Source organism: Sminthopsis crassicaudata, chromosome 2 (assembly GCF_048593235.1).
Source record: "Sminthopsis crassicaudata isolate SCR6 chromosome 2, ASM4859323v1, whole genome shotgun sequence".
In the NCBI taxonomy this organism is placed as follows: domain Eukaryota; kingdom Metazoa; phylum Chordata; class Mammalia; order Dasyuromorphia; family Dasyuridae; genus Sminthopsis; species Sminthopsis crassicaudata.
Genome location: NC_133618.1, coordinates 134,109,296 through 134,253,474, shown reverse-complemented (window position 1 = coordinate 134,253,474; position 144,179 = coordinate 134,109,296). Strand labels below are relative to the sequence as shown.

General features: G+C 33.7%; 1 protein-coding gene and 1 pseudogene across 1 annotated transcript; one reads left to right on the top strand and one right to left on the bottom strand.

Annotated features, from left to right (window-relative positions):
* The first annotated feature begins 38,884 nt into the window (after positions 1-38,884).
* On the top strand, positions 38,885-40,263 carry LOC141552681 (SKA complex subunit 1 pseudogene; annotated as a pseudogene).
* A 3,753-nt stretch (positions 40,264-44,016) lies between these two features.
* On the bottom strand, positions 44,017-142,550 carry ADAM2 (ADAM metallopeptidase domain 2). Its single transcript, XM_074287313.1, has 21 exons — positions 142,411-142,550; positions 130,451-130,530; positions 123,364-123,419; positions 120,357-120,435; positions 117,351-117,427; positions 115,954-116,128; positions 103,028-103,096; positions 102,169-102,240; positions 99,957-100,123; positions 95,776-95,857; positions 94,809-94,945; positions 86,009-86,189; positions 73,903-73,989; positions 73,582-73,780; positions 73,311-73,416; positions 55,888-56,071; positions 53,150-53,227; positions 52,824-52,938; positions 48,729-48,888; positions 48,000-48,062; positions 44,017-44,184 (listed from the first exon to the last, which is right to left on the bottom strand). The coding sequence occupies exons 1-20, from the start codon at positions 142,490-142,492 to the stop codon at positions 48,002-48,004; spliced, it is 2,247 nt and encodes a 748-aa protein (XP_074143414.1). The 5' UTR covers positions 142,493-142,550; the 3' UTR covers positions 44,017-44,184; positions 48,000-48,001.
* Between the last annotated feature and the right edge of the window lie 1,629 nt (positions 142,551-144,179).

Sequence of the window (144,179 nt, the reverse complement as noted above, 5' to 3'; positions counted from 1 at the left end):
ACTGATCAGACCTGGAACTACCTTGTCAGGATCTTATGGCTCCTGGCACATTACATGAAAGGGCAATTCAGAAGGTATAGCTAAAGATATTATTCAGGATATAGCTTGACTCCATGACACAGATTTTTCACTACAAAAATCCTTAAATGCTCTATGTACCATGAAACAACACAAGTACAATTACACAGCAAAAGTCACCATGGACTCCCAGAACCTGAAGCCATACTCCTCCACTAGGAGGAAAAAAATAACAACTCAACCTTAACAAATATTCTTTCCCTGCCATCATGTTCATCCCTTCCATGCCACAACCCTTGACTTCCTTTTTCTCCTATCCAGAACCAGGTCTCCATATCATTTGCTGGCTCTCTTCATACCATGTTGCCTTTTGCTTACCCACCCTTTATTGTTTTCTCGCTTTATTAGGTTTAAGAGCGAATGAGACTATCTTGCTTCCTTTGTCTTGCCCAGTGTTTAGTATAATGCGGAGTGAATATGCCATTAATGCTTAAATAGTTAGTTTCATTACCTCCTTAAGGAAGAACCACTTCTACAAGCTGTGATATAATAAAAGGGTGCAGTCTATTGCAAATTGTTTACCTTATATCTATCAAAGACCTTTGAGCAGGAGAGAATGTATTCTTCAAGGCTGTTGACAGCATATGATACAGTGCAACTGTTATACTTCCCTGTTTGTGATAAATTTCCAGTTATGAAATAGAGACAGACAGTCATTCACAAAGGATAAATTTTGCACAAGTTTTGCAAAGTGCTTTCCAGATATTGCTACCTTAGGACTTTACAACAAATGTAAATAGTGTACAACAGATGCTATTATCCCCATTTACAAATAAGGAAGTCTAGATGTAGAGTTTAAACTCCTTGTTCATTAGTGCATAGTTAACTAATTAATATCTGACATGGGATTCAAACTTGGATCTTTATGTCTCTAAGTCCAATGCACTTAGCACCATACCATATAACTACCTCATGAAACATACATTAATAAGGGATACTTTGCAATATAACTTTTATTTATAATTGCACATTTTAGTGCTAGAAATTATATTCTACTTTGAACATAAAGATTTATTTTGTGAAAACTAAATCTGTATATATTATGAAAACATAAAATCTCTCTTAATGGCATAGTCACTATATGGTAATCACTATGCTAAACATTGAGGAAGACAAAGAAAGTGAGAAAGTCTCATTCCTCCTGAATCTAATAAAGGAAGGAAAAAATAAAGGATGGGTAAGCAAAAGGCAGCGCATGGTATGGAGAGAGAGACACAGAGAGAGAGAGAGAGAGAGAGAGAGAGAGAGAGAGAGAGAGAGAGAGAGAGAGAGAGAGAGAGAGAGAGAGATCTTCAATATGTTTTGGATCATTATACTGCTGTGAATAGCAAAATCATTACCAACTGGTCATCTCAGAACATTGCTATTATTTTGTACACTTCACTTTGAGTTCATGGAGGACTTTCCAAGTTTTTTCTGAGAGTATCCTGCTCATCAATTCCCATAGAACAATAATATTCCATGACAATCACGTCACAATTTATTCAGCCATTTTTCAATCAATGGATATCTCAGGAAATAATTTTCAAACTTATCCTAGAACATGTAAATGTTTTGTCCTGCTTCTGCCATAAATCCTCTATAGACAGCAAGTTCTCATTTCTATACCCCCTCCTAGTATAATGTAAAAAGAACTGAATTTGGAACTGACTTATCTAGAATTAAATTTGAGCTTTGCCACTTACCACCTTGAGACATTTACTTTTAAGCAAAATATGTTCCTCATTTCAAAAATTAAGATAATAGATTTACTGCTCTTTAAGGTTCCTTGAAGTTTGAGATCTTGTGATCCTCTCACCATCTTCAACACCCCAATGGACTCTGCAAATGTTAATTTCATGTAATCAGCAAAAATGCAGACAGTTCTGCATAAGTTCTATTGTCACAGCCACTTAGGAAAATATAAAGTTATTTCTGTTTAAAATGTTGAATATGCAAGAATTACAGTATTTTCTTCTCCCCATCCACATTTTCGCACCTTCAAATTTGGGGTCTGGGATTAGGATAAATTGGATACATATTGGGAATGATCAGGGCCTTGGGGGAAACTAGCATTAACCTTGGGAGGCAGTAGGGTTCAGATCCCATCTGTGATGTTTCCTCTTGATATTGTCATGGACAAGTCTTTTAACCTGCAGGTATCTCAGTGTCCATATCTATAATATGAGTGAATTGAATTAGATGACTTCCCAGTTTAATTCCATCCCTATATCTGTGCTCCTGTGATCTGAAAAATGAACAGATAAGACTATAAAATCTTTAAAATCCCTTCTAGTTCTAAATCCCATAAATCTATGAAAATTACTACTCCAAAAAGATACTTTTAGAAAGCCTTTCTTACATTCCCACATATATTCTACTGCCAATGACAATACTTCCATATTCTCAGAAATTTTAATATGAATATTAAATATAAATATGAATATCAAATATATGTTTGAAATTTGAAAAGAATGGGACAAAATCCACTTAAACTTGTCGTTCAGTAGACGCCACCTCTTTGTGACCATATCAGCATTTTCTTGGTCAGGATCCAAGAGTGTTATGCTTTCTCCTTCTCTAGTGTACTAAGGTCAACAGAAGTTAAATGACAAGTCCAGGGTCATAGAGTTAGTGTGTGAGGTCAGATTTGTACTCAGGTTTTCCTGACTGTAGACTCTGTACTTTATCCACTGAGACACATAGCTGTCCATTTAAAACTAGTGGTCCTCAAAATACAATTCAACCACTTCAGATTGTTTGGTGGCCATTATTTTAAATGAAGGCCACAATGGGCACATTGGGGCAGCACATTATAGAATATAAATAATAAGCAAAAAAAAAAATTCTCCTTCTTGATGATTTACAAAAAAAAAATCTGGTGCTTTTTAAAATTTTTACCAAAACACCAACTAAGTAGAGGACAAAATGTCCATAGAGGAAATCACAAAGAGTGATATGAATTGGTCTCAAGCCAAAACAGGCAGCTTGGAAGTGCTCACAAAAGACTTTAAAAAGTAAATAAGAGAGGTAGAAGAAAAATGAGAAAAGAAATGAGGGACATGGAAGAAAGAGTCAACAGCTTGGAAAAGGAAGCTTTTTTTTTTCAAAAATTTAAACTTTTTACATCCCTAGGTGGAAAAATAGTATCTGTAATTCTTGGAAACTGTATCTGTTATTGGAGCAGACAGAGGGAGGCATAACACAGACACAAATTATAGTTGTGAATGAACTCTGACATGATGATATTAAAGAAGAAGACAATAAGGGTGGAAAAAAGTCTGAACTGGAAGAAGAGAAAGGGTAGGTTTAATGGAACAAATAAGATCACATGAAGTGACACAAAATACCTATTATAATCCAAAGAAAGAAGGGAGAAGAATGAGCATGGTCTGAAGCTTGATCTCAGCATTTGAGCTCCAAAAGGAAATATTTAGGTATTCAGTTAGATATAGAAATGTAACTAACCCTATAAAAAAAAGTAGGAGGAGAAAGGAAAGGAAAGGAAAGGAAAGGACTAGATAGAAGGAAGGGCAGAAACACTAGAGGGAAAAAAGTAAGAGAAGTGGAGAGGATGATGGCAGATAAGGTAGTAAGGGTATGGAACAAAAAAACCCACTGTAAGGACAAGGTGGAAAGAGAGGACAAAAGTATATTCAGAAGAGAAAATAGAATGGAGGGAAATACAGAGCTAGTAATATAACTGTAAATTGAATAGGATGAACTCTCCAATAAAACAGAAGCAAATAGCAGAGTGGATTAAAAAACAGAATCTTACAATATGTTGGTTACAAGAAACACCTTTGATACAAAGAACACACATACAGAGTAAAGGTAGAAGACTGGAATATTACCTGTACTTTCCCTTGCTCTCCAAATTTGTTTGTAGTATCATCCTTTATGCCCAAATCATGTACCCATTCTGACCTTATTTTGGTATGGATTGTGAGATGTAGGTCTGTGCTGAGTTTCTGACATTTTATTTTCCAGTTTTCTCAGCAATTTTTCTCAAATACTGAGTTCTTATTCCAAAAGCTGAAGTTTGGGGGTATATCAAATACTAGTAATATTATGCTTCAGCTGAAGTAAAAATAAGCAAGATTAGCAATTCTTACCTCAGATAAAACAAAAGTATAAATATATCTAATTAAAAGAGATAAGGAAGGAAAGCACATCTTATTAAATGATACCATAAAGAATGAAATACCAATGATATTAAATGAATATGCACCAAGTGGTAGAGCATACCAATTCCTAGAGAAGATATTAAGCCAGTTACAGGAAGAAATAGACAACAAAACTATAGTAGTGGGGGACCTCAATCCTCCCCTCTCAGAATCAGACAAATCTAACAACACAATAAACAAGATAATAACAAGGGAGGTAATAGGATCCTAGAAAATCTAGATATTACAGACCTCTGGAGAAAAGTGACTAGAGACAGAAAGGAATATACCTTTTTCTCAGCAGAACATCACACCTGCACAAAAATTCTCAATGTAATAAAAACCTCACATTCAATTATAGAAAAGCAGAAATACTAAATGATTTCTATTCAGACCACAATGCATTAAAATTGTACTCAATAAAGGGCCAGGGAAAGATAGACTCAAAAATAATTAGAAAGTAAATAATATAATTCTAAAAAATGAGTGGACCAAACAACATCACAGAAATAATCCAAAATCTCAACCAAGAGAATAACAATAATGAGACAACATACCAAAACCTATGAGACACAGCCAAAGCAGTTCTTAGGGGAAATTTTACATGTCCAAATAGCTACACAAATATAATAAAGAAAAAGGAGATCGATGAATAGAGCATGTAACTAAAAAAGCAAGAAAAAGAACAAATTAAAATTCCCAATTACTAAATTAGAAATTCTGAAACTCAAAGGAGAGATTAATAATTTAAACTAATAAAACTATTAAAGTAATTAATAAAATCAAATGTTAGGTTTTATGAAAAAAATAGCAAAATAGGTAAACCGTTGGTTAATTTGATTAGAAAAGGAAATAAAATCAGAAATGAAAAGGGGAAATTTACCATCAATGAAAAAGAAACAAAAGCAATAATTAAGAGTTATTTTGCCCAATTGGTTAAACGCCAGCAAGTTTGACAACCTAAACTAAATGGATGAATATTTACAAACATATAAATTGCTCAGATTAACAGAAAAGGAAACAAATTACTTATATAGTCCCATTTTAGAAAAAGAAATTGAACAAGCCATTAATGAACTCCCTAAGAAAAATTCTCCAGGGCCACTTGTATTCACAAGTGAATTCTACTAAACATTTAAACAACAATTAATTCTGATACTATGTAAACTATTTGGAAAAATAGGTAAAGAAGGAGTAATTCCTTCTATGACACATTCCTTCTATGACACAAATATGATTTTGATACCTAAATCTGGAAGAACCAAAATAAAGAAAGAAAATTATAGACTTATCTCCCTGATGAATATTGATGCAAAAATTTTAAATAAAATATTAACGAAGAAATTTCAGCAATTTATGAGTAGGATAATACACTATGACTAAGTGGAATTTATACCAGGAATGCAAGTCTCAATTCAATATTAGAAAAACTATTGACCATATCGATAATAAAACCAATAGATAATTTCAATAGATGCAGAAAAAGCTTTTGACAAAATACAGACCCATTCCAATTACAAACACTAGAGACCATAGGAATAAAGGGAACTTTCCTTAAATTAATCTATGTAAACCAACAAGAAGTATTATTTATAACGGAGAAAAACTGGATGCAATTCCCAAGTAGATCAGGAGTGAAATAAGGATGTCTGTTATCATCACTATTATTCAACATTGTATTAAAAATGTTGGTTATAGCAATAAGAAATGAAAAAGAAATTAAAGGAATTAAAATAGGCAATGAGGAAATAAAATTATCATCCTTTGTAGATGATATGATGATATACTTAGAAAATTATCCAAAAACCTACCAGAAACAATTCACAGTTTTAGCAATGTTGCAGGATATAAAATCAATCCAACACAAATCATTAACATTTCTATATATGACTGACAAAGTCTATCAGCAAGAGAGAGAAAGAGAAATTCCATTTAAAATTACTGTAGAGAAAATAAAATACATTGGCGTCTACCCAAGAACACAATTACAAAACACTTATTACACAAATAAAATTAGATCTAAACAACTGGACAAATATCAACAGCACATGGATAGGCCAAACTAATATAATAAAAATGACAATTATCTCTAAATTGGTCTACTTTTTCAGTGCCATTCCAATCAAACTGTCAAAAAGATTATTTTATAGAACAAGAAAAAAATAATAACAAAATTCATCTGGAAGAACAAAAGGATATATGAACAGAAAATTTTCAGATGAAAAAATGCAAACTATCTGTACCCATATGAAAAAATGCTCTAAATCACTATTGATTAGAAAAATGAAAATTAAACAACTTTGAGGTACCACCAAACACTTCTCAGATTAGCTAAGATGACAAGAAAAAATAATGGAAAATGTTGGAGAGGATGTGGGAAAACTGGGACACTAATGCATTCTTGGTGGAGTTGTGAAATAATGCAACCATTCTGGAGAGTAATCTGGATCTATGCCCAAAGGGTTTTAAAACTGTATACCCTTTGACACAGAAGTGCCATTATTAGGTTTATATTTCAAGGACATCATAAAGGAAGAAAAAGGACCAAAATGTGCAAAAATGTAGCAGCTCTTTTTTATGGTAGTAAAAAATTGGAAAATAAGTAGATGCCCATCAATTGGGGAATGGCTGAACATGTTGTGGTATATGAAGATAATGGAATATTATTATTCTATTAAAATAATGAGCAAGCTGATTTTAGAATGGCCTCGAAAGATTTACAATAACTGATGCTGAGCAAAACAATTAGAACCAGGAATATATTGTATGCAATAACAGCAAAAATGCAGGATGATCAACTATGTAAGATTTGATTCTTCTCTAGTGGTTCAGTGATCCAAAGCAATCCCAATAGACTTTTGATAGAAAATGCTATTTGCATACAGAAAAAGAACTGTGGAGATTGAATGTAAATTAATACATGATATATTTACTTCTTTTTTCTGCTTTTTAAAAAATCTCTCCCATATTTTTTCCTTTTTGTTCTGATTTTTCTCTCCCAACATGATTCATAAATTAATGTGTATTAAAATAAATAAATAAATAAATTTTAAAAAATTTAATCCCTGCCATCTCTGTTCAGGCAGAATGACTATGAGGAATATGGATAAAAACAGCTACTAATCTTTGAAATACAATTTTGGAACAAGATTATATCATGATCAACTCTAAGAACTTAGCTCTTTTCATTAATAAGATGATACAAGCCAATTCCAATAGATTTGTGATGGAGAGAGAGCCATTTGTATTCAGAAAGAGAACTGAAAACTATGGATATTGAATATGGATAACAACATGGTATTTTCATCTTTTTGTTGTTGTTTTACCCCTTTTTTCTTTCTCATTTTTTCCTTTTTGATCTTATTTTTCTTGTGCAGCATGATAAATTTGGAAAGGTTAGGCGAAACACTGAAAAGGAAGGAAAAGAAGGAAAGTATGCTAGAAGGAAGGAAAGAAAAGAAGGAAATAAACAAGGAAGGAAAGAAGGAAGGAATGGATGAACAAAGGAAGGAACAAATGAACAAATAAAGGAACAAAGGAAGGGAGAAATCAAGGAAGAAATGAAGGAATGTTGTTGGAAGGGAAGAAGGAATGGAAGGAGAGAAGGAGGAAGAAAGGAAAGTTTCAAGGAAGGTAGAAAGGAAGGAAGGAAGGAAGAAACAAAGGAAGGAAGGAGAAAGGAAGGATGGAAAGAAATTACAAAGGTTGGAAGGAAGTTTGGAAGGAAGAAAGGAATGTTGGAAACAAGGAAGAAGCAATTGTTGAAATGATAGTAAGAAATCAGGAAGGAAGGGAGAAAGGAAGAAGGAATGAAAGTTAGAAAGAAAGAACAAAGAAATATAGGAAAAATTTGGAAGAAATATTGTAAGGAAAGAAAGAAAGAATGCTAGAAGGAAGGAAACAAGGAATGAAAGAATGTTGAAATGAAGGTCGGAAGGAGGAAGGAAGAATGGAGGAAGGAACAAAGGTTGGGAAAGAAGGAACAAAGGAAATAAGGAAGAAAGGTTGCAAGGAAGATTGGAAGGAAGGAAAGAAGGAAAGAATGCTGGAAGGAAGGAAGGAAGGAAGGAAGGAAGGAAGGAAGGAAGGAAGGAAGGAAGGAAGGAAGGAAGGAAGGAAGGAAGGAAGGAAGGAAGGAAGGAAGGAACAAAAAAGTTGAAAGAACACAGGAATGAAGGAAATTAAGAATTGCCAAATAAGGAATTATTATGTATTTTCTGTATCCTTGACTTTCTGTTGTGTATTGTATGAGGAAGTATAAAAGGCAAATAGGAAATTCTCAAACAACAAACAAACTTAAAACAAAAAAAAGAACATTTGAGATTTTGTCTTGTATTCCCTACTCCTATGCTCACCAATTACTAGCCATTTAGGACAAAAAAAACCCCATCTCCCATCCCCTTCTTATATTCTCTCAACACCAGCTACTCTTTCCAGTGTACCCTTTAGAATTCCTGTTTTAGAAATATAACATAACACATTCCTTTTAATCTTGAACCTCTTTCTCTCACACTCTTTCTATTAACCTTCACTGAAACATGGATCCTTCCTAATTAAATTGTTGTTGTTTCATCATTTCAGTCATGACTGATTTTTCCTGACTCAAATTGGGTTTTTCTGGCAAAGAGGAAGGAGGAGTTTGGCATTTCTTTTCTTTAGCCTATTTTACAGATGAAGGATTGAGGCAAAGTTTAGTGCTCAGAGTCATACTTCCAAAAAGTGTCTGAGGCCAGAGATGAACTCACAAAGATGTTGTCCTGACTCCAGAGTCATCGATCCATCCACTATGGCCCCTAATTTTACTATATCCCAACTATTCTCTGCAGCCTGGCTATTCCTTTTCTCTTACCAACTCCTTCTGCAAACATACACACACACATACACACACACACACCCTAGAACAAGAGGTGGGATATTCCTTGCTTTTCATTGTCACTATCAGATCCTCTCTTTATCAATCTTTCTTCCATTGAAATCCACTAAATAAAAATGTTCCAAATGGTGGTAGTATCCTAGACTCCATATAATTCTCCCTAATTTTTATTCTCACTATTGTTACAAGAGCTTTTCTTGTCTGTACTTTATTTCAGAGATGAAGCTACACACAGAGTGTTAGGAGAAGCCTTAGTCAGGATAATGCAAAGACCAACTTCTACTCTGCTTCAGATTCAATCTCTTGCACATGTTCTCAGACAGCTGGTCAGGTAGTCACTCAGAGGCTTCAGTAGCTTCACTTCCTAGCCCAGGAAGTGCCTCATTAGGAAGTCCCAGAGATGTAGGTCCCCTTAACTGGAATTTCATTATATTCATATTCATCAAAATACTACTTTTAATTATTCTTAAGTTTCTTTTCCTGATCTATCCTCCAAATGTGTTGTTTTACTTATGAGAGAGCTTTCATTCTCTTCTATTCTTTCATTCTTTTTATTTTGTTTAATTATTTCTTAGTCTTTTATAATTTTGCTGGCTTCCACTTTCTCAATTCTTTTCAAGGATCACTTTCTTCCTTAAGATTCTGGATTTCCTTCTCTCCTCTTTTTTTTTAAGGATTAAACCTTTATTTCATGTTCTATAAAAACTAAAAATAGATAAATGATCTAACTTTTCTTTTTTATGTTAAACATGGTAGAAAGATATGGTAAATCCAATATATGCATGCATATTTATACAATTATTTTGTTGTGCAAGAAAAATCAAATCAGACTGGAAAAAAATGAGAAAGAAAATAAAATGCAAGCAATAACAAGAAGAATGAAAATGCTATATTGTGATTCACACACAGTTCCCATTATTCTCTCTCTGGGTGCAAATGGGATCACAAGATCATTGGAACTACTCTGAATCATCTCATTATTGAAGAGAGCCATGTCCATAAGAATTGATCATTATATAACCTTGTTGTTGTGCATAATGATCTACTGGTTCTGCTCATTTCACTTAGTATCAGTTCATGTAGGCCTCTCCAAGCCTTTCTGAAGTCATTCTGCAGGTCGTTTCTAACAGAACTATAATGTTCCATAAAACTCATATACTATAACTTATTCAGCCATTCTCCATCTGATGGGCATCCACTCAGTTTCCAGTTTTGAAGTACTTTTCTATCCAAGAATAGGTAAATTAAATGATTTGCTTGATTAGCTCCAAAACCAACCGATCAGCTATTTTGATTTATATTTGATTACTTTATCAACTAGGCAATACGTTATGGCTCTGAATTGAAAATCAGGAGATAGAATCCCATCCTGATTCCTATCTTTTTTTTTTTCCTTTTACTTCAGGAAAGTCATTTTATTTTTCTAGTCACCAGTTCAAATGGTTGGAAACAAAAAGATATTCTCTGCACTTGGCATTACTTATCAATGGAACAGAATAAACAAAACTATTTTGCCACATGTTTTAATGCCATATCTTAATAATGGGTCTTCCAGAATAAAACCCAAATCTTTTGAAATGTGAAATTTCTCTGGGTGTTCTAATGAGTTCTCCAGGAGAGCCCGGAGCTCTGCCTTTAGTTTTGCCTGCAGTGATCTATTTCTGGGGAGAAGTAGAATTAGATAGGAATAGAAAGTCTATTTTTAGAAGGTCCTGACTCCACACAATCTCACAAACATCATGTATAATAGGAACCTGTTGTCACCATGTTTATCTCAGAAATAATTATGACATGGATAAAACTAGTTTCACTTTCTATATTACTTCATGTGTAACTGGAAAAGAAATCAAAGCACAGAATATTTTAAAATTTCTTATCTCTATTTAGAAAGAGAAAGTGATTACTCCAATAGATGGAATTTCTGATTCCAATAATGGCTAATATCTCCACTATAAAATTTTTTCAGTCAAGCAGTTAGAAATATTCACCTGAGTTGGTCAGGATATATTTTTTTTAACCTTTTTTTTTTTTTTTTTTTTTTGGAGGCTGGGGGTTAAGTGACTTGCCCAGGGTCACACAGCTAGGAAGTGTTAAGTGTCTGAGACCAGATTTGAACTCGGGTCCTCCTGAATTCAGGGCTGGTGCTCTATCCACTGCGCCACCTAGCTGCCTGCTTTACCCTTTACCCTATTAATATCTCTTCCATTTTTAGACTTAATGTATACTTCTATCATATGTTAATGACAAAATTAGCTCATAATAGATAGTATGAGGCAAATGAAGTGGTCCTATAACTTACCATGGGAGTATAGACTTAAAACTAGATATCATTTTAATAATTTTCTAGTTCAATCTCCTCATTTTACAGAGGAGTAAACTGAGAAGCTAACCCCAAGGTCAAATAGGTGGTAGGTGGAAGAGTTGAGATTTGAATCTAGGTCCTCTAACTCTTTCCACTGGAATAAGGGGACTAATTTACTAAGTGGTTTACCCATAGAAAGAAAGTTGTTCATATTTGAAGCAATATTTGAACTCAAGCCCTCCTGACTCTACTACTATTTCTCTATCTACAGTCATATAACTATTCTTCAATGGTTTTACTTAAAATAAAATTGCATATTGAATTTATCCATTTAAAAACTATGTATTGTGGTTCTTTCCCAAATGTTAGTTGCAAATGTCAAATTGCTCCTGACCTACCAAAAAAAAAAAAAAAAAAAAAAAAAAAGAAATTATTTCTAAAGCCCTTTACTCCTAAGCCAAAAAAAAAAAAAAAAAAAAAAAAAAAAAATTAACAAAAATGACCCCATTTACGCCATAAAACTCAACTCCTGACAATTTTGGTTATCTCCTCCTATTCAGCAGGTGATCTCACCACTGGGATAAGGAGAGCCATGCTCCAAAAGAAATTCAAGGTAAAATAATCTACAGTAGAATATTTGCACATTTTGCTGGTTTACTGTATAGTTTGGTTTGGGAAACACTGTTTTAGAATAGATTAAGAAAAACCTCCAACAAAGATGAAATGCCTACTTGTGCAGATCACTGGGGAAGATAACAAAGCTTAGATAAGATAAGAGCTCTCCCCTCAAAGACTTTGCAGGCTAGCAGAGGGATTTATAAAATTATAGAATGTTAGTGGTATGGATAGTTGCTATTATATATTTTATTGAATGTTATTTGTTGTCAGTGACTCAATTTCCCAAGTTTCTTAGGAAGAGACACTCCATTGTCTGCAGTGATACTTCCTTAATTACTGACTTAGCAAACCTGGAATTTCCTTGCCTGCATCCTATTACTTCTGACAAGTTACATCTAAGAGAGGAGAGCACAGTTCAGAAAGTGTAGCTAAAGACATGAATAAGAATATTGCTTGATTCTATAACACAGATTTATCACTAGAAAGTTCTTTAATACTCTATATACTATGAAGCAACATAAACACAGTTATTCAACAAAAATCACAATGGACACCCAAAATCTAATGCCATGCTATTCTGCTAGGAGGGGAAAAAATAACAATACAACCTTAACATGAATTCTTTCACTACTATCATGCTCATTCCCTCACATCAGAAGCATCACAACTTTGCACTCCAACCCTTCATTTCCTGCCTTTTCTAGCCATATCATTTGCTGGCCATCTTTATACCCTGTTGCCTAGGGCTTACCTACCTTTTATGTGTAGTCTTCTTTTATTAGATTTAGGAGGGAATGGGATGGTCTTGCTTGCTTTTGCTTCCCCAGTGCTTAGCATAGTGTACTTTAAATATTTATCTTTCTTTACCTCCTTCAAGAAGAACTCCCTTTGAAATCCACTCAATCAAGATGTTCTAATCTAAATTATAATGATGGTAGTATCCTGGATTCAAGTAACTCTCCCCAATTTCTCTTCTCACTATTATTATAAGAGTTTTTTTTTTGTTTTATTTTGGTTTTTGTCTGTACTTTGTTTCAGAGATGAAGCTAGATGCAGAGTGTTAGAAGTCTTGATCAGGCTAATGCAAAGACCCAACTTCTACTCTGCTTCAGACTTCAATTCTACACTGTCTTTTGCTCGAATCCCTGATTGTCCTGTCCTGTCACTATTATTCTTTTGCCATGTGTCAATACTGAATTACTTTCAACTTCATTCTTTTATTCTTATGTAATTATTAGGTCCTTTAATCATTTTTGATTCTTTATGAAGTCATGAACCATAAGACTCAAGACCCTTCTATCTTCCTCCTCTATCTCCTGGTCTGTCCCATTATTTCCATGATGTTATTGATTCATCCCACCTTCTGCAATTTCCTTTTCTTTCTGCCTTCAATCTTTCTCAACATCAAGATATTTTCCAATGGATCCTACATTCTCACTGTGTAGCTAAAGTATCTAAATTTTAGCAATACAGGACTGAATATGAAGGGGAAAAGTTCCACAACTATGCTGAGTAGCTGCAAATGCATCTTTATCTAATCTCAAATAGGCCCTCATTGCAGGGCCCACCCTCACTTATTCTTTTGTCTGTCTCACTTCCCAAAAAAAGCTAGTCTAAACCCTTTCCTTCTTCAACCACCTCCCCCACACATCATTCTTCCCACACACTTACACACTTAGGTTTTTATTTACTGAAAATAAATAAGAATTCTCCATTTTTTTTTCATTTTAAAACCTCCTGGCATCATCTTCCATTTTCTTATCTTTCCTCTGGTCTCAGAAAAAGCTAGTCCTCTTACCTAAACCAATCCCTCTATCCTATTATTTGATCCTTTCTTCCACCCTATTTTCTCCAGCAGTAAATTCCCTCAAAAAAATGTTCCATCTTTCTTGAATCATCATCATCTCCCTATAAAATGGATCATTCCTCCTACCTTTGGACATACCAGTCTCCCTCATCCTTTAAAATTTTTTTGACAGAGGCTATCATTGGTTTGTCCCATATTTTACTATTTCTCTTCTCCCAACATGAAGCACATACTACAATTTCAAGTTGAATCTACCCTTCACATTCTCATCACTTATATAATTCTTCGTCATCTGCTCTGATCATAGTGGATGGAATTGTCAGAAAGATTTGAGTTCAGAATTCGTGTCCAACCTTGTTGGGCAGGGTCAGTCATTTAACCTCTCTGAGCCTCAGTTTTCTCATATGTAAAATAATAGAATGAGACCAAAATGACCTTTAAGTTTCCTTCCTGGTCCAAAATTAAGATCTTATGATGTTTATGATCCATAATCTACTGATCCCCTCCCTCTAACTCAGACCAGTGTCCTGATTCTAAATATTCTACTTTTGTCAGTGGTACAAATATCCTAATAGATTTTCCAAATTAATATCACATTACTGCCCCTTTCCCAAATGCATCACATTTTAGTCAAATAGTTACTTGTTATTCCACTTGTATGACACCCATCTCTCACCTCTGTGCTGTCATCTATGCTTGAAATATTCTTGCCTCTGCATCTTGAATATGGAAATATGTTTTGCATGGCTGCACATGAATAATCTATATCAAAGTGCTTATCTCAGAAAGAAGAGCAGAAAGGGAATAAGGGAGAGAATTTGGAAGTCAAAAATTTTAAATGAATGTTTAAAATATTTTTATAGGTAATTGGGGAAAAAACATGATTTTTTTTAAAAGATACAGTTCATATACTATTTCCTATAAGAAACTTCCTGACCTTTCCTGATCTCCTGTAGTTTTTAATACTTCTCCACTTTTGTAATTACCTTTTATTACTACCATTATCCATGTAGATGATTTCCCCCAGCAAAATATAAAATCTTTGAGGATGAGAATCAAATTTATTTTGCCTTAATATTTTAAAACAATGCTTATACATAGTAAACACTTAATCATTCTTTTTAAAATTGAATTTGGCTGAATCTGAGTAACCTCCAGATGTAGCTGACTCTGTTGCTAGAATGAATTACTAAATGAGTTGCTAGAATAGAGCGCACAACTTATTCTGGGGAAGTGGCTTTTGAGAGAATTTTAATAATATAGAACAGTTGGGAGTATGCGTTGTCATTACGTCACTGGTTCTAGTTGGCTAACCATGTGGTAGAAAACATGTTCTTTGACTGTCTACGAGGGAATTCAAAAAGGACTAACGTCTTCAGTTACTTGCTCTTCTGCCTCATTCTCTGGTCTGGCTTCATTCCATGCCTTACCCAGCATGTCCTATGAGAGGCCATGTAGTAAGGGGATAGCCTTAGGGTCTCCTTCTCCTCTGAAGCCAGCTTACACAATCACTGCCTTCAAATGGTTTTCAGTCTTTGGTTTTTGTGTTTGTTCTTTTTCCCTTCTAGGTGAAAAGAATGGAACTTCTGACCTTGGTCAAAAAATTGAATCAATCATACAAAGGCCATAAAACTATGCAAACCCTTTGATCCATCAGTGTCACTGTTGGGTCTATATCTAAAAGAAATTATAGGAATAGCTAGGTGATGCAGTGTATTGAGCACCAGCCCTGAAGTCAGGAGGACCTAGTTAAAATCTGGTCTTAGATACTTAATACGTCCTAGCTGTGGGATCCCGGGCAAGCCACTTAACCCCAGTTGCCTCAGGAAAAAAAAAATTCATAAAAGATGGAAAAGGATCACATGTACAAAAATGTAGGAGCCTTTTTTGTATTAGTAAGGAACTGGAAATTGAGTGGGTGTCCATCAATTGAGGAATGGCTAAATATGTTATAATTTATGAAGGTAATGGAATATTATTATTATTATTCTATAAAAAATGACAAGAAAGCTGATTTCAGAAAAGCCTGGAAAGACTTAACATGACCTGAGGTGAGTGAAGTGAGAAGAATCAAATGAACATAGTACACAAAAATAAGATGATGATGATCAACTGTGATAGACTTGGTTCATCACAACAATGTGGTGATTCAAAGTAATTCCAATAGATATGGGTTGGAAAATGCCATCCACATCCAGAAGGAATCTGTGAAGATTGAATGTGGATCAGAGTATAGTATATTCACCTTTTTGTTTGTTTGCTTTCTCATGGGTTTTTTTTTTCCTCATTTGCTCCTATTTTTCTTATACAACACAACAAATATGGGAATGTTTAAAATAATTGCACATATTTAACCTATATCAGATTGTTTGCCATCTTGGGGAGGAAGTAGGAAAGGGAGGGAGAACAATTTGGAACAGAGTCTTACAATATGATGTTGAAACTTATCTTTACATATATTTGGGAAAAAATACTATTAAAATAAAACAAATTGAACCATAATAATTGGAAGCTGGAATTCAGGCTGGCATTCACAACTCATGAAGCATTCATTACTCTAAAGAGGAGTAAAAAACAATCTTCAAGAATAACATTAGGGACCCTAGCCCAATAGAAGTACTTACCTGGCAAGCATGCTATATTTGGGCATGGACTTAATGAGAAAAGTGCTACTTAGAAACTGTATGACCCTAATCCTCTAGAGAATGAACTGATACAAGGGAAAGTATGACCTGGAAATAATAGAGGAAATGCCCATGCATTTGTTCTTACTGTATCTTTGAATTAAAACTATTTTTTTCTAAATAACCCAGAGAGAGACACAGCTATAGGGGATTATGGTACTCTCAAATCCTGAGGGAAGATATATTAGGCCTGGCTGTAAAAAGGAGAGCCAAGGCAGATGTGTTTAAGAAGAAAAGGTAGAGAGTGATTCATCTACACAATTGTTACATAGAAATATGGTACCAAAGAAGTCTTCATGTTAGTAATGGTATAGCCATGGGGATAAGAAACAGAGGCTCCTCTAAAATATTTTTTGTGTTGCTTCCTCTCTTGCTGTTGGCTTCCTCCTCTTTCCCCTATATTTCTCCTCCTTCCCCTCCCCCTTTATCTCTTCTCCAATAGAGGTAGAAAATGACACTGATAAGCTTTCTTAGCTCTGACCTTGAAAAGTAAGAGAATAAGCGAAGGGAGTTGGTTCTACTTGTCATTGGAGAAAATGAGGAGGCAAAAGCAAAAGCAATACCTTTACACAGATAAGGATGAATAACTCTCTAAACATTCACTTTCAGCTGTTATACAGAGCTTGCCAAGTCTTTTCATTGTTACAGAGTCATCTCTCTAGGGAAACTTTAACCTGAGATGACTTTTGATTCAAAATAAGGAAGGCTTTTTTACAAAATGTCCCAAAGTCTACAGAGCTATTAAAGTTACATATTTTAAAGCTTCTACAACTATTAAAACTTAAGTATGCTTTAAGACTTTTGAGATACCCTATACCTACTTGTCTTGGTGGGAAAGGCATTATTGCACTAAGCAGTGACTGAACAATTTTAAATTTAGAGACAATATATTTAGGACTAAATTTTTTAGATCTTGAAACATATGGAATCAGAATTTTTAGAGCTCAAGAAGACCCTAGCAATTATTTGTCCAATTCTATCAATGTATTGATAAAAAAACAAACAAACAAACAACTAAATTATTTGAAGCTATATGGCTTGCTAGGGGTCACACAAGTATTAAATGTATGTCTTTGTAATTAATTATTTCTAATAGTAAGAAGTTAACTAGATAATGCTGTCATCCATCAAGGGAAAATAAATTTAAGTGTAGAGATCTCCCAAGAATGTAGAAAATTCTGTAACTGAGATGTTCCCCTCCTCCTAAGATTAATCAAGGGATACATTTAAGCTTGAAATCATGAGAAAACATAAAGGCCCTGGGATATTTACTGGGACACTGTGAACTTTACATAAGATTGAGTCCCTAGAAACTAACAATATGCTTCAGAGAGTTAGATCATAGAAAACAGAAACCAGGGTTAGTCTCAGAACAATGCCTTTCATAATAACATGTGGTTTTAAGATAATAAGTAGCATGATTTCTCGTAATATACCACTCTGTTGAATTATCAGCAACCCCATTTTATTTCCAAATGCCCCTAGCTCATTTGTTTTGTGCTGGTGGCAACAATTAAACTTGTTTGTTTGTTTGTTTTGCTTCTCTTTCTGCTTTTCAGTGAAGTAAATGGAGCACTGATCCTGGAATGTAGGTAAACCTACATTCCAACTCATCCTGATACTTATTAGCTGTGTGACTCTGCACAAGTCACTTAATCTTTTTCTTCTTCTGTTGCCTCAACTATCAAATGGCAATAATAAAAGAATGTAATTCCAGAGTTTGTTGTGAGGATCAAATGAAATAATATTTATAAAGCATTTAATATCATCTCTGGAACATAGTAATGACTTAATAAATGTTTTTCCTCTTCTCTCAATTATTTACACTTGGAAACAGCTTGACTGCCGAGTCTACACAGCTACTAACAGATGTCAAAGTTTACTTTGTAGGAATCATCAAAAATAAAAGCTTAGTATTTTGAAAGTGTGAGTCACTCTCGGGGAAAGTCTATTCTAATCTATGTAAGGCTCGTTATCTAATGATAATGAATATATAAATACCTGTATTAAAATCATATATGTAAGACTGGAAATGATATCAGAGACCATGTAGTTCAACTTGGTTATTTTACATTTGGAAAGACAAACCTTAAGAGACTGAAGAACTTTCCCAAGGTTGAAGGAGTGGGTAGCAAAGGTGGGATCCCCAAGAAAACTTGACTAACTTCTTTTACTCCTCTCTGTTTTCTCCCTTGTTCTATGACCCATGGGAATTTATATATGGTATTTCATTTTTCAAATTGTCAATAGAACACATCATTAATAATGCCATGTTATTTCTTATATATGTTCTTTTTTTATATATATACCACTTAGGTCAAGCAGACTCTAAGTTTCTCAAAACCAGAAACCATGGAAGATTTCTAGATTTCTATCAATTTTTCTATCTAGCCACAAACATGTGGCCAATGTATAGATGGATTAATATATAAAGATGGATTGCTATATATAGTATCATATAAATAATATATATATATACATATATATATATATATAGGAGAATTGGCTATATACCTATTAAAGCAAGAAGAAGAAGAAAGAACAAGAACAAAAGGAACAAGAACAAGAAGAACAAAAAGAAGAAGAAGAGGAAGAGGGAAAAGAAGAAACTAAATGCTTTACAAATATCTCATTTGACCTTCATAACAGTACTAGGAAGTAGATGCTATTATATCACATTTTTGTAGATAAAGTAACCGAGGCAGAAAGAGTTTAATTGACTTTTCCAGGGTCACACAAATAGGCTCTAAGATCAGATTTTAACTCAGTTCTTCTTTACTTCAGGCCCACTGTTCTATTCATTGTACATCTAACTGCCTCTTAAGATACATGGAGAGAAGTTTTTTATGGAAAGACAAAAGCCATCTCATTGTCTCAGATTAAAATGAAGGAGAAAGTTGGGAAAGAAGCCTGAATGGGACAAAAAAAGCTCATCTTGGGGGAAAACTCAATGGTCTTTGGAAATAAAATCTTCATCTGTGAGAGCTTGGGGAGGGGAACCCCATAGGAAGCTTGAGAAGAGATGAAAATGTTTGAATTAGATACTATGGTAAGTAGAATAGCAAATGGTTAGGAAAGTAAAAAAAGATTCCCTTGCTATCATGAGTACTCAGTGAAAATTATATAACATAATTTATTTTAGTGAACCCAGTCAACACAGTTTATTATTTTCAACTCTGTTCAACAGTAAATGAATAGGAATAAAGAGAAATATAATTCAAGATTAGGAATTGGCAAAACATGTTCAACTATTGGGCAAGGGACCTAAAGATTAGAGTTTAGAAAACAATGAATTATTTAACAGTTGAATTGAGGGGTTGAGAAGGGAAAAGAAAAAGTAGAGAAAAAGAAAAATAGATTTATATAGCACCTACAAGGTGTCAGGCACATTTGTAAAGAGCTAAGCACTTTACAAATATTCCATAAGATCACCTGTATAGGGGTGGTCACCTGGAAAAGAACTGAAGAACTAAGGGATTAGTGGTCATAGTGGAAGATGAAAAGGGTCAAAGGTGACTAGTCAAAGAAAAAGATGGAATGGTTAAATTAATTTCTGAGTTCATCAATGCTTTGAGAAACTCTCTAAAATTATAAATTGTAGAAAAGGTGCTGACCTGAGTTAGCTTTTTTATTGGGGATTTCCCTATGCCAAGGAAATACAAAGTTTGGTTCCTATCTTTATTCTTTCTTGTAATTTGTTGATTTTACTTTTATTCTAACCAGATGATATTATGTCATTGTGCTTGATTCAGAAGTGACTCCCTTTCTACAAGACTTTGGCCTCTATCATTTAATATCTTACAAATTAGATGCTTTCCATTTTTCTCATTTACAAATGAAATAATACATGTAAAGTGTTTCTCACAGTGCCTGGGCACAAGCAGGCACCTAATAAATGATTGTTCCAGCCCATCTTCCCTTTCCCCTTTCCTTTCTTCTTTGCTTTCTTTTTTTCCCTTCTACATTCCCTCCCTCTGTCTTTCCTTTCCTCCTCCTTTCCCTCACTCCTTCCTTCACACCATCCTTCTCTTCTTATCTTTCTTCTTTCTTTCTATCTCTACCATCCTCTCCTTTTTCATCAAAGTTACCCAGTATTTGCTTTGTAGCATCCTTTTAGATTCTTACTAGAATTTCTCTATTTTATAGAGAAATTTCAGCTTTTGGCAGTGAAGCTGAAATTATCTTCATGAACTTTTTTTTTTTTTCCCACTGTGGTGCAGGTCCTCATTTACCTGGGTTTCCTGAATTTATTTTTGTTGTTATTTGCTTTTTAATATTTTGATAACTCTCTAGTAATTGGTTTCTTCTATAATCCTATGTTTTGTTTGAGCATTTAAAAAATTTATTCTGAGAAGAATTGCATGTTTTCTCAGACTGCCAAAGAGATCCATCTCATACACACATACACATATATGGGACTATTTAAGTAATTTATTTCCTCATCTGTTTATGTGAGCAATTTACATTTTTGTAAATATTCATCCATTTAAGTTAGATTGTCAGACTTGCTAGCACACAGCTGAGCAAAACAACTCCTAATTATTGATTTAATTTCTTTTTCATTGGTGGTAAGTTTCCCCTTTCATTTTTGATGCTGGTGATTTGATTTTCTTTTTCTAATCAAATTAACCAAAAATTTATCCATTTTATTGTTTTTTTTTTCATAAAACCAACTCTTACTTTTATTAATTACTTCAATAGTTTTATTAGTTTCAATTATTGATCTTTCCTTTGAGTTTCAGAATTTCTCAAGTGGTATTTAATTAGAGGGTTTTAATTTGTTCTTTTTCTAACATTTTTAGTTGCATGCCCAATTCATTGATCCACTTTTCCTCTATTTTATTCATGTATCTATTTAGAGATGTAAAATTTCTCCCTAAGAACTGCTTTGGCTGCATCCTATAAATTTTGGTATGTTGTCTCACTATTGTCATTCTCTTGGTTGAGATTATAAATTGTTACTGTAATTTGTTGTTTGGCCCACTCATGTTTTAGAATTAGATTACTTAATTTCCAATTGGTTTTTAGTCTATCTTTCCCTGGCCCTTTATTGAGTATGATTTTTAATGCATTGTGGTCTGAAAAGGAAACATTTACTACTTCTGTCCTTCTGCAATTGATTGTGAGAGTTTTATGCAATTTTTGTGTAGGTGCCAGGTACTATTGAGAAAAAAGGTGTATTCCTTTCTGTCTTGTCAATTTTCTACAGAGGTCTATCACATGTAAGTTTTTTAGAATCTTATTAACCTCCTTAGTTTTTTTGTTTTGTTTTGTTTTGTTCATGTGCTGTATTTGTCTGATTCTGAGAGGGGAAGGTTGAGGTCCCCCCACTAGTAATGTTTTGCTATTTTCTTTCCTGAAACTGGATTAATATATTTTCTAGGTATTTGTATGCTCTACCACTTGGTGCATATACATCAATATCATTACTAGTTCATTGTTTATGATACCCTTTATCAATTTGTACTTTCTTATCTCTTAATTAGATATTTTTTACTTTTGCTTTATCTGAGATCAGAATTGCTACTCCTGCTTTTTTTTTACTTCAGCTGAAGCATAATAAATTCTCTTCTAGCCTTTTACCTTTACTCTATATGTGTCTCTCTGTGTCAAAGGTGTTTCTTGTAAACAACATATTGTAAGATTCTGTTTTTTTAATCCACTCTGCTATTCACTTCTGTTTTATTAGAGGTCATCCCATTAAATAGGGAATGGCTAAATAAATAGTGATATGCGATTGTCATGGAATATTATTGTTCTATGAGAAGTAATGAGCAAGATGGTCTCAGAAAAAACCTGGAAAGTCCTCCAAGAACTCAAAGTAAAATGTATTGTATATGAAGTAATAGCAATGTTCTAGGATGATCAACTGTAAACTGTAAACAACTTTGCTATTCTCAGTGGTACTATGATACACTACTACTCTGAAGGAATTATGATAAAAAATCCTATTTATTCCCAGGCAAGAAATATGAATCTCTCTCTCTCTCTCTCTTCTCTCTTTCTCTCTCTCTCTCTCTCTCTCTCTCTCTCTCTTTCTATCGCTTTCTCTCTCTCCAAACCATGTTTTCTTTTGCTTACCCATCTTTTATCTTTTTTTCCATTGTTAGATTCAATGGGGAACGAGACTGCCTTGCTTCCTGTCTTCTCCATTGCTTAGCATAGTGACTACATCTAGTGAATATGCCATTAAGAGAGATTTTATGTTTTCATAATGTATACAACTTTAGTTTTTACAAAATAAAACCATATATTCAATAGAGAGTAGAATTTTTATTATTAAAATATACAATTATAAAGAAAAGTTATATTTCAAAGTGTCCCTTATTGTTGTATATTTTTTTCTGAGTTACATGGATTGGTGCTAAGTTCATTGGACTTAGAAACATAAAGATCCAAGTCTGACTCTCATCTCAGATATTAATTAGCTAACTATGCACTACTGGACAAGTTATTTGAGATAACATCCTTCACTTTCAAGTCATCTCTTAACTTTCAGTAAGAAGAATTGAAGGTCAACAAATTTCATATCCAATGGTACTGAACCTAGGATTTATGCTGGAGCCAGCTCAAAACAAGCTTTTTAGAGTTGATTGCTAAATTTTCAGTTTGAGCATTTTACATTTCAGATAATAACTAATGCTAAGAATCAGAGCTTGATTTATTAACTTGTGGATTGTATAGACTTAAGAAAGCGATAGTGAAACTATTATTAATAAATGAATTTTGCAGATTAAGTTTGACATTATAGCACAGGCATATATATGTGTGTGTGTGTGTATGTGTGTGTGTGTGTGTGTGTGTGTGTGTGTGTGTGTGTGTGTGTGTGGTTTGGGGGCCTTGGGCACAATGAATTGTTAAATTGGGGTATTACCTGCATGTAATACCTCAAATATAAACTGAACTCTTCATGCTACAGATCTTTCTAATACATAAAATAACTGGATTCCAGCCATTGTTTTCCTGGTGATCATAGTGGAGTTAGGAACTCATATGTTTCCACCTTCAGGCTTGAATGGATGATCTATTTGAAAGAAATCCTTGCATATACTGTGGGACTGTTCTGAAAGAAGTCAGGGAGTCATGGCAAAGTTTCCTATAATTCTCTCTAATTGGTTCCCTTGGCAGTACCATTCTGCAATCTAAATCTGACTGGGCATTGGTTCCAGAATTCAAGTCTTGTCGGTTTAATATGATGTTTGGGCCCTTGAAATGGAAAATATTACCAAACCCTTCCTTCAAGCCCATCCATTCTCCCCATAATTGTGAAAGATCCTGAAGTGACAAGTAAACTACAACTGGATCCTTGAAATTCATTCCCCACAGTTTCTTATCACTCTGTCTCTTAAGGAACTTTTAGAGAGAACATTCCAAAGACTGATAGATGTAATTTTTCAAAAAATCAACCTGCAATTCAACTCGAAAAAGTCAGCAGTTCTTTAAAAGCCTGGGATGAAAGAACATTACAAGTACCAACTTGGCAACATCACCCATACTTCTGACCACTGTCTTCCTCCTATGCCTGGCTTTAGGCACAGCTTAAAAAGCTGCAACATAGCCAACATAATACATATCCTCTTCCTAACAAGCCAAGATATGGGCTCAAGCTTCTGTGACAGTTTTCCCTAAAAAGGAATCTAGTCAATACCTGATCAGATCTACTGTCATAATTTAACTCAATTCAACAAACATCTTTTTTTTTTATTTTAATAGTATTTATTTTTCCAAATACATGTATAGTTTTTAACATTCAATTTTCTAAGATTTTGCCTTCTAAATTTTTCCTCCCCCTCCTTTACCTTCCCCTTCCCTTTCTCCTTCCTGTTCCCCAAGACAGCAAACAATCTGATATAGGTTAAATGTATACAATTCTTTTAAACATATTTCCATATTTGTCATATAATCCAAGAAAAATCAGAACAAAAGGGAAAAAACCATGAGAAAGAAAGCAAAAAAAAGGTAAAAATCCTGTGCTTTAATATAAGTTTCCATGGTTTCCATAGTTTTCTTTCTGAATGTGGGTAGTATTTTCCATTCCAAGTCTTTTGGAATTGCTCTGAATTACGTCATTGTTGAAAATGGTCAAGTCCAATATAGTTTATCATCATATAATCTTGTTGCTGTGTACAATACTCTCCTAGTATTGCTCAGCATGTTTTTACAGAACAATAATATTCCATTATCTTTATATACCATAACTTATTCATCCATTCCCTAACTGATGGGCATTCGTTCAATTTCCAGCATCTTCCCACCATAAAAAGAGCTGCTGCAAACGTTTTTGCACATATGTCTCCTTTTCACTTTTTTATTATCTTTGAGACACAGACCTAGTATTGAGACTGCTGAATCCAAGGGTTTGCACAACTTTATAGCCATTTGGGCATAATTCCAAATTGCTTTCCAGAATAGTTGGATCATTTCACAACTCCACCAACACTGCATTAGTTCAACAAACATCTTTAAAATGTCTACTATGTGCAAAATGCTAGTCTAGGATAAGGCTACAAGGACAAAAACTTCACATTTCCTGTCATCAAAGAACTTACATTTTTGTAGCAAATTCAAAGTATACAATCAATGTTTTATGAACTCTTCAAAAAGGGCTTGGACATGAAGCAAAGGGGAACAGCTCTCCACCAGTGGACAAGGCTCAAAGGTATTTCAGACTCTGTCCAGAGTCCTTTTGATTAGATACTGGCTTTAGGGTTTAAAATAAAAATTAAAATAAAAATAAAAATAAAAAAAAAGTGAGAAACAAATGGATAGATAGATGTGTGAAGAATAGCAAAAACTGGAGCCAGAGCAGACTCTCATCTAATCCATTTGCTTTCTTAAATAATTAGATGATTCAGTAGATAATGTGTTGGACTTGGAGTCCCAAAGATGTGAGTTTGAGTTCTGATTCACATACTTAGCAGATGTATGACCTTGAACAAGTCTCTTAACTTGTCTAAAGTCTTCTACTTCTATAAAATGGAGATTAATTAGCAACTATTTCCCAGGATTGTGAGGATAAAATGAAATAAATGTAAAAGATTACATAAGTGCTAGCTATTATAACTACTATTACTATTTTCTGGTGACAGGAAGAAACTGAGCACCCAGACACAGATAGTTGAAACCAATCACTGACTATGTGAGTTGCTAGCATACTCACTCTATACTGTAACTGTAAAACTCTAAAAAACTGCCTTTATTAACCCTCTTTTGTGGAAGGTAGAGAGCCTCTCACCTGTCATCAGTTCTGTTTCCATGCTTTACCCATTTTGTAATGGAGAACTAGATATTGGGGAATTCACTTACTCTTGTTCAAATTCTTTTCTTTACCTTCACCCCCCGCAGCAGATTGTGACTGTCTTCGAACTGCTAACTTTTCAAAAACCATATTATTTTATGTATTTTATAGCTTGTGTGTGTATGTAGTGAAAATCTTGATGGCTGTTAGAATCTGCCAGTTTTGCTTACTTAAATGCTGCCAATGAAACTGGGAGTTATGGTATATGGAATTATGGAATATTAATGTTCTGTAAGAAATGATTAGCAGGATTATTTCAGAGAGGCCTGGAGAGAATTACATGAACTGATGCTAATTGAAATGAGCAGAACCAGGAGATCATTATGTACAACAACAAGAAGATTATACGATTATACAATCAATTCTGATGGACATGGCTCTCTTCAACAATGACATGATTCAGATAAGTTCCAATGATCTTGTGATGAAGAGAACCATATACAACCAGAAAGAGGACTGTGGGTACTGAGTATGGTTCACAATATAGCATTTTCACTCTTTTTGTTGTTTGTTTTATTTTCTTTCTCATTTATTTTCTTGTTTGATCTGATTTTACTTGTGCATCAAGATCATTGTATAAATATGTGAGCATATATTGAATTTAACATATATTGGACTAGTTGCCATCTAGGGAAGAGATAGGGGAAGGGAGGGAAATTGGAACACAAGGTTTTTCAAGGGTTAATGTTGAAGAATTATCCATGCGTATGTTTTAAGAAATAAAAATAAAAAAAAAAAACTTTAATAAAAGCTTTTAATAGTTGCTACTGAACAGGGAACTCAAGATTAGAACCCAAGAGCTGCTAATACCAAGTAATTGACATTTTTCTCCTGGCCTAGCCTGCCACCTGGTGGCATTTAGTAACTATTTCTTAGTGCCTATGTAAAGCAAATAATCCCGCAAAAGAAAACATCTTAAAAATAAAAAGTATATAATACACATATATTTTTTTTAAAATGAAGCATTGTTTAAACAATCTAACCAAAGGCTTGCAATGCCAACTGCCTGAAGATAATAGGGGAGGTGGACAACCCAGTAGATGTGGTATAGTAGACCCAGTCAAAGACCTTCTTCATAATAAAGTCCCCAGATCAGAGATAATTAGAACTATTAAGTTATCAGAGGCAAGAGGGACCATAAAAAAGAATGATATATTCTGTGACAACATTGTCACTGCTGCTTGTGTGATAGCATTTAAATGCTTTAACTTAATAGGTATCATCTATAAGGGTAAATTCCTTGTTCTAAGATGTTGAAAAGGGAACAATATAATTGATTTGCCAAGTTGAGTTACTTCTGGAACTACAGACTATCATGCTATGATGATTTTTTACAAGTGAGTATTCCATCCTACCAAATTCCTTTAATGATACATATATGGTTCTGATAGTTAAACCAGGTAAGGTGAAAACAAAGAAAATTATAGACCAATTTCTCACATAGTGATGCAAAAATCTTAAATAAAATATTAATAATGAGATTACAGAAAGTCATCCCCAGGATAATACACTATGACCAACTAGAATTTATATCAGGAATGCAGAGCTAGCTCAATATTAGGAAAACTATCAACATTATCAACCATATCAATAACCAAAATAACAAAAATCATATAATTATCTCAAGAGATGCAGAAAAACCATTTGATAAAATCCAACATCATTCCTATTAAAGACACTAGAAAGTATAGAAATAAATGGACTTTTCCTTAAAATGATCAGTAGCATCTATTTAAAACCATCTTGTTTTAATAAAGCTAGTATATATATACTAGGGACAAACTAGAACCATTCCCAATAAGATCAGGAGTGAAACAAGGCTGCCCACTATCATCATTACTATTCAATATTGTATTAGAAATGTTAGCTTTGGCAATAAGAGAAGAAAAAGAGATTAAAGAAATTAGCATAGATCATGAGGAAACCAAATTATCACTCTTTGCAGATGATATGATGGTATACTTAGAAAACCCTAAAGAATCAACTAAAAAACTACATGAAACAATCCACAAATTTAGCAAAGTTGCAGGATACAAAATAATCCACAGAGATCATCAGCATTTTTTTATATTACCAACAAAGTCCAGCAGCGAGAGATACAAAAAGAAATTCCATTTAAAGTAGCTGTCGATAGTACAAAATATTTGGGAATCTATCTTCCAAGAGAAAGTCAGGAACAATACCAACACAACTACAAAACATTTTCCACACAAATAATCAGTTGGAAATGTCAAGTGCTCATAGGTAGCCTGAGGGAATATAATAAAAATAACCATACTACCTAAAATAATCTACCAATCAAATTCCCAATAAATTATATAACAGATCTGAAAAAATAGTAACAAAGTTCATCTGGAAGAATGAAAGATCAAGAATTTCAAGGGAATCAATTGTAATGTTCTTTTTCTCTAAATTATAATCATTCTCTGTGAGTAGGTTTCTTAAATATAATTTTCTGTTCTCTATATTGTAATCATTCTCTGTGAGCAGGTTTCTTGGGGAGCTTCTGGAGGCAGCCTTAGTTTCAGTTCAGTTCCAATAATCACCAAATGCAGCCAGGAGTTAAAGTTCAGATCCTTTATTGTGTCCTTCAAAATCCTGAATCTTTTTCTGGGCCTGGTTAGCTTTCTTAGAGGCCTATCTCTCCCCTTGGCTCCCGAGAGCTCTTGTCTGAATGTCCAGCCTCTCGTCTTCCCAATGTCTCCAGCCAGCACAAAAATTGAAGTGGGAATGAATCTGACTCTGCCTCCAAGAGTATGGGATTGTGGGTTTCTGCCTTATGAATCTCCCAGAAGTCAATCCTAGTTCTGAATCTCCTGGAAGTCCATGAGCAGGCTTTATCTTTAGACTTGTGAATTTCCTGTACTTGCAGATCTCCCCACTGAATCAGGGCTTTGAATCTTCTCTCAGAGTGGGCTTGTCCTTTTATATGCTCTCTAAAGGTATGAAGTTTAATGTGTGAACCAATGAGCGAACTCCTTTAAAGGTATGAATGCCTTCAAAGGTGTGAACTAAGTACATAAGTATATAAGTATCTTGTCTCAAGTTCTAGCCCATAACATCACCTTGTAGGATCAAATCAATCATACTGAACCACTAGATAATTCTATCCATTCCAGTGACTTAGCACCCTGTAAGAATCCTAACAATCAATGAAAAACAAATACTAATGAAGATGTCCTAGCTATACCAGAGATCATCAAAACCATTTGGTACTGGCTAAGAAATAGAATAGTTGATCAGTGGAATAGGTTAGGATCATAGGACAAAATAGGCAATAACTAGTGTTTGACAAACCCAAAGACCCCAGCATTTGGAATAAGAACTCACTATTTGACAAAAACTCCTAGAAAAAATTGGAAACTAGTATAGGAGAGAGAAAGAGAGAGAGAGAGAGAGAGAGAGAGAGAGAGAGAATGAATTGACTCAAATTTATAAGAATCTAAGCCATTCTGCATTTGATAAGTGGCAAAGAATATGAACAGATAAAGAAATTTTTAAAATTTCTAATCATATGAGAAGGTGCTCTAAATCACGATTAATCAGACTTATACAGACTAAGACAACTCTGAGATACCAATACACACTGCTCAAATTAGCTAAGATGACAGGAAAAGAGAAGGATGAATGTTTGAGGGTGACACTAATACATTGTTGGTGGAGTTGTGAACAGATCCAACCATTCTGGAGAGCAATTTCAAACTATGTTCCAAAAATTATCAAACTGTGCATACCCTTTGACCCAGCAGTTTTTCTATTGGGCTATATCTCAAAGAGATCTTAAAAGATTTTTGTAGTGGCAAGAAACTGGAAACTGAGTGGATGCCCATCAGCTGGAAAATGGCTGAATAAGTTATGGTATATGAATGTTATGGAATATCATTGTTCTATAAGAAATGATCAGGAGAATGGTTTTAGAGAGGCCTGGAATGACTTGTATGAATTGATGCTAAGTGAAATGAGCAGAACCAGGAGACCACTATACACATCGTCAATATTATATGATAATCAATTCTGATGAATATGATAAAGAGAGCCATCTACACTTAGAGAGAGGACTATGGGAACTGAAAGTGGATCACAACATAACATACAGTTTAGTTAGACTGTAGTTTTCTCAGGGCAAAAATGGAAACTGAGGAAATGCCCATCAATTGAGGAATAATTGAATAAATTGTTGTATGTGACTATGAAGGAATATTATTGTTCTATAAGATATGATGAACAGGATGCTATAAGAAAAAACCTAGGGGGGGTGGAGCCAAGATGGCGGAGAAGATACACGCGACTGTGTAAGCTCCTTTCTTCCCTCACAACCAATCAGATATAACCAGCCTCAGAAATAGTGCTGGACTGATAGAATCCACAAGGACTGGAAGCACGACTTACCAGCTGAAGAGAATCTGGAGTTTCAACAGGAAATATCAGCTCCCAGGGGAGGAAGAAGAGAGGCCAGCACAGACGGTGGGGTAGTGGCACACTGCACCGGTCCCGCTGGGGAGGGCTCTGGGATCAGAGAAGCCACTGAGATAAAAGAATCTGGCACAGGCTGTTAGCTCTTCTCTGCTTATAAATCAGCAGTTCAGAAGAGAAATCTAAGCAACTTTAAAATTTAAAACCAGATTGGATCTTCCCGGATCCTGGGGGTGACTCAGCAGATCTCGGCACAGGTGGGTGTGGCCGACATAGGCAATCCAGGCTTTCACCTGGGGGTAGTTAAGAGATTGAAAAGTGGGCGGGGCGGTAACTCATAGTGCCTGGCTCGGCTGGAGGCTGTGGAACGGAAGTCCCAGAGAAGCTGAACCTTTGAACTAGGGACCGCGGTTTCTGGCAGACACTTCCAGTTTGAGTGCAGGGGCTTTTCACGTCACCTGCTGCTGACATCCATGCCCCACCAGGACGCATAGGCTAGGCTTTGAGTCGCCTTTACTGTTCAGTCTCAACCTCAGGGAAGCCGCTAAAACACAGCGCCCTCAAAGCACAGCAGTGCTAGTCACCTCTGAGGCACTTCCAGGGAGGGGGTGGGGAACTCTCTCCCAGAGCTCTCTCTTAGCTTAGGTGCGGGGGCCGCTGCATCCATCCGGTCTGGGAGGAAGCTGGTAAAGAAATAAATAAATAATTTCCTACCCCAGGGACAGACCCCAAAAGATTTTTTAAGTATGAGCAAAAAGCCCAAAAAAACTATAGATTCCTTCTACACAGAGAAAGAGCGGGTATCCAACCCCGAGAAAGTTAACAGGAGAGAGTCAGCAGATAACAACCTAAAGGGGAATGATTCCTGCCCCCCATCACATAACTCTCTCCTTGAAGAGACTATTAAAAAGTTAAGAGAGTTTGAAGAAAAAATGGGGAAAGGAAAGAGAAGCTATGATAGAGAATAACATTCTGAAATTGGAGATGGAAAAAATAAAGAATTCACAGGAGATGCAGGGAAACAAAATTAGTGAATTAGAAAAGGTAAAAAAATCACAGGAAAGTAGGATTTCTGAATTGGAGAAGATAAAAAAGTCTCAAGAAAATAGGATTTCTGAATTGGAAAAAGAAAATAATTCTCAAAAAAAAAAAATTAGGGAAATGGAAAAAAAATTCAATAGAGCAAAATAATTCATTTAAAAATGAAATTGGGCATTTACAAAAAGAACTAAAAACTGTGAAAAAAGAAAATAACTCCTTAAAAGTCAGGATGGAACAAATAGAAATGAATGATTCACAGAGAACCCAAGAATCAGTCAAACAAAACAAAAAAAAAAAAAAAAAAAAGAGAAGTTGGAGAATAACGTCAAATACTTACTGGGAAAATCTACAGACCTGGAAAATAGATCTAGGAGAGATAATCTGCGGATCATTGGACTTCCTGAAAACTATGACCAAAAAAAGAGCCTAGATTCTATTTTACAGGAAATTATCAAAGAGAACTGTCCAGAGATAATAGAAACAGAAGGGAAAGTAGATGTGGAAAGAATTCATCGAACTCCTTCTGAAATAGACCCTAAAAAAAGAACACCACAGAATATTGTGGCTAAGCTGCAGAATTACCACACAAAGGAGAAAATCCTGCAAGCAGCTAGAAAAAAACAATTTAAATACCAAGGTGCCACAATAAGGGTTACACAAGATCTGGCTGCCTCCACATTAAAAGATAGAAGGGCCTGGAACCTGATATTCCGAAAGGCAAAAGATCAAGGATTGCAACCAAGAATAAACTACCCAGCTAAGTTTAGCATCTTTTTCCATGGAAGAAGATGGTCATTCAATGAAATAGAGGAATTCCATATGTTTCTAAGAAAAAAACCAGACTTAAACAAAAAATTTGATTTGAAGAGAAACAGAAAAAGGTACACAGGTATATAGAAAGTACGCATGGATAATTTGATTTTACTGATATAAAAGAAAAAAAAAAGGAGGGGGTGTAGTAAAGGGAAGGGGGTAGTATCATAAAAAGGGGAGAGTGTGATAAAAAGAGGGAAACTACATCCCAGGAAGAGGCATAGAAAATATACCATATCTGAGGGAATTTAGAGAGGGGGAGAATCATTGTGTAAATCTTACTCTCATCAGAAGAGGCTCAAAGAGTAAATAATTGTCATATTTGTTTTTCAGAGAATTCTCTCTCACCTCATTAAAAGGGGGGAGAAGAAAAGGGAAAAGGAGAATAAGGGAAGAGACGTGGAGGGAGGGGGGAGGGATACTAAAAAAAAAAAAAAAAGGGAGGACTGCGTGCCACAAGGGGGGTCTATAAATTAAATATTGGGGAAGAGGTTCAGGGCGGTCAAGGGAAAAAGCATAATCTGGGGATAATATGATGGCAGGAAATACAGAATTAGTAATTTTAACTGTAAATGTGAATGGGATGAACGCTCCCATCAAATGGAGACGGATAGCAGACTGGATCAAAAATCAGAACCCTACAATATGTTGTTTACAGGAAACACACTTAAAGCAGGGAGATACATATAGAGTAAAGGTAAAAGGTTGGAGCAGAATCTATTATGCTTCAGGTAAAGCCAAAAAAGCAGGGGTAGCTATCCTTATCTCAGATCAAGCAAAAGCAGAAGTTGATCTAATTAAAAGAGATAAGGAAGGAAACTATAGACTACTGAAAGGTAGCATAAATAATGAAGCCATATTGATACTAAACATATATGCACCAAATGGTATAGCATCTAACTTTCTAAAGGAAAAGTTAAGAGAGTTGCAAGAAGAAATAGACAGTAAAACTATAATAGTGGGAGATCTCAACCTTGCACTCTCAGATTTAGACAAATCAAACCACAAAACAAATAAGAAAGAAATTAAAGAGGTAAATAGAACATTAGAAAAACTAGGTATGATAGACCTTTGGAGAAAACTGAATGGCAATAGAAAGGAATATACTTTCTTCTCAGCAGTTCATGGATCCTATACAAAAATTGACCATATATTAGGACATAAAGATCTCAAAATTAAATGTAGGAAGGCAGAAATAATAAATACCTTCTTCTCAGACCACAATGCAATAAAAGCTACATTCAGTAAAAAGTTAGGGATAAATAGACCAAAAAGTAATTGGAAACTGAATAATCTCATCTTAAAGAATGAGTGGGTGAAAGAGCAAATTATAGAAACAATTAATAATTTCACCCAAGATAATGACAATGATGAGACATCATACCAAAATCTGTGGGATGCAGCTAAAGCAGTAATAAGGGGAAATTTTATATCTTTAGAGGCTTATTTGAAGAAAATAGAGAAAGAGAAGATTAACAATTTGGGCTTGCAACTTAAAAGGCTAGAAAAAGACCAAATTAAAAACCCCCAACCAAAAATTAAACTTGAAATACAAAAATTAAAAGGAGAAATCAATAATATTGAAAGTAAAAAAAAACTATTGAATTAATAAATAAAACCAAGAGTTGGTTTTATGAAAAAGCCAATAAAATAGATAAACCTTTGGTAAATCTGATCAGAAAAAAGAAAGAGGAAAATCAAATTGTTAGTCGTACAAATGAAAAGGGGGATCTTTCCACCAATGAAGAGGAAATTAGAGAAATAATAAGGAGTTACTTTGCCCAACTTTATGCCAATAAATTTGATAACTTAAGTGAAATGGATGACTTCCTCCAAAAATATAGGCTTCCTAGATTAACAGAGGAGGAAATAAATTGCTTAAATAGTCCCATTTCAGAAAAAGAAATAGAACAAGCTATTAATCGACTCCCCAGGAAAAAATCCCCAGGACCAGATGGATTTACATGTGAATTCTACCAAACATTTAAAGAACAATTAGCCCCAATGGTATATAAACTATTTGAAAAAATAGGGAATGAAGGAGTCCTACCAAACTCCTTTTATGACACAGACATGGTACCGATACTTAAACCAGGTCGCTCCAAAACTGAGAAAGAAAATTATAGACCAATTTCCTTAATGAATATTGATGCTAAAATCTTAAATAAGATATTAGCAAAAAGACTTCAGAAAATCATCCCCAGGATAATACACTATGATCAAGTAGGATTCATACCAGGAATGCAGGGCTGGTTTAATATTAGGAAAACTATTAGTATAATTGACCATATTAATAATCAAATTAATAAAAACCATATGATCATCTCAATAGATGCAGAAAAAGCATTTGACAAAATCCAACATCCATTCCTACTAAAAACGCTTGAGAGTATAGGAATAAATGGATTATTCCTTAGAATAATCAGGACCATATATTTAAGACCGTCAGTAAGCATAATATGCAATAGTAATAAACTGCAACCTTTCCCAGTAAGATCAGGAGTGAAACAAGGTTGCCCACTATCACCATTACTATTCAATATAGTACTAGAAACGCTAGCCTCTGCAATAAGAGCCAAGAAAGAGATTCAAGGAATTAGAGTAGGAAATGAGGAAATCAAACTATCACTCTTTGCAGATGACATGATGGTATACTTGGAGAACCCCAAAGACTCTGCTAAAAAGCTATTAGAAATAATTCAGAATTTTAGCAAAGTGGCAGGATACAAAATAAATCCACATAAATCCTCAGCATTCTTATATATCACCAACAAAATGCAACAGCAAGAGATACAAAGAGAAATTCCATTCCAAACAAATGTTGAGAGTATAAAGTATTTGGGAATCCATCTACCAAAGAATAGTCAGGAATTATATGAGAAAAATTACAAAACACTTGCCACAAAAATAAAGTCAGATTTAAATAACTGGAAAGACATTCAGTGCTCTTGGAGAGGCCGAGCAAATATAATCAAGATGACAATACTCCCCAAACTAATCTATTTATTTAGTGCTATACCAATCAGACTCCCAAAAAACTATTTTAATGACCTAGAAAAAATAACAACAAAATTCATATGGAAGAATAAAAGGTCGAGAATTGCAAGGGAACTAATGAAAAAAACTCAGAGGAAGGTGGTCTAAGTGTACCTGATCTAAAGCTATATTATATAGCAGCAGTCACCAAAACCATTTGGTACTGGCTAAGAAATAGAACGGTAGATCAGTGGAACAGATTAGATACAAAGGAAAAAAAAGGGTACATCTATAGCAATCTAATCTTTGACAAACCCAAAGATACCAACATTAGGGACAAAAATTCATTATTCGGAAGAAACTGTTGGGAAAACTGTAAATTGGTATGGCAGAAATTAGATATGGACCCACACTTAACACCATATACCAAGATAAGATCAAAATGGGTCCATGATTTAGGCATAAAGAATGAGATCATAAATAGATTAGAGGAACAGAGAATAGTCTACCTCTCAGACCTGTGGAGGAGGAAGGAATTTATGACCAGAGGAGAACTAGAGATCATTATTGATCACAAAATAGAAGATTTTGATTACATCAAACTAAAAAGGTTCTGTACAAACAATACTAATGCAAACAAGATTAAAAGGGAAGTAACAAATTGGGAAAATATTTTTAAAAGTAAAGGTTCTGACAAAGGTCTCATTTCCAAAATATATAGAGAACTGATTTATAGGAAACCAAACCATTCTCCTATTGCTAATTGGTCAAGGGATATGAACAGACAATTCTCAGATGATGAAATTGAAACTATTTCCACTCACATGAAAGAGTGTTCCAAATCACTACTGATCAGAAAAATGCAAATTAAGACAACTCTGAGATACCACTACACACCTGTCAGATTGGCTAAGATGACAGGAACAAATAATGATGAATGTTGGAGGGGATGTGGGAAAACTGGGACACTGATACATTGTTGGTGGAGTTGTGAAAGAATCCAACCATTCTGGAGAGCAATTTGGAATTATGCCCAAAAAGTTATCAAACTGTGCATACCCTTTGACCCAGCATTGCTGTTATTGGGATTATATCCCAAAGAAATACTAAAGAGCGGAAAGGGACCTGTGTGTGCCAAAATGTTTGTGGCAGCTCTTTTTGTTGTAGCTAGAAACTGGAAGTTGAATGGATTCCATCAATTGGAGAATGGTTGGGTAAATTGTGGTATATGAAGGTTATGGAATATTATTGCTCTGTAAGAAATGACCAGCAGGAGGAATACAAAGAGGCTTGGAGAGACTTAAATCAACTGTTGCTGAGTGAAATGAGCAGAACCAGAAGATCGCTGTACACTTCAACAACAATACTGTATGAGGATGTATTCTGATGGAAGTGGAAATCTTCAACATAAAGAAGATCCAACTCACTTCCAGTTGATCAATGATGGACAGAAATAACTACACTCAGAGAAGGAACACTGGGAAGTGAATGTAAATTGTTAGCACTACTGTCTATCTACCCAGGTTACTTATACCTTCGGAAGCTAATGAGTTCAAGCAAAGTAAACTGTACTGTGTCCATAGTAATTGCAAAATTGTGGAATTATCAGCTGTGACTGACTTTGCTATTCTCAGCTATACAATGATCCAAGACTACTTTGAAGGAATCATGATGAAAAAAATGCTAACCATAGTCATTAGTGTTTTTTCTTGAGAGTTTTTTTGAGGGGAATCTATGTTTTCTTTTTAAACATGGCTTTTATGGAAATGCTTTGCACAACTTCACATGGGCCTTGTCACTGTAAGGAGTGAGGGGAGGAAATGGGAAAATCTAGAACTCAAAATTTTAAAAACAAATGTAAAAATTGTTTTGCATGTAACTGTGGGAATAAAAATATTAAAACAAAATAATTTGGATGCTATGCCACTTGGTACACATATGTTTTGTATTAATTTTATGCCATCCTTTTAGCAAGATGCAATTTTCTTCCCTATCTTTTATTTAGGTCTATTTTTGCTTTTATTTTGTCTGAGATCAGGATTACTGTTTTTGCTTTTTTTATTTCAGCTGAAACCTATGAGGCTATGGACTCCAGTCCCTCACCTTTACTTTTATGTGGGTCTTTCTACTTCAAGTATACATCTTGTAAACAAAATATTAAAGGATTCTGGCTTTTGATCCACTCTCCTATCTGCTTTTATTTTAGGGGGAGGTCATCCCATTCATATTCACAGCTTTGATTACTGTATCTTTTCCTTCATCCCATTTCTTCTCCTGTTTGTGCTACTTCTCCTTCACTCTTTTTCTGATCACCAGTGTTCTGTTTCTACCACCTCCCCCAGTCTGCCTTCACTTCTGTTAGTCCCCCTCCATCTTTACTTACTTTCTTCTTTCCTGTCAGAAAACATAATTTTTTATATTTAACTGATTGTGCATATTATTCCATCTTTGAACCAGTATTGATAAGAGTAAGGTTCAAACAATGCTCATCACCCACCCATCTTCCCTTCTACTGTAAAATGTCTTTTACACCTCTTCTTGGAAATAATCCATACCATTCTATCTCTCCCTTCCTTCAACACTCAGTGTATCCCTCTATATAATCCCTTAATTTTTTATGGCATTACCTTAAATTCACCTTTTATCCATACCATCTATGTATTTTCCCTTTAACTATACTATTAGTGATACAATTATTAAAAATTAAAAGTATCATCTTCACAAGTATAGATATAAACAGTTTAGCTCTATTGAATCCCTTTTCCCCTTTTATCAGTTTATGCTTCTCTCAGGTCTTGATATTTGAGATCAAATTTTTCAATTAGTCTTGGTCTTATGAAAGTTCAAAATGTTTTTATTTTACTTAATGTCTATTTTTCCCTTTGACACATTATACTTAATTTTTCTAAGTAAATGATTCTAGGTTATAGTCCTAGCTCCTTTGCCTTCTGGAATATCATGCTCCCTAACTTCCAATTCTTTAATGTTGCAGCTGCCAAGTTCTGTGTAATCTTGATTGCAACTTCCTAATATTTGAATTGTTTCTTTTTGGTCACTTACAGTATTTTTATCTTGACCTGATAGTTCTGAACTTTGACTATAATGTTCCTTGGAGTTTTTATTTTGGGATCTCTTTCCTGAGGTGATTAATGTATTCTGTCAATGCCTATTTGGCAATCTGATTTCAGGAGATCAGGATAGTTTTCCTTGATAATTTCTTGAAAGATGCTGTCCAGGTTTTTCTTTTAATTATGGCTTTCAGGTAGATCAATTATATTGATATTGTCTTGCCTGGATCTGTTTTAAGGTCACTTGTTTTCCCATGAGGTAGTTTATATTTTCATTTTTTTCATTCTTTTGAATTTATTTAATTAATTCATGGTAACTCATAGTCATTAACCCACTTGCCCAATTCTAACTTTTAATTTCCTCAATTAGCTTTTGTACTTTCTTTTTCTTTAGGGAGTTGTTTTCTTCAGTGGCTTTTTGTCTCTCGTTTTTCCCATTTGCCCAGTTTTACTTTTTAAGCAGTTTTCCAAATTGTTGACTCTTTTTTCATAATTCTCTTGCATCACATTTTTCCCCCAATTTTTCTTCTACCTTTCTTATATGATTTTTAAGCTTTTTTGAACTCTTCCATGACTTTTTTTCTGAACTTGATACTTCCCATTTTTCTTTGGGGTTTTACCTACAGGCATTTTGACACCATTGCCCTCTTCTGAGTTTATGTCTTGGTTTTCTCTATAACCATAATAACTTCTGATGGTCAGATTATTTTTGTTGTTTACTCATCCCTTTTTTGGCCTTTTCTTTTAAATTTGAACTCTGCTCCCAGAATGAAAGGAATGCTGTTTCAGGCTAGTAGTTGTGCTAGTAATTGCAGACTCTGGGTGTTTACCTGCTGCTATGCTGATGGTACCAAGACACAAAGTACCAAGACCTTATGTCTAAAGAATGTGAAGAATCCTAGTGTTGGCCTTTGCCAGCTCCATCCACACTGGCCCTCAGGATTTCCTGATTGTTTGCTGAGGTGGTGATGAATGCCAGCTCACTGGGAAACTGAAATACCACCACCTCCTTTAACTGAGATGAGCTCCTGCTGCTGATCTTCCAAATTTTCTGGGCTAAAAGATTGTTTCACCCCCTTCTCCTTGCTGGTTCTTCCATTCCAGCATCTGTCCTGAGGCATTATTTTATGGCTACTTAAAGGAGAGCATAAGAGAATTACAGTGATTTACTTCTTACTCTACTATCTTGGCTGCTGGAAGTAACTCCTTGTTTGATTGATTGATATCTCATAGAGTCCTTATCTTCCATTTGCCTAATTCTAATTTTTAAGGAATTATTTTCTTTAGTTAGCTCTTCTGTATCTTTTTTCCCATTTGGTCATCTGTTTTAAGGAGGCTTTTTTTTTTCCTTCAGTAAATTTTTTCGCATTTGGCCAATTCTATTTTTTTAATATATTTTAATAGATTTTATTTACCAGATATATGCATGGGCAATTTTACAACATTGACAATTACCAAACCCTTTGTTCCAATTTTTCCCCTCCTTTTCTCCTGGCCAATTCTATTTTTAAGGAATTGTTTTCTTCAAGCATAAAGCCTGACTGGTGTAGAGCTGGAAGACTTGTACTCTCATATCAATGAAAAAATTTCCTATGTTAAAATTTTGCATTAAAAACATAGGTTACGGTCTAGCCTTAAAGACTGTATTTTAGAAAATTAGACAAGAAATGACTCTTCTAAATGACCTTTTAAACAAGTTGGGGTTGGAAGGTCAATATCAAGAACATATCACAGATTCATTTAGGGAGTTACAAGAATCCCTTGATAGAAATTACAAAGAAATACATAACTTTAAGGAAAATATTCCTCTCCATTTGCCCAAAGTAGTCCAGAGGTATGTGGTGAAATCAAATGTTAATCCTGAAAATCAAGTTAAAATTAAAATTACAACACCTGAATATTCAAAGAAACTCCCAAAAGAACCAATTAAAGAAAATTTACTAATAACTCCCAATGAATTCAACAATGTGCCTGTGTATAATGAAATCTCATTTGATATAATATCAGATTAATGATTGTTTTAAAGAAATCAACAAGGCAGTGGCTAGTAAATATAGAATTCTAAATATGTCCAAAAGTCCATGAATTCTATCAGCAATATGAATCACAGATTCATTGATGATGAAACCAAGGATGGTTTCGTATGATACTAAACATTTTAAAATACTGACAGTTCATAATCTGTGTTTTCATTAATTTCTTCAATTTGTTTTTCACTTAATAAAATTTGTTATGCGCTTAATGTGCTGATGGTCATAAGAGAGACTAGTCAACTATATATATATATATGTATATATATATACAATTGCCACTACCTAAAAAGTACCTTACATTAATTCACTCGATTCATTTGTTTAATGATGTTCTTTTCTTATGTAAGGATAGTTTATTATTAATCAATATGATACTTGATGTGACCCAAGTATGTCTTTTGTTTGGGTCTTGAATTGCTTTAAGGGTTTCAAGGATTTTAGCCATGGAATTAACTCTACAAAGATCTTTTTAAAGACAAAATTATGGGTTTTATGAGGGGGGAAAGGAATTTTCTTCAGTAGATTTTTGTTCCTTTTTCAAGCTATTCTCTCTTCCTTATTTCTCATTTCTTTTTCAAAATTTTCTTATTTTAAAATCCTTTTTGAGCTCTTCCAAGAATGCTTTTGGGTTTGGGAACCATTCATATTTTCCTATAAAGCTTCATATGTAGGCAGTCTGACACTGTTCTTTTCTGAGTTTGTGTTTTGAGCTTTTTTGTCACCATAGTATTTTTCTATGCTCAGGCCTCTTTCCTGGTTGTTTTTATATACATTTTTTAAATGAATTTCATATCTTTTAGAGTTGAGCTCTGTTCCTGGGACATAGGAAGTACTGGCCCAATTTTTTGTTTTGGGGACCAGCACAAGGTGGCTTTCTTCACTGGCTTCTCAGGTGTTGGTGCCTTATTCAATGAGCTGAAGTGGCTTGGTCTACTCATTCTGTTGTACAAGGGGTGAGGGATTTGCCAGGGCTGGCAATTTGCCATCTTGCTGGGGCTGGAAATTTCACAGTTGGCATGCTGTGACACTGGCCTACTAAGCCAAGATTAAGTGTTGTCATTTCCTGATCTGTACTTTAGTTAAGCGTCTCCAGATGGCTTGTCCAGACACTATCTGCACTGAACTATACTCCCATTTTACTCAAGTAAGAAATATTTTCCTGAACTCCTAAGCGATCTTTAGCTGGAATAGTTTCACTCCATCTTTTTATAGGTTCTGTCACTTCAGAATCCTTTCTTTAACATTGTTTCTGAGGCAAAATAAAAAAAAAAATACACTGAAGATAACTCCTTTAAAATTAAAATTGGCAACAGCAAGATTATACAATGATCAATTCTGATGGACATGTCTCTTTTCAACAGCAAGGTGATTCAGGCCAGTTCCAATAGTCTTGTGATAAAGAGAGTCATCTGCACCCATAGGGAGGACTGTGGGAGTTATGTGTGGATCGCAATATAGTGTTTTCACTTTTTTGTTGTTTGCATTTTCTTTTATTTTTTTCCTTTTGATCTGATTTTTCTTGTACAGCATGATAAATATGAAAATATGTTCAGAAGAATTGTACATATTTAACATATATTGGATTACCTGTCATCTATGGGAAGGGAGTGGGGGAAAGTGGGAAAATTTGGAACACAAGGTTTTGCAAGGGTGAAAATCCATCTAAGTATATGTTTTCAAAATAAAAAAGCTTTAATAAAAAAAGAAAAAAGTAAAATTGACCAAATGGAAAAGGAGATAAAAAAGCTAACTGAAGAAAATAATTCGTGGGAAAGAAAATGAAAACATTTATACTAGCTCTTATTGTGGTAGCAAAGAATTGGAAATTGAAGGAAATTCCCCATAAATTGGGGAATTTTGAATAAGTGGTGCTACTTATCATGTAATATATATTGTGCTATAAGGAATGATGTGCAAGTTCCTCTAAAAAAAGCTGGACTTACATGAATTGATACAAAGTGAAGTGAGCAGTACCAGGAAAACAAAACATTGTATATAGTAACCTCAATATAATACAATAATAAACTGTGAATTATTTAATTATTCTCAGCAATACAGTAATCCAAGACATTCTAAAAAACTTGTAAGAAAATGATATCTACCTCCAAAAAAAATTGATAAGAATCTGAATGAAGATTGAACCTTACTTTTTTAAACTTTATTTTTCTTATTGGTTTTGGTCTGTGTTTTCATTTACAACATGACAAATATGGAGATGTTTTGCATGACTGCACATATCTAACACATTAAATTGTTTGCCTCCTTGAGGAAGAGGGAGGGCAGAGAGAGAGAAAAAAAAATTTGGAACTCAAAAAAAAATATTTAAATGAATGTTTAAAATTCATTTTACATGAAATTGGGAAAATGTAAAAAAACAAAAAAACAAAACAAAAAAAACTAACATGATACTCAAACAAAACAAAGTCCCAGATTGATTATGTCCCAAATTTTTCTAGTTTTACCCAATCCAACATTTATTAGGAGGTAGCTTCATCATTGGACCCCTCAAATTGTGGTTAGTCACTGTGTCTATCAGAGTTAAATAGTTCAAAGTTGGCTGCCTTTATAATATTGTCATATTTTCTCCCAGTTCTACACTTCTACATCATTTCCCAGATTTCTCTAAAACTATCCTTAATTCCTGTAACAGATAGCATCCCATTGTATTCATATATATATATACACATATATACATACACACACATGTATATACATTTCATTTGTTCAGCCACTCCCTAATTGATAAGCATCCCCTTAATTTATAATTGTAGAATTGCCATTGTTTGTACACAGGAGTCCCATTTCCTCTTTTTTTGTTGCATTTCTGGATGAGAAGATAGTCTTCTGGATGTTTAGATTTATTCTACTTGGCCCTAGAAAGCAGAACTAGAGGCAATGGGTAAAAGCTATAAAGAAATATATTTTGGCCTACTTTTGTAAAACCCTAATAATTCAATCTATTGGGTAGTAAAGGTATTTAAGGGGAGGCAGGATGATTGAGACAGGATAGATAGATGGAATTCATGATGTGGATAATGGCTAATACCAGGTGATTTCTGAATTCCCTTCCAACTCAAATATTCTGTCATGATACAAGTGACTTCTTGGAACTAATGTACAGAAAAAATATGAGCATGTGTTCTCATATCAGTATGTTCAGCCATACCAGAATGAATAATTCAGGGGTTTATAAAATAATATATTTCCATATTACATATAGTGGATAAAGTATTGGATAAAGTCAAGAGCTTTGTTGTTCTTGTTCAGGTAGTTATTTCAATCATGTCCAACTCTTCATGATCTCATTTTGGGGTTTTCTTAGCAAAGATACTGGAAGGGTCTGCTATTTGCTTCTCCAGCTTATTTTACTGATGAGGAATTGAGGGTTAAGAGACTTTCTCAGGGTCACACAGCTAGTGAGTGTCTGAGGCCACATTTGAATTCATCAAACTGAGTCTTCATGATTCGAAGCCCAGTGCTCTATCCACTATGCCACCTAACTTCAAGAGACCTGAGTTCAAATCCTTCTGATTGTCCCCTCCTACCTACATGATCTTTAGCAAGATAATTCATTTGTAAACTGAAGAGGCTTTTATCTTATGATATTATAGAGATCTGAAAGGGACCTTAGGAGTTCTAAATTCAGACACAGAAATAAAGTGACTTGACCAAGGTCACGCAGGTCAAACATGTCAAAACTAGGTTCTGAATTCATGTCCTTTGAGTCTAAAACCAAGACTTATTTAAATAAAAGTCTTTATAAGAGCAGCAAGAACTGTAGGAGTCAAAAGGACACATTTTGTCCAACACAGAGCTTATCTTTCATAACATTCTTCCCCAACAAAATCCTCTCCAGTCCACCATAAGCACATAAAATTGTTTTCATACACACAGACACACATTTTATTTCACATAAACAAATAATTCTTGAGAGAATAAAAAAAATTGTATTAGCTAAGATAACTCAAATTCTTCCAAGCGGGTAAGCAGTCCAGTCCAGGTAGTCAGCTGTTCACATGTCTTCTGCTCTTAAACCTGTAGAAAAGGCACCAGGGAAATAAGAGTAACATTGAAATCATTGGAAAATAACTAACAGACATCAGAACCAAAAAAACCCTAAACTGGCATTTTTTAAACCAATCAAGGTCACACAAGTAAAAACAGCTGTAGCCAGAAATGCTGAGTTCTCTTGATAAAGGAAGTGATACAAGTTTATATCATTCCAAAATCTTTATCTACAAGAAATAAATCACAGTTATTAAAAAGTCACATTTATATACCTGTTATGATTTACCCAGCAATTTGCAACTCTATGAGGAAATGTAATTTCAGAACATTAGGTGATTTGTTAGGATCCACAAATTGTCAATGTAAAAAAAAAGAGCTGCAATTCTTACTCAGTTCTCTCTTAAACTTTATTTTCATAAAATTGTAATACTCTTTTTTACAGGTTCATCATTTCAGTACTTTAGTTTATGTTTATTCAAAAACTTTTCAAGTTGCTCCTATATAGGTATACTGCCATCAAAAATTAAATGTTATATTTCTATATTGAAATATCTAGTTAATGAGCTGGAATTGTCTTTTAGTTATGTTCACATAACAAGAGAAGAAGTTCAATATTCTAGCTTTATAATCTAGTATATAATTTTTAAGAATTTAGTAACATATCAAAATAATAGGACTTTTAAAAAAATGAATCTGGTTTATTTTAATAAACTATTGAACAAGAGACATTACTCACTTTCCAGGTGTATTTAAAACATTTTGATATCTTTTATTACTTTTGCTGCACCTATATTTTCCAATATATCCTTGTTCCCACCATTTCTACTTCCAGAGAACTATGCCTTATAACAAAGGAAATATAAGAGAAAAAGTTTGACAAAACTATATAGTGTTCTATAAACAGAACCCTCTTTTTCCCCTCTTCCCTTTTTATACCTCTCTCCACCTGTCTCACTCTCTTCTCTGTGTCTCTGTCCCTATATCTCTTTCTCTCTGTCTCTTTCTGCTTTCCTCTCTCCTATATTCCCTTCTTCCTTCTCTCTGTCTCTCTGTCTCTCTGTCTCTCTGTCTCTCTCTGTCTCTCTCTGTCTCTCTCTCTCTCTCTCTCTCTCTCTCTCTCTCTCTCTCTCTGTCTCTCTCTCTCTCTCTCTCTCTGTCTCTCTCTCTGTCTCTCTCTGTCTCTCTCTCTCTCCCTTCCCACCTTGTTCTATTTGCAAGTCTTACATCTTAAAACTGCATTAGAAAAGAATATTTTTTTTTAATTCAGGAGATCCCTATTCTATTAAAGTGACAGACATGATATTTACCTTTTCTCTTGATATCTTTGTTTTTTAACAATTTTTCTTTCATTTCCCCATTGTTTCCTCTCTAACATCTTCCCCTTTAATGGTAGATAGACCTTGAGGTTAGATTGTTGTAAGGAATTCTAGTGGGTAAGGAATCTTAAGTGACTAAGTCTCAGTCCTTTCTTTTATGTAACTTTTTTGCTGAGAACATCAGAACATGTTTGTAGTTATCTGCCAGAATTACAGGAAAGTACAAATAAGTTTAAAGGCCACTCTTCTGGTATATTAATTAATGAGTATCCTTTATTGCAGGCCTGTGTTTACCCTGGAAACCTGGCCAGTTTCTTGAGTAAACACAGTCCTCCTAAAGGAATGAACAAATATTCTATTTGGTGGGACTCTTATGATGGAGCATCCTGTACCTGGGAGGATGTTACATCTCAAGAATCATGTATCAAATGAGAATACATAGCTTAGTATTTTCTTTGTTCTCAGCCTACAAAAACCTGTTAGTGGAAAGGGAATTGGAGGATTTGGGCTAGGAAGTCTTGTGCAAACTTGTCTGGCAATGGTTCTCACTCCAGATTCTAAATAGCTGTGACTATGAGTCCTCCCAGCCAAGGAATTCAGATGTGTGTGTTTCCTTGGAGTGGCGATAATGTATGTTGTATGTTGTTTGTTACAATGGTTACTGTGTTTGTTAATCATGTATTACTTTTGTGCTATGAGTTTCCTCTTATGTTGTATTTAAATCAAGGTTCTAAGCAGTAATAAACTTGCACCCTCTCTCTTTAAAACTATGCCTGTTGAAATGTGAATTCTGAACCTAGATTAATCTTGCAACTGCAAGGCTGCCTCAGTACCCTTAGCTGTGGGGATATAAGTTTTATTTGCTCGGTTCACTGGCACAAATATCTTATAGGGGAACAGGATTAACCCTATTTGGTTTTTAGTCTCCTTTCCTTTAGAAAAGGAAGGGAATAAGCATAAAGTATAAAAAGGTATCAGGAATTATGCTAAGTTCTTGATATTTTATAAATAATAGCTATTTTTGATTCTCACAATAATGCTGGAAGGTAGTGCTATTGTTATTCTTATTTTACTGTTGAAGAAACTAAGGCTAATAGAGGTTAGGTGAGTTGTCCAAGGTCACACAGCTGGTAAACATATTAACTTGAATTTGAAGTGCGTCTTCCTGACTCCAGGCTCTGTTTATTTCAATATCAGCCACCATTAGCCCCATATCAGTGACTCATGCTGATACCTTAGTTGACACCTCTTTTCCCCTTGTGGCTTGGAAAAATCAGTACCTGACACTTTGGGTAATGTGAAGGAAGGCCAGAGGTGTTTGCATTAAATCACTCTTGTCCTGGAGATTCTCTGTTTCAGGATCAGTCCCTAGTCAGGAAGTATCATATTTTTAGTCCACTCAAAATCTCTTATATCTTTTTTTCTTGATTTGGCTGATCAATATTAACTTTTGCTTCTTGAAGAATAGAAGGGGCAGGGTTATTTATACAGAATATTTTAGGATGGGGCATCTCTATTCTAGTCAAGCATTATATGAACTTGTAAATTGGATTGTGTTATTATTGTGGATTATTGTTTATACTTTATTTTCAGAAGACCAATGACATCACAGGATGATGATCACTCCCTCACGAATTAAATTTAAGCAAGGCAGAATTGAAGAACGTTGCTAGCCTCACTCTCTCCTTTACAGTCATCAAAGTCCTGTGGCAAGAAAAAAGTCAAACTACCGATGTGGCCTTGGATGCAATGGATAACCCTGGTATTTTTGATGTCGACCAAGTATCAAGTACTTCACTTTGCCTCCTTCAGCTGCCTTCACGACCAAGAGGACAAATTATTCTCATCCACCTATTCAGTCAAGTGAATTCTTCACCTTCTTGAAATGGACACCTTCCTAATGTTTGAGGTCATTTACCCTCAATCTGGTTTAGCCTGTTTGCAAGCCACTACCAGGCTGTGGCTGCTGTACATGCTGCACCTTCTTGGAGATACAAGGCAGACACCAAATGTGGACAGGCTTAGAAAAGGGCTTAGAAAACCTCACACCAGAAGTGCTAATTCTGTCTGAACACCCATACATCCAACTATTGTGAAAAATATGTAAGTTGATAAGGGAGTAGAGCTGAGAGAGTACTCTAAGGATTAGCATTTTCCTAATTTATAAAGCATGATACTTTATAAAGAATGGGTTTTATTTTTTTTAATCAAGTCTGACATTTCATATTATGCTAATTTGGCTGTTATTACATCTGGCCCATAATTTTCTTTTGATAGAGGAAGAGAAAGAGAGGGAATCAAATAGCTGGAGTGGTTTGAAGGAACTGATTTACCACCTTGTTCATCATATGAACTAGAAGTCTCTTGAATAGACTTTTAATGTTTTACTTCTTAATATAAGCAATAATTAAGTTGCACCTGAGAGTAGCGAAAGAATTGGCTTGCAGAGGTAAATGCATTTTAAATAGAGAACTCATAAGTCTTCTAATGTGTTTTTTGTTTGGGTACAAACTACCCAAAACTCACCTTCAAGTCTTTAATTTTGGATTGTTCTTAGCTTCTTTTGAATGACTGTTGTCCACAAATGTTCTTCATATATAAAAGAAAATTTTAATAATATTAAAAATGGAGGGAAAGAATAGAAAGTACTTCTCTACCTATTAATATCTTACTGAAGAAAGTTATCCCTGACTTCCTGAGAATAATGGGATGCCTCTGGATACCTCTAGGCTTTTTTTGTTTCTTAGATATATTCAGCTAATTGGGTTTCTCTATATTCATCCATGAAATATAGTTCACTTCAAAGTTCCTTTACAAGATGAGAACAGATGCTATTACTTAAAATTATATTTATTATATCCATCTCTAATAATAGATCTTAATTTGTGTCCAAAGTTATAATTTACACCTGAATCTTCCTACTGTCATCTCTTAATTCTGAGCATAAAAATTAATCCAGTTTACAACACACTTTTTAGTTAGATTTACTATTTTGTATTTTTTAATCTACCTTCTACATAGTTTAATTAGGGCTTAGATAGGAATCCAGATGGAAAATACTGAAATGTTTCCTAAATGTTTGTCAACTTATCCTTCACCCAAAATGAAAGAAACCAATCTCAGCTGAGATGTTACCAAAAAATTGTTAAACAAACGCAAAGTTTAGTTTTCTATTAGAATGACTAGTACAAGGAATTTATAAATTACATATGCTAGTAGTATTTAATACATTTGTAATTAAAAAAGTAAAGTTACTCATCACTTGGTGTGTCCTGAAGTATACATCTACATTTTAATCCATGGCGAAAATATATCATCACAAAAATTATCACTATTGTGAAAATAACTGCTATGGGGAAACCAATTGCGATGCCCAAGTTATTAGATCTGTGACCTGAAGACATTGCAAGTAAATCTAGGGAAAAAATAAAAAATAAAAGCTTATATCAATCATAACAAAAAGTATCTGCCTATGAAATTGGCAAGTTTTAAACTATATTGTGATTAACTTGATGTATCATTAATTTATTTGCATGCCTAAATTGAATGTAAATACTGCTATATATTTTATATACAATATACACATATATATTAATCTCCTCTAAAGTTCTACGCTGATCCATCATTATGGAGTGAAAATAACTTGTATTCTTGACAGCTATGGCAAGAGAGTATTAGTAAGCTGGGGAATCTGCCTATATGGATAAGGAGAAGGATGTCAGATATATAACCAGCTTTATTTTCTGCTACAAATCCATTTGGCATGCAACTAAAACAAGTTAGAAAAAAGAACAAATTAAAAATTATCATTTATGAATCAAATTTGAATTTAAAAAACTAAAGGAGAAATGAATAAAACTTCATAATAAAGTCATTGAGACATTAAATAGTGGTAGGAGCTGGTTTTAGAAATAATAATAATAAAAGAGATCATTGGTTAATTTGACTTTTATAAAGAAAGAAGAAAATCAGATTTTCAGTATCAAAAATGAAAAAGGTAAATTCATCATTAATGAATAAGAAATTAAAACAATAGGATCTATTTTGACCAATTGTATGCCAAAAAAGCTGACAATCCAAATGAAATGGATGAATATTTATAAAAATATAAACTGCCATATTAACAAAAAATGAAATAGAATATTTAAATAGACCTATTTAGAAAAAACTGAGCAAGATATCAATGAACTCCCAAAGAAAAAATATTCCCAGAACCACATAGATTCACAAGTTAATTTTACCAAACATTTACAAAACAATTTCAATACCATATAAACTTTTTGAAAAAATAAAATGAAGTCTTATCAGTTTTCTTTCCTGATACAAATATAGTGCTTATGCCTAAACCAGGAAAAAGTAAAGCAAAGGAAAAAAAAAAACTATAGACTAATTTCCCTAAAGAATATTTGTACAAAAAAATTAAATAAAATACCAGCAAGAAGATTACAGAAATATATCTCAAGGACCATACATTATGATCACATGGAATTTATAGAAGGAACAGAGAGCAGGCTTAATATTAGAAAAACTATCAGCACAATTGACAGTATGAATAACAAAACCAACAGAAAACATATTATCTCAAAAGACTCTTCAAAAGCTTTTGACAAAATGTAACATTTATTCCTATTAAAAATATCAAAAGCCATAGCAATAAATGGAGTTTTTCTTAAAAGATAAATAGTATCTATCTAAAAAACCAAACCCTCAATAAGTACTATCTATAATGAGGATAAGCTAGAAGTTTTCTCAGTGATATCAATGATGAAGCAAACACCCATTATCATTACTTTGTGTCACCAGTATTATTTAATATTGTCTATTACAATAAGAAAAGAAAAAGAACCTTAAGGAATTAGACTGGATGATAAGCAAACACAGTTGTCACCCTTGGCAAATTACATAATGGTATACTTAGATAACCTTAAAGAAACATTTTTTAAAACCTAACAAAAATAACTATGTCAGCAAAATTGCAGGATATAAATAAATTCACACAAATCATCAATATTTTTGCATACTAACAATAAAGGACAGCAGAAAAGAGATTTTAAAAAAAGAAATTCCATTTAAAATAAGTACAGACAATTTAAAATGCTTGGAAATCTATATGCAAAACAAACCCAGGAATCGTATGAATGCAATTACAAAGTACTTTTCATAAAGTCAGATGTAAATAATCGGAGAGATGTTAATTGTTCATAAGGATGTCAAGCCAATGTAATGAAAATGACAATTCTATCCAAATGAATTTTTTTACGTATTCCATATCAAACTACCAAAAGTCATTTTATACAACTTGAAAAAATTACTAACTAAACTCATCTGGAAGAACAAAATGTCAAGAATATTAAATGTCAATGAAAAAAAAAAACAAAGATTAGTCTAGCAGTACTTGATTTCAAACTATATTATAAAGTGGTAATGCTCAAATGAAACTGGTACTGGTTAAGAAATTGATATATCAATGAATAGATTAGGTACACAATACACATTAGTAAATGACCATAATCTAATATTTGACAAATCCAGAGATCCAAAAAACTTTGGGGAAAATAACTCACTATTTGACAAAAATTGCTGGGAAAACTGGAAAGCTGGAAAGAAACTAGATATAGATCAACATTTCACACCATATGTGAAGACAAAATCAAAATGTGTACATGATTTAAATATACAGGGTAATATCATAAGCAAATTAGAAGAGCATGGAATATTAACTGCCAGACCTATGAAGAATAATTGGATTTATGACAAACAAGAGATAGAAAGCATTACAAGATATAAAATGAATATTTTGATTATTCATGAATATAATTGATGAATATAATTGATTATTTAAATTTAAAAGGTTTTCACATAAATGCTGCCAAGATTAGAAGGAAAGCTGGGGAGGGGAAATTAATTAGAACTCCGTAATCATATGAAAAAATTCTCTATATAACTATTGATTAGAGAAATGCAAATTAAAACAACTATGTATTACTACCTCAAGCCTATCAAATTGACTGATATGGCAGAAAAAGTCATGAAAAAATTTAGTAAGGATGCGGGAAAATTGGGATATCCATGTTTGGTGGTATTGTGAGCTGATTTGGAACTATGCCTAAAGAACTATAAAAGTATGTATCCCCTTTGCCCCAGAAATATCACTATAGGTCTGAATCCCAAAGATATCAAAGAAAAAAGAAAGGGATCTATATGTACAAAAATATAGCAATTCTAGGTGGGGCAGCAAAGCAATGGAAATTGAGGAGATGCCCATCAATTGCAGAGTAGTCAAACAAGTTGTGGTACATGATTCTGATGGAATATTATTTTACTATAAAAATGACAAAGTCAAATGCATTGAGAAAAAATTTGGGAAGACATATGCAGTGATGAAAAATGAAATAAACAATACTAGAAGAACACAGTATACAGTAACAGCAATATTGTATAATGGTTAACTCTGAATGAATAAATTATTCTCAGCAATACATTGATCCATGACAAGTATCAAAGGACGTATGAGGAAAAATGCTATTCATATCCAGAGAAAGAACTGATGGAACCTAAATGCAGATCAAAGGATACTTTTTTTTCCTTTTAGGCCTGCATTTTCTTTTGCAACATGTCTAATATAGAAATATGTTTTGCAAGACTGCACATGTATAATCTATATCAAATTGCTTGCCTTCTCAAGGAGAGAAAGAGGGATTGAAATTGGAAGTCAAAACTTTTTAAAAGAAATAGTAAAAGCATTTTTACAAATAATTGAGAAAAATAATGAAATAGAGAGAGAGAGAGAGAGAGAGAGAGAGAAAGAGAAAGAGAGAGAGAGAGAGAGAGAGAGCAGCAAATAGTATACACACAAAAAAAAAATCTCTTAAAGCTTGAATCAAGGTCAAGACCAGGTTATAATATAACAACAAACATGCCTGCATACTTAGTCTCCTTTATTTACTAGATCATTTTTTAAATATTATCAATAAATGCCAAATGTAGATCAAATAAGTGGGATACTTCTTCTACTTCTATATCTTAAAACCCCAGAGCAGAATGGATTGCCAATTAGATAATCTTCAAGGGAAAAAAACACATAATATTTTTAAAACATATAGATTTTTAAAAATACAAATTAGAGTAATTCTTAAATTCAACTTTATGCCCATTAAATTGGTAATAGCAAAAATCATTACTAGGATGCCTTTGATTTAAAAACAATACAGATGTACTATCATAGAGTTATAAATGAGTCCAAACTTTATGGAAAGGATATTATATAATAAGTATTACTGGCCAATAAGTATTTTTAAGAGTCTCATTTGGTAGCAAAGAAATTGAATTTTTACTTTCTATAAAACTCACCAGATTTTGAATGGATTCCACTGTCAATACTTCCTCCTAGTCCAGTGGTTGGAATGGTGCAGTTCGGAGGGAGCCACCCATCTTCACAGTGACAGTGTTTTAGATTATTGCAAACCTGAAACCAAGTGGAAATGTGATGGTGATGATGGAATTTTCAGGAAAAGTATGCAATCTATTATCTATATTTTTAAAAGAGAATTTTATATGAGAAACATTTAGAAACATGAAATATCCTCATTAATAATACTATTATAATAATAGGAAGGCTAAATACAATTCTCATGCATGCATAATTTACAAAACACCTCCAAGCCACTTCCACTTACCCCATGGCCCATGCATTTTCTAAGATGACAATCAAATCCCAGGTCAATAAGGTCTACACATTGCCGGTTCAAACAAACCTAAAAATTAAGTTAAATGAGAGATAAATTCGAAGTAATTCTCTGAAAGAAGATTTTACAATTAAAAGGTTGTTTGGATATTTAAATGCTTATGTGATTGAAAAAACAGTAAAGGGCATAAAAGTAGCATAAGATCTTCAAAATAAGCCAGAGGAGAAGGTACTGTTATTGTGGGTAAAAAGGGTTAGTCTCTTGTGAGGCTGAGACTTGTGGTTGATAATTATTGTAAAGTAAAATGATGATAATAATAATTATTATTTTTCTATCATTTTATGATTTTCAAAGTATTTTACAGATATGAGTGTTGATGTCAAATATGGTTGATCCTCTTAACAACTTTTGGAGATATGTGCTATCATTATGGTCCTCATTTTATAGATGAAGAAGTTGAGTGAAGGAAACAATGCAGAGAGACCAGTAAAAGGCTAATTCAATAGTCAAGGTAAAAGGTGATGAAAGGAGGTGACTTTTGAATGGCGAGAAGGAAATATATGAGAGATATTATAAAGGTAGTAAGGATAATATCTGGCAACAAATTGGATATATTGAACAAACAGAAAGTGAGGAGTTGAAGATAATAAGGAAAAGCTTAATGAAGAATATGATCCTTTGCCTACATCTTAAAGGAAAAGTAGAATTCTGAGAACAGAAGCAAGGAGAAAATGCATTTCAGGCATGGAAGAATAGTCAGTGCAAAGGCATAGAAAGGGAAGATGGAGTGACATGCGTGAAGAACAGAAAGAAGGCCAATTTGGCTCCACAATGAGAAAGGAGAAGTAATGTCCAGTGAGCCCATAAAGATGGGTTAAGGCCAGTTCTTTTTTAAAAATAAAAAGAGTTTATATTTTATTCAAGAGGCAACAAAAAGCCACTGGAGTTGAATGAGTATGAGAATTACATGGTCAATCTATGTTTAAGGGAAATTATTCTAGCAGCAGTGTATAAGATAGATTGGAGTTGAGACATCTATTTTAACTATATAGTTGGGAAAATGATTTAAATCTATTAAAACTATTTAAACTCTATTTTAACTCATTAAAAAGAGCAAGACAATGAAATCTAGACTACATGCCATGCATCCTGATTTATGTTGAAAAAATTGTAAAACATATTATTAAAGAGATGGTTAATGATAACCTAGCAAATGTATAGACAGTAAAAATCCAGGTAAAATATTTAGTGTATTATGAAACAGAGTCAAGAACCAAAGAAATCTAGACAGTTAAATTTGATCTTGGACACAGTATCCTGAATAAATGGCTTTCTATATTCTGTTCTCATGAGATGATATCTGGGATGCAACACACTAAGGACAAGTCATTGATAAATAGAAGAGAGTAACCAGAATGATCAAGGGCTTCAAAAAGATGTCACATAGAGTTTGTAAAAGAATTGGGGGTGTTTAAGCTATAAGAATGAAGACTTATGAAGACATCACAAAATCAAAGAATCCCACAGCTGAAAATGTCTAAGAGCCAATGATGAAGGAAAAAGGAATAACAAAATTTTCTTAAAGATCCTTTCATAGATGAAGGTTGTTCAAAGAAAAATACAAAGTAAAATGAAGAAACTATATCCTTAAGGATACACAGAAAGACAAGGCAATTCCCATTTAGAATTCTCAACTTTCCTATGACTTCATTAAGAAAACAAAGAGAAAGTATATAAGTGAAAAGTCCATTTTGAGGACAGAGAGGAGGCTATTAAAGAAATAATATTTATATGCAAAACTTATGGAGAGAAATTATATCTTAGAAGATCCAAGTAAGAAAAAAATCTATTAGTTCCTTTTATTCTGACTTCAAACTTATCCACTTCTATTCTTTAAAAAAAAAAAAAAAACTTCATTAGACCTTATCAGATCTTGAAGTTAGCATTCCATATCTCCCTTTTTTTTTTTTCTCAAACTACTGGAAAGAAGGGATCATCCTCCCTATTTCTACTTTACAATTTGAGTTCCAATCTCATCATCCAATTGAAACTTTTCTTCCAGGGTATCAATGATTTCTTAATTACAGGATAGCAATAGTTTCTTAATCATTAATTCTTGTGGTCTTTTCTCAGTCCTTATCTTTATTGCCTCCACAACATTTGACACTGTGGACTGCCATCTCCTTCTACATATTTTTTTTTCTGGATTTTTGTATCACAAATTTTGTCTCAGACTCTTTGTACAATTACTACATAGAATCCTTTGCTGGACCATCATTCATATCACATTACCTATCTGTAGGTGTCTCACAAGTATCTATCCTATTCTATACTGTCTTACTTTGTGAATGCTTCATATCAGTTTAATTATCCTTTCCATGAAGATGACTCTGATATCTAAAAGTTCAGTCAGTTTTTCTCCTGAGTTCTAGTCCCAAATCCCCAAATATCAGACATTTCACACTGGTGTCTGAAAGAAATCTCAAAGTCAGCTTCTGTTGCTTTGTATGTAAGTAAGTACTTGATGAACGATTTTTTTCATTCATTCATATATTTACTTATACCCAGGGCAGAATTAGTTTTCTGCTATCTACGTACATCAGTAGACCTTACATTATTTTTTATGGATCTGATGACGCTTAACAAAGTTTAGAATAGCAGAAAAAGAAATTCAAATTGTCTTGAAAGTCAAACTCACTTTTTAAGATATAAAAATAAATTGTTGTTACCTTTTTATAACCACAAACGATTCCATTGCGTACCCACATGGGGTCCTTAGTATCATCATCTGTTGGGAAGTCTAAGGTGATGCACAGATGATCATCTGCATTAACATAAATAACAGTTGCTTGTGTATTAAAAAATGGTCTTGGATTTGTATATTCACACATTACTTTTGCACAGAGGAGGTTCCTGTAAATGTATCAAGAGAAGAAAGTTGTTATTATCCATTTAGCACTTGACAATATTTTAGCTTTGTGAGAACTAAAATACTCTTTAAAGTTCTGTACTAAAAGATTAATTCTTTAAAAAGGATTAATCAAAATGGAAGAGCACTCCAAAGAAAAAGCATAAATCATATAACTAAAAATGAAGAGAAATTTACTGAACTAAAAAAAATCATGAACATTTCTGTTAGGTTTCCCCTAACTCTTTTATGGGAAAACCAGCTGATATAGAGCATGAAGTGTTGGTCTTGGAGTAAGGAAGACCTAAATTCAAAGTCAGCTTCAGAAACCTCTTATCTATGTGGCCATGGGCAAGCCACTTAACCTCTGTCTGCCATTGGAGAAGGAAATGGCAAACCATTCCAGTATCTTTACCAAGAAAATCGCATGGATAATATGTGATCCCTTTGGGGCCATTTATACTATCATGAGTTTCCTTTTATCTTTAACCACAACCATTGTTTCAAAAGTTTTATTCTCTCCTCCATATTCCAACCTCATAATATCCATGCTCACGGTACACACACACACACACACACACAATAGTTATGGCAAAGACTGGACTATTAAGAAAGAATATTTGAATCCTCACTTCCTTTCAGAATTTCTACCAGTGTACATTTTTATCTTCTGTTTCCTTATATTCACAAAGGAAAAAGGTAATATTTAGTTCTCTTGGTGTCTTTTCGCTTTATTTTCATCTATCTCCTTTGTCTAGTAATCATTTCTCCTCTATCAAACATCTTCATAGATTCATATATTTCAAGAGTTGAAGGGATATTAATGTCCATCTAACCTAAACAATACCTGAAAAACTATTCCCTCTGTAACAGCTCTAACAAATAGTTATTCATTATTTATTTGGGATATCAAATGAAATGTATCCACCATTTCTTCTCAATCCATCCCTTTCTAGTGACTTCCTCTTGACCATAAACATGTTCCAATTTCTCTAATCCAAGAAAGAAATTATACTAACACTTCTACCCTACCTAAATATTATCACATCTCCTTCTTCCCTTCATAGCCAAACTCTTAAATAAGCTATCCCCATCCAATGGACCTAGTCTTTCTTCAACCCTTTGGTGACCCTTTAATTAGTAAATAAAATAATTTCTTTGTCTTCAATCTTCTTGACCTCTCTTCAACATATAACTTTTCTCTCTTTTTCCTTCTGGATACCTTTCCTCCCTTGTCTTTAGAGATACTACTCTTCCCTCCTTCCTTTTTAAGCACTCCTACATCTATTTTAAAGACTCCCCTTTCTCCCATCCTCTTTGAACCCGATTAAGGTAAGTGTTCACAAAGAATATGTCCTTAATGTTTTTCTCCTATTTTTCCCCCATTAAATTGTGAGTTCCTTGAGATCAAGGACTGCTTTTTGTATACACATACATGCAAAAATGATGTGTGTATTACATACACACATTAATAGAGAAGATAAGAAAAATATATACACACAAGCTATATAGAGGATAAACAGGAAATAATTAACAGGGGGAAGGCGCTATAATTAAGAATTGGTAAAGGCTTCCTATAAAAGAAGGGATTTTAATTGGGACTTAAAAAGCCAAAGAATCCAAAAGGCAGAGCTTAAGAGATAAAACATTATAGGAATGTGGAACAGCCAGAGAAAATGATGGAAATTGAGAGTGTCTTCATGGAAAAACAAAACAAAACAAAACAAAACAAAACAAAACAGGAGATCAGCATCACTGAATAGAAGACTATATGGCAAGGAATAAGGTATAAGAAGACTGGAAAAAGTAGGAAGAATTCAGTGGATGCAAATTTTTCCATGGTTCTTTGTTTTCACGCTATTCTGTCTTACAGTGTGGTGATAATTTATTTAGCCATTCATTCAGCAGTCAGTGAATACATACCTTGTTTCCAATTCACTGACATGATTAAAAAGAATAGATGTAAATAATTGGGTATATTTGTGGTCCTTTTCTTTTCTACTAACTTCCTTGGAGAATATGCATAGCAGTCCAATTGAAGCAGGTTGTGGTCCCTTTAAGAAACTGTATTTCCTATTGATTTGTGATTCCTTTCAGATTACTCCCAGCCCCTTCTGGCTGATGCATTATCAGTCCAGGAAGCTAGGACCTTTGATTCACAAATCCTGGTCAAAAACATCCCTTTGAATTCCAATAGGAGTTCCAGGCTTGTCCCAGCTCTCACTGTATCCAAGCTAACTTGGGACTTCACCCAAGGGCCCCCTTTAGCTTAATCTCTCATTATAAAAAGAGTCAAACTAAAATCCTCTCTTTGCAGAGGTTCCAAACATGCCAGCCCTATGCTTGGCACACACCACTGGAATACTGTTTCCAGTGCTATCTTCTCTTTACTCTCATCAATTTCCCTAATTAGACTTTAACCTTACTTCCAATCCCCATAATAAACCTCTTTTATCCATCTAGGTTTTCGGGTCTGTAAATTCCTTTACAGAGGATCTCTGTGTTGCCAGAAGGAAGTTCCCCAAAACTCCCTACCCTTGTGCTAAAACCTACCCTGAACCCCAAACCTGCTACTAGACCTCATTTAACTCCCTGACCACCAGAAACCCTAATTTCATTTGGGTACCCCAAATCAAAACCTCATTACAATTGTTGAGTAAAAGAGGATGATATCATTGCCACTTCCATTGTACAATTTCAAATTACTTTCCTGAAGTCATAGCTCCATAAGCAATATGTTACTTACTTTCCCACAATCCTTCCAACATTGAATAATACCATTTTGGGTCATCCTTGAGAATTTCCTAAGGGTAGGGTAAAACCTTGGATGTGTTGATGTCCATTTCTCTGATTGTTAATGATTTGGAGAATTTTTTCATATACTTTACATTAGTTTATAATTTTTCTGAAAAGCCTTTGTTGATGATATATTTTAATGACCTATTTATTAGGTAATGGCTTTTAGTCACAACTATTTGTTAGCTTTCTTATATATCCTTAACATCAAATCCTTACCAAAGACAGTAGATAAAACTTATTTTCCTAGCCAACAATTTCCCTTTTTCTAGTTGTTAATTTTGTTAATGCAAAAGTGTTTCATTTTCCTGTAATTAAAAATGTCTTTTATTCATTAAAATAATAAAACAAAATAAATAAATAAATAAATGTTCTTTTATATAAAAATAATTTCTTGTTTGGCTAAGTATTTATCCCATATTTATAACTGTGAAAGTATGTTTCTCTTCAGATTTTTAAATGATATGATCTTTAACATTCAGGTCATATGGGGATTATAAATTTATTGTGGAAAATGGCATAAAATGTGGGTATAAATAGCAATTCTTGTAAAACAGGTTGATTTGTGTTACTAATTTTATCAATTTTTTGAGTTAACTTATTACTGCTTTTTTCTTATTTAGTCTGTTTTAATCTAATAAGATTTCTGTTTTTAACTAATACCAAGTTGTTTTAATGATTGATACTTTACAACATAAAGTAAGGCCTGGAAGTATTATTTGTCCTTGCTTCTAACGTTTTATTGTTGTTTCCTTTGTTATTCAAGATATTTTGTTTCCTCAGATGCATTTTTGTCATTATTTGGTCTACTTGTTGACAAGCGCTCCCCTCTCCCACCAAAGCTACTATTTTCTTTTCTTATTATCAAGAGATACTTTGTTTCCCAGTGTTAAAGACAAACATGCAAGCTGTGTCCTGAGCTTGGAATAACAACGGTCCTTTGCCCTGACCTCCTGGAGGGATTTTGCTACAGAAGTGGCTCAAATCATCCCTAGGTTTTCCTGAGTTGGGCCAGCCCGTGAAGGAGCCACATTCCAGTAATGAAACGCTGTGATGAATAGACTTCCTGCCACTAGACAAACTCGCCGTGGGCCTGTCATTACCTCACTGCTAGATACTTTCCCTTGCCACCTCTATGTGTATTAAGATTTAGCCTCACTGCCATAAGTCTCCTTGGGCCTAGACCAGATGCCACACACATATTTAGCTTTCCCTCCTCCAACAGAATAAAGAAAACATTTTGCCACAACCTCTTTGAGCGCTTTGGCATTTTTTTCAGAGTTAATATTCAAAATATCCTTTCAACAAGGATAGAAGCAAGATGGTGGAGTGAAAGCTCTACCAACCAAACTCTTAAAACAACTTTTTTTTTTTTTTTTTTGTATTCATTTTTCCAAATTACCCCCCCTCCCTCTATTCCCTCCCCCCGATGACAGGCAATCCCATACATTTTACATGTGTTACAATATAGTCTAGGTACAATACATGTGTGTGAATATCATTTTCTTCTTGCACATTAAGTATTAGCTTACGAAGGCATAAGTAACCTGGGTAGATAGACAGCAGTGCTAACAATTTACATTCACTTCCCAGTGTTTCTTCTCTGGATGTAGCTACCTCTGTCCATCATTGATCAACTGGAAGTGAGTTGGATCTTCTTTATGTTGAATTAAAACAACTTTTAAAAATAAAATCCCAAGTGGGAATAACCAGAAAAAGGTGCAGTCACTTCTCTTTCCAGGACAGCTTGGGACCAGAAAGACAGATCTGCTGACCCTGGGGCTGGGCCTGACGAGGAGAGCACTGGGCAGAAGCTGCACCAGCTACAAGGCCTGGAAGGGGTGCCCCAGTTGCCTCAGCAGTAGCAGGAGCCTTCAGTGTCAGGAAGGCAAAGGGGACTAAGCACCTGGTGAGAAAGATAAAACAGGAGATTCTTAGGCTAGCAGTAGCAGGAAGGTGCCATTGGACTGTTCTTGCATCCAGTGCCCAAGTTTGGGCTGCAATTCCAGGGCAGAGAAAAGTATTTACAATTTGTGTTAGAAAGAGAACAAAAACCCTCCCTGGGAAAGGATGGGAGCACAGATCAGGAGGCTGGTGAACAAAACTCTCCATGGATCATACTACCTTGGAAGCACTGAAAATATACAGGCTCCCAGGGCTTTCTTAAGTTTCGACAAAACTTACATACTTTTATGTAATGTTCTGTCATCTCTCAATTATAATCCTTCTCTGGGAGGAGATCTCTTTTCTGTATAATCTTTTCCTCTGTGAGCAGGTTTTTTGGGAGGCTTCTGGAGTCTCCAGTCAGAGTGAAGGTAGAATCTCAAATCCTCTTCTTCCTAAATCCTGGCTCTGAATCTCCTCGAGCTTCCCTGAAGTTCTCCCGGGAAGTCTTGTTCTTCTCCCAATCTAGACTGTTGTTCAGACTCAATGTTGTCTCTTTTTATCCTCTCAGAGAATGGGCTTGTGGGTACTGCAGGGGCTTGTGGGAACTCCTTAAAACCAATGAATTTGCTTGTTTGAACTAAAGGTGTGAACTCTGAGCTAGAGAATTGTTAAGTACCAATTTAGCACTTAGTAAGAACCTAACACTTGTAAGTTTAATCTATATATTTAACATTTTGTCCATAGCCTTCTTAAGTTTGGGCAAATAATAAAATAATAAATAAAGTTCCAATTCATTTGGATTTGTACTGATTTCCTATTTCTCTTCCTTCCTTCCTCTTTCCCTCCCATCCCTTCCTCCCCCCCCCCTCTCTCTCTCTCTCTCTCTCTCTCTCTCTCTCTCTCTCTCTCCCTCCCTCTCCCTCTCTCTCTCTCTCTCTCTCTCTCTCTCTCTCTCTCTCTCTCTCTCTGTCTCCATTTAAATTATTGTGATCGGGGCGGAGCCAAGATGGCGGAGAAGAAACACACGACTCAGTGAACGTCCTCACTCCCTCGCAACCAATTAGATAAATTAAGTCTCAGAATTAGCCCAGGACTGATAGATACCACAAGGACTGGAAGCACGACTTACCAGCTGAAGAGAATCTGGAGTTTCAACAGAGAAGGTCAGTTCTCAGGGGAGGAAGAAGAGAGACCAGCACAGACGGTGGGGTAGTGGCACACTGCGCCCATTGCGCTGGGAAGGGCTCTGGGATCAGAGAAGCCACTGAGGTAAAGGAATCTGGCACAGGCTGTTAGCTCTTCTCTGCTAATTATTTAGCAGTTCAGAAGAGAAAGCCAAAATATTTTAAAACTCAGATTAGATTTTCCCCGGATCCTGGAGGTGACTGAGCAGATCTAGGCACCAGGGGGCGTGGCCTCAGCTACCACCTGAGAATAGTTAAGAGATTGACAAGTGGGTGGATATGGCCCAGGGCAACACACACTGCCTAGTTTAGCTGGAGGGAGTGGAACTCAGCTCCAGGAAGTCCCAGAGAAGCGGAACCTTTGAACTAGGGACCCGCGGTTTCTGGCAGACACTTCCAGTTTGAGCACAGGGGCTTTTCACGTCACCTGCTGCAGACATCCACGCCCCACCCGGACACATAGACTAGGCTTTGTGCTGCCTTCACTGTTCAGTCTCAAATCTCAGGGAAACCTCTAAAACACAGCGCCCTCGGCACAGCAGTGCTGGTCACCTCTGAGGCACTTCCAGGGAGGGGGTGGGGAACTCTCTCCCAGAGCTCTATCTTAGCTCAGGAGCAGGGGCCGCTGCATCCATCCAGTCTGGGAGGAAGCTGGTAAAGAAGTAAATAAATAATTTCCTACCCCAGGGACAGACCCCAAAAGATTTTTTTTAAGTATGAGCAAAAAAGCCAAAAAACTATAGATTCCTTCTACAGAGAGAAAGAGCGGGTATCCAACCCCGAGGAAGTTAACAGCAGAGAGTCAGCAGACAACAACCTAAAGGGGAACGATTCCTGCCCCCCATCACATAACTCTCTCCTAGAAGAAGCTCTTAAAAAATTAAGGGAGATTGAAGAAAAATGGGGAAAGGAAATGGAAGCTATGATAGAGAATAACAACGTCCTGAAATTGGAGTTGGAAAAAATAAAGAATTCACAGGAGATGCAGGGAAACAAAATTAGTGAATTAGAAAAGGTTAAAAAAACACAGGAAAGTAGGATTTCTGAATTGGAAAAGATAAAAAAGTCTCAAGAAAATAAAATTTCTGAATTGGAAAAAGAAAATAATTCTCAAAAAAAAAAAATTAGGGAAATGGAAAAAAATTCAATAGAGCAAAATAATTCATTTAAAAACGAAATTGGGCATTTACAAAAAGAACTAAAAACTGTGAAAGAAGAAAATAACTCCTTAAAAGTCAGGATGGAACAAATAGAAATGAATGATTCACAGAGAACCCAAGAATCAGTCAAACAAAACAAAAAAAATGAGAAGCTGGAGAACAACGTCAAATACTTACTGGGAAAATCTATAGACCTGGAAAATAGATCTAGGAGAGATAATCTGCGGATTATTGGACTTCCAGAAAACTATGACCAAAAAAAGAGCCTAGATTCTATTTTACAGGAAATTATCAAAGAGAACTGTCCAGAGATAATAGAAACAGAAGGGAAAGTAGATGTGGAAAGAATTCATCGAACTCCTTCTGAAATAGACCCTAAAAAAAGAACACCACAGAATATTGTGGCTAAGCTGCAGAATTACCACAAAAAGGAGAAAATCCTGCAAGCAGCTAGAAAAAAACAATTTAAATACCAAGGTGCCACAATAAGGGTCACCCAAGATCTGGCTGCCTCCACATTAAAAGATAGAAGGGCCTGGAACCTGATATTCCGAAAGGCAAAAGATCAAGGACTGCAACCACGAATGAACTACCCAGCTAAGTTTAGCATCTTTTTCCATGGAAGAAGATGGTCATTCAATGAAACAGAGGAATTCTATATGTTTCTAAGAAAAAAACCAGACTTAAACAAAAAATTTGATCTACATCCACAAGACTGAAGAGAAACAGAAAAAGGTACACAGAAACCTTGAGAACTGTAACTCTGTTGTGGGTATATAAAAAGTACTCAAGGATAATTTGATCTTACTGATATAAAAGAAAAAAAGGGGGGTGTAGTAAAGGGAAGGAGGTCGGTTCAGAAAAAGGGGAAGGAATGATAAAAAGAGGGAAACTACATACCAGGAAGAGGCATAGAAAATACATCATATCTGAGGGAACTTAGTGAGGGGGAGAATCATTGTGTGAATCTTACTCTCATCAGGAGAGGCTCAAAGAGTAAATAATTAACATATTTGTTTTTTAGAGAATTTTCTCTCACCTCATTAAAAGGGGGGAGAGGAAAAGGGAAAAGGAAAAGGAGAATAAGTGAAGGGACTTGGAGGGAGGGGGGAGGGATCCAAAAAAAAAAAAAAAAAAGAGGGAGGGTTGCGCGTCACAAGGGGGGTCTGTAAATTAAATATAGGGGAGGGGAATCAGGGGGGTCAAGGGAAAAAGCATAATCTGGGGAATAATACGATGGCAGGAAATACAGAATTAGTAATTTTAACTGTAAATGTAAATGGGATGAACGATCCCATCAAACGGAGACGGATAGCAGATTGGATCAAAAAGCAGAACCCTACAATATGTTGTCTACAGGAAACACACTTAAAGCAGGGAGATACATACAGAGTAAAGGTAAAAGGTTGGAACAGAGCCTATTACGCTTCAGGTAAAGCCAAAAAAGCAGGGGTAGCTATCCTTATCTCAGATCAAGCAAAAGCAGAAGTAGATCTCGTTAAAAAAGATAAGGAAGGCAACTATATCCTGCTAAAAGGTAGCATAAATAATGAAGCCATATAAATACTAAACATATATGCACCAAGTGGTATAGCATCTAACTTTCTAAAGGAAAAGTTAAGAGAACTGCAAGAAGAAATAGACAGTAAAACTATAATAGTGGGAGATCTCAACCTTGCACTCTCAGATTTAGACAAATCAAACCACAAAACAAACAAGAAAGAAATTTAAAAAGTAAATAGAACATTAGAAAAACTAGGTATGATAGACCTTTGGAGAAAACTGAATGGCAATAGAAAGGAATATACTTTCTTCTCAGCAGTTCATGGATCCTATACAAAAATAGACCATATATTAGGACATAAAGATCTCAAAATTAAATGTAGGAAGGCAGAAATAATAAATGCCTTCTTCTCAGATCACAATGCAATAAAAGCTACATTCAGTAAAAAGTTAGGGGTAAATAGACCAAAAAGTAATTGGAAACTGAATAATCTCATCTTAAAGAATGACTGGGTGAAAGAGCAAATTATAGAAACAATTAACAATTTCACCCAAGATAATGACAATGATGAGACATCATATCAAAATCTTTGGGATGCAGCTAAAGCAGTAATAAGGGGAAATTTTATATCTTTAGAGGCTTATCTGAAGAAAATAGAGAAAGAGAAGATTAACGAATTGGGCTTACAACTTAAAAGGCTAGAAAAAGACCAAATTATAAACCCCCAACCAAAAATTAAACTTGAAATACAAAAATTAAAAGGAGAAATCAATAATATTGAAAGTAAAAAAAACTATTGAATTAATAAATAAAACCAAGAGTTGGTTTTATGAAAAAGCCAATAAAATAGATAAACCTTTGGTAAATTTGATCAAAAAAAAGAAAGAGGAAAATCAAATTGATAGTCTTACAAATGAAAAGGGGGATCTTTCCACCAATGAAGAGGAAATTAGAGAAATAATAAGGAGTTACTTTGCCCAACTTTATGCCAATAAATTTGATAATTTAAGTGAAATGGATGACTTCCTCCAAAAATATAGGCTCCCTAGATTAACGGAGGAGGAGATAAATTGCTTAAATAGTCCCATTTCAGAAAAAGAAATAGAACAAGCTATTAATCAACTCCCCAGGAAAAAATCCTCAGGGCCAGATGGATTCACATGTGAATTCTACCAAACATTTAAAGAACAATTAGTCCCAATGTTATATAAATTATTTGAAAAAATAGGGGATGAAGGAGTCCTACCAAACTCCTTTTATGACACAGACATGGTACTGATACCTAAACCAGGTAGATCGAAAACTGAGAAAGAAAATTATAGACCAATCTCCTTAATGAATATTGATGGTAAAATCTTAAATAAGATATTAGCAAAAAGACTTCAGAAAATCATCTCCAGGATAATACACTATGATCAAGTAGGATTTATTCCAGGAATGCAGGACTGGTTTAATATTAGGAAAACTATTAATATAATTGACCATATTAATAATCAAATTAATAAGAACCATATGATCATCTCAATAGATGCAGAAAAAGCATTTGACAAAATCCAACATCCATTCCTACTAAAAACTCTTGAGAGTATAGGAATAAATGGACTATTCCTTAGAATAATCAGGAGCATATATTTAAGACCTTCAGTAAGCATAATATGCAATAGAAATAAACTGCAACCTTTCCCAGTAAGATCAGGAGTGAAACAAGGTTGCCCACTATCACCATTACTATTCAATATAGTACTAGAAACGCTAGCCTCGGCAATAAGAGCCGAGAAAGAGATTCAAGGAATTAGAGTAGGAAATGAGGAAATTAAACTATCACTTTTTGCAGATGACATGATGGTATACTTAGAGAACCCCAAAGACTCTGCTAAAAAGCTACTAGAAATAATTCAAAATTTCAGCAAAGTGGCAGGATACAAAATAAATCCACATAAATCCTCGGCATTTTTATATATCACTAACAAAATGCAACAGCAAGAGATACAAAGAGAAATTCCATTCCAAACAAATGTTGAGAGTATAAAGTATTTGGGAATCCATCTACCAAAGAAAAGTCAGGAATTATACGAGAAAAATTACAAAACACTTGCCACAAAAATAAAATCAGATTTAAATAATTGGAAAGACATTCAGTGCTCTTGGATAGGCCGAGCGAATATAATAAAGATGACAATACTCCCCAAACTAATCTATTTATTTAGTGCTATACCAATCAGACTCCCAAAAAACTATTTTAATGACCTAGAAAAAATAACAACAAAATTCATATGGAAGAATAAAAGGTCGAGAATTGCAAGGGAACTAATGAAAAAAAACTCAGAGGAAGGTGGTCTAAGTGTACCTGATCTAAAGCTATATTATATAGCAGCAGTCACCAAAACCATTTGGTATTGGATAAGAAATAGACCAGTAGATCAGTGGAGCAGATTAGATACAAAGGACAAAAAAGGATACAGCAACCTAATCTTTGACAAACCCAAAGATACCAACATTAGGGATAAAAATTCATTATTTGGAAAAAACTGTTGGGAAAACTGGAAATTAGTATGGCAGAAATTAGATATGGATCCACACTTAACACCATATACCAAGATAAGATCAAAATGGGTCCATGATTTAGGCATAAAGAGGGAGATAATAAATAGATTAGAGGAACAGAGGATAATCTACCTCTCAGACTTGTGGAGGAGGAAGGAATTTACGACCAGAGGAGAACTAGAGATCATTATTGATCACAAAATAGAAGATTTTGATTACATCAAACTAAAAAGTTTCTGTACAAATAATACTAATGCAAACAAGATTAGAAGGGAAGTAACAAATTGGGAAAATATTTTTAAAAACAAAGGTTCCGACAAAGGTCTCATTTCCAAAATATATAGAGAACTGACCCTAATTTATAAGAAACCAAACCATTCTCCAATTGATAAATGGTCAAAGGATATGAACAGACAATTCTCAGAGGAAGAAATTGAAACTATATCCACTCACATGAAAGAGTGTTCCAAATCACTACTGATCAGAGAAATGCAAATTAAGACCACTCTGAGATACCACTACACACCTGTCAGATTGGCTAAGATGACAGGAACAAATAATGATGAATGTTGGAGGGGATGTGGGGAAACTGGGACACTAATACATTGCTGGTGGAGTTGCGAAAGAATCCAGCTATTCTGGAGAGCAATCTGGAATTATGCCCAAAAAGTTATCAAACTGTGCATACCCTTTAACCCAGCAGCGCTACTACTGGGATTATATCCCAAAGAAATACTAAAGAGCGGAAAGAGACATATATGTGCCAAAATGTTTGTGGCAGCTCTTTTTGTAGTAGCTAGAAACTGGAAGATGAATGGATGTCCATCAGTTGGAGAATGGTTGGGTAAATTGTGGTATATGAAGGTTATGGAATATTATTGCTCAGTAAGAAATGACCAGCAGGAGGAATACAGAGAGGCTTGGAGAGACTTAAATCAACTGATGCTGAGTGAAATGAGCAGAACCAGAAGATCACTGTACACTTCAACAACAATACTGTATGAGGATGTATTCTGATGGAAGTGGAAATCTTCAACATAAAGAAGATCCAACTCACTTCCAGTTGATCAATGATGGACAGAGAAAGCTACACCCAGAGAAGAAACACTGGGAAGTGAATGTAAATTGTTAGCACTAATATCTGTCTGCCCAGGTTGCATGTACCTTCGGATTCTAATGTTTATTGTGCAACAAGAAAATGATATTCACACACATGTATTGTACCTAGACTATATTGTAACACATGTAAAATGTACGGGATTGCCTGTCATCGGGGGGAGGGAATAGAGGGAGGGGGGGATAATTTGGAAAAATGAATACAAGGGATAATATTATAAAAATATATATATAATAAAAATTTTTTAAAAATAAATAAATAAATTATTGTGATCATTTTGTATTATTTCTCAACTCTGTTTCCTTCACTTTGCCTTAATTTCTGTTTTCCCATGATCTTTTGTCTATCCATCAAACCTCTGTTCTTCTCAACCTAGTATCATGAAGGCCAATTCCCATTTTATCCACATTGATCTTTACTCATGTAGCTCTGCCAGAATATGGTAGATATGGAGGAAGAGCACATTGCATGAGTTAGGGATTAAAGATTAGTTTTCTGTACTGTTAGTTCATTAGGCTTTTCCTTTATAACTTAATGTTCTTGCTCTTTTAATTTTAATGTTTTACTCTTTTTAAAATTTCTATTTTATAGAGCTACCTCTTTCTTAATAAATTTAGTTTTAAAAATATACTTCAAATATACCTCAGCATTTTTTTCCTTTTGGATGGTTTACATTTCAGTGGCTTTGGTCTTTGCCCAAGGCAAGGATGGGGCACATCCTGCCATGGCAGTATGAACAGAAAACTGGGTACAACAACCTCCTACTGCATAAATTCTATAAGTTGATAATGTTCTATCAAAATGGTCCCCCACCCCTGGTCTAGGGGAATGAAATTAATCCTATCTAAGATTCAACTCTGTAGGAGGGAATTTCCTAATAGTTTATATTTAAATAAATAGTGAAAAATAGAAATAAATAGTATTTAAGTAGTGACAAAAAGAAATAAATAGTATTTAAATAGGCACTTTAAGATTTGCAAAGTTATCTCATTTGAGCCTCACAAAAACCCAGTGCAATCATTCATACTTTTGTCCTAGTCCACTTTTTTTCTTTAACTCTTAATTCTTTCCTTCTTTGGTTGGGCTGAAGCAACATTTCAGGAAAAAGGGGAAGGTATTCTGCATAGTCTCTGAAACATTAGTATTCCCCAATCTAGGGCCTAGTTCAAGCAGAAATAAGCATACTTCTCCTCACTAATTGGCTCAGAAGAATCAGACATGTGGGATAGGAGTGGGCAAGGGTATGACCTACCAGCAGATTCTGGATATACTAGAGGCCCCAAGAAAGGAATAATAGTGGTGGCCCTAGATACAAGCCAATTAATCAAGTTTTTGTGTCCCTACTGAAAGCATTGAGATTTGTGGGAAAGAAGTGCTGAGCAAAAACTTTAGGCAATGCTCAAAGTAAACCCTTAAGTAAAATGGCATTCTCCAGTTTTGTTGAGGTTCTCTTCTTTGGTCTTGTGAAGTCAGATATAATTGGTCTGAATCTAGATCTACTTAAATATAATCCTATATATATATATATATATATATATAAATTTAAATAATGGTATTAGAAGGATAAGAACATTAAAATGGAGTAAGGATCTCTAAAATTCTATAATTAGCCTTCTAAAGTCTAATTGATTTCTAATTGTCTAATTGTACTCTTTTCTGAGAACGGTTTTCCCCATCTAAACAGTAGACAGCATGAAATCAATTTGAACTGTAAATGTTAACAAAAAAAAAAAAAATTCTAACAAAGTTAGTACTAAATGACACCTACAAAGAAACAATGAAAATCAATCAAGTAATAAATTAACAATAAGAATTTAATATACTAAAAGGAATTAGAAATAAATGAACTTAATAACCTAATACTTATTTAAAACATTATGATATATAATTAGATTAACCACATTATTCAAAATAGATACATGAACTGAATCTTACAGACTATCCCACAAAAAAGTAGAAAAAAAGCAGATCATATATTGTAACGCCACAGTTCTCAGTTTCCATAATTATCCTGACCCAGTCCTGACTCAATTTCTCTGATTCATCTCAAAGCTCAGTCCTGCAAAACCTCCCCTCACTCTGTATCAGAATATTTGATAAGGATAAAAGATTTTATGTTTTAGAATATCAGAATGCCTCTTCCCATCCCAAGCTACCAGAATGTCAGATACCGTCTTATCAAGATGCCTCTCCCCATCTCCAAGGTTCCTCCCCCCATGCCTCCCCTCACCCTGTTAGAACCAGATTGTCAGAGTCCTGTTCCTGCTCTCAGCCCCCTGACTCTGCCCCCACCTCAGTCTATCCCTTGAGTCTGAGCCATGTGTATATAGGTCATTGAGAATTCTCTTTGCTTGCTGGATTCTTGGACATGATAGTCTCATTCAGCTCTGGGACCAAACCATGGATCCATTTGGTCCCAGTAAATATCTCCTATTTAATAAATTATTAAATGCTCTCTAATTTCTATCTTGCCTCAGTTTCTCCAGTGTTACAATATTTTTTTTATATTATGGGTCAGTGGTGAGTCTTTAACCAAACAAGTCATAAAAATCATTACAAAAGAAAAAAGTAGAACATTTAAATTTTATGAAATTGAAAAGCTTTTGCATAAATAAAATGGATGCAACTAGGACAAAAAGGGAAGACCTACAAAAAGAAACATCAGTAAATTCCTTCATCCAACCCAAAATTGCACCAAAAGAAAGCTAGCATTATAAAAGATAAATGGCAATGGAAAAGTAGCATGAAATCAAGTAGATAATCTAGAAGTGTAAAGCAACACTCAGACCTCAGCAGCCCAGGGGGAATGGAGGAATGGGAATGCAGGAAAGTCTGAAAACAATATTGTGACCAGGGACCACCAATTTCAGAGTTATTAGTAATGTCAATGAATCTGAATTGCATGCACACACACACCAGAGAAGGTGAAGGCTGAAATGAGCAATAAGAGCTCAAGAAAATTATGTTGGAACTAAATAATAGAGCCTCATTTAAGAATTTAAGAGTTGAGTTTTGCTGGCCCTAAAACAAAAGCCCATGTCATGAACTCAGGATGGAGATATGAATAAAGAGAAGAAAATTAAATATATTATATAGAAATTTAAATAGAAGCTCAAGAAGTCAACTCTCAGGTGACATTGTCTCCATAAAAACTAACATAATTTCAGGAACAACTATAAGTCAGGAAGGGGAAAATGACTTGGCCAAAGGATTACAAGAAAATAAAATAAGAAGATAAAAATAAAAAATAAAATTATATGCATAATAAGATCACCAGAAGAAAGAATTGAAAGGAAAATAAATATCTTAGAACACAAAAGGAGAAAACCTTACCCAAATATTAACTCCATGCAAATTTTAATAAAATCTAAGATACATACTATTAAAAACAGTTATCCTGGTGGAGGAAAAGTTAAAAAAATAATAATAAATGAATCATCAGAATCCTGGAAAGCCATTTTAAAAAACTGATCACTTTATTTTAAAAATTATAAATGAAGAATGCCCAGAACCAAAAGATAAAATGAAAAACAAGAGAATCCATCCATTATCTTCAGAAAGAAACCCTAAAACAAATAATCCTAAGAATACTGACAAAAACCCAAAGTTTCCAGGTGGAAGGCAAAAAAATACTCCAAGTAAACAGAAACAAAGAATTAAAGTACCAAGGAAATCACAGAAAAAAAAATTCAAGAAATAGAAAAAAATGAGAGATCTTAGGTGATCTTATTTTATTTTATTTCTGCAAAGCAAAGGATATTTTACAGAATTTGAAACTAGATTCAAGAGATCACCTCCTCATTCCATTGAAAAGCTGTTTTCTAAAAAATAATATATTTTTTCATAAAGCTTCTGAAACACAAAAAAAGAAAAACTGACATCCAAGTTTTGATTTATCATGGCTAAAGATTAGAAAATAGATTGATAATACATTTGATTTAGCATGGTTAAAGGTTAGAAAATAGATTCCAAGTAGTGAGAGTAGGGAAAATATTAAATTAAAATACAATATTTAAAGTGCAAAAAATTTAAATAATATTAATTTAATAATATGTAAATCTCTAATTGCTTTCATCACCAAAAGAGTAAAAAAAAAAAAAAAAAAAAAAAAAAAAACCACCAAACTGATGAATTCTCTAAATCACTACTGATAAAAGAAAAGCAATTCTGAGGTACCATCTCACACCTATCAAATTGGCTAAAATGGAAGAAAAGCAAAATAATAAGTGCTGGAAAGGATGTGGGGAAAATTTGGACATGGATGCATTGTAGAATTGTGAAATGATCAAACCAATCTGTAGAACAATTTGTAACTATTTCCAAAGAGCTATGCATAAAATTGTGCATACCCTCTGATTCAACAATACTTCTCCTAGGTCTATATCCCAAAGAAATCAAAAATGGAAAAGCAAAGAAAGACTTATTTATACAAATATATTTATAGCAGCTCTTTTTTGTAGTGGCAAAGAATTAGAAATTGAGGGAATGCGCATCAACTGGGGAATGGCTGAACAAGTTCAGATATGTGATTGTAATTGAATATTTCTATACTACAAGAAATGATAAATAGGATAATTTCAGAAAAAAACTGAAAAGACTTGTATGAATGAAATTAAGTAAACAGAACCAGGAGAACACTGTACACAGTACAGTAATACTTTACAAGGATCAATTGTAAATCAATTGTCTTGGCTATTCTTAGCAAAACAATGATCCCAGACAATTCCAAAGGACTCATGATGAAAAATGGTATTCATCTCCCAAGAAAGAACTGATGAAGTCTGAATTCAGAACTAAGAATATTACTTTTCACTTTCTGTATTTTTTCATTTTTTTTCCCCTTTGGGTTTGTCTTTGTTTTTTTTTTTACCATATGACTAATATAGTGGTATGTTTTTTCATGATTGACCATATCAAACCTATAATAAATTGCTTACTGTCTTGGAAAAGGGATGTGAGGAAAGGAAAGGAAATTTTGGAAATAATTATTTAAATGAATGCTTTACAATTCAACTTAGGAAAAAATACTAAAAAAACCCACCAAAAACATACCTCCATTGGCACTGTCTAAATCCTTTTGGAGTGCGACCACAGTGTCCTGACCGATCTGCCTTACTATTAAGTTCTTCAAAACATTCATTAGCACCCATAGATGAATCTTTTTAAATGACAGGTAAGTTTATTATAACTTTAAAATAAAATTCACAAATTTTTTAAAATAGAATTTTTTCAAAATATATTTTTATAAACATTAAAGTTGTAAATTTTCATCTCTCAAAGTTTTTTAAGCATTCAGGGCAACACAAATAATTATCATAATTACCTTTGCCAAATATTTCTCTACACTGTTCATTTGGATCTGGGCATTTTCCTTTATAGCAGAAAGCTGTTCTGTTACGGCAGTTATGTCCATCTTGAACATGTAAGTCAGGTTGACAGAATTCAGAGGATCCATTACAATATTCAGGGAGATCGCAATCCAAATCAGCACGTTCTCGACATTGTGTACCTCTTTCACTAAACTTATAAAGTCAAGGGAGAGGATGAGCAGGGAGGAACACAGAACAAAATGGAGTATTAATTCAAAAGTATTACAAAACCATGGATAACAGATATTTATCTACTGAAATAATACAGATCTTACCTGACAGTTTTGACAACACTTTCCCTGGGCACACATTGCTCCACTTTTTAATTTACAATTCATGGTATCACAGCATATAATACAACTCTGAAAATAAGTAAAATATTATAAAACTTTGTCCAATCTAATTTTGGCTGTAAATATCATATTTTAATATTTTAAACTGTTTTTAAAGACTATGTACATGACTATTATGGAACTGTTTTACATAACTATACATGTACAATCTATATCTAATTGCTTGCATTTTCAATGGGGGGTGGGGGAAGAGGAATGGAGAGAAGCTTTCAAAACAAATGCTAAAAATTGTTTTTACATGTAATGAGGAGAAAATAAAATACTAAATAAGATATAAAACAAAAGTAAAAGCAAATTATATAAGTAAATTATAAGTAAAATATTATATGTAAAAAGTAAATTATATGTAAAAAAAATAACATGCATAAATGATAATCTTAATATCACACACAACTATAATGTAAGCATTTATTTTATCTAAAATAATTTAAGACTCATGTTATTTATAAGTCATGCAATGAGAAAACAATTGATATGAGAGTTTTCTGCTTATTTCCCTAAAATCTTCTGATGGAAAAGTACATGGTTCTTTAGACTCATTCAAGGCCCTAGAGACTGTTTCAGGCCTACTTAAAGCAACTTCTGCAAAAGGATAGAGAAAATCAAAAGAGAGAAGAGGAACAAATGCATATATATATATATATATGCAAACTCATAACAGAGATACATCCACTTACACTTTACATAAAACACTATGCATATTTCATTTATTGTTGTTATGTGGATACATATTTTTTAAATTCAATATATAAAATAATCAGAAAAAATCCCTTAATATTTTTCTAGCCACCCATAATGATGTGGTCTATGATCCCTTTTAAGATTCCTTTCTGATTCCCAACCTCCATTGCTGAATTCCAGTGGGAGATATCCAGGCTCTCCCAGCCCCCATCGGATCTGAGCTAACTTGGGCTGTCCCAACCCCCATTCTAATGATCTGCTCAGGTTTTCCAACCCCCACCCCAAACACAAACAGCTTCCTCCTTATCTAAAAACCCATTGAATTCTATTCAAATTCCAGCCCTGGTTGAAGCTCAAACCAGAGGCCAATCTGGGACTTCACCCATGAGCCTCTTCAGATTACCAAAAGCCCCCCTATTATAAAAGGGGCAAAACTGGAGTCCACTTTTTTTTTTTTTTTTATATATATATATATATATATATATTTTATAATATTATCCCTTGTATTCATTTTTCCAAATTACCCCCCCTCCCTTATTCCCTCCCCCCGACGACAGGCAATACCATACATTTTACATGTGTTACAATATAGTCTAAGTACAATACATGTGTGTGAATATCATTTTCTTGTTGCACAATAAACATTAGAATCCGAAGGTACATGCAACCTGGGCAGACAGATATTAGTGCTAACAATTTACATTCCCCTCCCAGTGTTTCTTCTCTGGGTGTATCTACCTCTGCCCATCATTGATCAACTGGAAGTGAGTTGGATCTTCTTTATGTTGAAGATTTCCACTTCCATCAGAATACATCCTCATACAGTATTGTTGTTGAAGTGTACAGTGATCTTCTGGTTCTGCTCATTTCACTCAGCATCAGTTGATGTAAGTCTCTCCAACCCTCTCTGTATTCCTCCTGCTGGTCATTTCTTACTGAGCAATAATATTCCATAACTTTCATATACCACAATTTACCCAACCATTCTCCAACTGATGGACATCCATTCATCTTCCAGTTTCTAGCTACAACAAAAAGAGCTGCCACAAACATTTTGGCACATATATGTCTCTTTCCGCTCTTTAGTATTTCTTTGGGATATAATCCCAGTAGTAGCGCTGCTGAGTCAAAGGGTATGCACAGTTTGATAACTTTTTGGGCATAATTCCAGATTGCTCTCCAGAATGGCTGGATTCTTTCACAACTCCACCAGCAATGTATTAGTGTCCCAATTTCCCCACATCCCCTCCAACATTTGTCATTATTTGTTCCTGTCATCTTAGCCAATCTGACAGGTGTGTAGTGGTATCTCAGAGTGGTCTTAATTTGCATTTCTCTGATCAGTAGTGATTTGGAACACTCTTTCATGTGAGTGGATATAGTTTCAATTTCTTCCTCTGAGAATTGTCTGTTCATATCCTTTGCCCATTTATCAATTGGAGAATGGTTTGGTTTCTTATAAATTATGGTCAGTTCTCTATATATTTTGGAAATGAGACCTTTGTCAGAACCTTTGTTTTTAAAAATATTTTCCCAATTTGTTACTTCCCTTCTAATCTTGTTTGCATTAGTATTATTTGTACAGAAACTTTTTAGTTTGATGTAATCAAAATCTTCTATTTTGTGATCAATAATGATCTCTAGTTCTCCTCTGGTCATAAATTCCTTCCTCCTCCACAAGTCTGAGAGGTAGATTATCCTCTGTTCCTCTAATCTATTTATTATCTCCCTCTTTATGCCTAAATCATGGACCCATTTTGATCTTATCTTGGTATATGGTGTTAAGTGTGGATCCATATCTAATTTCTGCCATACTAATTTCCAGTTTTCCCAACAGTTTTTTCCGAATAATGAATTTTTATCCCTAATGTTGGAATCTTTGGGTTTGTCAAAGATTAGATTGCTATAGATGTACCCTTTTTTGTCCTTTGTATCTAATCTGTTCCACTGATCTACCGGTCTATTTCTTAGCCAATACCAAATGGTTTTGGTGACTGCTGCTATATAATATAGCTTTAGATCAGGTACACTTAGACCACCTTCCTCTGACTTTTTTTTCATTAGTTCCCTTGCAATTCTTGACCTTTTATTCTTCCATATGAATTTTGTTGTTATTTTTTCTAGGTCATTAAAATAGTTTCTTGGGAGTCTGATTGGTATAGCACTAAATAAATAGATTAGTTTGGGGAGTATTGTCATCTTTATTATATTCGCTCGGCCTATCCAAGAGCACTGAATGTCTTTCCAATTATTTAAATCTGATTTTATTTTTGTGGCAAGTGTTTTGTAATTTTTCTCATATAATTCCTGACTTTTCTTTGGTAGATGGATTCCCAAATATTTTATACTATCAACATTTGTTTGGAATGGAATTTCTCTTTGTATCTCTTGCTGTTGCATTTTGTTAGTGATATATAAAAATGCCGAGGATTTATGTGGATTTATTTTGTATCCTGCCACTTTGCTGAAATTTTGAATTATTTCTAGTAGCTTTTTAGCAGAGTCTTTGGGGTTCTCTAAGTATACCATCATGTCATCTGCAAAAAGTGATAGTTTAATTTCCTCATTTCCTACTCTAATTCCTTGAATCTCTTTCTCGGCTCTTATTGCCGAGGCTAGCGTTTCTAGTACTATATTGAATAGTAATGGTGATAGTGGGCAACCTTGTTTCACTCCTGATCTTACTGGGAAAGGTTGCAGTTTATTTCTATTGCATATTATGCTTACTGACGGTCTTAAATATATATGGAGTCCACTTTTTGCAGAAGTCCCAAACATGGCATCCTTACGCCGGCCATGTCAAGGATTTCTGCCCACTAGTGCCAGCCCTGGCTCTGGTGTCTTTCTGCCTTTTAACCTTACTTCCAAACTTGGAATAATTTGCTAATAGACCAGTATTCTAACTAATAGAAATTTGAAAACTAGCAGAAAATATAAACTTAGAAAAGCACACAAATACAAAAGACTCTCAGGAGTACATCCCCCTCTTGTCCTTATTCTCCATTGCCTTTTGTTTCTGTTCCCCTCAAACTCTTTGTTCAATCCCTCCCTCTAAAGCAATCTATCTCTTCTACTGTGCTCTCTGGAATGACAAACTTGCTTTCACCTTAAATCTTTCCCTTTCCTCCAGACAATACAACCTTCCTACTGGTTCTTTCCAGCACTGGTTGCACGTTGGCTCTTTCCCTGGGATTCAGAGGTCAAGGTAAGAGAGCTGCCACTTTCTTCCTTTCTGCCTTAGAGGTTTAATCAATCTATATTTACCACTCAATCAATATTATAGTAGTTGTTGCCCTCCCCTTACTTCCTGAATGAGTTTGATGAGAACTAGATAAGGAGTATCTAAATGAAATTAGGTTTAATTGAGATCTAATGGCAGGTTCAGAGTACAGGGAGTCAAATAGAGCTCCCCTGCAACCCTTTTGGATTTGGTGCAAGGATACAAAGTTAAATGAGGTCTAGTAGTGGCGCAAGAGTCCCCTGTAAAGGAATTTATAGACCCAAAAACCTAGATTGATAAAAGAGGTTTATTATGGGGTTTGGAAGTAAAGTCTAGTTAGTAAAGTTGAGGGTAGAGATAAAGGGCACGGGAGCCAGAGTTGGTTCCAGTGGGCAGAAATCCTTGACATGGCAGGCATAAGGATGCCATGTTTGGGACCTCTGCAAAGAGTGAACTCCAGTTTGGCTCTTTTCATAACAGGGGGGCTTTGGACAATATGAAGGGGCTTGTGGGTGGAGTGCCAGGTTGGCTTAGGGCTTGAGTTTCAGCCAGGGTTAGAATTTGAATAGAATTCAATGGGTTTTTAGATAAGGATGAAACTGTTTGTGCTTGGGGTGGAATCCCTTCCCTGAGGCAGAGTCAAGGAGGTTTTAAGAGTTTTGGGGTTTCCCCATCAAGTTCAGGGCCTGCCTCCCAATCTTTCTCTTGATTTCCCACTTTGAGACTTCTCTACCATACCCCAAGAAGGTCATCACTGGGAAAACCTCATCATCTAAAAGTCAATCTTGGGATTCACACACCATTATTACTCTGTCCCCTTACTTTGGAAGACAGAACTTTGAACTCCAAAACTTCCTTTTAAGAAAGAGACTCAGCAAAGAAATTTCTTTTTTCACTTAGCTGTACTCCTTTATACTTGTGATTTCTCTATGCATTCATGTTGGGTATCTAGACCTCTAAACAACCACCACCTTTCAGCTTCCTTTTATGTTTGTTTGTTTTTTATCTTTCATTATACTGTAAATTCTTTGGAAGCCAGATTTTCTTTTTCCACTTGATTATTTACTAATTTTTCCATTTTTGCTTTCTTCCTAAGAGATTTTAACATATATAGTGATATTCCTTCAATACTCTACCTCACAGATCCTCAATTTATTTATTTCCTATGACCTCTTCCTCTCTCCTACCTCAAGCACACAAAAAGATGGACATGACCTTGATTTTGTCATCATTCACCTATATTCTACTTCTAGGCTTCTGATCTTTGAAATTCCTTTATCTGATTATAAACTATTAGCATTCCATCTCTTTCTCTTCTTTGCAGCCACAAATAATGTTATTTTCTTTGTGGCCTCCAATATCATGTTATTTCCTTCATTCCCCATTTTGACATTTTGGTAAACCAATTCTTGGCTATCACAAAAAGAGCTGTGATAAATATTTTTGTACAAGTAGGTCTTTTCCCCTTTTTAAAAATCTCTTTGGGATACATATCTAGAAATGATATTCCTGGGCCAAAAGGTATGCACAGTTTTATAACACTTTGGCTAGCATTCCAAATTGCTCTCCAGAATTGTTATATCAGTTCCCAACTCTACCAATAGTGCATTAGTTTTCCCACATCCCCTCCAACATTTTTCATTTTCCTTTTTTGTTGTATATGCCAATCTGATAAGTGTGATATGGTATTTCAAAGTTGTGTTGATTTAATTTCTCCAGTCAATATCAATTTAAAGGATTTTTTTTTCCTATTCACATTAGCTTTCCCTTTTTTTTCTTTTTATATGTTTTTATTTTCCCCAGTTACATGTAAAACAACATTGAGAAGGTTATACATGTACATTAATTTTTACATATTTCCATATGAATTATTTTGGGAAAGAAAAATCAGAACAAAAAGGAAAAAACATCCTGGGGGGAGGGGGGAGACCAGTGAATATAGCATGTGTTGATTTGTATTCAGGCTTCATAGTTCTTTCTCTAGATGCACCAAAGTTTATTGAGATTGCCTTGGATCACTGAACTATTGAGAAGAACCACGTCTATCATAGTTGATCATTATACAATTTTGTTGTTGTTATATATAATGTTTCCCTGGCTCTGCTTGTTTCACTCAGCATCAGTTCATATAAATTTTTTCCGGAAAGATTTCTAAATCTAAATTTCTAAAATTAGTCTGTTCATCATTTTTAGAACAGTAACATTCTATTACTTTCACATATCATAACTTATTCAGCCATTCCTCAATTGATGGGCATCTTCATTTTCCCAATCTTTACCACCTCAAAAAGAGCTACAACAAATAATGTTGCATATGTGGATCCTTTTCCCTCTTTTATAAATTCTTTGGAATGCAGACCCCAGTGGTAGCAATGCTGGATCAAAGGATATGCTCGAATTTAATAGCCCTTTGAGCATAGACCAAAATATTTTTAAATGACTATAGATAGTTTTGATTTCATCATCTGAAAACTGCCTGTTCATATCCTTTGACCATCTGTCAATTGGAGAATGACTTGTATTCTTATAAATTCTCTACATATTTGAAAAATGCAGCCTTTATAGAGATATTTCATATCAAGCCTCTACTTTCTTATTTATCTTAAACTTCTTTCTGTCTACTACTACTGTCTAAAAACACATTCATGTCTTTCCCATCCTTCAAAAAATGTCACTCAATTTTTTGTTAGCCATTATCCCATCTTTCAATTGTCAAATCACAGGGTCTTTTCTCAGTCTTTTTTTTTAAGTATAATCCCAGGAAGAAAAACTGAGAATAATGAAAATAGCAATATCAATAGTTTTCTTGTCAATAAATTAATCAATATGCATTTTGTGAAATGCATTTTGTAATTTATATTGATTGGAAAAAGAACAGAAGAAGCAACTATCAAAGGGGCATTGCTTAAGAATATTCCTAAATCTTTTCTATTTCAGTGGCATTAAGATGCTTTCTGAAATTTCCTTTTCCAAACTCCAAAACCCTTTACTTTTAAACCCTGAATTTACATTGCAAATACAAACAAGTTCCAATTTTCTTTATCCATCCACACATTCTTAACTTTTATTTCCTTATGATATGTTACTCCTTTCTTCTCTAGTGAATCCCTTTTTGATTCCTTAATAGTTACAAATACACAATTCATACAAATATCTTTAAGGGCTTTTAGACGATCTTAATTATGATCACATAATTTTGTTATGTTTTTTTTTATAAGTGACAGGCAAATTGACTCAAGAACAACTCACTCAGCAAACAAGTTCCTTATTGTATAGGATCACAAATTTTAACTAGTAGAATGATGTTAAAAGGAAAAAAATCATCTATTTCCTCAAAAATTAACTTCTTTTACACTAGAAAGATATTCATCTATTTTGGCAATGTCCAAGGTAATCAGCCAAAGCCCAACTATGGCAGAAGAATGTAATAGGAATTGCACTACTGGAAAAACTATATGTGACAGAGAATACACTTTTTTGAAGGACTCAAGATGTAAATTTTTATTTTTTATTTTCAGATTATTCAAAATTAAGTCCATTTATTTTGTTCTTTAAGTAATTTGAAAGTTCTGCTTTTCTATCTCAAAATATCAGTATTTTATATCTTTATAATAAGCCATATCCTCAATTTAATTTTATTTTTTCTAATCTAAGGACTTTCTATTATGTATGTGAATTTATTTTTATTTCTATATCTATTTTTTATTCATATTCCTGTTCAAATCACAAGAAACAAATTTGTATCACTAACCAATTGATTTCAACAGAAGTTTTACTGGGTATCTAATTAACCTAAACAATTGATTTAAACTGAAACAGCATGATTGAATCTCATCTACCTTCAATTTGTTTCTGATTTCAAAACAAGCTTTCCTTTTCTGGGATTCACCTTCAATTAAATTCCCAAACAAGGGTGACTTAGTGCCCTCAAATTGGTTATTTAAAAGTTGAAAGCAATTTTAAGTATAGGTTTTTTTTTTTTTAAAGTACACCTTTATTCTATACTAAAATTAAAACCAATTTCACAAATGCCAAAAACTTCAGACTTAGAAATTAGCTAAAAACTTCTCTACACTTTGCAAATGTGTTTCCTTTTTAAATTCTGAGTTGGATTATTTAAGCTCATGAGATTTTTAATCTTATTTCTCCTTTAATATTTCCTAAGGACTTCTTATTTTAACACTTCTCAGAATTCCTATTTCACTGAATCTCTCCAAAATGCATCTCATGACTAAAAAGACAGTTCTTAAAGGGCAAAGTTCAATTTTAAATCAATCCCTAGTTATTTTAAAAGGTCTCATCAAGGAATAATTGATTTGTGAATTTTCTGATTGTTTTCTACCAGAAGTCTAGTAGTATCCCATTAGCTCATCAAACTACTCTATAAAGCCATTCAAGTTATAATTTAGAAATAAAAGAAATTTGACTTTTCTTTTTTTCACAAATTTGTTTTCCTTTTTTAAATTTTAATTTTCAATTAATTTCTATAACTGTTTTTCCTCTCATCAATTTTCAAAATGGCCAATGTTAAAAACAGAGTAAAAAAAAGAGCTATTTGTCCTCTTTAAGCCTTATTTGAAATTTTGGTATTTTTAATAGCCTATTTCTTTTGTTTGATCATGCCAAAAGAACAAGTTTACATAAAACGTCTATTAACTATAGTCTAGCACAAAAAATTAATAGTATAGACAAAACAGACACATTTCCCTTTCCCAATTGTATAAGGTCTTTTTCTATCTGAAGTAAAAAACTCACTATTCTAAACTTGGTCTCATCATTTACAAAACAGACACACAATATATATAATAAGATATAACATTAAATCAGACCTGAATTTCTCCTAAGATTTTTTCTGAGATTTTTTTTTATCAAGATCTTACCAGTATTCTCAATTAAGTAACAGAATATATAACCTGTCAGATTAAGTTAAATATTCTTCTGTTTCTTAATTGTTAATATTTTTAGAATCTTATAAAAATATTATTTAGTAACAATATACAATTGCTTTAGTCTAATTTGACAGTTGGATTCACCCATTTTAAGTGTAGTTTGTATTTAGTCCCTAATACAGGAGCTGGTTAAAATTTCATTTTCCCTGATTTTTTTTTTCAAAATATAATCCCAGGAAGAAATATTGAGAATGATAAATAAGATAGCAATGTTAGTAATTTGTTTGTTCTAAATTGATTTTGGTAAAGTATTCAATAAAATTCCATAATTTTCTAAGTAATTAAAAGTTCATGATTTGGCCAATACAATTTTCTAAACCTTTTGTGTTCACAAACTAAACTTTATATGGCTTAATAGCTCTTTCTTTAGTCGTCCCTCAACAAGGAGTCCACCCCTATCCTATTTGGGATCCTATAGGATTCAACCATCCCATTATGCCTGAACTTATGTCTCCTTTGGGAGTCCCCAGTCAGGAGCAGCATTACTTCAGAGAAACTTTCCCTAAAAGAACTGGATAATTCCCAAGAACCTTTCCTCTGAGGAGTTCTCAACTGAAGGCATTGGAGAGATTTAATTGAACTGAGCAGAACCAGGAGATCATTATACATGGCAACAACAATATTATATAATGATCTATTCTGACAGACATAGCTCTTTTCAACAGTGAGGTAATTCAGGCCAATTCTAATGGTCTTATGATGGAGAGAGCCATCTTCACATACTCTGTATGTGTAGAGTGTAGAGACTGGGATGTGTGGATCACAACATAATATTTTCACTTTTTTGTTGTTATTCATTTTCATTTTCTTTTCTTCCTCTGTTTTTCCTTTTTGATCTGATTTTTTTTTTATTTTGCAACATGATAATTGTGGAAATATGGATAGAAGAATTGCATGTTTAACATAGAGTGGATTATTTGCCATCTAGGGGAAGGAGTGGGAGGAAAGGAGGAAGAAAAAAATTTGAAACACAAGGTTTTGCAAAAATGAATGTTGAAAACTATCTATATATATATTGAAAATTTAAAAAAAATTAAAAAGTTTTTTAAAAGAATTTTTAAGGCAAAAAAAAAAAACAAAAAAAACCCTGTTTTAACTAGGAGGAAGTTTTTATGGATAGCTGACTGAAAATGAGGAATTAGCAATTCCACTGCTGAATCTTCCTGGTCTTAACAAAGTGAAGATAAGAAAAAAAGAAAGAAAAAAAGGAAATAGTAATTTTTGCTTAAAAATTAAAATTATAGCCATATAAATTTTACCAAAATAGAATTTGAGTGCTCCAGAGCTTATAAATTTAGATACATTAATCAAAGCAGGGTCACAAGTTGGGTGAAGCAAGGAATATACCCACATAAGATGAATAGGCTTCTCCTTAATTTGGGAAGAAGGAAATGATACAAGCTGTCACAGTCATAAGATGGTCATAAAATAGTCATCTGCTCCTATTAGACAAGTGGTTAATCTGGAGATACAAAAATATTTTGGGAGACTTTCCATGTAATTGTGATTTTTGCCATACTGGGTTTTGTCACCATCACAAGATAAAATAAGGGTGGAGGGGTTTCAGTTAACTTCCTATTATTAGTTCCAATAGGCTTAACTACCATTTCTACATATATAGATATGTATAGATAATTATAAAATCTATACATCTAACTTCAGCACCATAGATTACACCTTATTAACCTCTCACCTAAGTGACCTTCTGCCTCAAGTTTATCACCCCATCAGTCCATCTTATACACTGTTGTTGAATTTTCTTTAAGCAATTCCCCAGCTCAATAAACTGTTCATGTCCTATTATCTCATATAAACAAAACAAAACAAAACAAACCTTCTTCTGTTTAGCTTTTAAAGCTCTTCACAATCTGACTTCAACCTATCTTTCCAATATCATTACATGTTACTCTCCCTCCTACATTCTGTGAGCCATCCAAACTAGTCTTTCCTCTCTGTTCATGATTAATAATACTCCATTTTCAATCTCTATGCCTTTGCCCTAGCCCACAATCGCTCCACATCTCTGCTTTGTAGATTCTTTTTTTCATATTCAGCTCTTCTAATCTACATGAGCCTTTCTTGATTCCCTCAACTGATAGTGGCTTCCCTCCTCAAACTCTCTTGTATTTAACTTCTTTGCATATATTTGTATTTATTAACTTTGTATTTATAAAGCATATGTTTGTATAGCTTCTTGGTTTTACTGTATGTTCCCAGCTTTTATTCTTTGCACTTGTATCCTAGCACCTGACACATTTAATAACTTAATAGACACTTAATGACTACTGATGCATTGATTGATTCTATAAAGTGCTACTTTTTATAATTTTCTGAGCTCAGCTGTGGCTGAGGAATTATAGATGGAAGTGTTATGAGGCATTCAGAGACCCCATATTTTTTGATAAATGGAATTGATAAAATTATCTCCCTGCATTCTTTTACACTTAGATGGCTATCAAGATCAAGGAGGAAGAGTAATGCAGACAATTCACACAAGACAAGCTAAAAGACAGTACAGCACAATGAATAGGGACTAGATTAGAAACAAAAGATTTGATTTCAAGTTTGGATTCACAACACACCACATAACTGAATGAAAACCACTAATCCTTATTAAGCTTCTTCATCTGTTATATATAATTAATGATTCTTTTACTATGCCAGTAAAAATGTTTTATATATCAAATAATGATATATATGAACTATTCATACTTTTTTATATATTTTCTAAAAACCATTTTTGTTTTGAAATGTAAGATCTGTAAGATCCCATCAGCCTTGAGATTGCATTTCATCACTATCCTCTGTCTCTCTGATTGGAACTCCAAACTCCACTGTAGGAGAGCTCTCAGTTCAGACATCCTCTCATTGGTCACCACCTAACCTGAGCTATTTTGGGACTTTTCTGACTGATTCCTACATTATGCCTCCACATGAATTACCTCTGCAACCCCACTTCATTCCCTCTTTTCAACTTCTTTTTGTAATTTGTCTTCCCTTACATTGTAAGCTCCTTGAGGGAAAGACCTTTCTTTCTTTATACTTGTATCCCTAGCACAAAGTCTGGCAAATAGTCACTTCATAAATGTTTATTGAGTAACTCACTGAGGGCACTATAGAAAAAATAAAGAAAAGTAGGATGAAAACAGTTTTAAAGGTCTTAATATCCATCACTCACTTGGTCTAAGCCACAGTCACATTCTTCACCAGTTTCCAGGATGCCATTACCACAAGTGGAACTTCTATAAGATGGATCTAAGTGTGGTCGATTCTGAAGACATTCAGCTTTTTTTGTTGACACAAAATTCTTAAAATCTTCCATACTACAGGTACTAAATACTTTCACACCATTGGACTTCCTAAAAATAAATTGGGTCATCAGGGTTTTTTTTCTTTAAATACAGTCCAAGCATTTTCCTAAAATGTAATATTGAAGAATCTATGATGTGTAGTTCAGGGTCAATTTTGCTGTTAAATTTGCCAAGAAGAATGGAAGAGGGAAACTTACAAGTGTACCATGTTTTGAAGTTATATTATCAGATTATCCTTAAATTGTTTACGTTCATTTTTTATTTATTGGTAAATTGAGGTGATAAACTAGGTAACCTCTATAATCTTTCTATAAATTCTAATATCTAGTTATTTATAAAAATCATTAATTAAAATAGATTATTATAAAATAAGAAGTATTGGTTCATAATTCTAAAGGGATTTTCTAAAAAGAATTATTTAGGCTAGAATAATTAATACCAAAATTCACTGCAATTATAAAACAAAGTATATTACTTTTTTCTATAACAGAAATTTTTTTTGAGATATGACCTAATTTGTCTTGGGGAGAAAGAAGGAAGGGAGAAGTGAAATAATGTAAATTATCTGCTATAAAAAAAGAAAAAGCTTTTACGGTAGATGGGAAATGAGGGAGGAGAAGAAGAGTGAGTAAATCTTACTCTCATCAGAATTGGCTCAAAAAGTAAATAACATACATACTCAACATGAGTAGAGAAATTTATCTTACCCTGTAGGAAAATAGGAGAGGAATGGGACTTGGAAAGAGAGGGAGAGTGATAAAAGAGAAGATATATTAGGGAAGGGAGTGGACAGTACCAAAATACTTTTGGAGACATGGTAAAAGGAGAGAAAGAATAATGGAGGGAAATACAAATAGCAATACTAATTGTAAAAACAATTTTGAAGCAAGTTTCCCTGATAAGATCACATTTCTCAAACATAGAGGGAACTGAGTCAATTTTATAAAAAAATAAGAGCCATGATCCAATTGATACCAAAAGAGATTTAATAAAAATTGGAAATTGAAGGGATGCCCATCAATAAGGAAATGGCTCAATAAACTGTGTGTGTGTTTGTGATGGAAATATGGGAAAATGTGATGGAATATGGGTTCTATGGGAAATGATAAGCAGAATACTCTCAGAAAAAAAAAATGGAAAGTCCTCCATGAACCCAAGCAAAGGGAAATGTACTATATGCAAACTAATAGCAATGTTCTAGGATGACTTTTGCTATTCTTTGTATAATCATCCATGACTACTTTGAAGGACTTATAATGAAAAATCCTATCCAGAGAAGGAACTAATTGTGTCTGAATACAAACTAAAGCTTTCTCTTTTTCTCTCTCTTTTTTAAACTTAATTTTTCTTGAAGGTTTTTCTTTTCCTTTGGGTGGGAGACCTATGTTTTCTGTCACAACTTGACTTTTATGGAAATGTTTTGCATAATTTCACATGTAGTTTCTCAATTGTGGGTGGGAATAAGGAGAGAATCTGGAATTTCAAAATTTTTAAAAACAAATATAAAATTTTGTTTTGTTTTGAATGTAACTGGAGAAAAATATTTAAATAAATAAATCAAATACAAAATAAAATAAATTTGACTCAACTTTCTAAGTATTTGAGAAATGAGGCCTTTATCATAGAAATTAACTATAAAATTCCTTCCCAGTTTTCTACTTTCCTTCTAATCTTCACTGTATTGGTTTTGTTTATGCAAAAACTTTCTAATTTAATATAATCAAAATTATCCTTGGGCCTTTGCTTGAAGAACCTGAGAGAGATATCCCATGAAATATAGCTTTTGTGCCCTCAATGATGATTCACAGGAAATTAAAGATGATTCATGACCAGGGCTCAAGGAAATGGACTCTTTTCAGATTTATAATTTATAAAAAAAATCTTACATACCATTTCTTAATTTCTATTTCTCATTCTATTTTTTAAATTAAATTTTATTTCCTTTTCTGATCCACATTCTCGCCCCTTTTTCTCACTACCCTAATCAACCCAATTGAGGGAAAAACAAAACCTATTATTGTTCAAATTGTTCCCCTCATCTTACTTCTATAATGACCACAGAAAATGTACTATTAACCATGAGGATATAACAACTGTAGCTGCTACTGATTATATAAAGAAATATCAAACTGTTACTAAATTCCTTATCACTCATAAAGAGATTTAATATTTTTATCAGCATAATAAAAAGTGAATTTTGATTTTATATTGCTTAATAAACCTAAATAGGAAATGCTTTAAAAAACAGAAAAATTACCCCCCCCCAAAAAAAGGACATAGTAGATGTGGATAAAAATAAATGCAAGGATAAATGACAACAAATTAATGCCTGTTATGCCTGAATAGAGAAGGAAAGTTTTGAATATGACTAAATATTTTAAGGAATAAGGAACTCATTGCAATCTGTCATCAGTTTAGAAAATGGTATTGCTACATATTTATATCATACCAGAATGCTTCTATTTCAATAAGAATTTCAACTTTACAAATATGCATTATAATTAAAGATGTATATAGAATTGTGTTTTGGAGAAATCTTAAGAGATCATCTTTTAACATTTAACATTTTTTTCAATTTTTATCCTGCTTCCTTACTCAGAGAGAGCAGTTGTTTTCTCCCTTCTACTAAAGACAGAGTATAAAGAATTGGGCTTACCATAACAGAGAAACAATAAAATACTGAAATAGATTCTAATGTTCTTACATTGTTGGAGACATTGAAAAATAATAGATCAAAAACAAAACTTCACAACATAAAAACAGATAAACAAGAAAACTACATTAAGCTGAAAGTAACTAAAGATAGCAAACTTAATATCCAAATAAAAATTAACGGAATTATAAGATATAGACAGTAATGCAATAATGGCAGGAGTTTCATCATCCCTTTCTCACTTTTGGACAAATCTAAGAAAAATGTGGACAAAAGTAAAACATAAAATTAAGCAAAAGCTAAAAAATGTTGTTTGTTATAGCAAAAAAAAATTATAAATTCAGAGATTTTTCCCAAGAAAAGGAGATAGTAACTTTTTAACAGCTGCAAACAAAAATTTAAAGGTATGAATATGAGTACCTATTAGACATAAATCAAGAAATAAGAAAAGAAATAACAACAATGGAGTAAAGAATTTGAAGAAAAATAGGTAGCTTAGAAGAGAAATGGTTAACCATTACATAGAAATATATTCCTTGCAGTTCAATTAACCAATCCTGATTTAACAACAAAAATAAGACTATATATTTCAAGATTATCTCTCTCTCTCTCTCTCTCTCTCTCTCTCTCTCTCTCTCTCTCTCTCTCTCTCTCTCTCTCTACATATATATATAATATGCACTTCAAAAAATTGAACAAAGAAAATAAAAAAGAATAGACTGATTAAAAAGAAACAAAAGTACAGTTCACTCTAAAGGTGGTCTTATTCTTTTTTGAGGATTTGAAGAGACAAAAAAGTAAAAGGAGGAATAAATGTTGTATAAGGGAAGAATGAAGTAGAATTTACTATGTAAGACAATATATACACACAGATGGAGGATATGATCATTAACTGATCTTCATTTTTCTCTGGAACAGAAAAACTGGGGTTTAAGACACACAATTTGGTATAAAAATAAATTGAACTCAACAGAGAAACAAGTATATAAAGAGGGAGGGTTAAGAACAAGGCTATTACTAAGGACAGAATAGTCACAAGCAGAACAAACTTCTCTCTGAAGCAAATATTAAGAGAGGAAAAAGAAAAGAAAGATCTAGAATCTAAAATAGGATCTGAGATTGCCCCTTAGGCAATGGGGAATGACTGAATAATTGTGGTTTATAAATGTGATGGAGTATTATCATGCCTTAAGATAGGATGAAAATAATTTCATAGATTTCTAGGAAGTATAAACTAATCCAGAATAAGAAGAATCAAAAGAATAATTAATACAATAACAAAAACATTGTACAGAAAAGTAACTTTGAAAGGCTCTAGGATTTTGATCAATACAAGACCAAATGACCAATAATGTTTTTAGAGAAGCTATGCTAAACTACATTATCCATCTCTTGAAAGAGAAGTAATTTGTTTGACTTATTTGTTACATGACATTTTTCTCTTCTTTTTTTCTTCTCGGTTTTTAATTGGGGAAAAACTACAGGAAAGCTATTACTATAGCAATAGTGATATGAAGGAAAAAAAAAGAGGACTATAGTTACTTTTTTAATGGACATAAGTTCAAAAGGAAACACAATCAGGAAAATTTTGAAACTAACATACAAAATTTATTATGTACTTTAAAAAAAAGTGGTATAAAATGAAATTCATACTTTGAGAAAGGATGCTATTTTTATTCTTTTAGAAATATAGAAATGGATCCTTTGATCCAGACTTCTGGCCAAGATAGCTCAATGGAGGCAGACAGCTGCTTGACCTCTGTGTTTTCTCTCAGGACTTACTTCATGACAAGCCTCAGAGTTAATGCTTGACTGGAAAAGAAACCCACAAATAATCACCAACAGAAGACATCCTTGAAATTCTCCAGAGAAGGTCTGTGTTTGCCCAGGGGAGGGTCAAACAGACTGGGCGCAGACTGAGGGCAGGCAGCGAGAGAGAGGCAGGCAGCTCACACAGCTCAGACCAGAGGGGGGAGGGGTGCGATCTCTGCCCCAGAAAAGGCTTTTACCCCAGTGTGGCTGTTCCCTCTTGGCAGCAAGCCAGGAGCAGCAGAGAGGGTGTAAACATCGGAGGTGAAGAATAAAACCCCGGAAAGCTAGCGTCTCTAGGGACCGGCCACTCCCAACCCCCATCAGGAGTGACTCAGTGCGTTCTCAGAGCGCAGACACAGTGCAGCCATCACTGTCCTGTTAGTGCCTCACTGCTGCCCTCCCCCCCCAGTCTGTAGAGGAAGCCCATTAACACCATCCAACCCCATCCCCCCAAAAACAGACCAATTGTTTCTCTTGTCAATTTGTTTTCTTCAATTCCCGCTCTGACAAAATGAACAAAAAATTCAAAAGGGCTCTAACCATTGACAGCTTCTATATGGAGAGAGAGCAGACTTCAAATACTGAGGAGACTAAAAACAGACTGTCCCCAGAGGAATCCCCTAAGAGGGTTATGAGCTGCTCCTCAATACAAAAGAATCTCATAGAGGAAATCAAAAAGGCTCTCACAAGAGAGCTGGAAGAGAAATGGGAAAAGGAAAAAGAAGCTTGGCAAGAGAGCCTGGAGAAGTTATCCAGAGTAGATAAAGAGATCAAATCATTGAGAAACAAAATTAGTGAATTGGAAAAGGTAAACAACTTCAAGGAAAACAGGATTAGTGAGCTGGATGAACAAAACAGCTCTCTAAAAAAGAAAATGGATAAAATGGAAAAAAAATCCATAGAAGAAAAAAACTTACTTAAAAACACAATTGGACAATTACAAAAAGATATAAAAAAAGTGAGTGAAGAAAATATATCGTTGAAAATTAGATTCGAACAAGTAGAAATGAATGACTCAAGGAGAAACCAAGAAGTAGTCAAGCAAAACCAGAAAAACAAAACAATTGAAAAGAATGTCAAGTACCTTATTAGAAAAACAACAGACCTGGAAAACAGATCCAGGAGAGACAATTTGAGAATAATCGGACTCCCTGAAAAATGTGAGGGAAAAAAAGAGCCTGGATACTATTTTCGAGGAAATTATCAAAGAGAACTGTCCAGATGTTTTGGAAACAGAAGATAAAATAGACATTGAAAAAATTCATCGATCAACTACTGAAAGGGACCCTAAAATCAAAACGCCAAGAAATATAGTGGCCAAGTTCAAGAACCATCAGACAAAGAAAAAAAAAATAGTGGAAGCTGCAAGAAAAAAGCAATTCAGATATGGAGGAGCCACAATAAGGATAACCCAGGATCTAGCAACGTCCACATTAAAAGAATGAAGGGCCTGGAACATGATATTCCAAAAGGCTAAGGAACTTGGTATGCAGCCAAGAATAACTTACCCAGCAAAAATGAGCATCATTTTCCAGGGGAAGAAGATGGACATTTAACAAAATAAATGAATTCCATCTATTCTTGATGAAAAAACCAGACCTACATAAAATGTTTGATCTTCAAATACAGTTCTCAAGAGATTTCTAAAAAAGTAAAAAGAAATCTTGAGAACTATACTTCTGCCATAAAAATATGTAAAGAACATATGTATAATTTGTCCTAGAAACTAGAGGTGGAAAGGAAATTATATCATAAAAAAGTGTAAAGTGGTGGTACTACATCTCATGAAGAGGCAAAGGTAACCTATTATATCTGAGAGAAAGAAAGGAGGGAGATGAACATAGTGTGTATCAATAGACATATTAGATTTATGATGAAATTTCTTCCATTTCATTGAAAAGTGAGAGGGAAGGAGTAAGCTAAGGGGAAGGGAATACAGAAATTGTGAGGAAAAGGGGTAAAATAAAGGGAGGAATTTTAAGGTGGGGGAAGGATACTAAAAAGGGAGGGCTGTGAAAAGCAAGTGGTGTTCACAAGTTTAATATTGGGTAGGGGGGTAAGAGGGAAGGAAAGGAGAAAAGCATAAGCAGGGGTTAACAGGATGGCAAGCAATATAGAATTAGTCCTTCTAACCATAAATGTGAATGGGGCAAACTGCCTCATAAAGAGGAAGCAGTTAGCAGACTGGATTAAAAGTCAGAATCCTACTATATGTTGTTTACAGGAAATACATCTGAAACAGGGTGAGACATTCAAACTAAAAGTAAAAGGGTGGAGCAGAATCTACTATGCTTCAGGCAAAGCCAAAAAAGCAGGGGTAGCCATCCTCATCTCAGATCAAGCAAAAACAAAAATTGATCTAATTAAAAGAGATAAGGAAGGGCATTATATCCTGCTAAAGGGTAGCATCAATAATGAAGCAGTATCAATATTAAACATATATGCACCAAGTGGTGCAGCATCTAAATTCTTAAAAGAGAAATCAAGAGAGCTGCAAGAAGAAATAGACAGCAAAACTATAATAGTGGGAGATCTCAACCTTGCACTCTCAGATAAATCAAACCACAAAATAAATAAGAAAGAAGTCAAAGAGGTAAATAGAATACTAGAAAAGTTTGATATGATAGATCTTTGGCGAAAGCTAAATGGAGACAGAAAGGAGTATACTTTCTTCTCAGCAGTTCATAGAACCTATACAAAAATTGATCATATACTAGTGCATAAAAACCTCAAAATCAAATGCAGTAAGGCAGAAATAGTAAATGCATCCTTTTCAGACCACAATGCAATCAAAATTACTTTTAATAAAAAACAGGGGAAAATAGACCAAAAATAATTGGAAACTAAATAATCTTATACTAAAGAATGATTGGGTAAAACAGCAAATCGTAGACATAATTAATAACTTCACCCAAGAAAATGACAATGAGACATCATACCAAAATGTGTGGGACACAGCCAAAGCAGTAATAAGGGGAAGTTCTGAATGTGGAGTCAGGAAGAACTGAGTTTCAATCTCACTACTGCCACTTCCTTGCTAGGTGCCTCTGGACAAGACCCTTTCTTTCACTGATTTTTCACTCCCAGATCTGTAAAATGGAGAACTTGGACTAGATGACCTTTAATATTGCTTCCAGTTCTAAATCTGTGATCCTTTGATTAGAGACTATTGTGATCAATCTTCTACTGACAATAAATTAACAAACATTGATAAAGTGCTTGTTGTGTGCCAGGAGAAGTCAACACTGAATGAGGTTTGCTGCTACCCAACAGATACAACATGGGCAGAATGAAGCCCTTCAGAAGCCTATTTTTAAAAGGGGATGGTTCACTAGATATGGAAGAGAAAAGGGAGATATTCCAGAAACAAATATATTAAAACAAAAGGCATTTACACAAATGAGATCATGTTTAAAAGAAGAAAAACAGAAAAAGTGAAGCCAAATCAAGTCAAGAAAACATGTAACTGGTATAGTTACAGTCCCCTTTGCAATTATCTTTTTTCGATGCAGTATTACCATATCTGTGAATTGGCTCCCTCTTTAAATCCTCAAGTTGTCCAATACCCATACTCTTACTGTCATAATTCATAAGCCTCATTTCAAGATACTTTTCATTTTGGTCAAGGATCATAATCACAGTTGACTTACTTTTTATTCTTAGTTGAATGTTCACTTCCCTCATTCCTCAAAAATGCAGTCCATTGTGGTAATCGCATCTATTATTATTACATGAAAGCTTATTGTTTGTGTTTGTCGTAAGTTGATTCATAATAATTATTTTATATAAGAATTAAATACCTATATTTTATATAATTCAAGGAACATAAAACATGCATCCATCCACTCTTTGTGTCAACACAGTAGTAAAAGAATGCTAGTTCCTTTCATTCAACATGAATTTTGTGATTAGATCAAAAGTTCATTCCTATGTATAAGGCTCTGCCAAAAGGCACACAATGAAGCCAGATAGATTATCTACAACATCTGTTTCCACAATATATAATTTGATTGAGAATAAGGTATTGGTCAATATTGTTAATGAATAGTATAAGTTCTGCCCACATTTAGAATATTAGCTGATAGAAACTCACATATATTTAGATCCATGTATATGTATATATATGTATATATATGCATGGCTATATTAAAAGGAAGTTTTAATTTTACTGTGATAGATATTTAATAAAGAAAACATCTTACACTGCTTCCGGGTTCATTATGCAGACAGGTCTTGTACAGTGACAATTTTCAACATCATCATAAGCTAATCCCATGCTATTTCCCAGTAACTGAGCAATAATAACTGAAAATGCTTCCAGAGTTAATGTTCTTGAATACTAAAAATTAAAAAAAAAAAACAGAAAAATTACCACTACTAAAGATCTAATAATTCATTTGACTGGGGAAAATGAAAGAATTAAAATAAAATGAACAATAAACTTGCAAACTCTAAGTGGAACACAATATTTAATTCAATTCAGCAAACATTAAATAGGTATCTACTATGTTAAGGGCCTGCATCAATGCTTTGGACATACTTCCAAGAATGATAGAATCCCTCAAGGAACTTGTAATCTATTAAAGAGAATAGGATGTACATAAATAAGTCTAACAAAATTTAGAATATGAATACATCCATAGTCTATGTAAAATAGAGTGGCATGAAATATCTGATTAAGTAATGATCAAATCTAGTAATAGAGATTAACAGAAAGCTTATTTAAAGAGTTATTACCTGAGCCAGACCTTGAAAGAAAAGAATTCAACAAGTTGGGGTATGGGAAGAAGGGCAGCTATGTATGTAGCACAATAGACAGAGCTGACTTTGGAGTTGAAAGAACCTGAGTTCAAAGCCTATCTCAGATACTCACTAGCTACATGATCCTGAAGAAGTCATTTAACCTTGCTTACCTTGGAAAAAGGAAAGGAAGGAAAAGAGGAGGAAAAAAAGGGAGAGGAGAAAAAGGAGGAAGAAGAAAAGAAAAAAGAGAAGGCAGACCATAGCTTTACCTATAAATAAAGAGCAGAGAAAAAATTTTCCCTAAGACATCCATTATATATTTTATTTAAATATAATGATATACAATGAGGAATACAATGAATACAATAAGGAAGAATTTCAACAGTCTATATAAATAATAGTAATATTAATTAAATAATGCCATACCATAGCAACAATACCAGCATAGCTTCTTTCACACAGCTTTCCTTGAAATGTCGCTCCCACATATTTAAATCTATTCCTATAACTTAAGCACAAAAATAAAGCTATATTAAGAAGACAAATCTTTGGGGAAGAGACAAAAAATGTTTTTAACTATTTTCTATAACTATTTGATTTAATTATCCTCCTATATTTTAAAGACCTCTCAGCAAATAAATATCTCATACAGTATAGTTCTAATGTTTCTGCTTCTTTTAAAATATACAATAAAAGGCAAATTTACATAAAAGGGGAAAGAATATATGAAGAAGGGACAATAATTTACAAGAGAGTAAAAAATAGAGAACAATTTAAAAGCAAAAATTTATTATTTCATGAATGAGCATGGCCCAAAAATTCATCACTAAGTGTCTAGACTACTAATGTGATGCCTCCTCATGTTTGAGTTGATCCTTGGAAAGTAGCCTCATTCTCTTGCCAGAACCATCGCTGAAACCTTTTTTAGCATGGGTAAAGTCTTCTAGAGCTTCTGCCCCATTTGTAGAGCTTTGCAAGAGGCAAGGTCACCTCCACAACATAGTAAGGAAGTGAAATAGAATTTTGTGGGGGTCAGACTAAGGGAACATCATAGTTTCTGAAGAATTATTAAATGATAATGAAAAGCCAGGTACATGGTAAGTGAGAGCAAGATGCAACATGTAACAAATACAGAACTAAGATCCCAAGTAAAGGATGTTAACAATGAAATTTATGATTATAAAAGAAGCTGGGATACACTAGAATCCTCAGGAAGTTAGAAGAAATTGTGAAATCTCCTTAGTATGTTATGTGGACACTCTGTGGTGAAACTGGGAATGGACAAGACTTGCATAGGATAGTGAGGAATGGATGGGTTATTATCTGGACAGTTAAAGGGAAAATATCAGTGAGATTTCTTTTCTGAGAAAATTTATTACCTGAAAACAATAAAACTCAAAATAGAAATTTCTTGCTAGCGATTGGTTACTAGACAGAGATAGACACAAATAATACAGCCCCTCCCATTCGGTGAAGTTGGCCTAATAATTCCAATGTTCCAGCACAGGAAAATTAGGAAGCAAGATTACTAGTAATTTGTAACTGTTAATCCTTCATCAGTTCTCTGTCTCCTTAATTTTATGATGTTTTACACTGTTAATCATTCACTCCTCTTTTCTGGTGGGTTTTTATAACACTGTTCTCTATTCATTCTTTTTCTATCTATATGATATTGCACCTTCTCAGTTCCCCTAAATATAATTACTGCTATGAATGGATAGATCTCAGGGCTCTCTCCTCTCATTTTTGGGAATTAGTTCCCATGGATTCATTATCATTTCAACACAGAAAACTCCAAACTCCACATACCTAGCCCTCATCTTACTACTGAGTTCCAGACCCACAGCACCAGCATTTACTTGATATCTCTACTTGAATGTCTCATTTAGGACCTCAAGCTCAATATGTCCTAAACAGATTTCGTTATTTTTCCTCTAATTTTACCTTTCTTTCTAATTTGACTTTTTTTCTGTCAAGAGCATCACAGTCCTTCTAGTCATCCCCAAAAGTCACCTTTTAACAATTTTCTCTCCAACTCTACCACATCCAATCAATTGACAAGTCTTATCAATTCAATTTTTTGCATGTCTTCATCTTCCTTCTTGTCACTCATATAGATACTAATCTACTAATGTACACTGCCATTCCCTTATTTAGGAACCTTTCCTAGACGACTGGAATAAACTGCTAATTGCCTCCCTATTTTTAGTCTCTTCATCTCCCCAATTCATCCTCCATTGAGCTGCCAAACTGATATTACTAAACATAGGTCTGACTATGTGACTTCTCTTATTCTGGAATTTACAGATCTACTGCCAATATTACATTGACAATCTATGTTTACTGTCCAATCTCACACCACTTCATGCATTCTATTCTCCAGCTAAACTAGCTTAATTTGCTGTTTCCTATATGTCACACTTTTCCTCACACTCTGCATTTTTATATACTGAGTCCCTTGCCTAGAAATTTACCTCTGCCTCTTGAAATTCACAACTACCTTCAAAGTTCAAGTGCAAACTCCTATGTGAAGTGTTTCCTGACTCCCACTCCAAATTGTTAGTGTTTTTCCTGTCTATAATTACTTTGTATTTAATTTGTATATATTTTGTGTTTACTTATCTTTGGAAAATGGGTTTTGCAATAGAATGTGAATTTCTTGAAGCTCTCAGAGCTTCAAGCTATTTTTAATAAAGCTATTTTTAATTTTTGCCTTTTTGTCTTCAGTGTCTATCACATTATGAGACATTTAGTAAATGCTTGTTTAATTGAATTGCTTATTCTAGAATCATAGGAATAAGCAGTTAAGTTCTAGTTTTCCTGCAAGTGGGCATGATATTCAGCACGTGATTGAAGCAAGATTCAGCACTAGGACATTCTGAAACTGGATAGATTAGAAAATTGAACTTGGCAAAGAATTGCAAAAATGAGTAACTATTTGCTTTTTTTCCCCCTTCATCCATCCCCATTAACAACTCCCTTTATTGTTCTTTGCATACATTTTTCATTGACTTAATCTCTCTTTCCTGTTCCTACTCACCGATATCCTCTCTCTCTCTCTCCTTCCTCCCCTGCCCCTTCTCTCTTCTTCTCTCTGTCTCTGTTCTCTCTGCCTCTCTGCTTCTCTGTCTCTCTGTCTCGGTCTGTCTCTGTCTCTGCCTCTGTCTGTCTCTGTCTCTGTCTCTCTCTCTCTGTCTCTCTCTCTCTGTCTCTCTCTGTCTCTCTCTCTCTGTCTCTCTCTGTCTCTCTGTCTCTCTGTCTCTCTCTCTGTCTCTCTCTCTCTCTCTCTCTCTCTCTCTCTCTCTCTCTCTCTCTCTCTCTCTCTCTCTCTCTCTCTTTCTCTTTTTTCTGCTTAGGTTCCAACCTCTTCCCATGAAAATATGTTCTATATTTTTATTCTTGCTTTTATCTTCTCAAGACATAAAAATATTCTTAGTTAGTCCCAATAACTATTAAAGCAGCTCAGTGGTTCAGAGAAAACCTGGAGTCAAGAAGACCCAAATTTGAAAACTGCCTCAGTGGCTTTCTAGCCATGTGCCCCCAAGCACGCCACTGTTTACCTCAGTTTCTTCATCCACAAAATAGAAATAATAATAGTGCCTATCTTCCTAAGTTGTGGGATCAAATAAGACAATATATGTAAAGTCCTTTAGCAAACCTTAAAGCATTATATAAATAGATTGAACCCCAGTCATTTGTTAAAACTCTTTCCTGACTTATCAATTAGAATTATGAATTGCTGTAGCTTACATAATAAGGAATCTCAAGAGAAAATGGACACAGCAGATATTTATTAGGTATCTCATCAACACTAAAATCTAATTTTGAATTTTTAAGATTTTAATGTATTAATTTGTCTTACATAGTTATAAAATCAATATGAAAGACATCTAAATAAATTATTTTTAATTAACTTTATAAATTAAATGTAATAATTATATTTTTTGCAAAGATAAAAAATCAACTTTATTTTTATTATATTATGCTATTATTAAGGCAGTTATTAACACATGAGATAAGAAGCTCTATCTAAAGAATGGCTATATTTCTGAAAAAGAATATATTAATTAGTACTTCATAGAACTATTCTAATAGCAAATAAATAATATAGCTAAGCATTTCACAAAAATGTGTTACAAACTATAGCAACTAATATTGCCAATATTAGAATTGAAAAAATAATAAAAATGTAGAAAAATATGAAGCAAGAATTTTCAAATAAGTAGCTTCTCTGTAAATAGTCTACAATGTTACCTCTTTTTCTTTTGATCTATTCATATTTTTTAAAATTCCAATTATACTTGAAAACATTTGTGTCCTGACTCTCTTGTCTCTAGCCTGCTTTGTTCTGCTCTGCTCTGGTCATTTCCAGGTTAGACATGGAATAACGTCTAGTTAATTTCTGAGTTGACATTGGTCAAAAAGACCGAGACAGGACTCAACAACAACAAAGTTAATTAAGCTGGGGGAGCACACCAGTTGGGAATTCATGGATCATAATACTGAGCAGGTATTACCTTTTGAACCTGCAGGGATAAAGTAGTCAGAAAATTTCTGTGAGCAAGTGGGAGTTGGAGAAAGTTGACCACAGGGGATGCTACACTTACATAAGTAAAACTGCCACATCATGCCTCCTTAGAACAAGATAAGATTCTTTCCATTTTAAAAATCTCTTCAATAATTCATCAGATTCTCCAGCAGTACTGATTTTATTTTTGTCTATCCAGAATTCCAAGGAAGACAGTACAATAGTCAAGTTAAGTGAGCTATACATCTAAAAATGGAACAGATATGGAATACATATTCAATACCACTTATCTAAATTAACATTTGAAATAAGCCTCATTCCAATTAGTTGAGTATCTCCCTTAGTGAAATAAAATATTTATGCAGTAAATAGATGAATAATAAATGGGGGACTTTATAAAGTACCATACAGCTATTAAAAAAAAAATCTAAAGTAGTGGTTCTCAAATTTGTGATCTCATACTTTGGGTTTAAAACTTTTATAAATTGTTGAGGATTTTAAAGAGGTTTTGTTTGTGATGCATGTATATCTGTGTATGTGTTTACCATATTAGGAATCAGAACTAATATGGTTTTAAATATTAATTCATTTGAAAATATCAACAAAATATTAACAAATATGTTAAAATGCTCAAGATATATATATATATATACATATATATATATATATATACACATATATATATATTCTATCTATATGATATTAACATATATCTCCATGTGTGTGTCTGTCTCTGTTACTCTATTTCTCTCTCTCTCTCTGTATATATTGCCTACTATGTGTCAGGCATTGTGCTAAATGCTGGGGATACAAAAAGAGGCAAAAGACAGTTCCTTCTCTCCAGGAACTTACTATCTAAAGGGGAAAAACAACATGCAAATAAATATAAATAAAGCAAATTACATTGTATACAGGAAATATAGGAAATTAACAGGGGAAAGGCCCTGGAATTGAGAGGGTCTGGGGAAGGCCCTCTGTGGAAGAAAGGAATTTAGTTGGGACTTAAAGGAATCAAGGGAAGTCAGTAGTCAGGGAAGGGGAGAGGGAGTACTCCAGGCAGAAGAAAAAGTCAGAGACAACGCTGAATCCTGGGAGACAGAGTGTCTTATTTGTGGACTAGACTGGAGGCAATATCACTAGAGTGAAGAATATTTGTTGAGATGTAAGAAGACTGAAAAGTTAGGAGAGTGACAGGTTATGACAGGCTTTGAATGTCCAACAAAGCATTTTATATTTGATCCTGGAGATAATAGAAAGCTACTGGAGTTTGAATATGGAGGGGTGACATAATTGGATTTGAGCTTTTGAAAAATCACTTTGGTGGTTGAATGAAGAACTGATTGGAATGGGGAGAGACCCAAAGCAGGCAGATCCACCAAAAGTCTATTGCAATAGTCCAAAAGTGAGATGAGGAGCTGCGCCAGGGTGATACAGTGTCAGAAGAGAAAAGGAAGTATGCTGAAGAGAATTGCAGAACTGAAATCAATACTTCTTAAAAATAGCTTGGAAATAGGGGCTGAGAGTGAAAATTCCAAGATGACTCCTATATGCCTGAGGGACTAGAAGGATGGGGTAACACTCTACAGTAACAAGGAAAAGTAGCATCATTTTTCATATTTACACAGATCTCTTTAATGTCTTTCTTAAAAGAAGATAAATATTATATCTACTTCATTCAATTTGTTGAAGTACTGTTTTGGTTGAAGTTTATGAAGAAAATATGGCCTCACATGGATATATATAGTTGGAAAAGAGAGGAGATAGTTTAACAGACAAAAATGTCTTAGTATTATTACAAAAATTGTCAGCCTTTTCAGAGCCATAAAAATCCCAAAGGTCTGTAATCTTCATTTTTATAAATGCTCATCTAAAGTAGCATAAATCAAATGTCTATTTTATGAAATAGCTTAATGTCCTCTATTTGCAGTCATGATACTTAGATTTTAACCTTGATTTGACACTTTCCAAGCTGGTTAATAATAGGCAAGTTACTGAACTCTTAAAGATCAGTTTCCCCATCTATAAAATGAGGCTAACACAATAATTATTCCTCAGTATTGTTGTAAGGAAAGAATTTTGTAAATTATTAAAATTTTGTGTGAATATGAATTATGATGTTTTGATTGTCCCTATATTTTATTTAATGTAGCAGGATATGTTTTTTTTTCTAAAATAAGGAACAAAAACACCCTTTATCACCAGTGTCTTGAATCTGTTGTGAAACTTATAATGTTATGTACCTGACTGGGACAATTTCACATATCAAGAAACATTAAAAGGCAAAAACTTACTGTGCTGACAAGTCCAGTAACCATGGCAATTTTCTGAGTAACAAGATTTGCATCAGAACCCATAAATTCATACTGAAAAAATATAATGAAAAAGTCTAAGTAAAATAATTTAATGCTATACTTTCTTTAGATATAACATTTGCTCTGAGGAACTAGGTAATTATCTAGTAAACACTATCTATTGATTTAAAATGTAAATCTTAAGTTGAAGCAATTAATTTTTCATAATGATAACATTACTCAAGGAACTGTATCTTAGAGATTGAGAAATCTTTGAACTAAGGAAAATGTAGTTAAACTCTCAACCACTATATCTAGGAAGGTGTAAGAGAATTAATCATATTTTCTTTCACTGTCCTTAAGCTAAGTGACTAGTAATTAAGAAGTAAAAGTTTTAAAATTCTCTGGAATCTTCCTTTATTTTCTGTCATTAATGTTCCCAAGTAATTCTAAAACACAATTTAAAATATTCCTCACTAAGTTTATGATATAAATTTTAAAAATCAGTTTTCAAAATTTTAGATATATTAACAAAAAAGATTGTTTCTATTATGTGATTTGAAAAGAAAATTATGGACAACAGTATACTGCAATCTTGAGTATCTGTACATTATTGACTATATTAGTTCAGTTTATAGAATGACTATAGAATTATATATGACATTATATAGGATCTGGTTCATACTAAGTACTGAACAAATATTTGTTGAAAATGGAGAGGGAAATCAATATTAGCATCAGACAATTTTTCTTGGATTTAATTTTATTCATTTTGAAATGGAGAAATAAGATGAGAGGAAAAATAAGCTATCACCAAGGTTAGAAAAGAAAGACAAAAAAATTAGAAAAATGCACTTACCAGATTTTTTTCCACTACAACATGCATTTCTAAATAGCCAGAGAAAGATGATAAATAATCTAATTGAGACTAAAAGTTTAAAAAGAAACACAAAGGAACATGTCAACATTTAATATCTCTCTTATATTTTTATCTAATTTTTGAAACTTTTATGGTATTCTTAATGAACTGAAAGCAGCAGGACATTTAGAAACTAAAAAATAATGGATATTTGATAATCACAATCCCACCATAGGAATATTCATCCAAATCCCCAAAACTACAAGACTCCATATGTTCTAGGATGAGCAGCTGTAAATGACTTTACTATTCTCAGCTGTACAATGATTCATGACTATTCTGAAGGACTTATGATTAAAAATCTATCCATGCTTTGTACATATGAATCTCTCTCTCTCTCTCTCTCTCTCTCTCTCTCTCTCTCTCTCTCTCTCTCTCTCTCTCTCTCTCTCTCTCTCCTCTATTTTTCTTGAGTTTTTTTTTCTTTTATTTAGGGTGAGAGATCTATGTTTTCTTTTACAACATGACTTTTACAAAAATGTTTTGCATAACTTCACATATGGTTTCTTAATGGAGAGTGGAAATGAGGATAAAGGAGAGAATCTGAAACTCAAAATTTTTTTAAAGATAAATGTAAAATATTAACATAATTGGGGAAAATATTAAATAAGACTACATTACTTTGCTTCTTATATTTGTATTTTTTCCAATTAACAAAAATCTATTTTCTTTCTACTACCTCCCAATCACCATTCCTTTTAAATAGAAAGAGGAAAAAACCCTCATAAACTACACATAGTCAAGTAAAACAAAATTTCCACATTAACTAGTACCTAAAAATCTCTCTTGAGCTGGGACCCAAATCCATGTTTCATAAAGAATCCTCTGCAATATGGTAGTTAATTGTATTGATCAGAATTGTATGTCTTTATATTGTTTTTAATCAATCAATAATTATTAAGTGCCTATTATTTATCAGGCCATGTGTTAAGTTCTGGGAATATAAAAGGTGGCAACAGAACAAGTTACTCTCGAGAAGCTCACAAACTAATAGAGAGGACAAGATGCCACAAATATGTATGCTATATAAAAGATAAATAAGATATAATTAACAGAGAGAAAGCATTAGAATTAAGAAGGGTTTGGAAAAGCTTTCTTTAAAAGATGGGAGTTGGAATTTAAAGTAAGCCTATGAGGTCAGTTGGTGGAATTAAGGAGGGAAAATGCTCCAGATATGTAGGACATCCAAAAAAAAAAAAAGTCTGGCACTTAGAGGGGTAGTATCTTGTTTGTGGAATAACCAGGTGTCTAGTGTCACTAGATCAGAGAGTATAAAAGGCAAAACAAATAAGGTATAAGACCAGAAAGAGAGACCGTGTTTAGATTATGAAGGGCTTGGAATACCAAGCAGAACATTTTATATTTGATCCTGGAGCTGATTAGGATCCCCTGGAATTTATTGAGTAAGTGACATGCCATGACTAGACCTGCACTTTGGTGGCCGACTTGAGGATTGATTGGAGTAGGAAGAGACTCGAGGAAAGCAGATCCTCTGGCAGGTTATCAAAATAATCCAATTGTAAAGTGATCTGCCCTAGAGTAGCAGCAGTATCAGAGGAGAGGAGGAAACACTTTGGAGAGATACTACAAAGGTGAAATCAATAAGCCTCAACAACAGACTGGATATAGGAGGTAACAGATGTACAGGATAACTTCTAAGCTACAAGCCTGAAAAAATGGGAAAATAGCATTACCTTCTGCAGCAAAATGTGTGGATGGGGGCAGCATTGATGGGAAAATATCAGGGGTTCTGTTTTGGATATATTTTGCTTAATATGTTTATTAGCCATCCAGTTCAAGATGTCTGAAAGGCAATTGGAAATACAAGTGTAGAGGTCAGCAGAAAGGTTAGGGAAAAGATAGATTTGAGAACCATGAGATGGCAAAAATCTATGGGAGTTAATGAGATCATCAAATAAAGTTATCTAGGAGAAGAGAAGAGGAATCAGGGCAGAATCCTACAATTAGAGGGCATAATCTGGATAAGGATCCAGGAAAGGAAATGAATATTAATCTGATAGATAGGAAGAGAAGCAGGAGAGAGTGGTGTCCTCAAAAAAACAGAAACCAGAATATCAAGGAGAAAAGGGCTATGTATAGTATCAAATACTATATGAAGCTTCAGTAGAATGTGGACTAAGAAAAAGCCATGTATTTGGCAGTTTCTATTGTTAAATAAATTGTACTCTCAGTTCTTTACTTTGTAACCATTCATAAAAGTCTTATCAGGGTTCCCTAAAATTCTTTTCTTCATTTCTTATTGCACAAGAGTATTCTATTACATTCATATGTCATAACTTGTTTAGCCATTCACCAATTAATAATCACCTCGTTTCTAGTTCATCACCAAAAAAAGAGCAAATAAATAAATAAATTATAAATAAATGTATACTGGCATTTTCATTTTTTAATTTCATTAGGAAATAGGCCTAATAATGATATTGATGGATCAATCAGTTCACATAGTTTAATAACTTTGGAGACATAGCTTCAAATTGCTTTTCAGAATAATTAGCAATTCAAAGCTTTTGCAGAAATTTACAGATCAAACCAACAATACTTTAATATATCTGATTCCCTATAGCCCTTCTAGTATTTGTCATTAATGAAACTTTCAATTTTGAAAACCTCATAAGTGTGAGGTAAGATTTGAGAATTTAATTTTTTACTTTTCTAATTTTAATTCTTTTGGAACATCTTTTCACACATTCATCTACCTCATACTAGCTTTTATTTCATCTGTAGGGAATTGCTTTTTCATATCCTTCAACCATTTCTCAACTGGAGTATGGCTGTTATGCTGCTAAATCTGAATCAGTCTCCTCTATATCTATTTTAGAAATTAGTTCTTTATCAGAGAAAACTACTTCAGAGATTTGTTTACACAAGTTATCTGTTTCCATTCTGATTTTGGCTATATTTATTGTACATATGTAAAACCCTTTAAATTTCATATAATCCAAACTATCCATTTTACCTTCTCTGATGCTCAATATCCTTCTGATCATAAACTCTTCCCCTATGCATAGATTTGAAAGCTCATTTTTTCTCTTGCTCTTTTAATGTCCAAGTCCTATACTTATTGAAAGTTCCTCTTGCTGTGTGATATGAGTTTACATTCTTTATCTAGCTTCTGCCACATTGCTTTCAAGGTTTCAAAGTTTCTGTTGAATAGTAAGCTCTCAGCCAGTAGCTAACTAAAGTAGATGACAGAATGGATCAAAAACCAGAATTCAAAAATGTATTGTGTAAAAGGCACACATTTGGGACATAAAGGCACATACAGAGTTGCAATGCAGGAGTGCTGTCAAATCTATTATGCTTCAACTGAAGTAAAGAAGAAAGGAGTCAATCATGATCTCAGAGAAAGCAAAAGCAGAACCACAGCTAATTGAAAGAGATAGTTAGAAAAAGTACATTTTGCTAAAAAGTACCATGGACAATGAAGAAATATTAAAAAAAAGTTTATATTAGATTTTTCTAATAAGTATTCATTTTTCAAATAGGTAGAACATTCAATTTTATGAAAATAAGAGCCATTTCCAAACTAATAAATAATCAAATCATACTTGTGCCCTCTGTCTATACAGACAGTAATTGTAAGCTTTGCATATAATGTCCATATGTCTAATTGTGAAGTTTTGTCTTTTCTTTATTGTTAAGTAGCAAACATTTTTTCAGATTATAATTCCTTAGGATGCTTTAAATAAAGCATCTGTAAGGTCATCATCATAACAAAAAATCAGCTGCAATTATGACAATATTCTCAGCATGTAAGTGATAAATTTCTTCTTCAGAAAAAATTGAAAAGACCTTGAGAATTACTATAGAAGTAATCTGTCACTCAATCCAGTTCAATAACCTTAAATGTACCTCTTCCTGTTGCAGTCAGGTACCTAGTTAAGGTAATATCCATTCATACATACCTATGAAATAGTCACCATGTGATGGTGATGACACAGGCAATTGTAGTTCCAAGCTCATATAGAGTGCAACTTTTGAATAGGTCACACTGGAACAGTATATAGTCAGCCAAAAAGAAAATTTCCTGCTACACCTGTTGGCCAGTATCTTCCAGAGAGATGACCGTGGTGAGCTTTAGTTTAAGCATATACTGATATTTTCCTGCTCTTCTTCTTCAGTGAAATTTTCTGCTCCCTGAGTTAAAATTTTAGTATGTATCTTATTTCTCAATGAATCTTTTTTGTCTTGACTCAGAGAAAACCTGTGGCAGTCATACCATTTCCAAGTCACCATTATTATCCAATAAAGCTTCTAATCTCATACAATAATAAATCTGAATTTCAATTTTGTTAAGAAAATCTATAACACTGCTATCTTGCTATAGAATTCCTAAATGCTTCTGTCATCTATTTAAATGTCTTTTTTTTAACCTTAATTTGAGCATCTTTCCTAAAATCTTAGTCCAACAGATGTTTAAATTGTGACCAAAAAAACATACAAACAAACAAACAAACAAAAACAGGTTAGCAAGAGCATTCAAATGCACCATGAGATATCTTTTGTTTGGGGTATTTAGAAGCACATCAGGCAGCAGTGTTATTTTTAAAAGTAATTTCATTCATACTACCCCTTCTTCTGAGTGCATCATCATTCAGTGTTACTACTAAACTGGATAGGAGCATCTTTGTAACAGTTTTCAATACCAGCACAGAATCTGACACAGAACTGGACTCAGCAGGTCTTTGTTGAATGAATCAATGAATGAATGAGGACACTAAATACTATGATAAAGGCAGGTAGGCTGAAGAGTGGAGAGGGTGACATGAAGTCAAAAGATTGTGGGCACATAGATGGACATTCAGATCATTCTCTACACCCATTCAATCACAAGTCCAACCACAGCTTTGGCTGAGTCATAGTAAATACTCCTGCTACAACATATACTCATCTGTCAGCAGGCCCAAGCATTGGAGAGGAATATGTTAGATCAATATTAATAATAATTAGCATTGTTGTTTAAGATTTGGAAAATGCTTTGTATATGCTATTTCATTTGATTTTCACACAAACTCTAGAAGGCTGGTGCTATTATGATCCCCATTTTACTAAAGATGAAACTAAAACAAAAAGAAGTTATATATCTTACCCTACTTCACACAGATAATAAGTGCCTGAGACCCTATTCAAACTCAGGATTACCAGAGTCCAAGTTCAACACTCTAGCCACCTAATGTCTTTAAAAAAGAGTCCTATCATAAAGTAAATCCACACAAACCATTAGTACTTCTATATATTACTAACAAGAAATAGCAAGATAAACTCCATTTAAAATAACTGGAGACATAATAAAATATTTGGTGTCTATCTGCCAAGACAAGCCCAGGAACTATATGAACTAAATTACAAAACACTTTGCACACAGATAAAAGTCAGATCTAAACAACTGGAAAATATCAATTGCTCACGGGTAGGCCAAGGTAATATAAATAAAAATGATAATTCTACCTAAATTGGTCTACTTGTTCTCTGCCATTCAATCAAACTGCCAAAAAATTATTTTACAGAGCTAAAAAATTAATATGGAAAAACAAAAGGGCAAGAATATCAAGGGAGGTAATGAAAAAAATACAAGGGCGTTGGCCTAGCAGTACCAGACGTAAAACTCTATTATAAAGCAGCAGTCACCAAAAAACATAGTACTGGCTAAGTAATAAAATTGATGCATCAGTTGAATTGGTTAGATACACATGACACAATCAATGACTACAGTAATCTAGTTTTTGATAAACACCAAAACTCCAGCTTCTTGGATAAGAACTCATTATTTCAGAAAAAATGTTGGGAAAATTGGAAAATAATATATCATAAACTCAGCATAGACCATACCAAAATTAGGTCAAAGTGGGTACATGATTCAGGTGTAAAGGTTAAAAAAAGCAAATTAGGAAAGCAAGTGATAATTAATTTATCAAATCTTTGGAGAAGGGAAGAATTTATGGCCAAAAAAGAACTAAAGAATATTATAAAATGCTAAATTTTGCACAAACAAAACAACACAGCTAAGATTAGAAGGGAAGCACAAAGCTGGAAAAAAATTTTATAGCCAGTGTTTCTGATAAAGGCCTCATATCTAAAATATATTAAGAATTATCAAATTTATATGAATGTCATTCCCAATTGATAAATGGTCAAAAAATATGAACAGACAATTTTCAGGTGAAGAAATTATGAAAAAATGCTCTAAGTCACCTTAGGGAAATGCAAATTAAAACAACTCTGAGATACCACTACACACCTCTCAGATTGGCTAAGGTGACAAAAGAAAGATAATGATAAATGTTAGAGGAGATGTAAGAAAACTGGGACACTAATGTATTGTTAATGGAGTTATGAAATGATTCAAACATTCTGGAGAGCAATTTGGAACAATGCTCAAAGGGCTATAAAACTGACTCACATGTGCAAAAATGTTTGTAGCAACTCTTTATGGCAGCAAAGAATTGAAAAATGAATAAATGTCTATTAACTGAGAAATGACTGAATAAGTTTTAATATATGAAAACAATGGAATATTATTGTTCTATATAAAAAATGATAAACAAAGTGATTTTAGAAAGGACTGGAAAAATTTAGTGAACTAATGCTAATCAAAACAAGCAGAACCAGGAATAATACACTGTACACAGTAACAACAAGGGTGCATAATGATCAATGACAGACTTGGTTCTTCATAGCAGTTCAGTGATCCAAAACAATCCGAATAAACTTTGGATGGAAAGTGCCATCTGCTTCCAGAGAGAGAACTATAGATACTGAATGTCAATTAATACATGCTTTGTTCACTTTTTTTTCCCTTCTCCTTTTTTGTTTGTTTGTTATTTTCTTGTGGTTTTTCTCTTCTGTTCTGATTTTTCTTTCCCAACATGATTCATGAGAAAATATGTCTTAAAAAATGCATATACATGTATAACTTGAATAAAATTTTTAAAATAAACAAACAATAAAAAAAGAATCCTATCAAACTTTTACAGAGAAAAATGCATATGTGCTACAAATTGTTTTCAGAAATTGAAAATAAAGAACATTTAAAAATTCTGTTTTATGAGATATATTCCTAAAAACTAGACCAAGGTAGGATAAGAAAAAAAGAAACATAGACCAATGTTGTTCATGAATAGTCACTAAATAAATAAAAAGCCAGGGTAAAAACACTGTAACACTCAAAGCGCTGCACTAACCTGCTGCTTCAACTTGGCTTCCAAGAGGACCAATAACTCCCCAAGGTCTCAAGGAGATACAATAAGATTAATCCTATCGGAAAAACCTTGCTTGAACTGAAATGCATGAACAAAGTATCTTAAGTATACAAACAGAGTCAAAGGTTTAGGAAAAACTCTCCTGGTCTTATAGCTAATTCCACTCTCTTTTTTCATTTTTTTTTTAAGATTTTTGAGTTCTAGGTTCTCTCCCTTACCCCTATCCACAATTAAGAAACCACATGTCAAGTTATGTAAAACATTTCCATAATTATGAAAGAAACCATGGATCTTCCACTCTAATGAAAATTAAAACCCTCAAGAAAAGTTAAGGAGAGAGAGAGAGAGAGAGAGAGAGAGAGAGAGAGAGAGAGAGAGAGAGAGAGAGAGAGAGAGAGAAATGTTTTTATTTATATTCAGATTCTATCAGTTCCTTCTCTGGTTATGTATAGGATTTTTTTCAGAGAAAGCATGGATTATTTATTGTAAAACTGAGAATAACAAAGTAATTTATAGCTGGTCATCTCAGAACCTATTTCACTTTGTTCATGGAGGACTTTCAAGATTTGTTTCTTTTTTCCTGAGAGGATCCTGCTCTTCATTTCCCAAAGAATAATAAATATTCCATCAGAGAAATGTGCTTCAAAATTTTAATTACTATTGTTAATTATATTTCCTCCCATTTATTCTCTCTTTCCTTTCACTATATCCCTCCTCAAAAGTGTTTTGCTACTTACAGCTAACTCTGTTCCTCAATATGCCTTCTCTTTTATCACTCTCCCCCTCTTCCCATATTCCATTCCTTTCCTATTTTCCTTCAGGGTAAGATAAATTTCTATACCCTTATTGAGTGTGTTATGTTATTTCATATTTGAGCAAATTCTGATAAAAGTAGGTTTTACTCACTCACCCTCTCCTCCCCCCTTCTCCCTCCACTGTAAAAGCTTTTTTCTTGCCTTTTTTATGGCAGATAATTTGCATCATTCCACTTCTCCCTTTCCCTTTATCCCAGTACATTCCTCTCTCACTCCTTAATTTCATCTTAAAAAAAAAAAAGACAATCATATTCAATTCACACTCATGTCCTCTGTCTATATATATATATATATTTCTTCTAATTGCCATAGGAATATAAACAGAAATGTAAACAGAAAAACCTTATTAAGTCCCTTATAATATCACTTTCCTGATTACTTCTTTATACTTCTCTAGAGTCCTGTGTTTGAAAATCACATTTTCCATTCAGCTCTGGTCTTTTCATCATGAGTACTTGAAAATCCTCTGTCTCAATGAATAACCACTTTTCTTATGAAAGATTATACTCAGTTTAGCTGGGTAGATGATTCTTAGTTCCAATTCTACCTCCATTGCTCTCCAGAATATCATATTACAAGTCCTCCAATTCTTTAATGTAGAAGCTGTTAGATCTTGTGTTATACTAACTGTGGCTCCCTTATACTTGAATTGTTTCTTTCTGGATGCTTGCAATATTTTCTCCTTGACTTAGGAGTTCTGGAATTTGGCTATAAGATTCCTGGGAGTTTTTATTTTGAGATCTCTTTCCATGAGGTGATCTGTAATTCTTTCAATTTCTATTTTATCCTCTGGTTCTAGAATATCAAGATAGTTTTCCTTGATAATTTTTTGAAAGATGATGTCCAAGTTCTTTTTATGATTGTGACTTTCAGGTAAACCAAGTAATTTTTAAATTACCTTTACTGGATCTATTTTCTAAATTAGTTATTTTTCCATTGAGATATTTCACATTTTTTTCTCTTTTTCAGTTTTTTGGGTTTTGCTTTATTGTGTCTTTATTTCTTATAAAGTTAATAGAAATTATTTTCTTCAGTGACCTTTTGTTCCTCCTTTTCCAATTGGTCAATTTTGCTTTTTAAGGCATTCTTCTTCTCATTAGCTTTTTGTAATTTCTTTTGCACCTCTCTCAATTCTTTCCCTAATTTTTCCTCTATCTCTCTTACTTGATTTTCAAAGTCTTTTTTGAGTTCTTCCATGACCTGAGCCTAATTCTTACTTTTCTTGCAGTCTTTGTATGTAAGAGCTTCAACTTGGTTATCTTTTGAGTGTGTGTTTATTCTAGGGGAGGGTGGTGAAGGAGGGGAAATTTTGAAACAGAAGGTTTTGCAAGGGTCAGTGTTGAAAAAATTATCCATGCATATATTTTGTAAATAAAAGGCTTTAATAGAAAACAGTAATAAAGTAGAGCCCTTTTCCCAATGGATGTGCACTGTCCCAAGCTTCAGGAGTTTTATGCAACTGTTTTCAGAAGTCCTTTTTAAGACTCTGACCACAAGCACTCTTCTGCCTTGGAGCTGTTAAGTGCATCTCCACCATGCTACAGCTGTAAAATCTAGTATGCTGGTTGGGGCTGGGACTTTGGGGGTGAGCTGCGAGGCTGTTCTAGGACTGCACACCAGACTCCCATCCCATAGACCCTCTCCACTGACCTTCTGAGTCTCCCCTGCTGTCTCTGGGGTTAGAATTCAGAAGCCTCCAGCACTGCTGTTCAGAATCCCACCATCCTGACACTGGAGTCTAACTGGAGCTGGGGCCAGAGTCAGGCCTACAGCCAGGGTCAGGCCTGCATTGGAATTGTGCTGGATTTCCCCTCTGGGACCTTTTCTGCTGACCTTCCCAGCTCCTTTTTGGTGTCTCTGGGCTGAAAGCTCTGGAAGCCACTAGCACTGCCACTGATTCAGAGGTCAGGCCCAGGCTGGGGCTGGGACTGGGTCTCCATGCTAGACTCCCCCTAGTCGTTTTTGGCTGGAAAATGTGCTACTCTGTCTTTTGGGGTGTTCTGATCTTCTAAAATTTGTTTAGAATCATTTTTAAGGGAATCTGGAGAAGTTTGGGGGAGGAGTTGGGTGAGTTCCTGCCTTTACTCCACCATCTTGGCTTGTGTCTCGACAATCTCACTCTCAATGGTGCCATGGTGCAGAAATTCCTTAAGGGTTTGGGATGACATCAGATGTTAGTTCTACAATTCAATGAATATGATGTCAGTGATGTTACTCAGAAAAATCTGAAGTTTTACTAAAATTGAACTTCCACTTTTAGCGATTCTTTTAAGAAATAATAACTACCCGATGCTTAGAAGTGACTGAACCACTCTGGTTTTTCTGTACCATTTAGTTGCCTGGTAAAATACGCACTGACTATGCTTTCAGAAATAACAAGGGAATTAAGATTCAGACATTTGCAAACTACTAAATGTCCTCCATAAGGATTTTATGAAAACAAATATACATATTTTGAATAAGAATGTTACAAAATGTATCAGAATGAAAATAATAAAAAGATATAAGAATAGCCAATTCTCAACAAATAAGTGATCAAAGTATATGAATGGGCAGTTTTCATCAGAAGAAATGAAAGCTTTCAACAATTATATGGAAGAGTTTTCCAAATAACTAATAGTAGAAAAAGTGCAAATTGAATCAACTCTAAGGTTTTATCAGAGGACAATGACAAAAGAAAAAAATATTAATGGCAGATGGACTATTAGAAGACAGAAATAATGGCATAATATTGACTTATCCATTGTGGAAAAGAATTTGGAATTATGCTAAAGGAAAAAAAAATACTAAACTGAACACATACCTTTGAGTTAACCACACCATTACTAGGTATATAGCCCAATGACATAGAATGCAGAAAGATCCTACATATAAAAATTTTACAATAATAATTTTGTAATAGCAAAAAGCTAAAAAGTGGTTGTTCGCTAAATATATGAAGACTTAAGAAAACTCTGAAAGACTTAAATGAATTGATCCTGTGTGAAATATATAGAACCAGAATAACAATTTTATACAATGACCACACTAATGTAAAGAAAAATAGTATTAAAAGACTTGAGAATGCTGATTAATAAAGTGAACAACCATGAATTTAGAGGACTGGTGGAAAGTATGTGTCCTCAGCAGAGAAGCAGTAAATTAAATGTATGGAATGAGTCATTCATTTTTTAGATAAGCTTAATATGTTGATCTGTTCTGCTTGCCTATACTTTTTTCATCGCAAGGGAGGAGGGGTAATCATTGGAAAGTGACTAATGTAAAATTGAACTCTTCAAAATAAAAGAGCTGGTCAGACTGGCTGGCTTCATTTACATTAATTAATCCAATAGTTAATGTGATGCTCACTAGAGGGTGCGATTCTACATCCTATACCAATTTGGGGCTTAAAGTAATTATTCTAAGTTTCTAGATATTCCTCACATAACTCTTTATAGTGAGATTGTATAGGACTTTAAAGGAACTTCACAAGATTTTTAAAACATCTATGGATTATAGATGAAGGGAAGGAGAGGAGGAGGAAGAAGTGATTCATTTTCTAAGAAAGTTTTGGCTTACAAGATCCCAGGTTAAAAATTCTCCAGTGTTATTCTAAGATTTTAAGATTTTAGATATTAGGATTTTGGAAAAGTAAAAGGAAGAAACAATTTGTTCAATGTGTCTCATTAGAACAACCAAGAGAAGTAATTTAAACCTCCCCATGACCTATTATTTTGAGCCTACAAAGGATATAACTTTTCAAACTTAGGTCTGCCTGTGGAGCCTATCCACAATCTAGTACTTACATTTTCCTTTGCTATAACTTTCTATTATTAAAAAGTCAAAGAAACTTATCATTTAGCACTAATTTGAGAAATCACAGAGGTATAAAAAGTTTTAGAATCAAGAAACAACTGACTTCAAGTTCCAATTCTGACACTTGCTTAGCTGTGTTGACCATGAGCAAGTGTTTCATACATCCAGCTGTAAAATGGTGATCATAATACTTCTAATTTGTACCTCACAAAGTTGTTGTTGGGGGGAAAGTTTTATAAACCCCAAAGTACTATGGAAATATGAATTTTTATTATCACTATTCATCTCTCTCATTTTATAGATTAATTGAGACCTAGAGAGGTTAAGTAACTTCTCTGATATCACACATAGTAAGCAACAGAATCACTATTTGAATCCTGTTTTTGCCTCTATACTGTACTAGGTGGTACAATGAATATTTACTCAATTATCCTAAATGTCAGTGAACTAAAAGTCCCCTGAGAACTGGAATGAAGACTATTTGCCTGACTCTAAATTCACATATAATTTGAAGTCAGCAAAACCAGCAAAACCAGCAAAACAATAATGACTAAAACAACTTAAGTGGAAAGATCAACAAAACAACAATGAAGCCACCACACAAAACTAGAAACTATAAGAACTTGCTCCTGAAGATCAAATAAGAAAATGCAGAGGTTGGAAGCCCATATGTATGCAACAATGCAAATACTGTCAAACTTTGTTGATGTATTTTGTCATTTTACTGATTTTTTTGTGATCTCTCAGTTCCCTTTCAAATTTAAATTATCAGACTCTTCCATCTATGAAGCCCTAACTAAGAAAGGATCCCCCAATCTTTTTTTAAGAGAAGCTGCTTGATCTGTCAGGGAAGTAAGGGAAACTGAGCAAATATTACATCATGGACGTAATAGAGATCTACTGGATGATGCTTTGAAATCTCGGCAAAAACTTCTGGTTAAGCATCTTGACCTTGGATTACAATATGCAATCTGTAAGTAATAAAAATATTGTTTATATTATACAAAATTCATAATTGAAGCAAATCATCACTCACATTAGCCATCTGGAATTCATAAGGTGATTTTCTTGAGTTCATTTTCATGTCCTTTTCAGCATACAGAAAGACATCTGTGTTTTCATTTCTTACTTGATAAACCACATGCTCAAATCCTGTTGAAGACTCCAGAGGCTCAATTCCATATGTGAAATTTTCAAATTGTAACCAACCTCTATATATTCAAACACCACATTTGAAAATTAAAACTTCATTATAAGGAAAATACTAAAGATCTCTACTAAGGACACCTCAGAGTAAGAAAAATTGGGGTTAAAGTGGCAACACATTTACTAAATTTCAAAAAATTGTGTTGAAAATCACACTATTTAATACATAGTTTTACTGATTACAAGCTTCCTTTGAGAGCAGAGGCCTATCTTTTCATATCAATGTTTTAAGAATAATGCTATATGGTGGAAAGAGCTAAATATGATTAAAACAACAGAAGTGAAAAGAAAGAAAAAAAACAAAAGAGAAAAGAAAGAAAGAAGAAAGAAAGAAAGAAAGAAAGAAAGAAAGAAAGAAAGAAAGAAAGAAAGAAAGAAAGAAAGAAAGAAAGAAAGAAAGAAAGAAAGAAAGAAAAGAAAGAAAGAAAGAAAGAAAGAAAGAAAGAAAGAAAGAAAGAAAGAAAGAAAGAAAGAAGAAAGAAAGAGAGAAGAGAGAGAGAGAAGAAAGAAATAAATAAATAAAGAAAGAAAGAAAGAAAAGAGAAGAGAGAGAGAGAGAGAGAAAGAAGAAAGAAAGAAAGAAAGAAGAAAGAAAGAAAGAAAGAAAGAAAGAAAGAAAGAAAGAAAGAAAGAAGAAGAAGAAAGAAAGAAAGAAGAAGAAAGAAAGAAGGAAAGAAGAAGAAAGAAAGAAAGAAAGAAAGAAAGAAAGAAAGAAAGAAAGAAAGAAAGAAAGAAAGAAAGAAAGAAAGAAAGAAAGAAAGAAAGAAAGAAAGAAAGAAAGAAAAGAAAGAAAGAAAGAAAGAAAGAAAGAAAAGAAAGAAAGAAAGAAAGAAAGAAAGAGAGAGAGAGAGAGAGAGAGAGAGAGGAGGGAGGAGGGAGGGAGGGAGGGAAGGAAGGAAGGAAGGAAGGAAGGAAGGAGGAAGGAAGGAAGGAAGGAAGGAAGGAAGGAAGGAAGAGGAAGGAAGGAAGGAAGGAAGGAAGGAAGGAAGGAAGGAAGGAAAAAGAAACAGTCTGTATGTTGTTTACTGTTATTATTACACTATCAGTGTCTACTTGGTAATATTTCTAGAACAGAAGTAGTAAACTATTCCCATTCCATTTCCACATTTTAGATAACTTCTCCTCACTATGCACTCTCTCCATTTAAAATTTTGACTAGATAAAAGAGAATTTTTTTTAAATTAACATTTCTATAATGATAAAAGGATATACCCATGACCTGATTACCTGATTCCAGAACAAGTACTGAGTGTCACAAGAGATTTTGGGAAATCTGCTACATGCCCATAGTAGAAGCAAAAATTCTGAAAATTAAACACACATAAACACCTCTTAGGTCCCACAAAGAGGTACTCAAAGATTTGATATCACAAATTAAAATCATCTCATAATTTATCAAGTAATATTCAAAATATACTAAATCAACTACCAATATGAATACTGCAATTAATAATTAGATTCTATGCTACTTTCTTAAACTTCATGATTAGGGTTCCCTGTCTTCATTAGAAGAATAAGAATATCAACTATAATACTATGTGTGTTTTTCATGATTATAAGCTATGTCATATTTCCAACATCAAGAAAGCACTTGGCTGGAAAAGACCCAGTTTAGTAGCATTTTTTCTATAGGCTAATGAATATATAGAGACTTTAATTTTTTCTGCTATTCTATGCATATTTAGACTTTAACAGATTACAAATTGCTGTCTTGGGCTATACATCCTATCATATTTTTACATTTTAAAAAGCAGGAGCGACAACTAAATAGAAGAATGTCTGTGTTTATACACTAGCTGAAAAAAATATTTGTAGTTCTATCACTTCTTCAATAAAAGTGGTTAGTGTATAATATTTTAAGGAAAAATGTATTCCAATTTGTCAAATACTTTTATTGATAATTACCTCTAAGTTCAAAACTCCAGAAATTCAATTCAATTCAAAATGTGTTTATTAAATTTCTACTACATAAAAGGCATTGTGTCTATGGATTCCAAGACAAAAAAAAAAATTTTTTTAAAAGCTCTGGGATATACTATATGTAAACAGATAAGTAAATAAAACAAAATTGGAGGAAAGTATACTAACTAGGGAAATCAAGAAAAACCTCCCCATAGGATATGACATAAGGTATAAATCCTGAAGAAAACTAGATATTCTAAGAGTCAGAGAGGTATGAAAGAAGGGGATTCTAATCACAAAGAGTAGCCAAAATCTCAGAGGAGGAAAACAGGTTACATTCAGGGAATAGCATGAACATTATAACACAGCAGAAGATGAGCAGAAAGAGATCATTCTGGGCTTGGAGGACAATCTGTATACAGTTAGAGAAGTGAAAAGACAAGTCATATGTCTTTTGACATATGACATTTTTTGACATATGAGAGCAACAAAGACAATTTGGCCAGATCAATGCCCAAGAGTGGGTAGAGAGTAGTAGTGAATGAGATTGGAAATATAGTTGGAACCAGCTTAGAAAGGGTTTTAAATGTCAGGCAGGACTTTGTAATTAATCCAAAGAGTACTAGAGAGTTACTAGAGCTTAGTCAAGATGAGATGCAATGAGGATCTAAATATGAAAATGCATTTCTGAGATAATTCAATGTTTGTGAATTGAATGAGATTAATATATGTAATCTCTCCACCAAGACAGATTATACCTCTCATACACCTTTGTAAATGCCTTTTTTGAGTTGCTATAATCAAAAATGATTTTTTTTTCATTTTCATAGCTCATGTTCCTGATAATGACCCTCTGAATCTAGTTCACCTGGATTTCAGGTCATAATTAAAACTTTTATAATTTGTTATCATTTGGTAAGACTTATTTTCCTTCCCCCTCTTTATTTGTGGAATTTCCACCCATTCTTCAAAACTTAAGTCAAATTAATGAAGAAACCCCAGAACTCTTAAAACCTCCTTGGACCTCAGGGTTCTCAGGGAACCTCAGGGAAGGGACTCCACTCCAAGCACAAACATTTTCCTCCTTATCTGGCTCAATCCCCAAATCCATTGAATTCTAAACCCTCCTTGGACTCTACCTCAGGGAAGGGACTCCACCCACGAACCCCTTTAGCTTGTCCAAAGACCCCTATTATAAAAGAGCCAAACTGGAATCCTCTCTTTGCAGAGATGCCAAACATGGCAGCCTTACACCTGCCATGTCAAAGGATTTCTGCCCACTGGAACTCTGGTTCTGGTGCCCTTTATCTCTACCCTCAACTAACTAGACTTTACTTCCAAAACCCATAATAAACCTCATTTATCAATCTAGGTTTTCCTGTCTGTAAATTCCTTTACAGAGGACTCTTGCACCGCTAATAGACCTCATTTAACTCTATATCCTTGTGCCGAATCCAAAAGGGTTGCAAGGGAGCTCTACTTGACTCCCTGTACCCCGAACCTACCACTAGACTTCAATTAAACCTAATTTCATTTAGGTACCCCTTATCTAGTTCTCATCAAAATGCTTAGATATCACATGGCATTTTCTTTTATAAGAGGATACTAAACTTAAAACAAAAATACAAAACTTAAAAACTCAAATAGATCTTGATTAATTGAGTCCCAACTCCATCATTCTACAAATGAAGACATTGAAATTCAAAGTAATAAATGCCTGAGGCAGTATTTAAATGTAGATTTGTCAGACTCCAAATCCAGTACTTTATTATACCACACAACCTCTTGAATACACCTTTTATACCCCCTTAATGTAACTTATCTGTATGTATTATCTGCCTTGTTAGATTGTAAATTCCAGACTGGGAATGTATCTTAGCTAAACATTGTATCTTCCCTAGTACTGAGAATTTAGGACTCTATACATCGTGTGTACTTAATTAGTAGACTTTGATAGTTTTCCCCAATTGTGCACAATCTCTCATGAATGCTTTTAGAGTGGCAGTTCAAATTCTTAGCACTCAGCTTCTGGTTATACTTTAACACTCAGAAATAATAGTCCTTGATCTGTCATTTTTTTTTCAATCTCTAAGCAATACCTCTTTTGTGTCTAACTTTTGTGCCTATACATATAATTATGACTCCAAAAGCTACTGTCTTTAAAACTTAGTGATCCTGCACACTAAATCTAATAGAATATGATCTTCAAAAGGAGGAAAATTATCCTTTAAATTGTTTTGCTCAAGAACAGAAATACATAAAAAGTCCTCCTAAATCACCTGATAAAAATATAAGGGAATTACAAATTTAATGACAGTGTCTAAGCCATACCTCAAAAAAAGGAACAAGGGAAGTCAAAAATCCCTCTTCATTGTAAGTATAAATCCTAAAATCATGAGGTAAAAAAATTCTGCAAAACAAAGAAATAAATTATTTTGTTAAATAAGTATATTTGTAGAAAAGATTAAAGAGAAATTGTGTGGGTGTGGGTGTGTGTGTGTGTGTGAGAGAGAGAGAGAGAGAGAGAGAGAGAGAGAGAGAGAGAGAGAGAGAGAGAGAGAGAGAGAGAGAGAGAAAGTAGGATCTGTATTTAGTTTTTACTTTGGGAAAATATTTTCTGTAATAAATTTGGTAACCATAAAATTTAAATACCATGAAATCAAATAGTAAGTATAAAAATAACATGCTATACTCCTTAATGCTCCAGAGTAGTGAACAAGAATAGAAAATCAGAGACCCAAACCACTTTTTTAAATGTGTAATAAGTGTTTTCTGATTAATCATTCTTACTCCAAAAAGCCACATCTAATTCAAATGTATTTTTAATCTGATTTTTTTCATGAGATTTATGAACATGGGCAAGATTCGTGCAAAATAAGAAAGCATGAATAAGTTGCAGTTTCTACCACTGGAAACTATCTCCATTGGATAAGATCATGTTCCATTCAAGTATGTAGTTGATGTCCCTAAAAAGAGATGGACAGATGTGATAAAAAGTTATGCTGCATAACATTTCTAAAAGATAAAATATTGCAGATAAGCATTGTTTAAGCACTATCTGCCAGACACTGTGATAAGCATTGTGGATTGCGATATAGTACAAACAGATATATTTTAATGGGAGAATATACCTAAAACAATATACAAAAGGAGAAGTGAAAAGCAGGTACTATACAATGACATACTGACCAAGTCTGGAGAATGTCTAAGAATGAAGAAAATAGGACATGGCTGGTCTGGGATCCTTCCCAAAATTCTGGTTCCATTTTTGGAACACAAAAGAAGAACTTTTATGTACATATCTAATCCTAACTTCTCTGCTGAGCTCCAGTCTCACATACCCAACTGCCTATTGAGCATCTTAAACCAGGTTCTAGGAGACATCTTAAACTTAACACATCCAAAACTGAATTCATTAGCTTTTCCCCTAAACTCTCCACTATTCCAAACTTCCTTAATACTGTCTGTAACACCATTCCCAGATCCCAATGTTCACAACCTAGAAGTCAGTCCCAGCTTTCTGAATCTACCTATGAAATCTGTTGCCAAGACCTGCTAACTTCACAACATTTCTTACATTTATCTCCTCTCATCTGATACAGCCACCACATTACTAACTGGATTCACTAACTTATCCCTGGGCTATTACAGTGGTCTGCTGGTTAGTTTCCCTAAAACATTTATCCTACCCCAGTCCATCCTCTACTCAGCTGTCAAAGTGATCTTCCTAAGCATTTTCTATGTCACATCCACCACTCAATGAAATCCAGTGGCTGCCTGAAACCTTCACGATCAAAATTTCTTTCACATGCTGAAAGCCCTTTATAACCTGTTGTAATTTATTCAGTCATTTAAGCACTCATATTTGACTCTTTATGATCCTATGGAATTTTTTTTGTCTTAAGAATCATTAGGTTATCTGAAGGCTAAGACCAAAAAATAATAATAATAATAGCCTAGACAACATATTTCAAGAAATTATGAAAGAAAACTTTCCAAACTTTTAGAAAAAGAAGCAAAATGAAAATCTGAAAAATCCACCATCTCCTAAAAGAACCCCCAAGTTAAACATCATTGCCAAAATCTATAGCTTCCATGTCAAAAAAAAATTATTCATGTACTAATAAAGGAGTTCAAGTAATAAACTATGGTCAAGATCACACAAGACTTGCAAGATATTGTTATAAAGTGTCAGAGAACTCCATATATGCCTTTCAAGCCTAGATAAAATTTTTAAAATGAACACAAAAGAAATTAAATATCTGAATAGAATTTTATAAATATTCAGTATGACTCTGATGATACATATTTCTCAACTATATGTCGGATCTTTTAAAAATGGCCATGTATTTGACATAAAAGCTCCACAAGCAAATTCATTAGAGCAAAAATGTTACTGATAAGGATATAATAAACATTATATGCAATAAAGGATTATTAAAGGAAATACAAATAATTTCAGATTAATCAACTTAACTTTAAGTGATTAGTGAGTTAAAAATCAATCATAAAACATTGGATAATTTCACTGAAGATTATGGGGAAAAAAGATAAATTACAAAAGATCTCAGGAAGACAAAAACAAGGTAAGGCATTTATGAATAAATATTGCAAAACAAATGCAAAACAGAGGACCGTGTGGACTGTGAGAATATAGAACAATAATATACTGTTTCTGAATGGTTAAAAGAGAAACGAGAATTATAAGAGAAAAATTTTATGTCCTGCACAGCAAAAATAATGAACAAGAATAGGAAAAATATTGAATCTGCAATAGCAAGCTTCACTAAAGAAATTAAAGAAAGAAAAATAGATTGGGAATATAAATAAATAGAAGTGTAGGACAATCTAAGAAAAGATAAATTTTTAAAAATTAAAAGAAAATATGCACAGTATATAAGCAAAACAGATGGGTCTTAAAGACAAGATTTGTAAAGAAAACCTAAGTTATCATAAGAATCCAGGACAAAAAATATAAGCACCACAATGTAAAAAATAATAAAGAGAATTGCCTAGAACTTTGTTAACCTCATATAACAAGAGTTTCAGAAGAGAAAATCTACCTCTTGATGTGTCTCCATATATTTTTTCATTAAATATTTGATATTTTTCTATGTAAACCTGGTTCAAATATCTGTTAAAGATAATATATTTTAAATTTTCAAATTTCATGTTCTCAAAAAGGCAGAAACCTGAGAGGTAAGGGGAATCCAAAGCAATAAAAAGGAAATGTTATCAATCTAGCAAATTTTAAAATCAAATTTTAATGTGCAAAATGAAGTTTAATTAATGGATATGCCCAATAGGAATATGAGGTACAAATAAATTAGTCACCTACTTTTGTTTTAGGAGTAAAATATATGGCTTCTCTTCTATTGTAATATTGTAAGATACCTGTCATAAGAGCAAATAAAAACAAATGAGAGCAATTTTAATCATTTTTAAATTAGTAATACTTATTACTTTTGGCAAAAAGTATAAAATATATTTCCTAAATGGAAACATTAAATTTGGTACTAAGTATGTTGACTGTAATGAAGGTGAACCTAGAATGATTTTTTAATATGATAACAACAAAAAAAAAAATCCAAAAAATATCCTCTTATTTAGTAATTAAAATTTATTATCATATAATTTGTAGCCTACATACCAACTGAGATAAATGTCACAGAATTTAAATATGGGTTAAAATCTTATGGCCACTCATCTACAGCAACTTACAGCAATATTCAATGAAGTCAAGAATTATCTTAATAAGATTTTAATGCCTACATAGAGTCTAAAAATTATAACATTTCCTATAATTGAATCAACTTATTTTAACTTCTAATATCCTGTATACTTCAATTTATGCATAGTAATCAGAAAATAAGGCACTTCATTTGATTTAATATTTGGGTTAACTAAATAAATCTATAGAGATTTTTTTCAATTTTTCAAAGGATTACAATACAGAAAAATATAATTAAAACTATAAGAATGTAATTTAATTTTTGATCATGTATAAACCTAGAAAGATTAGACTAAACACTAGAGTATAATCTATAAACTGGATTTTTAAAAATAAATGGTATTGAATTTTTTGTTTTATATTACTAATATTCTTCATTAATATCTCTCTCCATATCCTATCCAATCTCCACAGAATCATTTCTTATAACAAAGAATGAAAAAAGAGGAAGAAAACAATTCTAAAACAATATGTCCAAAAGTCTGACATTAAGAGTGGTGTTCTATTGGCATAGTGCCCTGCCTCTTCAACAAAGCAAGGAAAAATAGTTTCTCATAGCTCTTCTTTGATCATTATAATTTTGTAATATTCAACTGTTTAGGTGCATATGTTGTTCTTTATTTATATTGCTGAAGCCATTTTGTATATTGTTTTCCTGGTTTTAACTACTGTATTCTGGATAAATCTGTTATTATGAATAACATAATAAAATTGACATAAAAAAGCCTTCACAAGCAAATGCATAAGAACAAAACTGTTTCTGCTAAGGACACAATAAACATTATATTCAATAAAGGGTATTAAAGAAAACATTAATCAACCTAATCAATCTAACCCTAAGAGATCATGGGTTAGAAATCAATCATAAAACTTCAGATAATTTCATTAAATATTAATGGGGAGAAAAGACAAATTACAAAAGATCCAAGAAATCAAAAACAAAGTAAGGCATCTATGAATAAATACTTCAAAACAAATGAAAGATTTTAATGAGACAGAGGATTCTCTGGACTATGAGAACATGAACAATAATCTACTATTTCTGAATGGTTTAAAAGAGAAATGAGAATTACAAGAGAAGAATTTTATGAACTGCACAGCAAAAATAATGAATAGAATAGAAAAACTTGGATCTACAATAGCAAACTTCACCAAAGAAACAAAAAAAAAAAAAAAAGGAAAAGAAAAGAAAACCAGATTGGGACTATAAATAAAGAGAAGTGAAGGACAATCTACAAGAAGAGAAACAAAAAACCAAGAACATTAAAAGAAAAATATGCTCACTAGTCAAGCAAAACATGTGGATCTTAAAGACATGTGTAGAGAAAACCTAAGGATCATAAGTTTCCTAGAAGAACACAACGGGACAAAAAAACTAAGCACCATAATGGTATCATCCATGAGAGAGACAACATGTAAATAACCAGGCTCATAGAAAAGGAAGGCACTTGAATTTGGAGAGATGGTTTGAAGAAGAAAGGAAACAAAATCTGAGACTTCAAGGAAGGCAGGGAAATCAAGAAGTATTTAATAGATATTGGAAAATGAGAGATTGGAACTCATAAGAGAAACTAAACCTGGATGTGTAGATCTGGTAGTCATCAAAGAAATAATAAAAGAGACCATTCATCCTGATGAAATCACCAAATGAGTATGAAGAAAAGAGAGTCTACAACAGAAATCTAGGATGGAACACCACAGGAAAAGGAATTTCTCCCATCCACCTCTTTTCCTCCTTATTTACATGTTAATGAATGGAACTGAAACTCATCAAATACATGTGCAGAAGACCTGTGACCTATTTGATCTACAAATCCCCTGTAGTACTGTGGTTAAAGCAGAAAATGAAGCAAACTTCAAGTCAATTATTGAACAAGGATGAGAAGGAGACTAGCTGAAGTTGAAATCTTGGTGGAACACAAGGAAATAAAAACCGTAACTGGTACTTGGGCAAAGCATAGATCCCTAAACATAATACCTCTCTAGATTGGCAAGAATAACAGCATTTAGACTCTAGGGGAAAAAAAAGTCATCCTAGACACACTCAGTCTATTCAATTGTATAACTACTAACCAGTCTCAGCACAAAATTACAATCCAAGAACTGAAGCTGAAAATGAGTAAATATAAGATATATCTGAACAACATACAAGCAATCCTCCCCTCTCCTAGATACATCTGAATCATCAACAAATTTGATAAACATGCCTTCTATGGTTTCAATGTTGACATTTTGTTTTGTTTTTAATGTTGAACAGCACAGAAGTGAAGGCATTTCTCTTGAGACTTTCATTGTACAACTTCCTCCAAGTTGAGACAGATCTATTAATTATCTTTGTATTCGATCATTTGACCAATTCTGAATCAACATAACTGTATTATTATCCTGTCTTTTAACTCTTTATCTTATCCATTAACTTAGCTTGAGAAATCTTGTTAAATGTGTTTGAAATCTAAGTACAATAGAGCTAAAGCATTCCCTATATCTTTCAGTGCATTTATTTGCAATGTACAAATAAATAAATAAATAAATAAAATAAGGTTAGTCTGGAATATTCTGTTCTCAAGGGAGATATTTTTAGATTTCAGTGATTTCTGCTTTCCTAAGTAATCTCAAACATTTATTTAAGTAAGTATTCCTCAATTGTCCAGAAATGAAAGTCTACTTCACTGATTTATAGTTTGCAGATTATCATAATCTACTCTTTTTAAAAACTTGGAGAATTTATCCTCCTGCAATTCTGAGGCATCTATTCTGTTCCCTTAAGACCCACTAATCATTACTAGCAATAGAATCTCAGATGTCACATTTACCAGTGTTTTTTTTTGTTTGTTTGTTTTGGTTTCATTTCATTGCTGCAAAGATGTACAACACCTTGCAAGACCTTATAACTTAAATTCACTGAGGGCAATCAAATGCAGTTTATCACTAATCTTGGATTTCCGCTCATTGTTTATCATGTTCATTCTGTTTCCATTACAAAAAAAAATTCTCTTTGGAAGAAATATTCATCATATGCTTAATAATCACAGATCCCTGGAGGATGGATATCATGATAATTAATAGTTAACTAAACCAACTCCTTAATCTTCCTGATAAGTAACTGAGAATCAAGGAGATTGTTCTTTGCCCTTGATCACAAGCAGTTAAAGAGTCAAGCTAGAAATCTGAATTGAGATCCTCTGATTCTTCTTACTTTAAATATAGCACTCTTTCCATGGTACCACTATTAATTGCTTCTTTTCCCACCCATAGCTGGCAAATCCCTACTTCTAGCTTCTTTCTCTCCATAATTCAGAGTTATACCCTCTTCTACTCTGTACTCTCTAATTTCCATCCACTTCAGTTGTCCTTCCAAAATCCCTACCTTGCTTGGTCTTTCCAGATTACAATTTGAAATTTTCTCTCTATTATAAGCAGGTTCCACTTTTACTTATACCTCATCTCAGTATTTCATATTTGTTTTCACTCACAGAAACCTAAAACCTTCCATAAAACAATAAGTAAAGCACTACAGTGTGAATTGATTATTTGCTCCTTATTGAAAAAATTAGATGATCATTAATCTTCCTTTTTCAATACCTCAGAACCTGCCTACATATCTCCTTGTTTTCTTTGAACCACTATTTAGAAAAAGATACCCTTTCTCTGTCAGCAGCAATGTTTCTGCTTGAGTCTCAGCTTCCCATTCCCTTCTCAACTCTTTCAGGAGGGAGTTTTACCACAATGACGATCCCTGTTCTTTTATCTTCACATTCTCCCCATCTATTAGTTCACTTCCCAAAGCCTATAAATATATTCAGATTTTCTATCTTAAAGATATATCTTGACTCTACCACCCCCCCAAAAATAAAATTATCTTCTATATCTCTAAAAAAGAGAATTATATGCTTTCTCAAATTTCTCACTGCATTATTTTTCAATTTACTACCTCATTCAAACTACTTTCTTAACTGTTAAAGTCCAAAGGCCTGATGTAAAGCAAAAATCACAATAAAATAAGTCACATTAATTTTCTGGTTTCCAGATACTTGTAAAAGTTATGTTTATTTACAATATGTTTAGAAGAACTGCATATGTTTAACCTATATCCGATTGCTTGCTGTCTTGAGAAGGGAGGAGGGGAAGGAACAGAAAAAAAAAAATGTAATGTAAGATTTTGCAAAAATGAATGTTGAAAACTATCTTTGCATGTATTTGGAAAAATAAAATACTATTAAACACTATATATATGTATATAAGCTTTATCAACCCATGAACAATAAATATTACTCCAATTATTTGTCTGAACTTACTTATAAAAATGTCTTTCATTTGGCAGGTATACTCTCAGGTATTTTATATTGTCTAGTTATTTTAAATGATCTAAGCAATAATGAATAATACTGGTGATAAATAGCGTGGTTTCCCTTTTTTTCCTCTTTTAATTAAATCTATTTTAACTTTATTTTTGTCTGAAACTATGTTTACTACCTCTGCTTTTTTATATAATAAATTATACTTCAGTCCTTTATCTTTATGTATATCTCATTTTTATTGTGTTACCTGAAATCAAAAAAAATTGTTGAATTCAAATTCTACTTTGATATTTCTGTTTATGAATGAATTCATCCCATTTACATTCTAAGCTAAATTTCTTATGTAATTCCCTTTTGTCTCTTTTTCTTCACTATCCTCTTTTAATTTACTTCTCCCCATTATTTTGCCAAAAAAAACTTACCTATGATATTCCTGTCTTAAGTTTTTTTTTTTTTCTAGGATCTCTTCCAGGTGGTAATAAATGGATTTTGTTTAGTTTATTTTCTATTTCTGTTTTGCCTTTTTGACTTCAGGGCAATTTTCCTTGATAATTTTTTTTTTGTAATATAGATTATATGAAGATTCTTTTTTTGGTCATATCTTTCAGGCAAATTAATTATTCTTATATTGTCTCTCCTCAATCTTTTCTCCAGATCAGTTGTTTTTCTGATGAGACATTTTACTTGTTTGTTCTTTTGATTTTGTTTTATCTTTTCTTGGTATTTTATGTCAGCTTACAAGGAATTATTTCAAATTTTTAATTCTCTATTTCTAGTTGGTTGATGTTCTTTTCACAATTTTCTTGAATTGTTTTTTTTTTTTCTAATTTTTCCTCAATCTCTTCTATCTGATCTATAAAACTTTTAAAATTTCTCCAAAAACTCTTTCTGGGCTTGGGATTATTTGACACTTCTCATTAAAAAGGTGTGAATTTTTATTTGCATTCTCCTCCTCTAAACATGAAATAGAACTTCTCTATCCTCATACTAGCTGTCTATGCTTTGACTCTTTTTCCTTTGTTTACAAATTTTTATTGTTATTTTGTTTTGTTTTTAACAGTTTTTAATATAAGCAAGTTCTAGTCCTGAAGTATGAAGATGATGACCCAAGTCTTGGGTCTTTGTTACTATTATTTTCTGGACTCTGTCCTGAAGCCCCACTTTGGGTACTCCTTTCCATCCCAGCTATGCAAACGAAATGCTCTTGCTCCCTGTGGCCTTTCTGGTGACTACAAATTCTCCTTTCTGCCCTAGAACTGAAATCATAGATTTTACTCTGCCCAGAGCTGCAAGTGTCCCTCCCCTCTGCTATACACTCACCATGTCTATACTAACTCCTTCTTCTAGAATGGGTCAGCTGTGCTTGGCAGCCTTCCTCAGTGGAAAGTCCTTCTATCTTCTTCTAAACTATCAAACTTCCACATTTTTTATGAAATGAAAGTCCCTGAGGCTAAGGTTGACTCCCAAGTCCAGTTGATCCCAGGAAGTCAGCCTAAAGATGTTTTACAATCCATTCTGGTCAAACCTTTGTCCCAGAATAAGTCTTTCCTGGGGTCTTCCCAAGTTGTTTTAGGAGGACATTTCTTGCCCCAACTCCTGTTTATTTCTGCTGCTCTATGTTATCTTTGAGGTGATGTTCTCTATGGTTTTATGGAGGAAATTTGGAGAGCTCAAAGTTTTTTGACTTATTCTGCCATCTCAGAATTCTCTCTGATTAATTAATTTAACTGATTTTTAAAATAACTCAATAAGGCTTGCCTGTCAAAGCCAACCCTATTCAGAAATCTATACATTTATAAATTGCTCATCATTTTGTCTTTTTAATATAATTTTCAACAATATGGTTTGGAGTTACTAAGTTTAATAATTTATTAAAGAAGGGTTTTGTTTTTTTACTAATGAGTAAAAAAAAAAAAAAGTCAAGCTTCATTTGAACCACCTGCTATTATCCTAATAACAGGTTGTTATTAATTACATGTAAAGTACCCAAGAGAAAATAATTAGAATCTTGAATAAAAGAATGGAAAACCTCAAATACATAGTAATAACAAAAATATTATTTCATTTGAATTTCAGTTTTCTTGCAACTATCTGTTAAGTAGACTAATCAGTCACAATATAGTATTCCTATTATTCTTTTACTCATAAGGGAAAACCATTCTGATCATTAAACTTTCTCATTCTTTAGATTCTGGACAAACTGCATACCAATTTTTCAATTACTAAATTATCCTAAAAGAATATATTTTATAATGTCTTGAGGTTTTTTAATAGTTTCAATAAATAAGTTGACCTAACTTTACTTAATTACCAAGTTTCTCTGATGCAAAACAAAAAATATAAGCAACTCATAAAATATGATTCTATAAATTATAATAATTTCATTGCTTAATTACATATTTCGGTTCCAAAAATTCACTTGAAGGTGATGAGATCTTTAGTGGAACTGTGACTGATAGAAATGCTTGATGAGAACCTAAAAGAAGTTTAAAAAAAAAGTGTTACTTTTTTGGTACGATACAATGAAAAAAGGATAAATAGCTTCAAATTAGGAAAGATTTGGTTCAAATTCCACCTTTGTCTTATACTGGCTGTGGGCAAGTCACTTAGAGCTGGCACTTTAGGCAACTCTCTTAAGACTAAAAGTTGCAAAGAAGGTACTGATCAACTCTGGAGATAAATCAACTCATGAAGAAGCTTCCTATACCAGTGAAACCATAGATTTGGGTTCTAACCCTACTTGTATGATAATTTGTTCAACAAACAATAATTCTGCATTTTTCTTTAATTTTTCTAAAATCTAATTTCAGAATTAAATTAGCTTGGCTTTGTTTTATGGAGGTGGAGAAGAGCAAGGATGATCTAGACCTATTTTTTTCAATTTCATTGGTGCAGGGAACTGTGCATAAAATAGCTTCCTCCACCAAAGCCCAGTTATAATTATGTTAGTTTAGTTGTAGAGATTAAAAGACTTGCCCAACATCATCCCATATGTGAGAAAGGCAGAACTTGAACTCAGATCCTCTTGGATTGATGGAGAGATTCGATCTCAGCAAGTTATTTTACCAATCTGGGCCTCAATTACTTTATTTCTAAAATGAGTTTAGACTAGATGATCTCTTATTTCTTTCCAACTCTGAAATTGTTATTATTGCAGTCTTTTTTTTAGCCTTTCTAAGACCTGCTTTTCTTCTTAAATATATGCTTGTAAAATAAAAACTTTCTTTCCCTTCTGTACTTTTTATTTCAAACAATTTATTTCCATTAAGTAATGTACTCTATTGTCTTAAATATTTTCCTCTATGATTAGATGCAAAATATGCATAATTTTACAAGGAAAATGACATATACATTTTTACAATGAGGTTATGAGCGTTGGGTTTTCTCAAATTATTTTGTTGTTTTCTGCAAACATCAGAAACCTTAAAAGAATACTCTGCTTAGTTTATAAAATGTATTAAGCTATTCCCAAAAGCAACAACTAGCTGGACTTTTCACACTGTGAAATTCCAAAGAAATACTGGATGCTTTTTTTTCTTCTAAGGGGGGCTTAGGGAAAAGGGCTCTAACCCTTCATCCCAAAATACATCTTTATTTTATACATCATAGTTATTTATATAACTAAAAGTTAGCATTTCTTTCAATTATCTTAATATATTATTCTAAAAGTAGATCTAAAGTTTCTATCCAACCATCCAAAATATCAACCATCCAAAAAGTATGTAATTTTTTAAAAAATCAGAAACTCTGTTCTAATGGATCTCCTAGCACTTAACTTGACCATAGGTCTTTTGCTGGACTAAGCTTTGCCACGGGATTAACTGCTGACACATTACCAAAGCTCCATCTGCCAGATATTGTGAGAACTGGATTTCCTGGCCCCCAAGAGCCAGCACTACCTAGGTCTAATTCCTATTCCTATGCCAACAAAAAGCCTTATCACTGGCCTGAGATCAGGCACTCTGGCCCACCTCTCACCCCATTCTGAGGCATGAACATGCTGCTGCTGCCAAGGCTTGTTCCCCTTATGTCATGATCAACCTTTTCTACCTTCTGTGGGTCTGGACTCTACTCAACTGATACAGATTCCATGTTGCCCCATTATCCCAGGGCTGAGCACTGTCACAACTGTAAATCTGGCCAGGCAGCCCCTGCTGTCCTGTGCTAGGGTGGGGTGCTGCCAATGGCATCACTGCTCCAAGGTGGAGCCCTATGATGACTATTGAGGCAGGGCCTGAGCACTGCTCCTTTACCCCACTCCTACCTTTAAGTCAGCTTCTAGAGCTGAGATTTCTTCATTAATCAAAATATTGTCCTTCCTTTTTTCTCTATGATACATAACTCCAGAACTTATTCTGTCCTTCATTGGGAATTACAATCCCTATACAATTTAGTACTTTCTCAGATCATCTACTCTGGCTACACTCTTCTCTTTCCAATCTTGGTATCATGTTTGACAAGTTTTTCAACTTGAAGCTATTCTCTACTCTCATTTTTTTCCAATTACAAGTCAAGACAATCTTCAGCATTCATTTTAAAAAGATTTTGAGTTCTAGATTTTTCTCCCTCCCTTATTCCCTTCCCCTCTTCTTAAAATGGTAAGCACTTTGATATAAGTTATACATGTGCTAACATTGTAAGACATTTCATTAGTCACAGTTGTGAGAAAAACAGATCAAAAAGAAAATAATACATGGAAAAAATAAAGGGAAAAAGTATTCTTCAATATGCATTCAGAGTTCAGTTCTTTATCTGGATGTGAATAGCATTTTACTTCATAAGTCCTTCATAATTGTCTTGAATCATTGTGTTGCTAAGAAGAGCAGTCGTTCATAGCTGAATATCATACCATGTTGCTGATACTATGGTACAAAGTTTTCCTTCTTCTGCTCATTTTGCTTTGCATCAAAGTCTTTCTGAAATCTGCCTGTTCATCACTTCTTATTACAAATTATATTCACATACCACAACTTGTTCAATCATTGTCTAATTGATGTATATTCACCCAACTTCCAATATTTTGCCACCACAAAAAGGGCTGCTATAAATAATTTTGCATGTGTAGGTCCCTTTCCCTTTTTTATGATCTTTTTAGATATAGATCTAATAGTAATATTGCTGGGTCAAAGAAGGTTCATAATTTGGCTGCTCTTTGCTCTCCAGAATAGTTGGATCCATTCACAATTCTACCAATAATGTATTAGTGTCCCAATGTCCCAATTTCCTCACATCCTCTCCAAGATTTATTGCTTTCCTTTTCTGTCATATTAGCCAATCTGATAAGTGTGAGATGGTACCTTGAGTTGCTTTAATTTGGAATTTATCCAATCAGACATGATTTAGAACATTTCTTCAGATGCCTATAAATATGCCTTTTTTGGTTTCTTCAATCAAAAATTGCCTAGTTATATCCTTTGACCATTTATCAATTATAAATTTGACTCAGTTCTATATTTGAGAATTGAGGCCCTTATCAGAGATACTTGCTTTAAAGATTATTTCCCAAATTTCTACTTTCCTTCTAATCTTGGTTATATTAGTTTTGTTTGTGCAAAAGCTTTTTAATATAACCAAAATTACCTATTTTACATTTAAACAATGCTCTATCTTTTGCTTAATTATTAACATTTCCTTTTTTTCTTTAAGAATCTGAGTGCTACATTAGATTTAACATACATTTTAACATTTATAACATATATTGGATTGCTTGCCATCTAGGGAAGAGAATGGAAGGAAGGAGGGGAAAATCTGAAATCCAAGGCTATGCAAAGGTCAATGCTGAAAAATTATTCGTGAATGATTTCAGAAAGGCTTGGAGAGACTTACATGAACTGATGCTGAGTGAAATAAGCAGGAGCAGGAGATCATTATATACTTCAACAACAATACTGTATGATGATCAATTCTGATGGACGTGGCCCTCTTCAACAATGAGATGAACCAAATCAGTTCCATTTGTTCAATAATGAATAGAACCAGCTACACCCAGTGAAAGAACTCTGGAAGATGACTAGGAACCACTACATAGAATTCTCAATCCCTCTATTTTTGCCTTCCTGCATTTTTTATTTCCTTCACAGGTTAATTGTACACTATTTCAAAGTCCAATTCTTTTTGTACAGCAAAATAATTGTATGGACATGTATACATATATTGTATTTAACTTTACTTCAACATATTTAAGATTTATTAGTCAACCTAATGGGGGGGAGAGGGTGGGGAGAAGGAGGGAAAAATTGGTACAAAAGGTTTTGCAACTGTCAATGCTGAAAAATTGCCCATGCATATATTTTGTAAATAAAAAGCTATAATAAAAAAGAAAAAATTTTTGTGCATATGTTCTGAAAATAAAAAGCTTAAAAAAAAAAAGAATTTGAGTGCTATGGTTCACCTGTATTGGATTACTTGCTGTCTAGAAGAGGAGTAAGGGGAAGGCAGGGAGAAAAATATGGAACCTAAGTTTTTGCAGGGGTGAATGTTGAAAACTATCTTTGCATGTATTTTGAAAATAAAAAGCCATTATTAAATTTTTTTAAGAATTTAGATGCTATAGTATGACAAATGTGGAAATATGTTTAAAAGGATTGCACATATTTAATCTATATCATATGGCTTGCTGTCTTGGAGAAGGGAGAGGCAAGGGAGAGAGGAAGAAAAATTTGGAATGCAAAGTCTTAGAAAAATGAATGTTGAAAACTATCTTTACATGTTTTGGAAAAAATAAAATATTGAGGGGCAAAAAAGAATAGGATGCTAAACCACTTGGTGCATATAGTTTTTATTTATTTTCTCTTTTTCCTTGCCTAATAGTTCTATAATTTGGCTATAATGTTCCTTGGAGTTTTTATTTGGGGATCTATTTCCTGAGGTCACTGATGAATTCTTTCAGTGCCTCTGGTTTCAGGATATCAGGACAGTTTTTATAATAACTTTGTTGAAAAATACTTTCCAAGTCTTCCTTTTGATTATTGTCTGGTATTTCTGACACTGCCTCTTTTAGACCTATTTTCCAGGACATTGTTTTTCCAATGAAGTATTTTACAATTTCTTCTCTTTTGATTTATTTGATTCTTAATATCTCAGAAAGTCATCAACTTGGCACTTGTCTAATTCTAACTTTTAAGGAGTTGTTTTACTCAATTAGTTTTTGTATTTCTTCTTCCATTTAGCCAATTTTATTTTTTAAAGGTTTTTTTATATAATTTTTACCGTTGCTTTCTTTTTCCAAATTGTTGACTTTTCCCCCCATAATTCTCTTATATTACTCATTTCTTTTCCCAGTCTTTCTTCTGCCTCTCTTAAATGACTTTTAAGCTCTTCTCTAAATTCTTCCATGAGTTTCCTATGCTGGAGATCACTTCCCCTTTTATTATGAGGTTTTGTTAAAAGTTAAAAGTTTTGACAGTGCTGAGTTTGTGTCTTGATCTTTACTGTCACCATATTAACTTTCTATTATCAGATTCTTTTTTGGTTTTTTGCTCACCTTTTTGAACCTTTTTCCTTTCTTTTAAATTTGATTTCTGTTCCTGGGTGGAAGGGGCACTGTCTCAAGTTTATTGTGCCAGAGGCTACAACTCTGGTTGTTTATGTGGTGCTGATGTTGCTCTGAGAAAGTGCTGCACTGAAATGGAAGCATGATGGTGGCTGGTGTTGTGGGCAGCTTAACCGGTGTTAAATCAGGGGCCGAGTGCTGGTGTCTGGCATGTGCTGAGATGAGTAGAATGTGTCTACATTTCCCAGGGGCTACACTGAAGCATGTGGTGGTCAGGTGACTTGCCATGCTGAAATACATGGTGACTCTCCGAGCTGCCCATTCCCCTAGCTATGCTGAGGTACTTCATGCCACATGTCTCAGGAAAGCCAGATGAATGGATACTGTCCAACTCTGAAAATCTTTATATGCTTCAGTGTAGCCCTTAGCAAACAGGCAACCTCCAGCAGCCATACTTCTTCATGTTCTGTATAAAATCTGTTCCATTGATCACTTCTCAAAAAGCTGTACCAAACAGTTTTGATAATTGCCACTTTTGCTATATAGTGCTATTAGGCCCCATTATTAAAATTATTTTTCTTGAGATTTTTCAGTTTCTATTTCTCCAGATGAGTCTCACTTTTTTCCCCCTAATTATTATAAAGTAATTATCTCATAGTTTTATTGGTTATTGCTGTTCAGTTATTTCAGTTAGGTTCAACTCTGCATTATCCCATTTGAGGTTTTCTTAACAAAGAGATTGGAGTGGTTTGCCATTTCTTTTTTAGCTCATTTTACAGATAAAAAAACTGAGGCAAACAGGGTTAAGTGACTTGCCCAGGATCATATAGCCAATTAAGTATCTGAGGCCAGATTTGAACTCAGGAAGATGATCTTTCTGACTTCAGAACTGGTGCTCTATCCACTGTGTGACCTAGATGCCTAACTTGATTGGTACAGAACTATTGTCATTACATTATATTGGCTCTGCCAACCTATAAGCAATTAATATTTAATGACTTAGGTTTATCTTTATTTAAATAAAGTTTTATAATTGTATTAATATAGATCCCATATATGTCTTGTTAAGTAGGTTAAATATTACCCAAGAGATTATAGGAATACATCACAAAGATTTAATCTAAAACTTTTGCATCAATGTTAATTAAAGATATTGGGTTGCAGTTTCTTTGTTTCAATTCCTTCTGGTTTATCTAGACTATATTTGTATCATAGAAATAATTTTAAGAACCTTTTTTCTATTTTTTACATAAAAATTATACTATTGGAAATTTTCTTTGACCACTTGATAGAATTCATTTGTAAATTCACCTGGTCATTAGTACTTGGATGGAAAGAGAAGTGACTTATGAATTTTTCAATTTCTTTTTCTCAGATTGAATTAAAATTTTTAATTTTTGCCATTAAAATCTGTTGTTTTATGTATAATTATTCATGTCTTTCACTTAAACTGTCAATATCATTAGCATATAATTAGGAAATAATGTCTATGTTTTATTTCTTATTCTTTCATTTTTGATAGTGAGAATTTATTTTTTCTATTTTTATCATCTTTGCATTATAAAGAAATTTATTAGGACCCTTTCTTTTCCTTTGTTTTCAAACAACTTTAGTAGTATGAAATTAATTAATCTTTGAATATTTGATAGAATTCACTTATAAATGAATCTGGTCCTGGGAGTTTTGTTCCTGTAGAAGTTCATTTGTGGCTTGTTCAATTTGTTTTTATGATTCCTTTTTTTATTATGGGCATTCCATATTCTTAAAATATTTATTTTCACTTACTAGTTTTACAAAATCTTGCAGAACTGAATGTTAAAAACTATCTTGTATTTGGAAAAATAAAATTCTACTAATAATAATGATAATTTGCTAGTTTTATTGGCATACAATTGGGCAAAAGAATTTCTAGTACTCTATTTATTTCATTTTTAATCCTGATGATTTTTTCCATATTTAAAAAATAATTATCTAATGATTGATTAATTCTCTAAAGAAGTTTTATTAATTCAAAAAGGTTTTTCTTTCAGTGGATTGATCTCTTCATCAAAATCCAGAATTTCCTTTGTTTCATTTTTTTCAAATATTGTGTTCTTTCCCCAAAAGCTTGAACATATGGATTTATCATACACTACAATAATACATGCATTTATTTTTTATATAGTGTGCCTAATATGTTCTACTGATCCACCACTCTTTTTCTTAGTCACTACCAGACTGTTTTGATGTCAACCACTTTATAATATAGCTTGAAATCTAGAAATGCTAGGCTGCCTTTCTTAATATTTTTCCATCAATTCCCTTAATATTCTTTAATTTTTTGTTCTAGAATAATTTTGTTACTATTTTTCTAGCTCTATAAAATAATTCTTTGGTACTTTGACTTATATGACACTCCAACATTTATCATTATCTTTTCCTGTCATCTTAGCCAATCTGAGAGTTGTGAGGTGAAAACTCAAGAATTATCTTAATTTACATTTTTCTAATCAAAAGTGACTAAAAGAATTTTATATGACTATTAATGGCTTTAATTTCTTCATTTGAAAATTGTTCATATTCTTTGACTATTTATCAATTGAGCAATGATTTGTATTCTTATAAATTTGAGTCAGTTCTCTATATAGTTTAGAAATGAGGTCTTATCAAAAATATTGGCTGTAAAAATTGTTTCCTAGCTTTTTACTTCCCTTCTAATGTTGGCTGCATTGGTTTTGTTTTTGCAAAAAAAAAAAAATAATAATAATGCAAGCAAAATTATCCATTTTGCATTTCATAATGTTTTCTAGGTGTTCTTTGGTCATAAATTCCTCCCTTCTCCAAAGACCTGGTAAGTAAACTATCCCTTCATGTTAAGGGGCAGGTCAATTCTCCGAGAGCCTCCACAGCTGTGGATCATAGCATCTGAAGGAGTTGCAGGGCAGCATTTGCTGACACAGATGTTGCAGACTGGGAATGAAATAAATTGGAGGCAGAGGGAAGAGGAGAAACACAACGGTCTCTCAATCTCCTTGTATCATCCTCTCACATGAGATCCATTCTACAGATCTGGGTTGGATCTCCAGCAGCCAGTCAGGTGTCTCCCATGACACAACACCTTAGTCTTCTAATTTGCTTTTAATATCACCCTTTATGTCTAAATCATGAACCCATTTTGACCTTATCTTGCAAATATTAGATGTTAGTCAATGATTAGATTCTGTCTTACTATTTTCCAATTTTTTCAGCAATTTTTGTCAAATAGTTTTTCCTCATACTAGAAATGGGAGTCTTTGGGCTTATCAAACACTAGATTCCTATAATTGTTGACTTCCTATTCCACTGATCCACCACTCTATTTCTTCTCCAATATCAAATGGTTTTGATGACTGACTCTTTATAGTAATTTTAGATCTGTAAAGGTAGAGTACTGTCTTTTGCGGTTTTTTGTTTGTTTTTTTTTCATTAACTCCCTTGATATTCTTGACCTTTTGTTTTTTCAGATGAATTTCTAGGTCCATAAAATGTTTTTGGTGGTTTTTGATATGACACTGAACAAGTAGAATCATTCAGGGAGAATTGAGCAACTGATATTTTTTCAATTCTTTAGATCTGACGTTGTGGGAAAAGAGTTTTTAACTGTGTTCATATAGTTCCTGTGTGTGTCTTGGCAGGTAGATTCTCAAATATTTTTTGAATATCTACATTTTAAATGGGATTCTCTTTCTATCTCTTAGTGCTGGGTTTTGCTGGTAACATACAGAAGTGTCAGTGATTTTTGTGGGTATATTTTATATCCTGCAACTCTGCTGAAGTTGTTAATTGTTTCAAGTAATTTTTAGTTGATACTCTCATATCTGCAAAGAGTGATAGTTTTGTTTCCTCCTTGCATATTCTAATCTCTTCCATTTATTTTTCTACTTTTATTGCTAAAGTAAACATTTTTAATACAATATAGAATAATAATGGTGATAATGGGCATCCTTGTCTCACTCCTGAGCTTATTGAGCATACTTTTAACTTTCCCCATCACAAAATGCTTGCTTATAATTTTAAGGAAAACTTCATTTATTCCTATCTTCTCTGGTGTTAATAGAAATGGGTGCTGTATTTCATCGAATGCTTTTTCTATTGAGATAATCATATGATTCCTATTAATTTTGTTATTGATATGGTCAATTATGTCCATAGTTTTCCTGATATTGAACCAGTCTTACCTTCCTGGTATAAATTCCACCTAGTCATTAGTGTATTATTATTTCTTTTTTTTTTTTTTTTCCTGAGGCAATTGGAGTTAAGTTATTTGCCCAGGGTCACACAGCTATGTGTACTCAGTTATGCTGGGTAGGTTATTCTTAGTTGTTATTCCAGCCAATCTGCCTCCCTGAACATAATATTCCAAATCTCTCCACTCCTTTAATGTGGTAGCTATTAAATCTTGTGTTCCTGACTATGGCTCCATGGCATTTGAATGGTTTCCTTCTTATTACTTGAAGTATTTTCTCTTTGACCTTAGAGCTCTGGAATTTGGTTATAATATTACTGGGAGTATTCATTTTGGAATGTCTTTCAGACAATCAGATTCTTTGAATTTCTCTTTTACCCTCTGATTCTTCCTTTTTCACTTCTTTGGATAGGACTGCCATTATGGATTCAAAGTTTTCTATTTTGGGGATTATTTCTATAGCCTTGCCATTTCAGTAAATGCTTTGGATTTGAGTTAACTGTAGAAAGTTAACTTATAGGTGGGTGTCGGTGGGTTAAGAGTTCTATGAGTGTGGAACCTTGGTATACCTTGAAATGTTTGAGATTAGAAACCCAGTGATTTCTGAGTTGGAGAAGTGGATATCCTATAGAAGACAGGATGTAAATATAATCATAATAACAAATTCATCATCATTTTTCTAATCATCAAGATTTTCAAGGAGGAGTTAGCATTTGACCCCTTTTCTCTAATTATACAAACTCCCTTGCCCAGACAATCAAGTTTTGGCTGGTATTTTGTAATAGACTCCTAATTAGTCTCCTTACATCCAGTTCTTTTCTATAATCCATCCTCTACTCACTTGAAAAAATTATATTTTTAAAGCACTGACTTCTCTGCTTGAAGAACTTCAATGGCTTGCCACCATCTTGTGATAAAATACAAACTCCTCTTTCAACTATGGTTTCTATCTATATTGCTGATTTACTTTACCTTACCTACCCTACCCCTATTATTCAGGCAAATTGGCTTATATAATATTCCATCTCCATACTTCATGCTTTTTCCCAGACCATCACACATGCCTGAATGCTTTTCCTTTTCACCCCCACTTCTTGATACTCCCCAAGCTCTGTTCAAGGTTCAGATCAAATATTTCTTTTACAAAACCACCTTCTTGAGCTTTCCCCACTACCACCTTGTCTGTACTCCATGCTATCCCTAATTGCTATGTATTTTGTGTACCTTGTATTTACTTCTCTATGAACATTTTCTATCTCTTTAGTAAAAATGAAAGTTCCTTCTAGAACTGGAATACGTTAGTTGATATATAAATGTTTATTCATTCATTTACTGCCATAACTTGTCATCCAAGTTCATAGAACCTGAATAAAAGAGAAAGTGATGATGCTAAATTTCTATGCCAAAATAGTAACTGGAGAAGATGTAAAACCCAGTGAGATTTAGTTATATGTCTTTTGTTAGTGGTTTCAGTAGTTATGAGGGCTCCTACAATTCTAGATCATGTGATCCTCTGCTCCTGTGTGTGTGAACCCTTCTGGAGCTCAGTTTCATGATCTGCAAAATAAGGGAAAGGAAGTTGTTGATCTCAAAGGTCCCTAAAAAAGAATTTCTAGGATCAAAGCTCTATAATAAAAGCTCATCACCATGACACAGAAAGAGCTTTATTATAGAAAACTCATCTCTGAAGTAGCATTCGTTGTAATTTTTTATTTTATTCATTATTCAGATATTCTCTTCAAGTACACATTAAGTGCAGCTGTTAAACATCCTTTTTTTCTTTTTCTTTAAAGGAAACGGTGCTTGTCTTAAATAGACTTTTCCAGAACGCATCTATTTCCAGTTTTCCACAGCAGAGCCTTTGGAGAATTTCCCCTTGTTGAGATGGGGGATCATTTCTCTTGGTTATCTCTCTAGCTCCCCCGGGGGGAGCTCATTTACTCTGCTAGTTGTCTGGTACAGTTTCATATGTGTATTTTCTGGTTTCTATTTGCTGCCTGTTTGGCTATATCTATATGTATTCATTATGGAACTAGCTTTTGGTAGGAAAGGAGCCAAGCTCTGGATACATAGCCTGGGGTACTCTTTCCCTATTGAGGGAGTGAATGTAGCTCCAACTCTTCTGGCGAGAATCAAAGTCCCCCTCGGAGAAAAATCAAAGTCCCCCTCGGAGAAAAATAGGAGAGTAGCGCTATCTCCTCTCATGCCCCTTTCAGCTACATCTAGACAAAACCATGTGTCCACATATAACCTACGTGGCCAAAACAGCATAATGCGCCGTCTATACCGCCAACCCTTATACAAAGTACAGAAAAAGCAGACTATGTAACGTCATGATTCCCTCACATACCCCCTATGGGAGGTTTTAAGTCTGTATTAAATGTGTCAGGGCTATTCCCAATTGCTTACTTTTTTAATGAACTCATCCGAATTTCCCTTTGTCCTATGTGTTTGGAGAGGGGAAGGAGGCCGAGGAGAAAAAGGATATTTTTGTTTCATTAAACCCAAACTTTTTTTTTTCTAACTTCATCCTCCTCTCCCCCTTCCCCCCCCCGCAACTCGCCTTGCCACTTATGGGCACTACCTCATCCCAGTCCCCCTCAAAAATGTTGGCCCACCCCTGGGCGGGAGCTGAGCATCCGCAGGGTCACTAAACTTACGGTAGTCTTTAAGCAGGCCAGACAGCAGCAACACGAGAGGAAACATTGCGCATCCTGCAGACGGATCTGAGTAAACCACCATAGCATGCGCTGATGAAGAAAAAAGGTGGCCTCTGGTGGTCTCGGGAGAACACACCTTGTGGGGGAGGGGTGCTCGAGCAGCTGCGCCGGGTGGACTTTGAAACACGCTCCACTTTCCTTAAGTTGTTGGCACGTGAGCAGTTTGGCCCCTCGGAAATTGTTGAGCCCTCGAGCTGAGGTTTTGGGGGTCTTGACCTACAAGGTGCCCAGAGGTTAGGGAATGTCAGAGGAACTGGCGTGCTGAAGCCACTTCCAACAGGTTGAACAAGTTAAATTTTCAGTATGAGCATCAGATAAACCTGACAAATGAGACCTAGATTTTATTGCTTTATTGATTTTCCAGACTTTAAAAAGCGACGAGGACAGTGTTCTACAGATTAAGCTTAAAATATCCCCTATTCTTTTTTTTTACAAGCTTCTTGTTAAATATTTTTCAGCACACCTCTGCAACACCATAATGCCATCGGTTAGACTGTTGATTCATAGATCACCCAACTACAACTCCTTTAATTTATGAGGCCTGAGACCCAGAAAATAAGGGATCTGATTGACCCAAAGAACTAGTATGACTGTCACCCCTCCATTCAGTAAACTACAGGAAGTTGCCACCATCATTATAGCACTTATATAGCATTATATAGCTTTATATATTTATATATTTTTTTATATATATAAATATAATTTATATTAATAATTATAATTATATTTATATTTATATATTTAACCTTTGGAAGGTGCTTTACAAGTATTTCATTTTATCTTCACAGCCACTCTGGGAGGTAGGTAATATTGTTGTGCTAAATTCTCTTTTAATGTGCTGACCCATTTTCCCTAATTGTTCTATTCAGTTACTCTGCCTCAGGTTATAACCATTCCCTCTAAATGTTAGGATAAAGGTCTTATATCTTGGACCTTGGGCTATAGTCATTCCCTCTTAATGTTTGATGGGACAAAGGTCTTTAACCCTTTTAGACATCATTAGAATATCAGGAGCCTCTCCAGTACCTCCCTCCATTGTGCCCGCCTCCATTATGTCATCCCCATCCTAGGTGCCTCCTCCCCATTAGGTCATCCCCATTCAGGTACTTCCCCCATTATGTCATTGTTCTTGTTACCTTATAAAAGAATCTTGTTATGGGACATTCACTGCCGGATTCTTTGAGACAATAGTCTTGTTCAAGCCTGGGACTAACCATGGATCCATTTGGTCCCAGTAAATCTCTCCATTTAATAAATTCTGTATTGAATATTCTCTAATCTCTATCTTGCTCAGTTTCTCCTGCATTACAATATTATCCCCATTTTATAGATGAGAAAAGTGAGGCAAAGCCTGGCAAAGTCTTTTTGACTCCAGGTTCAGCGCTTTATTGCTTGATATATCACCTATTATTTTTAGGATCAAATATAAACCTCTCTACTTGGCATCGTAAAATCCAGCCATTCCCTTACATGTTATCCTCTCCTCCAGACACCGCCCGCTAGCTGTGCTGACTTAATTGCTGTTCCTCATAGAAAACCCTCCACAGTCTTCTCCCTCCATTTACTCGAGCTGTTCCCCATATCTAGGGATCTGTCTTCCCTTAGCTCTACCTCTTAGAATTCCTGGCTTCTTTCCAGAAGGGCGACTGCCCCTGACTGCAAAATTCCTTTCCTCATCTTGACACCTGCCATTGTCTTCCTTCTAATCT

Excerpts from the sequence above, each read along its gene's own strand:
- ADAM2 (XM_074287313.1), bottom strand. The coding sequence starts at position 142,492 with ATGGTGGTTTACTCAGATCCGTCTGCAGGATGCGCAATGTTTCCTCTC. Across the intron at positions 95,858-99,956 it reads GATGTGGCAGTTTTACTTAT|TTATAGGAATAGATTTAAAT; the intron begins GTAAGTGTAGCA and ends TTTGTGCTTAAG. Across the intron at positions 73,781-73,902 it reads AGTGTTGTCAAAACTGTCAG|TTTAGTGAAAGAGGTACACA; the intron begins GTAAGATCTGTA and ends TGACTTTATAAG.